Raw genomic sequence first — 144,179 nt, 5'->3', positions numbered from 1 at the left:
CTATATCAACCTATCTATTTTGATTATTCATTCATTTAATAGCTCATTTCCGAGTTTACTTGTTTGTCATCTATATTTGTAACAATAAAGCTGTTTCTATTGTCCGCGCATGCGCGATGAGTGGCGGTCACCGCGCATGTGCCAATTAGCGTGGCCATACTATAAATAGCTCTAATTTTAGGTACATGTATATCTCATGCTCCTGATGAAGTCTTGAGTTGTGCAAGACGAAACGCGTTGAGCTGTATCCAGTGTATTGTCCAGTACCTCATGTGAGTGCTTTTATTACATTTTATTAAAAATTTTTATATGCATACCAAAATATCTTCCTTTTTTTCAATCTTATGCAATTTCGCCATCTGGATGAGGTTGTGACTGTGAAGTCATTGGTGTTGCACATGTTTTAATTTTCTCCAGAAGTGGGATACTTCAGGATATATGGTACGCAGACTTATATGTTTTTCTGTGTTGCACTTATATGGGTGTCATATAAATTGGTAATATTGGGATACCAATCCCACACACCCCATAGGATTGTGGGGTTACTGGTGATACTGCCCCTACCAAAAAATACCACAGAGTTATACTATGTTTGCTCTTTCCGCATTTTTGTACTGATCGGTGGAGTTCTGGAGGACTACAAGTACAGCAAAGACTACTCCACTATTTCCCAAAAAGACTCAACTCTATTTTCCTCACGGTACGCATGTTATTGCTCTATCCCATGTTGCATATTTAATATACCACTGAAAGGCGCCCTGCTTGTATTTCTGTTGCAGTAATCCAATTTGTCCGGACTAACCATCTGACGTCAGGCTATTGAGGCTGCCACTCTTATAAGAGTCAAGTGATCTTCATATATTGTGGATACGGGACTTTACTGTCATAAACTGTGTATATGTATGTGTGCATATATACATATTTTTTTTTATTTTATTATACCACTTTTAAGTGATCACGCTGTGGTGATCAGCGCCTGATATATCCTCTATTTGTTTTCTAAGATTTTCTGGTTTTGTGGATATTGGCTGCTAACACCCTCGTGTGCTTTTTTGTACAGTTCATCATGTGGAAATCAGCAAATAGGATTAACTCAAGAAATAATCTAAGTCAAAAGATCTTTGATAATAACCTTGAAAATGTAGATAAAAATGAAGAATTAGACCAACTATTTTGGGACATAGAAAAATTACTAGTAAGGGAGACAAAGGCATGGTGGGATATTAAATGTCTACAAACATATTTGGAGGTCAACAGAATCCCGAGGGGTCTTAGACTCAATAAGGTACCCACGTTTGGCCAAGACAATCAGGCTTTTATGGATCAATGGGACGCCACACTTCATGAGTGTTCCTTAAAATTAATTAAACTTATTATAATGGAAAAAACTAATATCTTTAAAGAAGTAGAAAAAGAACTAGACATAAAAGAAATCCAATTACAACCTTTTAAGGAAGATGCCAACTTTAAAGAGAATGAATTAGTGCTAAATAAAAAACTTGACAAAATCGAGACGGAAGTGATCAAAATTAAAGAACGTAAGTTCCACAGGGATAAAAGGGACTATTTACAATCAAATGTTAAGAAATGGCCGAAACCCAAAAATAATTTTAGATCTATGCATGATGATCAGGCACAAAGAGGATTTAATGCCCCTGAAAAATTGAGAAAAATACCTACAAAAAAGGCCAATGAGATATATTCTAGCCCCAAAAAAACCAGGCAGGTTCGTTTTGAACCTATCCTTAGAAATAGGTTCTCCACATTATCAGTCTCAGATAGTGACACTGAGGATTTTTTATCACCGGGTCCTTCAAACCAGGAGAGATTACCCCAGCGGAAACATCATCTGAAAGAAAATATAAAAGTAGCTTCCCCATTAAAAAGGCGCTATGTAGACGAAGAGGGAGAAGAGGAGGTACCCAGAAGCCACAGAAGGAGATTTCTGTAAACTCAAACAATGGGATCTTTAATCTCTCAAATCATGAACTAAGTAGATCAGAGATGAGTGTACTCAATAAGGGGCTATCATTTGCCCCTACAAAATATCTTAATAAATTTCAAATGTTTATTGATGTACAAAAATATGTTCGTAAATTAACGTTGAAGAGATATTTCTCTAAACATGATACGGCCTGTATAAAGAATTATGAATCACCCTCTAAATCAGGCTTAAAATTACCATCTAAATTCTACCCGTTAGAATCGAAAAGCAGTCACTTACATATTTTTCAAGATCTAGTAACTCAGGATCTTTGTTACTCGGAAAATGTCAATAAAAGTTTTGATAATCTTACAAAATTGGAGAAACAAGCCCTGAAAGATCTACAAACCAATGAAAATATAGTTATAAAATCAGCAGACAAGGGGGGAGGGACAGTAATTCTAAATCGATCTGACTATGTAGTAGAAGCACAAAGATTATTAGGTGACCATTTATCCTATATATCATTAATGAATGATCCAACACAAGAATACATAGATTCATTACGGGCAATATTATGTAGAGGACTTTATGATAACATCATTAAAAAGGAGGAATTCCAATTTCTGTTTACATCTACTCCCGTGATCCCTATTTTTTACTACCTTCTGAAAGTCCACAAGGACCCAATAAAACCACCAGGCCGTCCTATAATATCTGGCATTAATTCTTTGACTTCAAATGCATCGAAGTATGTGGACGTATTTCTGAATAAATATGTAATTACTTTAGAATCATATTTAAGGGATACGAATAATGTCCTCCAGACACTACAAGATTTTAAATGGGAAAGTAACTATTTTTGGGCTACAATTGATGTCCAGTCTCTATATACATCAATTCAGCACGGGAAAGGCATCAGTTCATGTAGGGAATTCTTAGACAACGATTTGTCTATTTCAACCAAACATAAAAATTTTATCTGTGATCTGATGCATTTCATTTTGTCCCATAATTATTTTAGTTTTCTCGAGTCCTTTTATTTACAAATATGTGGCACGGCCATGGGCACGACATTCGCGCCGAGCTTCGCCAATCTCCATATGGGGAGTTGGGAAAACAAGTATATATATCAGAATAACGCCTATCGAGATAAGATCAAGCTATATAAGCGCTACATTGATGATATTTTAATGATTTGGAGTGGTAATCTGGAAGAATTTGGAGAATTCATGAAAGACCTTGAGAATAATGAGTATAATCTAAAGTTTACTTATAATATTAGTAATACACAAGTTGAATATCTAGACTTAATTCTCACATCAGAAAACACTAAAATTGTATCAAAGAATTTTATCAAAAAAGTGGATACAAACAGCTATCTCCACTATAAAAGTTGCCACCAAAAAAAGTGGAAAAATAATATACCTTTTTCACAATTCAATAGACTAAAGCGTAATTGTAGTAACAATAAGGATTTTGAAGAACAACTCACAATATATTCTAACAGATTTAGGGAGAGAGGATATCCCAGTGAACTTATTGAGGGAGCCGCTGTTAAAATCAAAGAACGTGATCGGTCTGAAACACTCAAATACACGATAAGAAATACAGGAAATGAAATGGTTCCCTTTATAACAGAGTTTAATAAAAGTGAGAATATTGTTAGAACAACACTGAATAAGCATTGGGGTATTCTAAAGAGAGACCCAATTCTATCCAGAATTTTACCTGAGAAACCAATGATAGTCTTTAGAAAGAACAGAAATCTAAAGGAAATACTGGCCCCGAGTTTACTATCTAATACGTCGGGGGTGCAGAAAAAACAGGCCACTTTTCTCCCAGACAATGTAGGATCTTTCAGATGCAACCATTGCAACATTTGTAAATATCTCAATCCAGTGAAAACTCATTTTATGAATTCTAATAACAATAGGAAATACATCATCAAACAACGTATGGATTGTTTAACTTCCTCTGTTATCTACATGCTGGAATGCTCATGTAAGCTGAGATATATAGGAAAAACGAAACGCCCATTGAAAATCCGTATTCAGGAACATGTTCGCAATATTAAACACAGAATGGAGAGTCATTCCGTTTCTAGGCACTTTTTCCAGGCACACAATGGAGACCCGAGTTGCCTTAGATTTTTGGCACTCGAGAAGGTTTCATTGTCTGTCAGGGGAGGTGATCTCCAACAAAAACTCTCATGTCGCGAAATGTTCTGGATTTTCGAATTGGGCACGATAACTCCAGCAGGTCTTAATGAGAACTACGAAATAGCCCCTTTTTTGTAGTTACTCAGAAACTGGCTTCTATTACCTTCTATACTATATTTTACTACAGGTTTTTCATTGGTCTACTCCCCTCTTAAATCAAAATACCGTGGTAATGATATTTTTTAAACTGTTTTTGATATATATCCACTTAATTATTGCGGTTCATTATAGTTTTAGTTACTATGGAACCTAAATTTTTTAAAACTATCTTTGCTATATGTATATATTTCCTGGTCAGATTCTACTTAATCATTGTGGCTCATTATGTTATAGTGATATCTTGGTAGCACAGTTGAATACAGTGTGGATTATATGTACAAATGTGAGTATGATCATGCTATACTTCTGGCATTGGTACTATTCAATTATCCAAATATAAAACTATTTACAATAAGGTGCATAGATGCAGGGCATAGTCTATTAACTTTAGATGTAATTTATCTAGATCTAATGGATATACATCTTGATAGGTAGGATTCTAGTATTTGTGGTTTACTGATAACTTAGTACTTTATTCCATTCTCTAAGGTCACATATGGGTCTCTTGTCCCATTTTAGTTGCTATAGGTATCTGTATTGGTAAGAGTTGCTTTATGTTTCGGCGCATGCGCGTTGACGGGCTCACGCTGCGCAGATATTGACTCTATCGATAAAGTTATTTTGTTTTGGCGCATGCGCGCTGACGGACCAATGCAATGTATGTACCAACTCAGCATGGATCCGCTATAAGCAACGTTAGATAACGTAAGTCCATATAACATCTCAAAAAAGGTCCATATATAATTATAGGAGACCTCTTACACTATATCAACCTATCTATTTTGATTATTCATTCATTTAATAGCTCATTTCCGAGTTTACTTGTTTGTCATCTATATTTGTAACAATAAAGCTATTTCTATTGTCCGCGCATGCGCGATGAGTGGCGGTCACCGCGCATGTGCCAATTAGCGTGGCCATACTATAAATAGCTCTAATTTTAGGTACATGTATATCTCATGCTCCTGATGAAGTCTTGAGTTGTGCAAGACGAAACGCGTTGAGCTGTATCCAGTGTATTGTCCAGTACCTCATGTGAGTGCTTTTATTACATTTTATTAAAATTTTTTTTATGCATACCAAAATATCTTCCTTTTTTTCAATCTTATGCAATTTCGCCATCTGGATGAGGTTGTGACTGTGAAGTCATTGGTGTTGCACATGTTTTAATTTTCTCCAGAAGTGGGATACTTCAGGATATATGGTACGCAGACTTATATGTTTTTCTGTGTTGCACTTATATGGGTGTCATATAAATTGGTAATATTGGGATACCAATCCCACACACCCCATAGGATTGTGGGGTTACTGGTGATACTGCCCCTACCAAAAATACCACAGAGTTATACTATGTTTGCTCTTTCCGCATTTTTGTACTGATCGGTGGAGTTCTGGAGGACTACAAGTACAGCAAAGACTACTCCACTATTTCCCAAAAAGACTCAACTCTATTTTCCTCACGGTACGCATGTTATTGCTCTATCCCATGTTGCATATTTAATATACCACTGAAAGGCGCCCTGCTTGTATTTCTGTTGCAATATATATAATAATAATAAACCATTACACTTTTAATATTGGGTACCTGATTAAAAAAAGAAAAAAAGACAAAATAACATTTATTAATAAAAGCAAACATTGTTTTGTCACAAAACACATTCCTGATGACTCAGTTCCATCTGCGAGGTCAGTTTACGTGAAGAATCTTCAGAAAGGTACTGGTACTTATTTGAATGAAATATTATTATAATTTCTTTTTTAAAATTAGCTTAAATTATGGAAAATGTATTATTCATTTTTTGGTACACCTCACTGCTGATCTCTGCTTACTAATCTACTTTATCAGAAAATAGCTGCTCCATGCGGATACGTTTCATTGTTTGGGAGATCTTAGAAAAGAAAAATTAGATGTCAGTAACATTCAATTAAAATGCATTTTTCATTTCATAAAAAAAATAAGGGTCAATAATTTTGTCCAAACAAGTACGTTATCATTTGACAAATCCAATTCACATCATTCCCTTACATATAAAAGTTTTAAGCACAATTTAACACTGTGTAATGGAAAAAAAATAACACATTCACCATGGCTGATTTATTTGTTTTCTTACCCATGATCATGCAATTAAACAAAATGTCCTCCTTGGTGAGAGCTATACAGTTGGGAATAATTCCTGTACATTGGTTGACAATGCCATATTTTTATTATTTCCCACTTTCTTGAACACATAAATATTAATTTTGGGTTAAAAATTCAAATTACTTACATGAAAAAAAAATCTTCTATTACACGTTGCCGTACCTGAGCTCCGAGCTCCGAGCTCCACCATCTGTCCTATCTCAGTAGAAAGGTCCAAATCCAAATAAATCTCTGGATCTATATCAACCTCCAATCGGTTTGCAATACAAATATTGTGCAGAATAGCAGTGCCGTAACTAGACATTTTAGTGCCCTGGGCGAGACAGGGCACCGGCGCCCCCCATCTAAGTGGGAGGGACATTTGCCAAGTGGGTGTGGGCAACCTAATGTGGGGGTGTGGCTAGCACTTGACTGAAAGAATTCCGTTACACATATTTGCAAATGCATGATGTGTGTGTGTGTGTATGTATGTATATATATATATATATATATATATATATATATATATATATATATATATATACACACACACATACATACACAGTGGTGGGATTCAAATAAATTAACAACCGGTTCTCAGCCAGGGCACTAAAGTGTCTAGTTACGGCACTGTAGGTCTATACATCAGAGACATTGCTGGCAGTATGAGGAACCCTTGTAATAAAGAAAATGGGCCTGAACCCAGGTGGATCATTAAGATAACAGCGACGGACACAGGCGCTCTCACTGGATAAATGTAATGCAGCACCTCATATATAATAAAATCAGATAAAACAGTGTGCAAACAAGCAAAAGTAAAAGGATAGAGCAGTATGGGAAAGACAGCATATTATGTAAAGTGTCCATCAACTCTTGAAACCAGAAGGAATTACCCTGCCATTAATACACATCAGGTAATGGCACTGTAGGTTTAGACAAGTAACCAGGTTTTCTGTGTAATTTAATAGAATATAATCCACTTGCTGCAAGGAGAGAGAGGGAGAGAGCATAGCCTTATATAAGGAGAGGTGAAGAATTAGGGGGAAATAAACAGAGGGGACAGTTGAGGTGCAGTGTAATGGAGAATGTAATGCATAGGTATCTAACTTGTGGTACGCTGTCTCTTGTGGAACTATAAGTCCCAGAATAGCTGATGCAGCATTGTAAAGAAAGTAATATTGGGTAAAGAGGTAGCTGGAAAATGAAAAAGTGATGGTTTCTATTCCTAAATCGGAGGTGGCACAAAGTGGGCAAGAATGCAGGATGCAGTGTTACCAGGAATGTCCCTTTCACAAACCTGGAGCCCCTGTTCCAGCCACTTGTGAGTCTCTAGCTACAAATTCGCACATAGAAAACCACTTGATGGGCTGAATACTCTCCCATTTCAGGCTGGTGAGAATGTGACCTCTGTGTTACACTGATAATTCATCTGTCTGTGGTGTAAGTTCCCGATTTACTCACTTCTCACTTTGCCACCGAAGTATGGGTAAAACGTCTCCATTCTCACCCTGTGTCTGACTCAAACTTCTTCAGATCATCTCCTAGTAATACCAGTGACCTCAGGAGGGCACCGTGCACTCAGTCCCCACTCACTCTCACTCCCGCTAACTTACAGCACATTGTGTATCTTTATCCTTTTCCTTCCACGGGCAGGAAGTTCGACATTTGGAACGCAAGTTTGCGTTCCAGATGCCGAATTTCCTGTTAGTGGAACGCATATGCGTTTCACTGCGAAAGGAAAAACCTGAATGTATAGAGGCAGGTAGCGGCCGGCTGCTGTGCCCCCTTGGGCTTGCGCCTTGGGCGACGGCACCGCCCGCACCTGCCTCGTTACGGCTCTGCAGAATAGCACAACCAATAATTATATCACAAACTTTAGAGGGTGAATATAAAAGCCCACCGCCGGACCTGTCTAAACTGCGAAACCGGCTTTTAAGGGCACCAGAGGTTCTTTCAATAACACCCCTGGTACCAATGTGTGCTGCTTGGTACCTTTCTCCTGCTGCAGATACAGGGTTGCTTAATGGAGTCAGCAACCAGGACCGGCTTCCATATCCTGCATCTTCTAAATAAAAAAAATACACATTACATTAACACTGTCATCATCTTAACCTTTTTGTTAGTTCTATTTATTTCTTAGACTAAATATAAATAGTACACTGTAAAAAAAAAAAAAAATTGTACTTACCAAGCAGCCAGCACTGTGGAAAGGATCTTGCTTCAAAATTTCGGAACAACGACGACTGTTGCATTATGAAGGAGTCATGCGATGAACCTGGAAAACCGACAACAACTTTGGTGATTTTTTGTTTGGCATCACAAACCATCTGAACATTTATGGAATGTAATTGTTTTCGATTACAAAAACTATCTTCCATTCAACGGGGTGGTGTAAGTGCAATGTGGGTGCAATCAATTGCACCCAGCACATTGGGAATTTGAGCCAAAAGCATAAAAATCAGCTTTGATCTCACGCCACTCATTGGCACACTGCGGGAAATTAATAACATGTGCAGTGTGTTTTCTGAGGTCTTTTAGGACCTGGTACAGGATCCTAGAAAAGGTGTATTGGGAAAACCCAGCAATAAGTGCCTTGGTGGGTTGAAATGTTCCTGAAGCCAAAAAATGCAAAGCACCAAGCAGTTTAGCAAGTCCAGGGACTGCTCGGTTAGTAGTGGCACTAGGTTCCAAGTTCTCTTTTACAATCTCATACAGATTGTAAATTGCAGAGGAGGATAAGCGATAAAGTTTTCTCCCCTCCTCCTCGGGCAATCCATTAAGCAAGTGCCTGTTGCGTTACAGACGTGGCCTGGGGATTCTAGTCCTACTTGCCTCAATTGACAATGCTGCCATTGCCTGTCCACCATTCTCTACCACAGTCTCTCCCTCTTCCATACTCACATTCACACCACATGCATCAACATTCTCTCCAGCCACGCTCACATTTGCATCACTGTCACTCACCGGACGGTGAGTGCTACTTCTAAGGTAGCTAGGAACCGTGTCCGTCCATTATTATGAGGTACTGCGCATGTGCAGTCCCTTTTAACCTTCAGTTCTGTTCCTTTAACTTAGTTGGCTGATCAGGCAACACTCCCTATATTAAGCACCTGTGGTCAATACCACGTTGCCTGATCTTGGAGTCTCATTCCTCATGAGTCTCTGAAGGTGTTCCAGTGCCTCCTCGTGTGTTCAGCTAATGCTGATTCTTGTTTGCCGTTTGTGGTTTCCAGACCACTTCTATTCCTCGTGTTCCTAGTGACTTCAGCAGCTGATTCCTATCCGCTGCCTCCGTGTATCTACAGCTACAGATTACTGCAAACTCTCCTGTGTTTCTTCGTGACTCCAGCAGCTGATTCCTATCCGCTGCCTCCATGTATCTACAGCTACAGATTACTGCAAACTCTCCTGTGTTTCATCGTGACTCCAGCAACTGATTCCTATCCGCTGCCTCCGTGTATCTACAGCTACAGATTACTGCAAACTCTTCTGAGTTACATCGCTACTGTTCCCGCTGATTCCTGTTCGCTACTTCAGCAGGTCTACAGAGTCTGCTCGTCTCAGCGCTCCAGTCTGCATTCTACCTGCCGTCAGCTGACCCGCTGCCTACTGCTTCTACAGTGTGTCCATTTGTGTCAACTCGCCTGTTGCTTCGAGTATACGCTCCTCGGCTTCCAGCTTTGCTACATCGCTTCAACTCTCCCGTGGTCTCCTGCTGTTCTATTCAATATACTACTGCTTCCTGAGTATTTGTCATCTTTGCTGTCCTACCTACAGTGCGCTGCACCTACCTGCCGCTTCCATTCTGCAAGGACTTCGCATCTCGTCTGTTCCCGGCCGCTCAGGTATCCCTGCAGCTATCCCTAACAGCCTGCTCATCTGAACCACGGTATGCATACTTCTCATTGACTGTGCTGGTGTATTGCATATCCATCTGGACTGAGTTGTTCCCCTCCGGAGTTTCCATCCTCTGAGACTATTGCTATTATTGACTGTTTCCTTTTGCTGGACTATTTGAGTGACTTTGTTTATCTGTGCAGTGCTGTTCATTCATTATTATCATTGTGTGCAGTTCAACGTGGGATCAAGTTCAGTGTACCCGTGTAGACTCTGCATAGCATTTATCTCCTCGTGTCCTTCCTCACATATATATTCAGTGGTACAACTTGCTAGAGGCAGACCACTGATTCCTGTTTCCCTGTGTCACCAGTTGCATATATCCTCTCACATAAGCAGTGGTACAACTTGCTACTCGCAGACCACTGACTTCCCCGTGACCTTCACCTGGATTCCATTCCTTCACTACAGACAGCGGTACAACTTGCTATACGCAGACCGCTGACTTCCACCTCCTTATTACTCCTGGACATTCTTCTCACTATAGCAGTGGTACAACTTGCCGTGCGCAGACCACTGACTACCCTCACGTGTCCTTGTCCATCCAGATCTTCGTGTTCAGTTACTTATTGTTTACCAGTGCTGCTAGTCATAGACTTTCTGAGCATTCTCTAACCATCTGCTGTTTCCAGTTCCATTATCACCCTGCCATCAGAGTAGCATATACCAACTCTACTGCTCTAATAAGACCATCAGCGGGTGATACTGGGTAAAGACTCCTAGTGCCCGTGACAGTAAGATCAGGCCATGACAGACCCAGATTCGGAACCCACAGCTAAAGAGATGCTGCAGCATCTGGTCACCCGTGTGGAACAACAGGATGTTCGTCAACAACTATTACTACAATGTTACCAGACGTTAGTCTCCCAAAGAACGTCTGGGCAGAATATTACACCTTCTGTTGATGCTCCTGTGCTTTCCTCCGTTTCCCCAGTGCCATCCCAGGTGTCTACGGCTTCCACGCTTCACCTGCCAACTCCGTCAAAGTATGATGGAGATCCCAAAACATGTAGAGGTTTCCTCAACCAATGCTCAGTACATTTTGAGCTCCAACCTCAAAACTTTTCGACTCATCGTTCCAGAGTGGCCTATCTCATCTCATTATTCTCCGGACAAGCTCTCGCATGGGCTTCCCCTCTGTGGGAAAGAAATGATCCGTTGTTACAGGATAGTGCCAAATTTATTTCCATGTTTCGTAATGTATTCGATGAACCAGGTCGTGTTATTTCCGCTGCCTCCAGCATTCTACGTTTATGACAGGGTTCACGTACAGTAGGACAGTACGTCATTCAATTTAGGATCATTCAAGTTATTAATCCAGTTTGCTTCAAACTTTTACTTCCCAAGAGTCTTCGTATTTCCAACGCCTTCCATGTTTCCTTGCTCAAACCTCTCATCATCAACCGTTTCTCGGTCCCTCCTTCAGCACCACGGCCACTTCAAGTTCATCAGGAGGAAGACTTTGAGATTACTCAGGTTTTGGATGCTAAAATTTCGCGAGGAGTTCTTCGTTTCCTCGTGCATTGGAAAGGCTTTGGTCCTGAGGAGCGTTCATGGATCAAAGCTAAAGATCTCAACGCTCCAGCTCTCTTGAAGAAGTTCTATACCAAATTCCCGGACAAACCCGGTTCCAGGTGTTCTGTGCCCACCTTTAAAAGGGGGGGTACTGTCACTCACCGGACGGTGAGTGCTACTTCTAAGGTAGCTAGGAACCGTGTCCGTCCATTATTATGAGGTACTGCGCATGTGCAGTCCCTTTTAACCTTCAGTTCTGTTCCTTTAACTTAATTGGCTGATCAGGCAACACTCCCTATATTAAGCACCTGTGGTCAATACCACGTTGCCTGATCTTGGAGTCTCATTCCTCATGAGTCTCTGAAGGTGTTCCAGTGCCTCCTCGTGTGTTCAGCTAATGCTGATTCCTGTTTGCCGTTTGTGGTTTCCAGACCACTTCTATTCCTCGTGTTCCTAGTGACTTCAGCAGCTGATTCCTATCCGCTGCCTCTGTGTATCTACAGCTACAGATTACTGCAAACTCTCCTGTGTTTCTTCGTGACTCCAGCAGCTGATTCCTATCCGCTGCCTCCGTGTATCTACAGCTACAGATTACTGCAAACTCTCCTGTGTTTCATCGTGACTCCAGCAACTGATTCCTATCCGCTGCCTCCGTGTATCTACAGCTACAGATTACTGCAAACTCTTCTGAGTTACATCGCTACTGTTCCCGCTGATTCCTGTTCGCTACTTCAGCGGGTCTACAGAGTCTGCTCGTCTCAGCGCTCCAGTCTGCATTCTACCTGCCGTCAGCTGACCCGCTGCCTACTGCTTCTACAGTGTGTCCATTTGTGTCAACTCGCCTGTTGCTTCGAGTCTACGCTCCTCGGCTTCCAGCTTTGCTACATCGCTTCAACTCTCCTGTGGTCTCCTGCTGTTCTATTCAATATACTACTGCTTCCTGAGTATTTGTCATCTTTGCTGTCCTACCTACAGTGCACTGCACCTACCTGCCGCTTCCATTCTGCAAGGACTTTGCATCTCGTCTGTTCCCGGCCGCTCAGGTATCCCTGCAGCTATCCCTAACAGCCTGCTCATCTGAACCACGGTATGCATACTTCTCATTGACTGTGCTGGTGTATTGCATATCCATCTGGACTGAGTTGCTCCCCTCCGGAGTTTCCATCCTCTGAGACTATTGCTATTATTGACGGTTTCCTTTTGCTGGACTATTTGATTGACTTTGTTTATCTGTGCAGTGCTGTTCATTCATTATTATCATTGTGTGCAGTTCAACGTGGGATCAAGTTCAGTGTACCCGTGTAGACTCTGCATAGCATTTATCTCCTCGTGTCCTTCCTCACATATATATTCAGTGGTACAACTTGCTAGAGGCAGACCACTGATTCCTGTTTCCCTGTGTCACCAGTTGCATATATCCTCTCACATAAGCAGTGGTACAACTTGCTACTCGCAGACCACTGACTTCCCCGTGACCTTTACCTGGATTCCATTCCTTCACTACAGACAGCGGTACAACTTGCTATACGCAGAACGCTGACTTCCACCTCCTTATTACTCCTGGACATTCTTCTCACTATAGCAGTGGTACAACTTGCCGTGCGCAGACCACTGACTACCCTCACGTGTCCTTGTCCATCCAGATCTTCGTGTTCAGTTACTTATTGTTTACCAGTGCTGCTAGTCATAGACTTTCTGAGCATTCTCTAACCATCTGCTGTTTCCAGTTCCATTATCACCCTGCCATCAGAGTAGCATATACCAACTCTACTGCTCTGATAAGACCATCAGCGGGTGATACTGGGTAAAGACTCCTAGTGCCCGTGACAATCGCCTTGCATTGCATCAAAAGCAGTCTCCTCCATACATGTACATCCACACTGTGCCCATGAACGGCTCCATTGAAAAAGAGACACTAAACTATTAAAAAGGATAATTAAACTAAACTATTAGCTATTTCTTTTAAACCAAAAATGTAGGGAGTCAGGCCTGTTTGTGCAGGGGAAGAATGGGCCTGTGAGAAGCACTAGTTTACAAGGATATTAGTTTGGTTGAAGTGATTAATTTATATGTAAATTTAGCTAATTTTTAAATGACAAACAATATGATAGGTGTCCTTGAAAATACTCAATAATCCAGCAGAATTCACTTCAGTAAAATGCAGGATAAGGTGGTTTGCCCCCTCCCCAAAAAAAAAAATCACTCCGCCCACAGTCCTTTCTTAAAAAAAGCTGTCCTTCACCACTGTCAACTCAAGTAAAAAAAAAAAAGAAAAAAAAAAGTGTCTGTTCTATTTAAAATAAAGGACTGCACCATTAAGCTATTTTTCAAAGGGCAAATAAGTAAACTTCTATATTTTTTATCATGCTTTTTTAAAATAAAATTCCCCCAACAAATTACTTATACTCATGTGGAACACGCGTGTGTGTGTGTGTGTGTGTGTGTGTATATGCTAAAAGAACAGCCCAGGGAAAATTGAACCTCGTCTGCAGCCTGCTCCTGCAAACTAGCTGGGTTTTTACCCACTTCCCTATAGGTGAGGTGTGACAAATAAGCCTCTTTGCCACACTTGATATAGTGGCTGGTTGAAGGAAATAGGCCCATTTATTAAATAGGAATGCTATTAATTTAATTTTGGGGCTGCTGGCGGTGGGGGTAGATATATGTACTAAATGGTCCTGCCATTAATTTAATGTTGGGGCCGATGGTGTTAAGGGGAATAGATATATTTATTAAATAGGCATGATGCTAATTTAATGTTGGGGCTGTTTGGGGAGAAGGAGGACTATTTATTAAACATACATACTATTAAATCTATGTGGGGAAGGTTGGGTCGAATGAGTTCTAATTATTAAACATTGGTGCTATTAAGTTAGAATTGTTGGGAAATAGGCATAGTTATTAAATCTGAATGATATTAATTTATTTTTGGGACTGATAGCGGGGGAGGCAGCCTGTTTATTAACAGTGAATAATATTATTTTAATGTTGGTGCTTGTGGGGAGAAATAGATCTATTTTTTTATTGGAAATGCTATAAATGTAATGTCAGGGGTAATGTATGTATGGGGGAAGGTCTATTTATTAAATGATAATGGTATTATTTTAATGTCAACACTGGTGCCCCTGTCTGAAAGATGGGTTTAAGTGAATGTTCTCATAAGAACATGTACTTATGCTTTCCTGTGTTGTAGTTTCGAAATTACCATCTCTTTATACAGTATATACAAATGGTCTAGCGAAGTGTGTATATGGCAGACTTAAGCTGGGTACACACTACAGAAATTTCGACCAACTTTATGCCGAGCGATTTTACATGCGATCGATGGTCCGATCGCTCGGTCCATGGACTGCATACACACTAGCCTTGTTTAGAACGATAAAGGGAAGAGCGGACGTCCCTTTAGCGACTTTTTACAGCCATGTGGTCGTGAGAAATGATTTTAATTTCGTACACACTGCAGCGACATTTGCGGGGAAATGTATGAGATACCGAAGACATTAGCATAAAGGGACGGACTCTGCACTATAGTTAACTCCCAAAACAGCGTAAAAACAGAAGGCTACACTGTCCCTTCATTCATTCCCATTTGTAAACGTACAATGGCTACAAAACAAGAACAAGCAGCTGCGCTTCTCATGCTTACTGTGGCAAGAAGACTGCTGGTACGGAACCGAAGAGACAGAAGGAGAAAGAATAGATCTTGTTGGAGCAAAGAGTGGTTCAAGAGGAGAGACACATTCTGTCATATGCCCCTGCTACAGGAGATACGGGACAACAACCCCGATGATTTCAAGAATTTTCTTCGTATGAATGATTCAACTTTTCAGGAACTGCTCCAACTTGTAACCCCTCTCATCCAAAGGGAGAACACCTATTAAAGTAATGCTATCGTTTTCAAATAAGCATTGCATAGGCGATTGTGTTGTGTTTCCAACGCACTAAGTGATTTATTTTAGCAGATGTAAATAGTTAACAATTCAATACATTATTATATTAAAATACAGTACAGTACAGCCAATACCAAAAGATACATACATACCGCTGCACTAACCACGGGCACCAGTGGACAGTAATTCCCCCTTGAATACTGTGATCAGAGTAGACTGAGGCTAGTGGGGGTGCAGCCATGATTATATATACAGTCAGTGTTACAGAGTGAATAGAGATGATGTGGCTTGCTTCTATAGGTCCAGACATCAGATGGGTCCAGGGTAAACAGGTCATAGGCTGGTTTAATCTAAGGAATCCAAAGGTGGTGGTCATCTCTCCAGGGGATGAGCTCTGTTCTTCCTGCCTGACTCTCCAGTTACAATTAGTCTATTAGCATTTAATGGTCAGTATCATATTAAAGGTTTATTCCCTAACATCAATAACTAGAGTATGCAATGTGCGATCTCTTCGCCGAATGCACCGGACAGCTGCTGATGAGAAGGGGTTTAATATGATACCAGACATGACACCTTTCTTATAACCTGAACCTTTAAATAACACTGAAGTGTACATATAATCTTATTATATAAACTAATAATAAACTAAATACTAACTGCTCATAAATGACTGTGTAACGGAACCAATATGAATATGAATTACATAAACTAAATGTTGTAATGCGAGTGTGTACGTGCGTATTTTACAGTGCGATCGTAATATGCCACGTGTAGCGTGGCAAACTGAGTGCAATCGACCAATAAAACAATATCAACCAATATACTTTCGTTCATCCAATTATACGACTTCGACACACCCATTTAAGGAGACCCATACTGCCAGAGCAAAGACTGGTGGCAACCCTACGTTTTTTGGCAACAGGGAGAACACTGGCAAATCTGAAATACAGCATGGCTATTTCACCTCAAGCTCTTGGCATGATAATACCTGACACCTGTGATGCTATCATTGAAGTTCTCAGTGACCAGTATATGAAGGTTTGTGAAAAACAACAGTATTTATTGTAAAAATATCGTTTTACATATTAACATATTTAACGTTGTAAAAATACATTTAACTTGGAATGTGCAAATCATAAATTGTTAGGACCAGCGCCACAGTTTATAAATGTTGGTAGTGCAAAATTTCGCTTGTGTCCATACCAGGTGTGTCCCCCGTGTAATGTGGCATCCTTACTGATGGTAATGGCATGGATGTCATACAAGGTTGAGACATGCCGCTTTGTCCACCCATGGTCTGAAATGTGTATGCTTGTTGGTGTGTATGGTTAGTTGAGGAAAGACGTGTGTCCGGCCACAAATCTTCAGTGGAAGTCCTACACATGATGTTGCACAGCAGCCGCTCCATTTCAGTTTGTATGCGCTTGCTACTACTTCTCATTTTGCTAGCTAATGTTGATGCGAGTAACTCAAATGTGTCCTGTTCCTTTCTTGGTGTTATCAGACTGTTAGCGCAATCAAGCATCCTTTCTGCTAGTGCATCACTTTCTGCTATTTCCTGTATTCTGCGTCTCTTTCGCTTCTGATTTATTTTTGCTGGTGTATCACCTTGGGTCGCATCTTGCCTGTCTGCAGTTAGCTGGCTTTCACGTGTAGTGGGATAAATTGTTGTAGCATCCGGGTCTTCAACTTCCAGCAGGAGCCCATCAGACAGTAGTGCAGGCTGAAAAATAGCAAACGAATGAGGGGATAAAATTGCATGCATGTTCAAATGTAAACTATGTACACATCTTTATGTTTCAGTTCCCATCAAGCGAAGCAGACTGGAAAGTGATAGTGGAAGACTTTGAGAGACTATGGAATTTCCCAAATTGCAGTGGTGCTATTGATGGCAAACATGTCCAAATTATGCCACCATCAAACAGTGGATCTTTCTACTACAACTACAAAGGGTTTTTCAGCAATATTTTAATGGCCATCGTGGATGCGAACTATGAATTCCTATTTGTGGACATCGGGAAAAATGGAAGAGTCTCAGATGGTGGTGCATTGGAGCATACTGCCTTCCATAACAAACTAAAAAACAATGCCCTAAACCTTCCATTGCGGAGCAGCACTAAATACGGATTAAACTTTGTGTTTGTGGCAGATGACGCCTTTGCATTGCATTGGAATGTATTAAAACCGTACCCGCAAAGAAATATGACCCATGAAAGGCGTATATTTAATTACAGACTGTCACGTGCTCGGCGTGTCGTTGAAAATGCCTTTGGGATTCTAAGCAACAGGTTCAGAGTTTTTCAGTCGACAATCAACCTGCGTTTGGACAAAATCGACAAAGTTGTGATGGCCTGTTGTGTTCTGCATAACTTTCTGCGGTGTAAAAGCAATAGTGGCCGTACCACTCAGGTCAACGTGGAAGGTAATGGCGAGGACATGGAGGTAGTGGGCGTAACACCATTAGAGTGTGGCCACTCTAAAAACAGTTGTTCACTGGCAAAATTAAATCGTGAGGCCTACCTTTCATATTTCAACGGTGATGGTGCCGTGCCATGGCAAAATGATTGTATATGAATATTTGTATACATGTTATGCATTGTTATTGTGTTGTTGATTGTTTGAACATTAATAAATCTGTTACATTACAACATCAAAATGTACTGTACTTACTGTGCCGCTTGCAGGTATATCATATGCTTGCTCTACCTCTGGGGATGAACTGCTGTCTGTGGGCATGCTGCTAATGGACGTACGTGGTGTTTCTTGGTCCTTCACAAAGTGTAACATATCAAAGTACCATAGCTTTGGCACATAAACGTCTTCAGCTGCAGCTCCTGATTTTTTGGATGATTCAACTTTATTTAATTCTTTTTAATACACAGTCCTAAGGTTCTGGGTCTTGCTTTTTGCCCATTCAACAGTTGCTCCAGGGTGATATGGCAGACATGCTTTTACAAGCTCTTGCATCGCAATGTTTCTCATCATTCTGTTAGAATACTCCTTGGATTTGGCTTTCCACAAACATGGGTGAGCCCTGTAGGTCTCAATAAAATCCTTCATTAGGTCAGCATTTCTTTCATATGTCATTATGATTATCTGTTTGGGTATAATAAAAAGAAACATAAGTCCCATCCGTGCTGTAAATTTCACCAATGCAAGTACACATGTATGTATCAATCAGAAAGAACTTACCGTATATGTGAACGAATGTACAGCTCCGAAGAATTGTAAAATCCCTTTGTATGTAATGGTCATGAACGGGTTACAGTTATAGAAAAAAAAACACTGCTACACGAGGTTATTATACACGAATAGTCTTCACCCACAATGCTCCATTCTCTAAACAAACGCCCTTGTCAGAGTGTATAAAAATTATAGAGGAGCCTGTCTGGTGCCGAGGAACGCGAGAAGATGGAGAATAAAGAGAAGGTGTTAGTGGGAAGCAATGGAGACGGAGACGCAGGCACAAATTGTGCCGGAAGGGCCAACAAATGTAGGAAAAAAGTTACAGAGGGGGATGGAGATGCTCAAGAAGATTGTACTGCAGGTAAAAGAGCAAAGTCAATGAGCCCTAGAGAGATGGAGATGATGGTAAAAGTACTGGACCAGTACAACTACGACTGTCAAAAGCGAAAGTACAGAAAAGTGAATAATAGAAAGGAATTGATAATGCAAAAACTACTGCGATTACTGAAGGAAAAACTTGGGAAAAAAATAAATAAATTCCAAGTCCAGAAGAGGTGGTCGGACCTTAAAAATAAAGAAGCTAGGAGACTGGAGCGAATCCGTAAAAACATTAAAAAAAAAAGTGAGTAGCACGTGTAGTCGTGTAATGTACCTGTTTGAAGGGCTTTATGTATTTCATTCTACTGTCACATGAACCAATGCAAACGTATGATTATTGTTTTGTCAGAAGCAGCAAGAATTAACAGTGACAAGGCCACTGTAGATACCACTGATGTAATTACACCTGTGATAAAACGCGAAAAAATAAATGTGCCCGAGGGACCACAACACAAAGTGATCTCTAGCAGTGTGCAAGGTGAGCGCATGTCAGGTGTTGGAATAAAACTTGTAGTAACTTTAGTACAGAGATGGAAGCGAAATTAGCACTCATATCCAGGAAAATGGACTCTTGGCAAATTCCATTGACATGGATTTATTGGATCAGCCCTTCACCACTAGATTTAGATTATGGCACAGGTTAGTGCGAAGACACAATTACACCTATAGAACTTCATATGCTGAGCAGAAAATCTGGTCCTGCATTGATGAGCCCCAACATTGGCACAAGACCACACCTTAGAGCTTTTTTATACATCTCAGAGGTTTGTACTTCCCAATTGTCACAAACTTACTTGCTTTCATGCTGCTGATTTTCCTGTCTGTGTACAGCAGCACTTCCTGGTTTGGGTGGTCACATGATCGTGGCTGGGAGGCGGCTTTTACTATCCACAGACTATATTAAGCTCACCTGGACACTGCAGCCTTGTCAGAGCAACAAGTTACCACTTACCTGTTCCTGGCTCCTGTGCTTCGTGGATTGCTGAGTCTTCCAGTCTCCTGTGTCTTCCTGAGTTCTGATCTCTGCTTGTTAGACTATCCTGGCTCTCCAACCCCTGTGTACCGACCCGGCTTGCTGACTATCCCTCTACTCTTGTGACCTGTGTACCGCCCCGGCTTGATTGACTCTGCATCTTCCGCTCCACTCCGCTGCACTACATCTTGGGGCGAACATGAGGACCGCGACCTGCGACTCCTGGCAGCGAAGCCCACCCCGCCTTGCGGCGGTTCTTGGTGAACACCGGGGAGATCGTTAGACTCCGCACCTCAGGTAAGCCAGCGCTAATCAAGATACTGTAACAGATACTGGATTACTATTACTAGTTTGCTCTGACCATGGATTCAGCAGCAAAAGATCTGTTGGAGCATTTAGTGGAAAGGATGGATAAGCAAGAGGCTAACCAAGAGCAACTTTTAAAATTCCTCAATAGTTTATCTACTCGGTTGGATGTTGTCCAGGACACCTTGGTGGCTAGCGGACCACCTGCGCCGGTGGTTGCAGCCCCAGAACCACCGCCCGTAGCGGCAGCTTCTTCCTCGCAGTTACGGATACCTAACCCACCTAAGTTCGATGGGGACCCCAAATATTGTAGAGGATTTTTAAATCAATGCCCCATACAATTTGAGCTGTTGCCAGGGAACTTCCCTTTCGAAAAAGCTAAAGTGGCCTATGTGATTTCACTATTGTCCGGTCAAGCGTTAGATGGGCTTCCCCTTTATGGGAGAGGAATGATCCCATTCTGTATAACTTCAACACCTTTTTGTCCCCTTTCAAGAAGATATTTGATGAGTCAGGAAGGGTATCTAATGCCGCTACCGGCTTATTACGTCTTTGCCAAGGAAACCAGTCTGTGGGACAGTATGCAGTCCACTTCAGAACAATGGCCTCTGAACTCTGCTGGAATGGCGAGGCTCTAGTGGCTACGTTCTGGCAGGGCCTTTCAGACCGGATCAAAGACGAGCTGGTATCTCGGGAATTCCCTACGTCTCTGGATGATATCATCTTCCTCTATGTCAAGGTTGATTTGCGTTTCAAGGAGCGTAGTTCCGAGAAAGAACAATCTCGGCGCAGTATGACTCGCTTGGCCCCCAATTTCCAAACACCTGTTCTTCCTCCCGAAGAACCTATGCAACTGGGGAGGACCCGCCTGTCGGCCGAGGAGAGGGAGAGAAGATTTCGGAACAAGTTGTGTCTTTATTGTGGAGAAGGTGGCCATCTTCTAAGTTCTTGTCCCAAACGTCCGGGAAACGACAGGGCCTAACGAGTTCGGGAGCTGTATCGTTGGGCCTCTTCTCTCAGTGTCAGTTCCTTGTAGTAATGATTGCTTTACTATTCCTATTTCCCTTCAGTTAGGACTTAATACCTTCCCGCAGTCTGCACTTCTTGACTCCGGAGCCGCAGAAAATTTCATCTCAGCCGCAGTAGTCAAACAATTCTTCATTCCCACACAAGCCTTGGAACAACCCATCTCAATGCTGGCCATTTGTCACGGACGTCTGAATTTCTTGATCCGATTCGGGACCCTTGGGACTAGCTGGAGCAGGAGTGAAACAGAACTTAGCAGCCTGGATGATCTTCTTGCTCGTTGTAGAATATAGCAGGGGAATGAGCAGTCTAGAAATGTTGACAGGAACAGTGCACTAGTAATGCAGACAGGAACAGTGCACTTGTAATGCAGTCAGGAACACTGAAGCCAAGAACTATCCTCTGGAGAGAAGTGTGTTGTTCTGGCAATGAACAGATCACAGCAGCAGGTTTAAATAGGATGTCCCAAACAACTATTGGCTGATCAGTTCATGTGATCACAGCTTCTGAATCTGGTTGGTTTGGAATGATCACCTGACTGCATCCAAGATGGCCGCACCCATGCAGCAGAACAAACAGTATGGGCTAGATTTACTATCAGGCGTGTTTGTAAACCCGCCGACTTTCGGCGGGTTTGGCGGCGGTTTAGCCATCGCCGGATTTACTAAGGCTAAACCCGCCGTCCAAACGACCACAAATGATGTTTTCAAACCCGCCTCTGTATAATGCGCCATGACGGTTTCAACAATGTTCAACATACAAACAGCCGGATTTACTATTAGGGGGTTTATAAAGCCGCCGGAAAACCGTCATTCAAAAGACCAAAATGAAAGCGCTGCTTGTGAGCGGCGTGATGGTTCAAACAGTGTGCTGTTTCAGGTATTTTGCCAATCAGACCATAAGAGAAAGGCCTATTTCATGTCCAATGACCCATTAGGACTGTGTATAGAAAATGGCCAAAGTGTCATGAAATTTCAGGCTACTGGGTTTTTTTTTTTCCATTATTTTTTCACCCAGTATGATTGCATAGTAAAGTCTCATTTCACCTTTCCTTTTCTAGTTGTTTTGTACTTTCCAAAAAACCACTAGAATACTGATGCCTCAAAGAAATTAGGATGGGAATTGTTGCATTACATAGTTAACCCTTATTTTAATGCTAATGCAATCCACATGTGAAAAATGTTTTTTCTGCCTGAAGCATAGTGCATAGTTGTTAAAAAATCAGTATACTCTTGTTTAATGTGCAGAAAAGAAAGACTGACACAATAGAAATTTAACAGCATTTATTGCAGAACACAATAAATAATAACGTATAATGGTTATAGAAACTTGACAAAAAATTAAGCAATAAGAAACATTGTGCTAGCGACGCCTTTTTGCAGGCATATCGCTATGCTTGGTGTCACTCTCTCCACTCCCTCGCCCACCCCTGGTGCGAGCACCTCTCCTTGGAGGAGTACTCTGTAGAGATGTGGTAGGCGTACTAGTGGCACTGGTGGTGGCTGAAGACATAGGTGCCGGTAAACGGGCTACAAGTTCAGAATGTAGTTGCCCTGCCAGCCGGGTGACATTGGCATTCCCCTCACGTACTGTGGAATGTAAGGCCTCCACAGCCCCAGTCATTTGTGGCAGCTGCACATTAGTTTGTTCCAAAGCAGTTGCCAGACGGTTGATTCCAGCAGGGAGTTGACTATTTGAGCGGTGTAGCCGCCTCAAATGGGCCGCAATTTGTGACATGTGTCTCGTTTGGCTGTCCATAAACTGACACTGTTGTGCCTGGAAATTTGCTATGGATTGGGCCATTTCTCGCCCTGTATCCATCCGAGGAGCTGCAGCTTGTTGCTCGGATGACTGTTCCGCAGAGGCAGTTGCTTCTTCCTGGCGCATAGACACGGGGACATCTACCATCTCCAAAGTGATGACTGTGTCTTCCTGTGTGTCGTCAGAAGGTGACATCTGCGCAGACTGGCGCTGGCCTTGCAGAGATGATGAGGTTCCTGTGGTGAAATAACCAAGGTAAGTATATAGGAACTAACATGTTTGTCAATTGAATTCTGGAAACTGTACCAAAAAAAAAAAAAAATTTGAATCTGATAGGTTGCTATAGGCAACATCTCAAGGTTTCCAAACCCTCAGTTTAGTAAATCTAGCCCTATGTTCTCATTGGAAAGCATATAAAAATCACTAAATATAACTTGAACACCAACATTTGCACAGAAAAACATCTAACTCCATTATTTCTTCCCCAAACAGAGACCACGCACCTGCTTGCTCTTCAGAGCCTGAATCTCTCATTGAAGGTGGAGGTGTAGACCTCGGACTGGGAGTTACCTGCGGTCCTGGCGAATCTGGATGTATTAGAAGAAGCATACAATGTATTTCCAGAAAAAAACAATTTCCAAATATACTGTTTATTGCAAAAATGTGTTTGCAATTTTTTTTTTTTGTATGAGAAAAAAAAAACCTTTACAAACTATTAGAGTCAAAAATACACTTTGAAAAACTAAAAAAAATGCAAAACAAATAAAAAAAAACGTTTGCAAAGAAAAAAGCAGTTTTAAAAAGAGAAAAGCAATTTTAAAAAGAGAAAAGCAGTTTTAAAAAAACTTTTAGGGTAAAAAAACCAAATAACTCACCAACTACTTGGCCAAAAGAGGGCGAATCTGTGTCCTGCACATTTATGCCCTCTACAATTTCAGCCGGCATTATCTGGCGCAGCTCCTCCTCGTACGTGGTGTACTCCATACGAAGTGGGGGGCCACCACCCGTGCGCCTTGTAGACCTCCTTTCCTGGGCCATCTTCTCTTTAAGCCTCCTCTTAATATCAGAGAAGCACTTGCGGCAGTGCGCCACTGTCCGCTTCAGTGGGCCCACCGCGTTCACGGCCTCACAGACTCTCCCCCACAGTTGGTGACGCCGCCTTAGAGGAGTCCGGGCTGCCAGGTTCCCTAGGATGACCTCGTAGCAGGGAATGATGTTGTGCACCAACACACAATTCTCATCATGTGAGAAGCGCACATTCCTCCCTGTCTTGGTCTTCCTGCCCTGTCCTGTCTCCTCAACCTCTCCCTCCTCTGACCCCTCAACCTCCATCTCCCTCTCCTCAGCCTGTTCTCCCCTCCTATCTCTGGACATTTTTACCCAGAAGACAGAAAAACACAAAACACTGAAGGACTTACAAACACAAAGAACAAACTACACTACCTACAGACACACTCTCCACACAGTCACACACAAGTAACACAGACAAAGGACAAGTCAAATACAAAAAATACAAGACAGAAAATAAATGAGAAAATAAATCTACAAAACAGGAAAAAACCACAGGACTACTCACACTTCAATCAGATATCGCTCCACCAATCCACCAAACTCCAACTCTCACCAAACCACTATCCTCCAAACTCCTCTCATAAAACTCCTCTAAACCCTATCAGAGAAAAAAGTGTCAGGCCAGTGGTTTATATAGGGCTTGTGATATCAAATCTCCTGAGTTTGAAAATAGCCAATAGTAACAGGCCAGGAGACAGGTGTAATTTTCAAAAAAACCGCCTTTACACAAAAGTGCCGTCATTTAAAGCAAAAGCGCCATGTTCTATTCAAAGCCGCCGGCGGCTTTGAGCATTACATCCCGCCGTTACATCGCCGGCGGCTTCAAATTGAAGCTGAAATGCGCCCATTAGTAAATCCGGCTGTTTGCAATGCAAACCCGCCGGAAAACCGCCGCGATGCATCGCGGCTTGAAGCCACCATGCATCACGCCTGATAATAAATCTAGCCCTATGTGTTTGTTTACAAACGAAGGTTTGGAGAACGGGAATGCTGCAGATGACCAGAAGGGACCCAGGTAGCCGTGATATGACAGCGGCGGATGAGGTAAGTGCGGCTAAGATCCCGATTTGTGACAGTACCCCCTCCCTTACGAGTGGCCACTGGACACTTAGATTGAGGCTTAGTTGGAAACTTGCGCTGAAATTTTTGATGAGAGATGGAGCGTGAACATCAGAAGCTTTGAGCCAGGCCCTCTCTTCTGGACCATAGCCTTTCCAGTCGACTAGATATTGTAAGGTTTTATGTCGAAACCGAGAGTCCAAGATCTCTTTAATTTCATATTCGTCACCATGTTCAGTCTGCACTTCAGGAGAAACCAGTTTGGGTGTATAAAACCGATTTAGCACCAGTGGTTTTAAGAGAGAGATATGGAAAGTGTTGGGTACCCTGAGGTAAGATGGTAGATGTAATTTGTAGGACTGGATTGATGACTCGGGAGATGTTAAACGGTCCAATAAAGCGAGGAGCGAATTTCATAGATGGAACTCTGAGGCGTAGATTGCGAGTAGACAGCCAGACTCTGTCTCCAGGTTTCAAGCTTGGAATGGCTCGTCGCTTTTTGTCAGCCTGAATTTTGTAGCGTTGGGACGCTTTAAGTAGAGATTCCCGTACCTGGCGCCAGTGGCCTGAAAAATTCTTTAGGAAAACTTCAGAGGCAGGTACTGAGGCTGTAGGAAGTGGAGTAAACAAGGGTACCCTGGGGTGTAGGCCATAGACCGTATGAAATGGAGTGGAAGCAGAGGATTCGTGATAATGATTATTATGAGCAAATTCTGCCCAAGGAAGCAGATCTACCCAGTCGTCTTGAGAAGAGGATATGTACAAACGGAGAAATGTTTCTAGGTCTTGATTAACTCTTTCCATTTGCCCGTTGGATTGGGGATGATAGGCCGAAGAGAAGTTTAGTTTGATCTGTAGTGCTTGGCACAAGGATCTCCAGAATTTCGCCACAAACTGAACTCCTCTATCTGAGACGATTTCTTCAGGACACCCATGCAAACGGAAGATCTCCTTTATAAATTGCTGAGCCAGGATAGGTGCTGATGGGAGTCCACGGAGAGGAACAAAATGCGCCATTTTATATAATCGGTCAACGATGACCCAGATGGTATTGAAATTATTAGAATGGGGCAAATCGGAAACAAAGTCCATAGAAATATGGGTCCAGGGTTTGGTGGGAATAGGCAGAGGCAAAAGTTGACCAGCTGAAGATTGTCTTGAACTTTTATGTTGGGCACAGCTGCCACATGTGGAAACAAATTGCTGAACATCCTGATGAAGCGTAGGCCACCAGTAGCTTCTCGATATGAAAGATTGAGTTTTGCGGATGCCAGCATGACCGGCAAATCTGGAACAATGTGCCCATTGGAGCAATTTTTTACGCAGATTCTCAGGAACAAAAGTTTTCCCCTGGGGAGGTGTATTGTCGGGTCTACTGACTGCGATGCTGAGTGGGCTGATAATAGGCCGTGGATCCACAGTGATGGAATCTTCCTCTTTTACCATAGAACGTGACAGAGCATCGGCCTTGCGATTTTTGGAACCGGGACGGAAGGTGACATGGATATCAAATCGAGAAAAGAATAGTGCCCATCGGGCCTGACGTGGATTCATGCACTGTGCAGTTTTAAGGTAGAGCAGATTTTTGTGATCCGTGTATATTGTGACAGGATAACGAGCTCCCTCAAGTAAATGTCTCCACTCTTCAAGCGCCAATTTGATGGCAAGCAGCTCTTTGTCCCCTATGGCATAATTTCGTTCAGCTGGTAAAAAATTTCGGGAGAAGAACCCGCAGGGATGCCATTGCTCATCAGCTGGTTTTTGGGAGAGAACTGCCCCTACTCCGACAGATGAGGCATCAACTTCCAAGTAGAATGGACAGGTTAAATCTGGTTGCCTGAGTATGGGAGCAGAAATAAATGCTTGTTTCAGAAGTTGAAAAGCAGATTGGGCTTCTTCAGACCACTTGGCAGGATTAGCTCCTTTCCTGGTGAGGGCGGTGAGTGGTGCTACTACAGTAGAGTAGCCACAAATAAATTTTCGATAGTAGTTAGCAAATCCCAGAAATCACTGTACTGCCTTTAGTGTAGATGGTTGAGGCCAGTTAAGAATAGCTTGCACCTTCTCTGGGTCCATACGGAGACCAGTGCCCGAGATGATATACCCCAAGAATGGAATGGATTCAACTTTGAAGGTGCATTTTTCAAGCTTGCAATACAGTTTATTCCTTCTGAGACGGCTGAGGACCTCTTTAACATGTCTGCGATGGGACTAGATATCAGAGGAGAAAACGAGGATATCGTCCAAATATACCACAATAGTATGGTACAGTAAGTCCCGAAAGATTTTGTTTATGAAATTCTGAAAAACCGCTGGGGCATTGCTCAGACCGAATGGCATGACAAGATATTCGTAGTGCCCATCCCTGGTGTTAAATGCGGTTTTCCATTCATCGCCACGCCTGATACGGATCTAATTGTAGGCCCCGTGGAGATCCAACTCCGTAAATATTTGGGCACCTTTGACTCTGTCAAATAACTCTGTGATGAGGGGCAGAGGATACCGGTTCTTGATGGTAATGTCGTTGAGACCTCGGTAATCGATGCAGGGACGTAATCCACCATCTTTTTTTTTACAAAAAAGAACCAGGCTCCTGCCGGCGAAGAGGATGGGTGAATAAAGCCCCTTTCCAAGTTCTCTTTTACATATTCAGACATAGATTTTGTCTCAGGGATAGAAAGAGGGTAGACTCTGCCACGCGGTGGGGTTTTACCCGGAACAAGATCAATGGGACAGTCCCAATCCCGATGAGGTGGTAGAGTTTCAGCGGCCTGCTTACTAAAAACGTCTGTGAACTCTTGGTAGGCAGAAGGAACTGGCAAAACTTCCTTATCAGAGGTGGAGCAATGTGGAAGAACACGTTGTAAAAAGGACCCGAAACAAGTTGGAGCCCACGCCAGGATTTGTGGAGTCGACCAGTCAATATGGGGGTTATGCGTTTGAAGCCACGGAAACCCGAGAACCACAGGGCTAGTGGCTTCTGGGATGACCAAAAAGGTAAGAGACTCGGAATGCAGAACTCCTATTTAGAGCGTCACTGGAGAAGTCTGATGCGTAATGGTACCCCCTGGAATACGGCTACCGTCAACCGCAGAGAGAAAGATGGTCACTGGAATTTTCTCTAGTGGAATGGCTAGTTCAGCAGCTAATCTGGCAGACATGAAATTCCCAGCTGCTCCAGAATCCAGCAGGGCTGAAATGTATTGGGAGCCTTGAGCGTGTTTCAGAGTGACTGAAATAATACAGTCCTTGCCGTGTGGGGAGCGAAGGGCCACTCCTAGGCTCACTTCCTCATCGTCAGCTAGGAGGGTGTGTTTACCCGGCTTACGAGGACAATGATGTAACAGATGTCCGGAACTGGCACAATATAAGCAAAGTTTCTCTCTAACTCACCGTTCTCGCTCGGTGGGTGAAAGACGTGCTTTGCCTAATTGCATGGGTCCTTCAGGGAAAGGAGACGGTACACGGACCCGTTGAATAGGGTGGAACTTGGGGTGTTTCAGCTTCCTCTTTTCTAGAGCTCTCTCTCTGAACCGAAGATCAACCCGATTGCAGGTGGTAATCAATTGGTCTAGCGTTGTAAGTCCCGAGACGCTAATACATCCTTAATGTGGTCAGACAGGCCCTGCCAGAAGACCGCAACAAGAGCATCGTTATTCCAAGATAGTTCAGAGGAAAGTGTTTGAAATTGAACGGCATATTGGCCCACAGACTGCTGCCCTTGCCGAAGGCGCAGAATATCTAAAGCGGCTGACGTTGTTCTTCCAGGCTCGTCGAATATTCTGCGGAAGGTAGACAGGAAGCTATCAATATCAAATAAAATTGGGTCAGATTTTTCCCAGAGCGGTGATGCCCATGCCAGAGCTTGCCCTGATAGTAGCGAAACAATATAGGCAGTTTTGGTACGTGCAGGAAATTCCCGGGTTGTAATTCAAAGTGTATACTACACTGGTTGAGAAACCCGCGGCAATTCTTCGGATCGCCATTGTATTTAGCTGGCGTGGGAAGATGGAGTCCGGATGAAGTAGGTAGTGAAGCAGGTATTACTGGCTCAGGCGGAGTATGGGATGACTGACTACGGAATAACTGCAAGGTATCCATACGTGTAGAAACATCCTGTAGCAATCTCAAAATTTGCCCCTGATTAGTTTCTTGTCTCTCAATGCGTTCAGCTAATATTTGGACAGAGTCCTCCCTCGGGGTATGTTCCTCTAGCGGATCCATTGGGCCAGAACAAACGGTCACGAACGTCTGAATTTCTTGATCCGATTCGGGACCCTTGGGACTAGCTGGAGCAGGAGTGAAACAGAACTTAGCAGCCTGGATGATCTTCTTGCTCGTTGTAGAATATAGCAGGGGAATGAGCAGTCTAGAAATGTTGACAGGAACAGTGCACTTTGTAATTCTGACATGAACAGTGCACTTGTAATGCAGTCAGGAACACTGCACTTGTAATGCAGTCAGGAACACTGCACTTGTAATGCAGTCAGGAACACTGCACTTGTAATGCAGTCAGGAACACTGCACTTGTAATGCAGTCAGGAACACTGAAGCCAAGAACTATCCTCTGGAGAGAAGTGTGTTGTTCTGGCAATGAACAGATCACAGCAGCAGGTTTAAATAGGATGTCCCAAACAACTATTGGCTGATCAGTTCATGTGATCACAGCTTCTGAATCTGGTTGGTTTGGAATGATCACCTGACTGCATCCAAGATGGCCGCACCCATGCAGCAGAACAAACAGTATGTGTTTGTTTACAAACGAAGGTGTGGAGAACGGGAATGCTGCAGATGACCAGAAGGGACCCAGGTAGCCGTGATATGACAGCGGCGGATGAGGTAAGTGCGGCTAAGATCCCGATTTGTGACACCATTGATGGGAGAAGAATTCCTGAGGGGTCCATCCTGGTACGCACCATTCCCCTCCTTCTCCAGGTCGGAGTGCTTCATCGGGAAAAGATTTCCTTTCTGGTAATTCAGAAATCTACCAACCCAGTCATCATAGGACTTCCATGGCTTTGTCTCCATTCTCCCACCCTAAACTGGAAATCAGGTCACATATTGTCCTGGGACAGTTCTGCTTCTCTCATTGTCTCCAGAAGGTGGTCCCTCCAGACATTCCCAGACGTTCCCAAACATTTCCAGTGTCTCTTCTGCCTGAACCATACCAACCCTTCTCTGACATTTTTTGTCAACAAGAGGCCACAAGACTCCCTCCTCACAGAATCTGGGATTGTGGCATTGATCTTATACCTGGTAAACCTATTCCCAGGGGCCGTGTCTACCCCCTTTCTCTTCCAGAGTCTAAGGCTATGGAGGAGTACGTCCAAGAAAATCTAAAAAGGGGCTTCATCCACAAGTCTGCCTCCCCAGCTGGGGCTGGCTTCTTCCTAAAAAAGAAAGATGGGGGTCTCCGCCCTTGCATAGATTACAGAGGCCTGAATGCCATGACCATTAAAAAAATCGGTATCCTCTGCCATTGATTTCTGAATTGTTCGATCGTATTAAAGGTGCCACTAAATTCTCTAAACTAGATCTTAGAGGAGCGTATAATCTCATACGCATTAGGGAGGGGGATGAATGGAAAACAGCGTTCAACACCAGAGACGGCCACTTTGAATACCTGGTCATGCCCTTCGGGTTATGTAATGCCCTGGCTATCTTTCAGGGCTTTATGAATAAGTTCTTTCAAGATCTCCTGTATCAATCCGTAGTCATCTACTTAGACGACATCCTCATCTTTTCTCAAGATCTAGTATCTCATCGCACTCATGTATTAGAGGTTCTCTCTCGTATCCGAAAAAATCATCTATTCTGCAAATTAGAGAAATGCACCTTCGAGCAGAAACAAATTCCTTTTCTGGGATATATTATTTCTGGCACCGGACTGCAGATGGATCCTGACTGGCCTCAACCTTCAGGTCTTAAGGCTACCCAACGCTTCCTAGGATTCTCCAATTACTATCGTCAGTTCATCAAAGGTTATTCTTCTCTGGTGGCTCCCATCACTGCATTGACCTGTAAATCTGCCGATGTTAGAGTATGGTCCACTGAGGCTACCCAAGCCTTCATATCATTAAAGTCTCTCTTCTCATCTGCACCCATTCTGCAACAGCCTGATTGTTCACATCCTTTTATCCTGGAGGTAGATGCGTCTTCTGTTGGTACTGGAGCCGTACTTTCAGAACGGAGCCCTTCTGGCAAACTTCATCCTTGCGGATTCTTTTTCCGTCGCTTGTTACCTGCGGAAAGGAATTATGGGATTGGCGACAAGGAGCTTGTTACGGGCACTAGGAGTCTTTGCCCAGGATATCACCAGATGATGGACTTACCAGAGTAATATAGCTGGTACTATGGTTCTCTGGTAGCAGGGTGACAATGGAACAGGAGAATCAGCAGATGGTGAGAGAATGCTCAAGGAAAGTCTATGACTAGCAGCAACTAGTAATGAGTAGATGTATATACACGAGGAACCAGATGGACAAGTAAATGTGAGGAAAGTCAGTGGTCTGCGTATAGCAAGTTGTACCACTGCTATAGTGAGGAGGAATGTCCAGGAGTAGCGAGGAGGTAGTGAGAGTCAGCGGTCTGCGTATAGCAAGTTGTACCGCTGTCTATAGTGAAGGAATGGAATCCAGGTGAAAGTAGGTAACGGGGAAGTCAGTGGTCTGCGTATAGCAAGTTGTACCACTGCTTATGTGAGAGGATACTTGAAACTGGTGTCACAGGGAACAGGAGTCAGTGGTCTGCGTCAGCAAGTTGTACCACTGCTATATATATATATATATATATATATATATATATATATATATATATATATATATATGTGTGTGAGGAGGGGCACGAGGAGATGAATGTAAAGCAGAGTATACATGGGGCACACAGAACTTGATCCCACGATGATATCCACAATACAACAATAACTGACAAGCGCTGCTTGAAGTATACAAAGTCACAATAGCTATCCAGGCAATAGGAAACAAAGTCAATGGTAACAATAGCTTCAGTGGATAGGAGGCTCCGGAGAAGAACACAACTCAGTCCAGATGGATATGCAATACAAAAGCAAAGTCAATGGAAAGTATGCATACCGCGGTTCAGGAGAGCAGGCTGTCAGAGAGACGTGCAGGGATACCTGAATGGCTGAAGGCCGGCAGGAGGTGAGACCACTGGAGGGAGGAAGCGGTAATCAGGTTGGTGCAGCGCACGGCAGGTAATCCAGAATCAACGAAGCAATACTCAGGAAGCAGTAGTAAGTGAAACTGGAAACATGATGAACATGGGAGAGTTGAGGCTGTCTGGTATCCAGTAGTAGTGGTGGAGGCAGCGGAGAGCTGACACGATAAACACTGAAGAGTTGAGACGATCTGGAACTCTGTAGTAGTAACGGAGGCAGCGGAGAGCAGACACGCTGAATACAGGAGAGTTGAGACGAACTGGAGTCCGGTAGTAGTAGCAGATAGGAATCAGCTGAGTGCAGGCACAATGAACACAGGAGAGTAGAAACGAACTGGAGTCCGGTAGTAGTAGCAGATAGGAATCAGCTGAGTGCAGGCACGATGAACACATGAGAGTTGAAGTGGTCTGGAAACCACAATAGCAGTAAACAGGAATCAGCAGGAGCTGAATACACAAGGAAACACAGGAACACCTTCAGAGGCTCATGGGGAATGAGACTCCAAGATCAGGCAACCAGGTAATGATCACAGGTGGTTTAAATAGGGAGGGTTGCCTGATCATCCAATCAATTAAAAGCAACAGGTACTGAAGGTTTGATAAGGGCTGCACATGCGCAGACCCTCAGGATGGCGGACGGCCACGGTTCCTGAACACACGGGAAATGGCACTCACAGTCCGGTGAGTGACAGAGCTCTTGGCCATCAAGTTGGCTCTCTCCGAATGGAGACATCTACTAGAAGAGGCACGATTTCCAATCACCATATATACCGATCACAAGAATTTACTATACTTACGTACTGCCCGTTGTCTAAACCCTCGACAAGCAAGGTGGTCCTTATTCTTCTCACGTTTTGATTTTAACATCACCTTTTACTCTGGATCCAAGAACATGAAGGCGGACGCCTTATATCGCTCTTTTGATCCAGCGGATATGGAACCTTTGGAGGACAATAAATTCATTGTAGACCCCTGTCGAGTTTTGGCAACTACACACCTTAACAAGGGTTGCCCTCCGGGCAAAACATTCATCTTGCCACGTCTACGTACTCAACTCCTCGGCTAGGCTCATCGCTCTCTCTTTGCTGGGCACGCCGGCATCCGTAAAACCTGGGACTTGTTGTCCTGAAGTTACTGGTGGCCTTCTTTACTGGAAGATGTGAAGAGATTTGTTTCTGCTTGTTCCAAATGTGCTCAACACAAGCCCTATAGGAAAAGACCTTATGGATGTTTGCTCCCATTACCCATTCCGGAATACCCGTGGTCACAGATCTCGATGGACTTTATCACAGACCTTCCACCTTCCAAATCCTGTACTGTGGTGCTAGTGGTCACGGATCGCTTCTCTAAAACAGACCACTTTATTGCTCTTAAAGGTCTTCCATCTTCCTCCTCCTTAGCCGATATTTTTATTAAAGAAATATTTCACCTCCATGGCTGTCCTCAACATATTATTTCCGATCATATCAAAATTTTGGAGGTCCTTCTGCAGTAAGTCCGGAATGAAGCTTGATTTTTTCTCCGCATATCATCCCCAGTCCAATGGGTCTACGGAGAGAACCAACCAAGAATTAGAAACATTCTTAAGAATATTTATCTCAAGTAATCAAGATAACTGGGTGGATCTTCTCCCTTGGGTCGAGTTCGCCCATAACAATCATTTTCATGAGGCCATCTCTAACTCCCCCTTTTTTGTTCTTTATGGCTGCCATCCTAGACTACCCACCTTCTCTCAAATTACACCTTCCGATGTTCCGGCAGTGGACTCATTGTTTCGTAACTTCTCTTCTATTTGGGAACAAACCAAGAGGAATTTAAAGAGTGCAACCATTCGTTCCAAGAAATCTTATGATAAGAGGTGGAGTAAGCCCAAGCTTTTCTATCGGTGACAGGGTATGGCTATCCACTCAAAACATTCGTTTAAAGGTTTCCAGTAAGACATTTGCTCCCAAGTTCATTGGCCCGTTTGCGATTTCTGAGGTCATCAATCCGGTAGCTTTCAGATTGAGTCTGCCTCCTTCCCTATGCATTCCAAATGTCTTTCATGTCTCCTTGTTAAAACCAATGGTAACCAACAAATTCTCCTCTCCATCAAGAGTTCCTCCTCCTATTGTGGACCAGGATCAAGTGGAATATGAGATTAAGACTATTCTGGATTCTCGCAAAGTTCAAGGTTCCATACAGTTCTTGGTGGATTGGAAGGGTTATGGCCCTGAGGATTAGTGCTAAACTCTCCCTAACCCCTTCATTGTTTCAGTAAGATGGTCTCCATAGCTTTTCACATGCTGTCTGTTCTAAGCAGTCTGTTCTCCTTTGTAGTATTTGCTACACTTTAGATGTTTAATATTATTAACTTTATATAGTGCTAATATATTATGCAGCACTTTACAGAGAATGTTTAATTTACATTATCCTTCTGTCACCAATATCTACTTTCCATTTGAATTCATCAAACTTTGGAACTGCTGGGATTCTGCATGAGGGCTTGTTTGCAGATATGTTAGGGAATGGGAAGAGTTTTCCATTTCTATGTTATATGTTAGGAAGTGGAGAGGTAATACATTACTACAGAGCTGCAATAGTATGTGTGTCAAATAATCAGTTGTGAAAGATATCTTTGTTACATTCTGGCATTGCTAGCTATCAAAACATATCTCATTAATGTCACAGCGACTAAGTTCACTGTGTTACAACAATACCTACTGCTTCTCTGCTTCACTCCTTCCTTCCTCCATCAGACCTTGCCCCCCTCACAATACACGAAGCACCTCACCTGTATCTGGCCCTAGATACTCTCCCAGATAGCAACCTATCACAAAACTTTGCTGAACGTCTGACAATTTTTCATTCTCTCATTAAATTACACATAAACAACTCAGCCTTCACCCCTCCCCCATAACACACAGACCTAATTACTGCAAAATAAATGGAAATAAAAATACTAACATTTTACTTTGTCAAGAACTATTGCTCATGTACTAAAAAGAATAGTGTTCATTACCATGGGCTGCTATTACATAGATTGTGTTCATACCAAAGTATGTTGCAAATCAGATTGTAATGTAAAAACCCGAACACACAGCAGAAATGTATGAAGAATGGTTAGTCAGGGTCAGGGCCGCCATCAGACATCATGGGGCCCAGTACAAATGAAGCAGGCAGGCAGGCCCCCCCCCCCCCCCCGATGACCCCCTCATCGATGAACCAGGGCCGTATTTCCAACTGGGCACGATGGGCAGGTGCCCAGGGGAAAAGGGGGCCCAAGGCAATGAAAAAAATAATCCTGTAGATAAAAAACAAAAACAAACAAAAAACCCCATGGTCATGATCCGGCTCCCTCTCTGGTCCCCTCTTCCATGAAGGGGATCGGACTTAGGCAATTGAAAGGCAAGTCAAGGGGGGCCCATATATAATATATATATATATATATATATATATATATAAATAAATCATCACACACATACATACCTACCGAGATGTTGCAGCTGAAGGGAGGATCACATGATCGCAGGGACGGAGCAATGATTCCCCTGCCCCTGCGATCACATTCTGCATTCTTCCTTACCAGGGGGCCCGCTGTCCTCCAGTCCCGACGTCTCCGCTGCTGTCTTCAGCCTGGCTGTCACCATGACAACCAGGCTGAAGACAACATCGGAGACGTTGGGACTGAAGGACAGGTCAGGGTAGCAGAATCCCTTTCTCTGTCAAAGTCTGGATAAAAAGCAATGAAACTGACAGTTTCAGATTGTAATTAAATTTGGTATAATAAATGCTGCGATGGGTGTAAAGAAAATCCCCAAATCTAAGGCCAACATGTGCAGACTGGAAAAATGTGTGCTGGGAGCAGGTAAGGGACAGCAACTCGGAGAACGGGTGCTGGGAGGGAAAGAGACAGCAGACTGGGAGCAACACTGAACTCACAAGAAGAACCCTCAGTCACCCAGACAGACAGAGAAGAGAAGGCACAGCCCATAAGGCTGCTGCTGATCTCCACGGGAGTAGCATGTGATGGGCTCCTCCACATACTCCTTTCACCCCTTAGCAGAGTCTCGTGGGAGTTATTTCCCCGACTCCCCGGCAGCCCAGTCTGAGCCTGCTTTGGTGTTTAAACTGGTTTACAGAAGTAAAAATGAAGATAACAGGTACCTTACGTTGCATTGTTTCAACCAGGGCCATCTTTTCCATTGGGCACGATGGGCAGCTGCCCGGGGGCCCACCGGGCAAGGGGGCCCCATAGGCACGGCTCTTAATGAGAATAAATAATCCTGCAAAAGAAAAAACCTGAAAAAAAAACCTACAAGGGTCACTGAGCAAGTACATCTATCTATCTCTATACATCTATATATCTAGGGGCCCCGGTGCCCTGCTTTGCCCGGGGGCCCATAATGTTGTTAAGATGGCCCTGGTTTCAACCTATTTAAAAAGGCTACATATACTTCTAATAAGAAGGGGTTGAGAATTGTTTCAGAATGGATGTGTAAATTATTTTCTGAAATGCAAAAGCTGCAAAAGTTTGTGCCAGCTGTAGAAAACAACTTTGGACACTTTCTTTTTTTTTTTTTTTTAACTCAAAAGCTTTTTATTGAATTTTTTTTAGAAGAGCATATTACAAACATAGCAGTGATTGCAGAGTACAAACAGCAGATCAATTATATTGAACAATCCACACTGCTTAGATAAACAATCAAACAAGTAAATGAAAATGAGAAAAAAATATTGGTACAAACAAAAAACACATCTTATGACCCCGTGTACATAAGCCGAAGATGGCAAAGAGAACACACAAGAAAAACAGACGGATAGAGGGAGGGAGGGAGGGAACAAGCCAAAACAAGAGACTATCCGGTTATAGAAAGTGTACCTGTGGGTCTAGCCCAAGTTCCCAGCTTAACTCAAAAACCGTTCCACAGTACTCAAGGATCGGAGATTGAACTATGATCCATAAAGTACTCATACCATATAAACCACTTAACAAGCGGGGAGGAAGCCCCTGTAAACTGATTAAAACCTATGGTTTCCATTTTGTAGCCATGTTGGATTTTGTTAATAATTTTAGGGAGTGCTGGAATTGGAGGCAATTTCCAGTTCTGGGCTATTGCAGCTCTTGCTGCAAGAATATGTCCAGTGACATAATGATTATGCCGCTGGAGATGTTTAGGATACAGATGAAGTAAAGCCATATCTGGGGAAGGAGAGATATTATTTTTGGAGACCTGAGAAATTAAATAAAAGAATTCGGTCCACAATAGCTGAAGTTTCGAGCAAGACCAAAAGCTGTGCATAAGCGTACCAATTTCACCACAATTCCTGCAACAATATTTAGATTCTGATGGCCAGATTTTATGCAGCTGATCTGGAGTAAGATATAACCTGTAAACAATTTTAGTCAACATTTCTGAATGTTTAATACACTTTGACATCTTATATATGTTTAGGAAGACTCCCCCATACCTCTACTGAAATAGTGATATTTAGGTCAGATTCCCAGACAGCTTGAATCGGTAAAACACGATTGTCAATAGGAGTGAATAGTGTCCAGTACCATAGGGAAATACCACCTGCATGGGATGTGGGGGAGAGAAACACCTTGATACCAGGGGGAAAGGGCCCCATCACCCCCAAATGCGAGGGGCGTGTTTGTAACCAGTGCCTTACTTGAAGATATTTGTAAAAAACGAGGACAGGGATATCATACTTAGCTTGTAATTGAGAGAAGGGGGAAGAGACCCTCCCTCCAGGAGGTCCTGCACAGGTCTAGCTCCTTGCCTGTGCCAAGAGTCAAGACGGAGGTCTGGTATTAGTTGCGACAGTTCTATAGTAGAGATGCTAGAGGAAGGGAGCTGGTAATCTGGGAAAAGGGACATCATCTTATCCCAGGTGGTGAGAGACTCTCTTATGCTCCTTAATGTGGGGACTGGATTAGGTCTACTAGGTTTGTCCAGCCAAACTTGGGACACTTTCAAAAGAGCAATAGGGTCTTTGTTCAGTTCCTCAAAATAATGTATCAGCTCCCACTTGCTGACATCAGATGGTATGTAAATGCTGTCTATGACAAGAAATGGTGGCTTGCATTTTTTCTGGAGAAAGATAAAAACATTGATGAAATGAAAGTGACATTTCTCCATCCAGCTGTTAGGCTGGCTGGTCTCGTAATAAACTTACAGAACAAGTGGTAGAGGTCATCGACTATAGCAGCCACCTTTCCCGTAGAGCTTGATGTGCTCACAGGTACTCGGATGCCCCCAGGTCTTAACTCTATAGTAGTGTAAGTTTATTAGCAAGGCCGGAGGAGGGAATGCAGATGAAAATGGGTGGTCAGACATAAGCCGAGGTCAGGGGTCCGAAGCAAACAGTTGTCAGAAACAGGCCAATGGGTCAGGGCTGGCAGTAAGCAGGGGTATCCAAATAACAAGCAGAGGTCAGGGCAAACAGAGTTCAAGCAGGTGCAAAACAAAGTCAAAGTCAAAAGAGGTAATCAATCAGGAGTCAGCAACTCAGTGCGCAGCAGGTCAGCTATCTAGAGAGAAAACGCTATAATCGGCAGGGAGGCTAAGCCCTCCCTGCATTAAACACTAAATGCAGCTAATCAGGGACAGGGCGTAGGGTCACATGACTAGCCCCCAAAGCACTGTTTAATTAACCTATTAAAGCTAATTAGACCGCAGGCTATATCAATTGATGCGCACATGCCCCGCTGATCTGTATTGCCGGCACGCAGCGATCAGCATCTAGCCATTGCGCTAGCAACAGTCGGGCTGGAAGCTACATCCCGGTCGTCAAGGAGACCCAATGAGACAACTTAATGACAGGCTTGCCCCCTTTGTGCAGAGGAAGAAGCTGATCATGGAACCTATGGAGAACTTTAAACATAAGATTTGGCAGGAAGTGCAGTAAATGTAACAAAGAGAATATGGGAGAACTGAAAATGTATCAGAGCAGAGTAAATACAACAAGACATTTCCTGTAGTCCTAGAACATAGAAATGTGTTCTCGTTGCAGTTATCAATCCCATCATGATTCTATGGGACTGTACATGTAGCCTCATTTCAGTTGCTGTGCTAATAAGTATGAGAACATTTAAAGTAGGCCTATCCATGGGCCCACTGGCTGCTGTGTGACTACCGATTGCAGAACAGTCTGCCAGCCAACATCTGGAGAACCTCAGGTTGTCGTCTCCTGAAATAAAGTTATGCATATCAAAAAGAATAGCATCACAAGAACAAATATTATGTAAGTGTAGCTAATGTAATCATATGTTCTAGATATGTCTAGTGTTATTTAATTAATATTATTTATTATATTTATTTACAGTTTGTCTTAAATTATTACCCTTTAATATGAGTGACAGCTACCACATGGCTTATTTTTTGTGAAACATGGAAACATTTTCCATAGATTATAAAAGAACAGTGCCCCAGTCGCCAGATTAGCTGGAATAAATGGCAGAAGTCTGTCTTAGCTTTACCAAGGAATATACATTGAACAAAGTTCCCTCAACACATAAAAAACGATGAATTTTCATTGACCTTCCATCTTGTTCCTCCCACTAATTTTAAGTCATTGTTTTAGATATGGCCGCAGGGAATGCAGAGGGTCCAAGTACCTCCCATCGGGAAGGGAGAAAGGATCCCAAAGTCACCGTGAATCGTGTGAAGCCACCCTCTATGGCCATTAGAGGTGCAACTTGCTTTTAGCTTTATTGCACCCAATAAAACTACACTTCTTTAAGTTTCATGTATCTCTATAATTTACACCTCACATATATTAGATTGTTGCTATTATCAATAAGAATATTTCTTTTTAATAAAGTAATGCATTGCTTTAGGTACAAAATAAAAGGTCTCACTAACGCTACACAATTTACATACATGTTCTATGTGTTAAACATAACATTGTATCTATTTGTCACATGTTAAAGCAGTGGCGCGGATGTTAGGATGCGGCAGCAGGCCCCCTTGAAGGCAGCATGTTTGCCTCCACTCCCAAGATGTCAGGACCTCACGGCTGCCAACATTTGCTTCAGTCCCAGCCCCCCAGGTGCTCAACTCCCGGACAAGGTGGAGGGGCTCCCTGCAGAATCGCTGACAACGTAATTAATAATGTCACAACGCAGTCAGTAAAGAGGAGCTGAAAAAAGACTGCAAGAATAAACAGAGGAAAGTAAGCTACTGCAAGTGTTAGATAGGACAAAGGAAAATGTTGAGAAGAGAAAAATTTAAAAATGGGGTGTGGGGCGAGAGAAGGAAGGAGGGGGGGTCCTGTCTGTTACGTTTGCTCTCAGTAGAGCTGGAACCCCACCAAAATGCTATTCGAGGGCAGGGAGTGTGGACGCATAAATGATTAAAAAAAAATAAGTATTTGAAAAAGCAAAGGTTATCTTTATTCTTACAAATTAACAGCTTGACAGCTGCTGACCATTTTAACATCCTATGAATAGATGCCCTATTGTGGGGTATAACATACTAAAAAAAAATTAACAGAATACAGAAAACCATTTGACCATACAGATTTTATACATCAACATTGTTTTATCAAACATATATTTGCACCATAATTTATTCCATTACATTCCCCTCTTTGTGAAAACTATTCACACACTATAACCTTTAACTAAAAAAACATATAAACTACAAAAAAAATATAATAAGAGATATTATTATTTTTTATAAAACTAACTATCAAAGAGAAATGTTTATTTAAGTTGTTGTACAAATATTCTATTCTCCTTGACATTCTTCAATGCAATAGAGACATTCCTTTGTGAATCCGAGACTACAATTATTTGTAAAGCATTTGTCCCAACCTTCCTAATATTCTTGGAACACATTTTAAAAGATGATAAATTAATGCACATATTAAAAAAATAATAGCATATTTTCCCAATGTCCAAAATAGTCCTTTCCACTAACCTCATATTCCTGTGAATATACCTGTAAATCAAGTAGAAGGAATCCACTATTGAATTATCTCACCAGTTATCTTCTGTATCAATGTTATTATGGCTTATTCTGAATTCATTTTTTTTTTTTTTTTTTTTGAAATATGTAACATATTTATCTATTTCTTCTTCTTGGTTTGTCGTATTATTCAAAATGTACATACACATCATAAACCGTTTCTAAAGTGACAATATCCACTACTTTGTGCAGTTAAATAATCTAATATTAATCTATGTTGGATTAATTTAGTTTTATACGCTTGAAACTTTTTGGAAACATATCTAAAAGGTGTCATCATAAATTTCTGTAATGTTATCCAACAAATCAGCTAATTATTCAATTCCTTTAATATTATTTAAATATCCCACATGTTCATGAGTGAAAACATTTTCAAAACCTACCCTTACTTTGACTGAATGTTCTGTTTTAAAAAGATGTTTATATTTAGTACTTACAATTTTTACAGACCTTCTCGTTCTGTGTTTTAAGTCCTGAGCGACCATGTCAACCAGATCTTGATGTTCCATTATAATTGTGCTAGGAATTAATTCTCCAATATAACATATACCTTCAGAATTTGGAGGTAGCCATTTATATGCTCGCCTTCCACATATGAAATACAAATTTTCAGGAAGTGTATATGGTATATCAGATATTAAACTATGAGCTGCCTCATAGCCCAATTCACAAGTGGTCCGATTAACAGAATGTATCGTCCACCTAATTATATTCCCACTCAATGTTATAATAATCAATTTTTCAATTATTGTTAAAGAATTAAACTGTACAACCCTCAAACGTTCCTTTATTGTTCCTAAATATATTTTCGATACTTTATAATTCACTCCTTTCTGTTGAACCGTAGGTGTTATAACATGTTATAATAAAACTACATTTTCATGTATCACATTATAATACTCTATCAATTTTATATGTGGTGGCATTGTAGTACTATACTCTTCTTTCGTTTTATTACCACATTTCTTTTCACCTAATTTTACTTTCATTTATAGGAAATGGTATAAGACCAACATTATAATGTCTATGAGGTACTTATATATAAACCCAACACTCACTAGTATTAAGATTTTTCCTATTAACTAATGAAATACATTTATTGGATGTCGATCACTAAAAAAATTTGGATCATCTAAGCACCACTGTACGCATAGTTTTTCCATATGATGCTCACAATATTTACAAATACATGCTTGTGTTGAAGATAAATCTCCACAATGGTTCTGTGATGCATCTCGTTTAACTCTCCTTTCCAAAACCGTTACATTATTGTTCTCTTGTCCATTTACATGGCTGTAAACATACAGATCAAGAAAAAATACCAATTGCAAACATGATTAATGTTAAACAAATAGCAATGTCCATAATTTCAAATTTGGCTGTGGACCAATTAACTCTGAATACCAGCTTCTTTCCGTTTCTTGTCTTTTCCTCTTCACAAGATTTTCATCCCCTGACTTCGTCAAGTGGAGAGCATCTTGCCTTTGTAAGGGCTGAGACATTATTATGGTCTCAGAAATATCCCTTACTTGTAGAATAAAGGTGACAATTATGTTCTCACTTGTTCAGGATCGACTGCTTTCTTTCAATGGGAAGCGTGTATCCAAGTGCTTTTCTCTTTGACCTTTATCGCTGTTGGCGTCGTCAATAGCACAAGATATGGACCTCCCCACCGATCAGTCAATGATCCGGATCTTAAGAAACTTCTTATCATCACCCAATTTCTCGAATTCAAATTATGACAGGCTCCGTCAATCGAAATCGGTTGTGTGCCTTTCACAGCAGCTTGAATCTGTCTCAACTGTTTAGTAAACGATAGAATGTAGTTAAGTCACATCATTAACTTGGCTTTGACTGGTATTGCAATTCAGAGTTAATTAGGAATTTTTCCAAACAGAATCTCATACGGTGATAAATTGAGAGGACCTCGAGGGGTTAATCTGATAGCATGTAAAGCTATTGACAATGCGTCAGGCCATAGCATTCTCGTTTCCTTGAATACTTTATACAGTTTATTTTTAATAATTCCATTGTATCTTTCAACTTTCCCACTACTTTGTGGATGGTACGGTGCATGAAGCTGTTTTATAACTAACAATTCACACATTTGCTTAAAAACAGATCCAATAAAATGATGACCTCGATCAGAAGAAAGTACCTGTGGTATGCCATATCTACATATAAATTCTTATACATTTTTTTTTTTATTTTTTTTAGCTGTAACATTAGCGGTGGCTTTTGCAACTGCATAACCTTCAACCCAACCAGAAAATTGATCAACACATATTCTAACATCCTACACTTAGGAAGTTGGATAAAATCAATTTGAATTATTTGAAATGGGCCGTCAGTTGGTGGCAGGTGATTAGGTATGGTTTTTACTGCCTTCCCTGCATTATTCTGTAGGTAGATAATACATCAAGCACAGTACCTGGCAGCTATGGCTGAAAATCCAGGTGCACACCAATACATATGGACTATATTCTTCATAGCAGTCTTACCTGCATGGGTAAATCCATAACTCATTTGTGCCAATGCTGGTAAGAGTGCTCTGAGGCTTACCTCCCTTTCCACGCCACAGTCCATCTTTACCAATTTGACATTCTGCCATTTCCCATCGGGCCTTTTCCTGTGAAACACAACGTTTTTGTATCTGAATTAGTTCAGTTTGATCAGGTATTACAACATTTAGAATTTCAGTATTTTCAACAATCTGCGCAATGTCTCTCTCTGCTGCTCTCTTAGCAGTTAATACCGTTTTCATACTGCCCCCCGGGTTTTTCAAGCCGGGTTTTTGCCGGGGCTCGGAGCGTCCCAGCTCAGAAACACCATTCATACTGCACCTCGGACCCGGGAATTTCCCGGGTTGACCCCATTCATACTGCACAAGTCTGTGCCCTGGCAATTGTGGGAGTCATCACCAGAGCAGTTTTCATTGGCTGAAAAATGGTGATGTTATTGAAAGGTGACTGGTTTTCTGATGCATAAAGATGATGCAAAAGTGGGTGGTGATTGTTTACCACATTACTTTTCATCATGGCCGACGACTCACTTTTGTGTAGCCCAGAGTTGCTGTTTACTAATGTGTTCTTCCACGGGCTCCCACTGATGACATCATCCTCCAGAGACAGGCAGACAGCCAATCAGCTTGTTTTCTGTGCAACCCGGGTTGAAAAACCCGGGTTGCACCATTCACAGTGCAGGCAACCCAGGTCCGACCCGGGAATTACCCCTCGATAAATCCCGGGTTGAAGACCCGGGTTTTTAGACCCGGGATTTTTGACTTGTACCATTCATACTGCACCAAGACCCAGGTTGCTTGAGCTCGCCCCGGCAAAAACCCAGGATTTTGATGCAGTATGAATGGGGTATTAGTTAGCTCTATGATTTCCTTTTTGTTACTTCATCATGTCCTGTCATATGCGCTTGGCATTTAATTACTGCTACCTGTTTTGGTAACTGAATAGCATTCAATAATTCATTCACAATATCATGATGAGCGACTGTTGTACCATCAGCTGTAATGACATTTCTTTGTCGCCATATTTCAGCATAATCATGAACAACACCAAACCCATATTTACTATCAGTGTAAATATTTACTGTTTTATCCTCTGCCAATTGACAAGCTTTAATTAATACTTTTAATTCAGCGTCTGAGCAAAATGTGGAACCGATAAGCTTTCAGAATATACGGTCACATTTTTTATCCACTATTGCAAATCCTGACTTCAATGCTCCTGTATCATTTCTCCTATGACAACTACTATCTACATATAACATCAAATCAGGATTTTGCAACAGTATTTCTTTTAAATCTGATCGTGATGCAGTAGTTTGCTGCATGTATACAACACAATCATGTGGTTCATGAGCAAAATATTCAAAATTCTGACGTTTACTTTTGTTTGCATTCTCCTCATCTGATTCACTTAATGCCAAATTATTATCATCTGTATTCAAATATACCTTCCCCTTCTTTTTAATCTTATCAGATTCAATATCAGAAGCAATAAACAATATTAGCAGAATATTTAAAACGTTACATCTGACAAGTGTAATATTTGGAGCTATTAGAAGAATCAATTCCCATTTTGTTAGTCTGCAATTTGTAACATGTCTAGTCATATGACAATTTAAAAGCGTTAGTACATGATGTGACACTTGAACAGTAAGTGGATTTCCCAAAACTATATCGGCACATGTGTCTACCAACATAGCTATGGCTGCAACAGATTTTAAACAATTTAGAAGCCTTCTAGCCACGGGATCAAGTTTCTTACAGTAGTATGCAACAGGTCTGGGGATATTCCCATGGGGCTGTGTCAAAACACCAGCTGCATTACCTGAATATTCATGACAAAACAAAGTAAACGACAACTCATAATTTGGTACATTTGGTTTCAATTTAACAGAGATTGGGCTAATCTTCGTTTTCCCAGTCTCATTTAAATCTGTAGTCCACAACTGACTAGGTACATTTTCTAGCATGTCATCTACCATTTTATTTAGCCCTGGTTGTTAGCACCATACAAGCTGAATTTCGTGATAAGGCATATTAGCATCTATATCAAGAGCTATCTGCACTTCATGTCTATTTCTCTCAGGTATGTCTAAAAACACTCCATCCGGAGTACAATAATTTATACGGTAATATTGCGCGAGGAAAGCGTTAATACAGTAGTTTACTCGCGGAATTTCAGCTCGCCGCTCAGGGAGCGGCGAGCTGAAATTCCGCGAGTAATTACCGTATTAACGCTAAGATTTTTTGAGCGCTCGTTTTTTTTCTGTTAACGCTAACAATTGAATACCCCCCTCTGAGTAATAAACAGAAAATAGAAATTCTAATTGGTACCAAAACTATGCTTATACCTCTATGCAAACATATAAAGCATATAGACAAACAATTAAAGATACGTTTGCAATTTCACACTTACAGAGATAACTATAAATACCTTTTCAGCAAACCCAGAGAGTGGGAGACAGATATATAATCACAAGATAAAAATATATTATCTTTGTGGCCACATTTGAGTATATATTTTCCTCTCCCCTCTTCCAGAAGTGTTGGCTGATCGATAACTATAGATATCTCGGTGGGACCTCCATAAATGTTGACGCATAAATGATTCAAAAAATATAAGTATTTGAAAAAGCAAAGGTTATCTTTATTCTTACAAATTGCATATGCAATTGGCTTGTATTCATCATGAAACAGGCAATACTCTCTATGTAAGACAGAGGTTATATAGAAGTAACACCACCCCTCTTACATACGTCACTAATCACTTCACATACTAAAGAATATACCTCATAAGGACAAAGTTGGTTATATATATATTCTCTGCAACCTTATCATAGTACATAGATTTCTATGCCTAAGCAGGTCAAAGGGCATATGTGACCTCTTACACTCTTCATAGCTTGACAGCTGCTGACCATTTTAACATCCTATGAATAGATGCCCTATTGTGGGGTATGACATACTAAAAAGTTAACAGAATACAGAAAACCATTTGACTGTTACGAGCCGCGGCGGTGCCCAGCCGCCGCAACTCCCTTACCTCCGCTATGACGACCGGGACATCACTTCCGGGGGCTCTGCCCGAACACGCTGAGTGTGAGAGCGCCGCGTCCCAGCAAAGGGAACTGCTGGGCGCGTGCGCATCTAGATAGCCTGCGGGCTAATTAATACAATGGGCTGTATTCTTGTAGAGCTAGGCTCCGATTGGTTGGGGTCACTATTTAAGGCAATGAGGTCTGCTACCTCATTGCCGGTTATAGCTTCTGCTTCCCAGTCTGCTGACCTGCTTGTTCCTGTTCCTGTGTATTGTATTCTGCTGAACTCTCGTGTATGACCCTTTGCTTGGATTTGGACTTCGCTCGTGTATCCCGCGACCCTGACCTTTGGCCTGTTTACCATTTCTCCTGTTTGCCTGTGACCCTTGACCCCGGCTTGTTAACTGGAATTGTAACTTGCTGCCGGCCCTTGACCGCTGCGTGGACCTCACTCCGCTTACCTGGGTTCTCCCCAGCCGGTACACACTTCACGACCCTCTGTCAGTCTGCAGCCCAGTCTGTCCCCACCATCAGGGGCTCCAGTGAACACCTGATTGGCAGAGTAGACTCCGGGTTGTGTTGTGCCGGCTGGAGGGGTTCCTAACATTGACCATACAGATTTTATACATCAACATTGTTTTATCCAACATATATTTGTACCATAATTTATTCCATTACAGGAGGGCAATTGAGAAAAAAAAACAAAAAAAACACCTACATTTTAAAGAGGAAATCTTTTTGATTATTTTGTAACTAAAAGATCACCATAATTATTGCTACAATTTAATGCAAACATTCATTTTAATGAACTATAGGCTGCGAGAAGCAAATAGAATTGCTCTGGTGGTCTGTGGTTTAAAACCATAGTCACACCAAAAAATTTAATATCTGGGAATGCGCTATATTAAATTTGGAAATAAGTAAGTGAGGTACAGTTCCATGCAAGAGTCAAATATTATATGTGCAGCTGATAGGATGAGCCCTATGTACACTGCCTGGCTGCAGTGCAGAAGGTATGGAAAGAAACTATCTCTACATTTGTATTCAAACCTATATGATTTATTTGCTTTTTAAAGACATAATATAAAATGTAAGTAATATCTTCATACTCTTATGTAGCTTCTGTATGCGAGTAATATTTGATACGGGTTTGGTCTATATTTGCAACAAGAGAACCTTAAGACTCCATCCCCCAGAATTAGGCCTCCAAATCATACTGCCTGAGACAACTGCTTCAGCTTATGTCATCATAAGAATGCACTAATTAGTGATATGAGATTTATCTTAATCTTTGCAAAAATAAAATAAGTGATAAGAAATGTTGCAATGTTAATTCTTCACCACTGCTTAGCATCAAGTCTCTACAGAGCCGGGTTAACCTAAAGGTCTTTCTGCACTATAGCCCGGGGCTTCGGACAGCTGGGGGACCCATAACAAAGATTTTTATGTAATACTGCCAGCGATCGGATCGGGTGCAGCCTCCCTTTCATTTTAGACAGGCGCAGCTAACAGCAAATCTGATGCTGTTAGCTGCCCTGCTGTCCGTGCGACAGAGAGGTGATTTTGTGAGACTATGACTCAGTCACACAAAATCTCCTCACTAAGCAGTGTGCTGCCCACTGCGCCTGCACGGACAGCAGGACAAGCAGAAAGAAGAGGAGCCTGCAGCGAAAAAAGAGGACCAGGTAAGTGCTATATTATATATATGTGGAAAGGGGGGTGGGGGGGCCTCAAAGTACCCTTAGCTCAGGGGCCTCCATTCCCTTAATCCAGCATTGAGTCTCTAAGCTGCAGCTGTCAATTCTGTCCATTTCATTGTTGTTTTCTGCCGAGTTAGCCACTTACAGTAGAGCAAGGGAGTGGGTGCAGCTAATAACTGCCAAAATTAAACTTTTAATTTTTTCTCCTAAGACAGTCAGGCGCTGTCCATGCATTTCCATTAGGTGCCAGGAATAGCAGCTTTCTCTTTCTATACAGCCGCATCCTATTGGTAGGCAACAGGACGCTTCTTCCTCCTCTGGCCCGGTGTCTGGCGGTGCATGTGCAATACAGCCGTGTCTCTGCTGCTAGGCAATGGGACGCTATTGGACTCTCCTGTCTGCGGTCAGCTGTTTCCTGACTGGCGATTCCACTGCCCATCAATCAGGAGCCTTCTCACTATATAAAAGGGAGGCTCTAGCACCATTAGTATCACGCTCCCCTTATGCTCCAGCACTCCAGTTTGTGTACCTGTCTTCTGACTGACCTCCTGGCTTTTGACCTGGCTTTACCTGACCTTGTGCTTGGATTCTCCTTTGGGTTATTTTGGATCTCTTGGTTTGACCGCTGGCTTCCTGACTACAATTCTGTTTCATCCCTTGGTACCTCACATCCCACTCAGCCTGACTTTGGATTGTACGACTTGTCTCCTAATCTGCTACTTCGCTGATGGCTAACTTGGAGGGCTGTGACCTGCGCATCTCCTGCAGCAAACTCTCTTGCGAAGACCAGAGGTGCATTACACTCTACACCTCCTCATCTTTTGCATAAAAGAAAGGGGACATGTGTCATCTTTAGCACATCTCTCGCTTTCGTGTATTTTAATACTATTATTATGTTTGTCAAAGTGTACCTAGAACTGAAATTTACTGCACTTGTACAACTTGAGAACCATTAAAAACGGTGGTGAAGGATAGCTTGAGGATTGGTTTCAAGGACCTCTGACCAGTTGGAGAAATCAATTCATTTTCAAGGAGCAGAAAAAGACTGTGGAGTCTATTATTATGTAGCAATACCACATTGCCAGTTGCATGGATACATAATGTAGTACCACTGCAAATTATGATGCTGAGCCCCAGATGAAGACCGCCCTTCTATGCGAACAGTTGTTACTGCCGAATGCAGGAGTTATTCACTGGACCGCATAGCAAAAAGCACGCTAATGTCATTTTGAGAAGGTGTTAGTCTGCAGCAAAAAGCAATGTTTCTTTTTTTTTTTTGTATCAATGCTTGATAAATCCTTAACATTACAGTCTCCAATAAGTTCTATGGGGACTGCAGTAACAAATGAAGAGTAGGCTAATGCAGGAGAAATCTCTAATTTCTCTTCATAAATGTACTGCTATATCCATTCTCCAGAGAAAAGCGCAGTTTTCAACAGATTTTTGGACTATGGTAGCTTGTTAAATAGAACTCTGTATGCCCAATCATAAAACAGTTAATGTCCATAAATGTGTCTTATCCACCCCATATCAGCTGTCACATAATACCATCCCTCAAAACTAAATCTTGTTTTCCACTATGAGTGCAAAAGTGGGCGCATTTGTGTACCTAATAATCCACACACACACATTCACCAATGGGTGCACTAATGCAAAAGTCACACAAAAGAAATGCACTTTTTTTGTAAATGACCCTTAATGACATTACTAGGACAGAGGTCACACACAGTGAGGCAAAGACAAACGGTCCACTTACATACCCCAACCTGTACTAACTTGTAGTCCCACAAACGTTTGACAGCACTCTAACCCTAAACATCTACCCCATTAACTCCAGAGCAGATGTGACTATAGTATATTTCCATGCTCGGATAGCCTATCTGCTGGTATCCCTACTGCATACACATTCATCCCTCAACAGAGACTGGGTAGTAAACCAGCAGCACTTTGCCCCTTCTCTTCAAGGATCATGAGCCCGAACCATGACACTTGCTCCTCAGTCCTTAGCAGCTTGTCCTCTCCGCTCTCCCTCCCCCGTGATGTGGCGCCTCCCCCGTGTCCGCCATCTTGCGGCCGGTGACTGAGAGAATCGTGGCCCGTGAGAGTACTACCGAGAACACTCAACAGAGCCATCTGCTATCTCACCGTGCAGTTTTGGTCACGTATCTGGAATATTTCACCCAGATCCATTGTCCGTACCTGGATACTCCTTACACAAAGCCAGCCGGCGGAGGGACACGGAGCCCCGGCCCGGGGGGTTAAAGTTCCGGCGAGGCCGAGCGGAGCGCTCTCAGCTCACTGTACGTGTCTTGTATACAGCACTTGTACACGGTATTTATAGTGGTTGTGCTTCATTGTGTTTTTTACGTGCCGACCTAATTACACAGTACAGTTCTTTTATGCCTATAATGTGCATTAATGCTTGAGGGAAATATGAGATTCCCCAGTAATATGCAAGTTATCTCTAACTTTCACTCCTTTCCTTTCTTTTTGCTACATTACCACTTAAGTCTTATTGTTTACCTTTACACTGCATTTATTATGACTAATTTAGTCATTAAATATATTGTTACTAGTATTTGTGTCTTCTGTGTTCATGATGTAGTTAAGTGTTTATGCTATTTAAATGATTTATCTAATGACCATAAAGTTACTTCGATTCGCCAAGTACACTATAGTTTATATAGATGCTTATTAGCTCCAATGATCAAAACAGCATCCGTTTATCATATTTTTGTGAGGACTCTCTCACATCTCTGCCTTTTTGTGCTTTTCACTTGTCAATAAACATGTGAAAAGTATATAAAAATGTGTCAAATAAGACCTAATGGTGTCATTCCCACCATTGTGTTTTCAAATTTTAATCCCGCATATATAGAATGTAAAAATGTGGCACATGTTATTTGTTATTAGTTAATGCGGGCTACCAGTACACTAGAATGCATTCTGAAAAGCATACTGAATTGTTGAAGGAACAGTGATTGTTGTAGCCCAATGACTGCACACATGGGCAGATACAGTCATCTACAGACTGTTATTACCACCTAACAGCTGATTAAAATTCTGTCCATTCCAATCCAATTTTGATTAGACCAATCATCAGGGCCGGATTAACCCTAGGGCTAACTGGGCTGCATCCAAGGGGCCCTTGAAAGTGCTCAGATTGATCGGTTGGGAGCGGGGGTGCCGCCGACGCAATCAGTGCTGCTGAGCACTTTCACTGCGGTCCTTCCCCGGCGCGCTGTAGTCTCCTTACTGAGGAGATCTCTGGAGTCTCACTCTTACGAGATCTCCTCAGTAAAGAGCGTACAGCGCGCCGGGGAAGGACTGCAATGCCAGGAGAAGGAGGTAAGTGCCTTGGGGGCGGCTCGGCTCACTGGGGGGCGCCCTCACGGGGGAATGGAGGCCCTCTTAGCCCAGGGGCCTCCATTCCCTTAATCCGGCCCTGCCAATCATTCGTTTTGGGCCACTTTCGTTTGAAATACCGAATTAGCTGTCAAAACGGGAGTGTGTGTAGGTGCCCTAATATACAGAGAGAGCCCTAACATACTGCAAAATTAATTTGGGGATCAACCAGGGTTTTCATATCTTATGGCTACAATGTGAATTATCTTAAAAGTAAAACATTTTAATCGGTTTCATGAAATAAACGTAATAAAATGTTGATATTTATTTTTAACGCAAAATACACAAATACACAGTGAGAAAAAGACTGCTTCCTATTGAAATGCAGAAAATGCTAATTATCTCTTCCATATGTTTTTCAAAAGTTATTTGTTAAAAAAAAAATAAAACATTAAAATCTCTCATAAGTGTTTCTAGCACCAAGGAGTTTCTTACTATTAACATTCTAGTGCCAAGGAGTTTCTTACTATTGTCTCCGCTTTGATAGTATAGGGGGTCACCTTCACCCTACTCCTTTAGGCAGCTTCATTCTATATCCACAAGGCAGCACAGTGAACCACAGCCCTACTACGATACTGAGTATTTGGCTACACTTTTCATTTGATTTTAGTGCACAAAATAAAGAGTTGTGATATCCAGAAGCGGAATTTTTTTTCACCAGTAGGGCTTTATTTTAATATGCAAAGTAGAGTGTTTATGTGGCTAGATTGTTCCTCAGACTATTTTGTAAAAGTATTTGAATCATATGGATTTGGTATATACATATAAAGCAAATTTACTTTTCTTTTGTAATTTTCAAATCCACCAAGTTTTATGTGTGAAATTACCCAGCTATAATGGATTTTAATCAGTATAACAATCACTGTGAATCCTACATGGCACAATGCTTTGTCACGTTCATAGTAATATTAATCAATCCAGTGGTTGAAGTGGTATTTTAGAAGTGGTGGTATGGAAAATGGAAGTGAATGGAATTTGATAGTTTTATAACGAAGGCAGTAGGTGAAGTGGCGGTATAATACCAGCCCACTTTGACCGCTGAATCAACCTTTTTATATTACAAAATATTATGTCATGCTGTACAGTTTGAGAACTTTACTTAGGCCCTAGTGGTGATCAAGGCACCCATACTGTGGGTGTAACCAGTGTGCAACCAATTAATTTGGTAGAAAACTGACATCACCGAGGGACCTGAATAATATTCATTGGTACCCCAATCATGGGACATTGATTCCTAGTAAATTGGCAGGCTTCATTCTCATAATTATTAGTGTAACCCATAAAGTGAGTGTGTCCACTGTTTGTAGGTGACAGATCCCTTTTAAAATTACCTTTCTCTACAACACACACATGCACCTGAGCCACTATATTCAGAAGCCAGTTGCCCTACCTGTTTGTGTTTCGACTCTGGGAGGAAACCAATACAAGCAGAGGGACACAATAAAACTCCACACAGATAGCAATTTGTGTTGTACTTGAATCCAAGAAGGCAGCAATAAACACATGAACCAACCAACTCACAATTATGAGCATTTCTAAACACCTTTTCAAATTAATTGGTTTGCAACTATGGCAGTGTCCAGGAAATTTAAATTTTTACACTTTGAAAATGTGCCCTCTCTACTCAATTCTCATTTCAGTAACCTCACACCGCAAACTACAATGTCATTTTCTTGCATTGTTCTGTAAAACTCAGTTCACTGTTGGTTTAACTCTGAATTTTTCACTCTACCAAACTTCTACCATCAGTCTCCATTTGAAAACATTTTTTATACAAAATGGGTCTATCTGAAGAGCTCAGTAACTTCAAGTGTGATACTGTGATAAGATGCCACCTTTGCAATAAAACGGTTCGTGAAATTTTATCCCTACTGAATATTCCACGGTCAACTGTAAGTGATATTAGAAAGTGGAAGTGTTTAGGAACAACAGCAGCTCTGCCACGTAAAATCACAGAGCGGGGTCAACGACCACTAAGGCGCATGGTGTGTAAAAGTTGCCAACGCTCTACTGATTCCATAGCTGAAGAGTTCTGAACTTCCACTGGAATTAATGTAAGCACAAAAACTGTGCGACGAGAGCTTAATGGAATGGGTTTCTATGGCTGAGCAGCTGCATGCAAGCCTCACTTCACCAAGACAGATGCCAAGCGTCGGATGGAGTGGTGTAAAGCACACCGACACTGGACTGTGGAAACGTGTTCTGTGGAGTGGCGAATCACGCATTTCTGTTTGGCAGTCAGATGGGCAAGTCTGAGTTTGACGGATGCTGGGAAAACGTTACCTGTCTGACTGCATTATGCCAAATGTCATGTTTGGTGGAGGAGGCATAATGGTATGGGACTGTTTCTCAGAATGTGGGCTATGCTCCTTATCTCAAGTGAAGGACAGTGTTATGCTTCAAACGTTGTGGCAACAGTTTGGGGAAGGCCATTATTCCAACATGACTGTGTCCCAGTGCACAAAGCAAGGACTGCAAAGACATGGTTTGATGTGTTCTGTGACAGGATGGACCGCCTATGCCACCCTGTCTGTTGTTGCTGAGGAATCGGCTGGGCTTACTTTGCCACCGTTCCCTTTCGGTATCCCAAAAGAGCAGCCAGATCCTGGGGCAGCAGTCCCTGCCCTGTCGCTAGTTGAAGCTCTTTGAGCTCCAACTAGGGACTTAGCTTCCTGGGACCCCCAGGAGGCTCTGTACCTCCTGGACCTATTTGATTCCAGGAGGCTGGTTGTTAAGTCCCTCCGGCAGCCAGCTTCAGGGTGAAGGGGACCCAGGGCTGTCTCTGCAGCCCCCGCACAGGGTAAGTACTCTCTTTTTATTATACAAATATACATTGCACATTTAACATTTACAACCCACATATCTACATTTAATACATATAGTTACGCCAGGAGTTAACCCATTCAGCGCTGAACGCTGTATTTTTACCGGCGCTGCAGCGCCTACACATATACATTTCACATTTAAATTACATTTTTACACTAGGCACTGTGGCTTAACCCCTTACATGCTGCAGCGCTGCAGCGCACACATTAAAATACCTTTTTATTACAATAAGCACATTTTTTATTAATAACCTTTCAAGAGGTGCCAAGCATCAGTGATGTAACCCCTCCTGGCGCCGGAGTCCATTTCAAGATGGCCACCGCCGGTACTCAGGACCCGGCCACAAGTTCGGTGTGGAAGAACTTGATTGGCCCACACAGAGCCCTGACCTCAACTCCATCGAACACCTTTGGAATGAACTGGAGCGGAGATTGTGAGCCAGGCCTCGTCCAATGTTATTGCCTGACCTCTTAAATGCTCTACAGAATGAATGGGCACAAATTCCCACAGAAACACTTCAACATCTTGAGAAGAGTGGAAGCTGTTATCACTGAAAAAGGGGTACCAAACTCATATTAAAGTATATGTATTTGAATATAATGTCATTACAGTCCCTGTTGGTGTAATGATCAAGTGTCCGAATACTTTTGTCCTTATAGTGTATGTTCTATTTTATAGACGAACCAAATGTTCTTTTCCGCAGCTAGAGTAGGAGAGCCCAGTTTTTTGCAGCATGTGACAATCTGGCATCTTTCAGCTACTAATATGGCACATATTAGTCGCTGAGTGTGTTTAGTTGTATTCAAAATAGAGTTTTGGAGCAGAGAATATGTGAGAGACTGGGTCATCCACACCAGAGTGTGGATATCTATGGTCACGCACAGAATATGTGAAGCAATGTGCCCTCCTGTCCTCAACACCACCATCAGAAAAGTGATGAGTCGGATGATTTTGCGAATCCTTGTTTGAAAAAAAAAGTAGCACAGTTGGAAAGATTGATAACAACCTATATTTGGAATGTGGTATTTATCCTGGAATTCGGAAAATAAGGGGAAGACCCAGAGGTGAATAATATCCACAAGAAAAATCAGGTCTTGTCTAATCCAATGGGAGAAAGATGTATGAGTGAACCCTGTTGGGAAAGCTGAATTGTTCCAGATTGGTATAAAGGTGGGTGGATTTGAAAGAAGAGCATATTTGCAGGTGTGTCTGTCGTAGGATTTAAGTGAGAATATGGAGTACTTTAGATTTCAGGACCTCTATTCTCAAGGGGTATATATGGCAGGGAGGAGACTAAAATTGTGTTAGTTAGAGAAAATTCTATAGAAACTCATGGGGAGAGTGCCTGAGGGCACACTGAGATAAGTGGGTGGCGATAAAACACTATTGGAGGTTGTGAACCTCAAGCCTCTAACCTTAGTAGATTTGTGGAGGGTTCTCATGAGTGCTTGCCTACCCAAATATATTGCAAGAATTTGCATTGTAAAGAGAGAAGGACTTTTGTTGCCATCTCAATTAGGAGAGCCTGAAACACATGCAACAATCTCAGTAGAGCATTAATTTTAACTGTATTCGCCTGGCTAGCCTATGTGATATAAAGTTCCACTTTTATAAGTGGCTTGAGATATTTTTTAAAAGAGACTTATAGTTTGCCTAGTACATTCGTTCGTATGTTGATCAAGAAGTACTTGAGGCTTTGAGTATGCCATAAAAAATGAAAGTTCATAGACAGTTGAGCTTGAAGAAAGATTTAGATCCAGTAATTCAGTTTTTCCTTAGTTGTGGAATGAGATTTTGCCAAAAAGTTTTTGAAGCGATAAAAAAAAAAGGTTGTCACTGTTATCAGGACGTCATCCAATTTTATGCTCAAAAGGCCAAACCAGGTATTAGCAATGTCTGGATTAGTAGGACTTGTAGAGGGTGAAGGGCTCCGTCATCAATGTAAAAATTACCTGGCGAAGGGCATTCTTGCCTTGTCCCATGACAAATGTGGGTGGGGAGACAAAGTAATTGGTTAGCATATGTGGTGGCATTGCAGTAAAGTGCACTAATACCCCCAAGCAAGCCATCCCAAACCCTAGGTGTAGGGGAGTTTTTCACATAAAGGGCCAGGAAACCCAGTCACAAGCCTTTTCAGCATCTAAGACCATCAGCAGGGTGGAAAGCTTGGAGGTATTGGCAACCTGAATAAAAATGATCCTGCTCTGGATATTATCTAGGACCTGGCAACCAGGAATGAAAACCACTTGATCTGTATGCACCAGAGAGGTGATGACTCCACCTATTTGCTTTGTAAAGAGTTTGAAGTCTACATGGAGCAATGAGGTAGTAGCTGTTCAGTTGTTAAGGTCTCTACTGGTTTTGTGATCACCATCATTTTCTGCTCTGGTGGTGGTTCCATCAAATTTTTATAGTAGACAGCTGTGAAGCAATCTGGACCAGGGGCAGACAATGTTTTAAGAGACTTGAGTTTGGACAACCTCCTCAGGGTTGATGTCTTTTTTTAAGTTTAGCACATTGAGAGACTGTAAGTTTTGGGAGAGAGCAAGGTACCAATCGTTTTGTTTCTCTTTAGTCTTTGCTGTGACAGTAGGGTGGCAAGTTGTAGAGGCTAGTTTAAAATTATTGGAAACGTTATTTTCTTTGGATCATGTATGAGATCTTTGTTAGCATTCTTTATGGAGAAGATTCTATTACGTGTACGCTTGGACGCAAAATTGTGCTGCGAGTAGAGCATTCGTATTCTCCGTGGTCATAGAATGTCTGTTATAGCTGGCGGAGTGTTTTGAACCTCAGAGAAAACAATCTGTATGTTGAGCAGGAGACGTTTAGTGTGAATTCATGAGATCTCTAATTTTTGAAATCTACTTCCGTGACACGCTGACATTCCTTCTGTTTCTGCGAGGAAGACCCTGAGATAGAGACCCTGCTGATGGTGGCCTTGTAAACCATTGATAAATGAAGGATTTACATCAGGAGATAGGTTTATGGTAAAGAATTCCAAAGTAGATTTACCAATCTCAGAGACTGATTAGGGTTTTAGCAAAAGGGGGTGTGTGGGTACGAGGCAGACTCAAATGCATCAAGCTCCACTGAGACTGTTGTGTGTTCTGACCAAGGCATGGGAGATGCCCTAATGTCCTGGAGGCCCCACACAATCGAGCCATTGAGCAGAAAGAGATCTATATGAGAATGAAGTTCCTGTGGGGGGGGGGGGGGAGGGGGTGCATTCTTGCAAGCTGAGGTTAAGCAAAAATTGCATAGCGCTTGACAGCTGCCACAAACCTTTTTGGAATCTTAAAATGCAGATTGGCTAATGGGAAAATTTGGGGAACGGATCCATTTTGGGCACAGGACTGCATTGAAGTCTCCAACGACAATTTGCCCTTGGACAACTTTCTCCACATGTGTGAAAAAGCTTTCATACGGGCACCCTGCCCATAATTTGTAGTATAGACCGTTGCTGCAGTCAAGAATAGCTTATGTTATGCTATATTAATGTAGAAGCGGTCCTGATGTTTTGAAAAGCAGTTTGAGATCTTGACGGGGGAGTTATTGGGTAGTTGGTGTGCTTGTTGGACAAAGGGGATTAGATAAACTCGGGGAAGGCTTTAGATGAGTGGATGAAATGGGAGTGTTTCAAAATGGGTCTCCTAAATCACAGCTATGTCAGCTTTTTGGTTCTTGAGATATTGCAGAACTAAGGTTCACTTGTTGTGCAAATTGAAGCAAATGACTTTATTTTCAAGGCCTTAATATCCAGTTCTCTAAATGGAACCAGAATGGTTTCAGGTGCGGCATAGGCCTTTGAACACCAATACATGAGTGGATTGGGAGCCCTGGTTCTGGGAGCTGGTAGTTGGTGGGATAAGACATTTTGGTGAAAGGGAGCAAAAATCTCTTGTCTCCTCCCCCTTCGCAACAACTAACTAAATAATACAACAAAGAATGGCAGATAACACCAGCACAGTGGAGTCAGAGAAAATTTTGGGTGGAATTGAAAAAATGGACCAAATCTGACTCCAGCTGCAAAATAAAAATGCAAAACTGTAAGAAGAGAAAGCCAAGAAATAAAAAACAAAGGCAAGCACAGCAAGGTAAGGTTGTTCTGTTGATTGAAAAAAATGTAGCTGCCAAGATTCTTTTGGCAGCTATATATGTAGAACAGATGCACTGAATTCTGTTGGATGATCAGCAGCTGACAAAAGGATTAGATGCTCAGTTTGAGGTAGCAGTTAGGATGAATGGGTTACAGGAATGTCAGGAGAAGGAAGAAGCTAGGGCTACTGCCATGTCTTCACTCTCATCAACTGAAGACAAATTTGATTTTGACCAATATTTGAATCACAAGGAGAATACAAAGTATCGCCACTTAGAAATGTCACAACCCATGGAGCTCAAATCAAATTAATTTCAACAAAATTTCTCACTTGCAGTAGAAGAAATAGAAAGATTAGATAGTTCATCAAAACTAACAGTGAAAGAAGCCATTCCCTTCTAACCAGAAATTGTCAGAGATGCTGTCCTGGTGGTTACTGCTTCGCTAGAGACCCAAGTTAGTGTTGAGAGGTTGTCCTCTGCCCTTATAATAATTAGATCAGATTTGAGAGCATCTATTAAGGAGGATCTGTTTAAGGCTATTCTTTTCCTGGGGACAAACTTTTCATAGATTTATGAACTGAGTAACAATATTGTACATATCCATGCACTGAGTAACAATATTGTATATATCCATGCACTGAGTAACAGTATTGTACATATCCATGCACTGAGTAACAATATTGTACATATCCATGCACTGAGTAACAATATTGTATATATCCATGCACTGAGTAACAATATTGTATATATCCATGCACTGAGTAACAATATTGTATATATCCATGCACTGAGCAACAATGTATATTTTCATTTCACCACATTTTTTTTGTTCAGGTTTTTTGCTCAATTAAATATATTTTGTGGTCTGTTAGTCGTATTTTTATAATATTGATTTAGAGATCCTATTTTTCTGTAATTATTCCATTTTCTATTAGATTTCCCATAAACAGTACAATAGTAGTTATATATTTATATATTTTATATAAAATATAGTTATAAAATATATATTTTTCTATATATTTGTAGGAAACCGTTTGTTAATATAATTATAAAATGTTTGTAAGCTGAGGACAGCTTATATTGATCCTGGTCTGTTAGTCTTACATTTTTTTTTTGTAAATTCTGTTTTTATTGAAAATGGTGCAGCTTATACACATTGGAACAGTATTATACATACGATTGAGTATTATCTTTAGCTATCTATTAATTAAACATCCTATACATATAAAACGGTGCCTGTAGTATGATGCATTAGGATGCGTTTAGATATTTAACAACATACTTCATGGACAGAACTGTAATCTATGCAAATAAATTTATCAAAAGATGCATAGTTGCCTGACCACTTTTTGGATGGGGGATAGGGGAAGGGAGAAGACGGGGGCTGCTTTGATAGAGGGGCCTGCTGGCGATCTCCAGTGGACCTGTATTACAGCCTTTGCTGCGTTGCTGAGGTATTTCACAGTATACTTTTTATACTGGGAAATGGGCACTTTGGTATCGTTTAGTAGCCAATAAATTGGAAAAATTTGGTAAAGCGGTACCCATTATTGCATTGGATAGGAGTATAACTGTATCCCAGAAGGGTCTAAGAGATGAGCATGTCCACCAGATATGTAGTGTAGTGCCCGGCGCCAATTGGCATTTCCAGCAAAGATCTGGAGTTTAGTGTTACATTTTATATATTCTTTAGTTATAAGTTATATTCTATGTTTCTGTTAAAACTGTTTTTTTAATTTGTTAAATGCATAGTTTGTTGTATATTTACTTTCATAGAAAGGTAGCACTATTTTCTTGTTACACAATTTTAATTAAATATATTTTATGTTCAATTAATCCAAGTAGCCTGATTTATGGTGTGTGGCGAAAATGACTTTTGCTACCATTCTACTACAGTAAATTTGTTATAATGAATGAATATACATTTGCCATTTATGAAGAAGTTTGAATCGGTCAGTGGTAATATAGAGTTGGAGTTGAATCCATGATGTACCAACTCCAGAGCCCTGCATAACAATGTGTGGGGGCTATTCAGTTAGGATGCATGGCCGCCATTATATGCGGCTGTGCGTGTAAAGTGCCATTACGGTACCACAACATTGTGAATTTCAGGGATGCGCACAGAAATCCACAATGTTGCGGTATCAGGAACCGTGCAGCCGCTTGTATTTGCGTCCACGAATGCTAATTGAATATGCCCCTAACAGTTAAACAATTGACCTCACAATTTGAACAACGCCTGCTGAACTCCAGGGTATACTCCCAGTAGATCCACAGTAACTGAGAATTGCCATACACAAACTTTCTCAGTTTGAGGCACCCTTAGGGTCGCCATAATTTTTTCAAGGCACCCCTAAGCCCAAGCCAAAATAATTACCAAGTAGTTCCCTGCCTTGCTTGCCACTGTGCTGGCCGCGGCATCCCTGTTAATTCGCCGTGGCTCCCTGACACAGTTTGGGAACCACTGCATTAACCCATAATAAAGAAAAAAAAATAGTAATTAGACTGCTTTCAGCGCTTAACTTAACACTAATTGATCACCAACATAGATAAATATATTAAAGTGAAATTTTTATTTATTATCTAAAAAAATATATACATCCATACAAACAAACAAACAAATTGTATAAATCTCTAAGTATTAATAGCAAGGAAGTATTCTGCACTTGTGACTGTATATCGCACATTACTTAAGGTGGTTACTCTCCTTTGGTTGAGCAGTGAGAGCAGCCTAATGATTTATTTCAATTGTTATATGTTATATGTAAATTTTTATTTTTATTTTTGAGATTTTAAGGTTTTTTGTTAGACATATAGTGTGCCAAGAGCAGGCTGTGTGTGTTTATATAAAGAAAAAAACCTTTGGGAAATGCATTGTCACCAGTAAATGCTAGTGATGTAAGGGATCACCTTTTCCATCATGTTCTGACAAACCAGCGAAGATCCCTTAGTCCCTTAAAAAGTGTGAGGCACATATAGAAACCATTGTAATTCCTACACCATTCACCTGATTTGGATGTAAATACCCTCAAATTAAAGCTGAAAGTCTGCAGTTAAAGCACATCTTGTTTGTTTCATTTCAAATCCATTGTAGTGGTGTATAGAGCCCAAAATATGAGAAATGTGTCGATGTCCCAATATTGATGGACTTGACTGTATATGAAAATAAGGGTAAATCTGATTTTTTTTTTCTACCATGTCATATGCTACTTTAATTTCAGGCAATACTTATATAATTTTCTTAATACATTTATATTTCATAATTGATCATAAATGGAATCCTATTCTTAGGTATTGGGTTTCTGTTTTGCATCAAAAGTAATGCCTTTGACAATGTTCTAACATCATGCTTAGACAATATGTCCTTCTTATAACCTTTCTGTATAAATTTATTAAAAATGTTATTGGCCCTTCTGTCGAACTTCTCATAGTTTAATATGATCCTCCATGCTCTATTTAATTGGCTTTTCGATTGCCAATTAATGACTCTTAGAGGATGAAAACTGCCACTATGTAACATATTATATTTATCTGTAGGTTTACTATATACATCTCTCTGTATCATGTTATCCTTTATAGACACCAACACACATAAGAAATATAAATCTTTGGTATTCTTTGCCTTTGTGAATTTGATAGTAACACGTGCACTATTGACAGTATCCGTCATCTTCATTGCACTTATCTCATCTGATTTCCATATAAAGAATATATTATCTGTCTATACCAAATGTACAATACGTTGGGCAAACCTTATATCTTCCAGAAGCAGGATTAGTTTCACATTATACATAAAATTACTTGCATAACATGGGGCCATATGAATCCCCATGCTGGTCCTCCCCTGTTTCTGGAAATAAAAAATCATTTTGAAATGGTTGTACCAGAAAATTCACTAAGCTTGATGACCATTTTTCTTTAAGTAATACTTATAGAATATATTCAGTCCCTTCTTTATGGGTTATCAGTGTCAAAATATTGACATTTATTTTCTTTCTAATTGTACAATATTTTTAAAGTTTTGCTAAAATATCCAATGGGGGGAATTTAATTTCCCCCGAAGCAGTTCGGCAATAACTCTATTACCGTTATTGCTGTAAATTTAACCCGGCTTTCTGCTCACAGCTCAGGGAGCTGCGAACAAAATCCTGGCGTTGAAACTACCGTAATAACGGTAATAGTGCGCAGGCAATGTTACTTTTTACAGTAACGTGGCCAATTGAATTCCCCCCAGAGTGTCTTTAAGATAAGTAAGGATTTTCTAAACTATATCCTGTAAATATTGGTCTAAAGACTTGGCCAATGGTTTTAAAAGTGAATCATGCTTTGATACTATTAGTCGAACTGGAGGATCATGGAAGCAATTATAGACCTCATTGATTAAAAAATCTCATTGTGACTTTGCGATTACCCACTGTAATAGGGCAGATTCAATATAATAAAATATATCATAGTTGGATCTTTAGATAACTTACTATAATGTCCTCTTTTTGCCTTTTTTTAAACTTCTTAATACTTTAACCTTGATAAGTAAAATTATAGGATGTTTTATATTTCAACTCTATTAACTTATTTTACACCATGTTAGAAAAAAGTGAACTCAATAGGTACAAAATCACTTTTAACTTTCAACTTATGAAAACCATTTTTACCATATATTTAATTTTGAATATCCTCTCTGTGTTCAGATCTTTATTAAATTGCTGTTTTTTCCACTAATTAAAGTGCAAAGTGGAATTACTCATACCAATTTATTTTATTGAACATTAAAAATAAGCTTCTGAATAGGGTATAGTTTCCCGCTATTTTTGCCTATCTAGGTAATCACAATAGCTTACTGTAATATATTTAAGCAAGTAAATAAATATTTGATTTGTAGTTAAAAGTTCACACCACTGAAAATGGCATGTCATTCAAATTGCTAAAAATAATTAAGTATAGGGACACCTTCCATTCTGTGCTCAGTATTTTTATTCATGGCCTCGTGATGTGGGATGATATTCCGTCTCTTTTACCGGCACATGATCGGATCATATGATGTGGATGCAGCAAGGCAAGATGTAGTTGCATCAGAAAATAAATATATAACTCTGTCATATACACCTGTATTCCACTTTGATGTCACTTAGTTGCAGTCATATAATCATTGTTGTTTTTATGACTTAATTTTAAATATGACCCTTTTTTATGCAGTAGATAAAAACATTGAATATTATCATGAAATAGTAACATTATCTTTTACCAATTTCATGTATTGCATATTTAAACTCACTGTAACCAGAACACAAATTTTAAATACTGACATACACACAAAGATGCATATCTATACAGTGACATATCTTTTGTTCTTTCTAACCTGATCAGGTTTAGACTACGTACACACTACAGGTTTTTCACCCAAATATCGGGCCAATCACAGAAAAACAACAGTTTAGCCCAATATCGTATTAGTGTGTATGTGATCAACGATTATCGTTCCAAAGCACTGTGTATTGTTTGATTTTATAAATGGATTACAAATCTCTGTAAACAATGGAACGATGTTGGGCAATTCTGCAGTGTGTATGCACTCATGACCAGTAGTGTAGGCAGATCTCCATAGAGTTTAGAGTCACAAACTTTTCAGCCAATGGTTTATTATTTTTATTATTATTATTATTATTGTTGTTATTATTATTAATTTTTATAGGGAGCCACAAAGTGTCCGGAGCGCTGTAGAAGTACAAACAAAGGCGCAGTACAAGGTGAAACAGCACAGTACAATTAACAATATGCACTATAACTCCGGAAGCTCAAAGCACAGCTAGAGAGAAAGGGTGAGGGAAAAACAGCACAAACTGGTAACCTGATTCCAAAAGGGTGATTGCGGATGACAGGTTAAGAGCTAACAAGAGGTGCAGAGAAAAGTGAGAGGCGTCAGAGGACAGAAGGTCCAAGAGGAGATGGGTTGAGTAGCTGGAAAGCAAAGTTACAAGTGGAAACAGGAGGAGAGAAACCCCTACTCAAAGGAGCGTACAATCTAAACGAAGGGGTAGACAGACTGAGAGACACGAGTGAAACAGAAACGGGTGAAATGGAGGGGGGGGGGAAGGGATGAGAGGAGAGGGAGAGGTAGCCAACATGGTGGGGAGTTAAGCGGGTGACTGAAAGGCTTTTAAGAAAAGCTGGGTTTTTAATGTCCGTTTAAAACTGGACAGAATTAGGGATGATCTGATGGAGCAAGGGGGCTTGTTCCAATGGAGCAGAGTGGGAGAAGTCTTGGATACGTGCATGAGAAGAGGTAATCAGGAGGGAGGAGAGGCGACGATCATTGGCCGATTGCTGTGGGCGGGATGGAGTGTGAATTGAGATGAGGTTGGAGATGTTGGGAGCAGTGGAGTTGACGAGGGCCTTGTAAGTCAGTGAGAGGAGCTTGAAAAGGGTTCTGTAGGGGAAGGTGAGACAAAAGTGGAGCCGCGAGAAAGGAAGATGAGCCTAGCAGCTGCGTTGAGTACAGATCGAAGAGGAGGGAGTGGGGGAGGCCAATAAGGAGAAGGTTGCGGTAGTCCAAGCGGGAAATAATCAGAGAGTGGATGAGAGATTTGGTAGCATCCTGGGAGAGGAAGGGCCAACTGCATGCAATGTTGCGTAACTGAAAGTGGCAGGATTTGACAATGGAGTGTATGTGGGGGGCAAAGGAGAGAGAGGAGTGGAGGATGACACCCAGGCAGCGAAGTTGGGGAACAGGAGAGATAGAGGAATTGTCGACAGTGAGAGAGAGGTGGGAGGGGGAGGAGGTTCGAGCAGGAGGAAAGACACTTAGTTCGGTTTTAGCAAGATTGAGAAATTTAGAGGACATCCAGGAGGAGATGGCAGAGAGGCAGGTGGACACCCTAGAGAGGAGGGATGGAGAGAGATAAGGAGATGATAGGTAGAGTTGAGTGTCGTCAGCATAATGGTGGTACTTGAGGCCGAAGGCACTGATGAGTTCAGCCAGGGAGGAGGTGTATAGTGATAAGAGTAAGGGTCCAAGAACAGAGCCCTGAGGGACCCCAACAGGTGGGGTGGAAGAGGGGGAAAGAGACCGAGAGGCGGAAACAGAGAAGGAACAGTCGGCAAGTTAAGAGGTGAACCAGGAAAAGACGGTGCCGGAGAGGTCAATGGACTAGAGGGTGTGAAGCAGGAAGGGGGTGGTCAATGGTGTCGAAGGCAGCTGAGAGGTCTAGGAGAATCAGAAGGGCGAAATGGCCCCTGGCTTTAGTCGCGAGGAGAACGTTAGTAACTTTAGCCAGGGCAGTTTCAGTGGAGTGGAGGGGACGGAACCCAGACTGGAGAGGATCAAGGAGAGAGTGTTCAGAAAGGTAGGTGGTGAGACGGTTGCAGACGAGCTTCTCAAGTATTTTGGAGGCAAAGGGGAGAAGTGAAATGGGGTGGTAGTTAGAGAGTGAGGTGGGGTCAAGATTCGGTTTCTTTTAGAATGGGTGAGACGAGAGCATGTTTAAAAGAAGAGGGGAAGATGCCGATGGAGAGGGACAGATTAAAGAGGTAAGCGAGTTGGGAGCAGGTGGAGGGGGAAAGGGAGCGAAGGGCGAAGGAGGTGAGAAGGGATAGAATCCAGGGTGAAATGAGAGTGGACTTTCTCACCCGTGGTAGGGAGGAAGGAGTATAGGAGTTGGTGAGTGGGGGGATGGAAGAGTGAGTGTGGGGGGTGGCGGAAGAGTGAGCGGAGGAGGAGATTTCAAGTCTGATGGCTTCGATTTTGAGAAAGGAGAAATAGGCAAAGTCAGTGGCAGTGAGGGAGGGGGGGGCAGGAGTGTGTCGAAGGTGGAGAAGAGGCGGCTGGGGTTAGAGGACTGGGAGGAGATGAGGGATTTAAAGAAGGATTGTTTAGCGAGTGAGAGGGCAGAACTGTAAGATGAGAGGATAAACTTGAAGTGGAGGAAATCGGACAGGGAACGAGATTTCCTCCGGTGGCGTTCAGCGGTACGGGTGCAATTTTGGAGGAAGCTGGTAAATTTGGAGTGTCAGAATTGGGGTTTGGAGCAGCGAATATGGACGGAATGGGCAGGGGCGACCGCATCAAGAGCAGAGGTGAGAGTGTGGTTGTAGAGGCAGGCCTGGGTGGAAAGGGGGGAGAGGAGTGTTTCAAGAGAAGAGGACAGAATAGCAGGATCAAGGGCGTCAAGGTCGTGTCTGGCTGGGTAGATTTTGGGATTGGGGAGGGGAGCAGGAGTAGTGGAGAGATGGTGATCAGATAGTGGAAACGGGGAGATGGAGAAGTCAGACAGACATAGGTGGTAGAAGACAAGGTCAAGGGAGTGACCAAGGCAGTGGGTAGAGGAGGATATCCATTGAGAGAGGCCAAGGGAGGAAGAAAGGGTGAGCAGCTTAATGGAAGCAGGGTCGGTGGGGTTGTCTATAGGGAAGTAGAAGTTGTTGAGGATGATGGAGGGGGGGTCAGAGGAGAGGTGGTGGGGAAGCCAGGCAGCAAAATTGTCAAGGAAAATGAAGGAGGGACCAGGGGGGGGGGGCGGTAGATGACAGAGATGGGGAAGAAGAGACGAATAGAGTGGAATTCAAAAGAGGAGAAGGAGGGAGAGGGTTCAGGAGGAATGACTCTGAAAGTGCAAGTGGAGGATTGGAGAATACCCACTCCACTGCCTGAACAGTCTCCAAGTCTGACGGAGTGGGTGAAGGAGAGGCCACCATAGGAGAGAGCGGCAGTGTCTGAATCTGAGAGTCGGGTTTCAGTAATGGCAAGAGTTAGATAAGAAGAGGTCATGTATAGAGGGCAGTTTATTGCGGACGGATCTGGCGTTGCAAAGGTTAGCGGTACACGGATGAGTGCAGGGACTAAAGCATGAAGTTGGGCAAGGGGAGAGTATGGGTATGGCATGTGAGCAGGGAGACATGGTGAAGGGAGAGAGGCGGGGGAGGGGCGGAACAGGCAGATGGGACAGATAAGAGGTAAAGAATTAAAGGATGGAGGGAAAGTGGCGAGGGGGAGGGAAGGTGTCAGAGGGGAAAAGAGGAGGCAGGTTAGAGAGTGGCGGCAGGAGCTAAGGAGACTGTGAGTGAGGGGTCTGTAGGGGGCCTGAGCAGGGGAAACAAGGACAGAGGAAATATGAGAATCCTCAGTTAAGAGAGAGACGGCAGCAGAGAACAGGGAGAGTCAGAGAGATAGGCAAGAGGATAATGAAATAAAGTGAGTTAAAGTGGGTTAAGGTAGCCTGATATGAAAGTGAGAAAAGATGTGGCATAAAAGCATGGCAAGCAGTGCAATATGAGATAGAATGGCATAAATGGAATGCCCAGTGACATGAAATGCTAAATGACAGAGAGTGAAGGAATGTAAATGATGAAATAAAATGCAACTAGAGTAGAATAAAAAAGCAAATAAAGTAGAAAAAACTAATAGAGAAAAAAATTAGTGAAAAATAAAAATAGGGCATAGTTAGCAAGGCCTACAATAAAGACAGTGTAACAATAGATACAAAGATACATACAGTGACTTGAGGTGCAGCCAAAAGTATTATGCCAACCCAGGGGATGAAACAAAGTCACTGGGAAAAAGTCTGTGCCAGGAGACTTCAAAGGAGCAGAGAAGAGTCCATGGGACGATGCTGGATGACCAGGAGAGAAGAGCGCTGGAAAGGACCAGGTGGCATGGGTGGGGGGATCCGGGATGAGTGAAGTGGGAGTAAGAGTCCAGGAACCAGAGACATCAGAGGAGGGGGAGCAGAAGCAGGGAGAAGAACATGCGGGGGAGTCAGGAGAGGAGCATCAATGGAGGGCAGCAACGTGGAGAAGAACAGCAGTGTTGAGAGGCGGGAGCAGCGAGGAGAGGAGCAGCACCCGAAACTGGGGATTCAACCAGAAGTAGGCTGCGTTCATCAGGAGGACCCGAAAGATTGCTGGAACCAGGGAAATCGCTGGGAAGAGGAGGTCAGGTCCTCGAGAGCAGGCAGTGGCAGTAAGGATAGAAGCGACACCCAAGGCCAGGGTTACGGACCAGAAGTAGCTAGCAATGTGGAGAGGAGCGGCACTTGAGTAATGGTATTCAAATGGAAGTAGGCCTCAAGCACGGATGGGACCAGGCAGCAGAAGTACCAGGAGAACCGCCAGATGGAAGACCTCAGGAGTGAGCAAAGCAGGGCCAGGAGACATTGGAGGCCGAGGCCGGAGCGATGACAGATGAAGAGCTCAGATCTGAGGGTAAATCTTGTGAAACGTGTATAGCGTGTACACGTGAGTTAGCATGGTGATCAGGACTTTTAGTTATTGGTAAAATCGATAACGTTATCGCATCGGGAGAAATTTTCTGTAGTGTGTACCCAGCCTTATTCCTCTCCCCCATTGAGCCTTTGTTGTCTCTCCAACTTCCTTTCCGTTGTAGCCTAGACAAGTAAGCCTCACCTGAAATGTAGGCAAGCCTCACCAGTGAGGCCCATTCCACTGTTTGAGAAGCATTCTTCATGTTTTTAATATAGAAAACAATTCTTAGCTGCCAACAATTTTCTATCAGCCGGCTCCTTGTTTAATGTTTCTGGATCTTTAATTCAGCACAATATTTGGAGGGATTAATTTTAGGATAGTACAACATTCAAACATGATTGCAAACAAGTAGTGAAGACAATTTTAAATCTCAGTTGAAGTTATGACATTACGGAACCTACGGACCTTCTTTTATCTTCAGCAAATTCTACATGCATTAACAATATCTCATTACTTTACATTTAGGAAGGCTGTCTTGGTATTCAGTACTGTCCTGGCATTCTCATCTTTAGTCACAGCCCAAATGTATGTGAATGGTCACCTACGTCACCTGCCTTGAGACCTAGTCTGTTCCTTTACAAGGTAAGAACTGTTTTTTTCATACTATGCATAGAAAAAAAAAAGGGGGGGGGGGTAGGTGGGTGCTATTGGTTACAATGCTATTATTGTTTCTGCTGTAGAGAAAGCGCTAGTGTGTTGGTTGGTATGATGATTTATATAATGTACCCCAGTATGTGATGTTCCAGCAACCTATCCTAACACATTTTATTCAAACATTGTAATCTTTTTTTGTAAGAATAGGATTCCAAGCAGTTTAAGTAAAGCTAAGTACACATTGAAGAATTTTCCGACCGACGTGTTATCTCAAACGATTGTACCTACGACTGAAGGTCCGATCAGTTTGATGATTCATGCGTGCACACTGGCAGGATTTACCTTCAGATCTGTGCTCTTCTTATGAGCCTTCATCTAGTCCTCTAGTCTTCAGAGAATGACAGCACAGTATTCATTCATTCATTATTGTCACACTGATTAAAACTGCCTTGTTATAGCTATCCACATGCCCTAACGAATTTTGCTCGCTTCTGTGACTTTGAAACAAAACACTGTGTCTCAGAACGAACAAATGAATTATTCTTAATACAGCACTCTCTACATTTATTTATTTATTTACCGGGACATTCATCACTAGCATTTGCTGAAAAGAACACGACTCCGTAAACTCTATGGAGATCGTGAGCCTGAGTGCATATATACTACATGATCGGTCAACAGTTGATTGGAAAATATTAAACAGTACGACAAACCAAATGAAACAATGATCGGCACTTTGGGACGACTTTAGATCATCGTGTCACTATACACACACGATATCTGACCAAATGGTCGGATGTCAGCTGATTGGAGCTTTTTTGTGCAATCATCATGCCAGTGTGTATGTAGCCTAATGCAGAGATCATTATTGTGACGAAACGGGTTCGATAGCACCTTAACCAGACTGTCCCTCGTTTCTCACAAAATGTGGATTATACCATGTACTTTTAATAGCTCTGCTTTTTGTTCCCGGCTCACCAGAGTACAATTGCAGTGTCTAATTACATGTGGATAAGGGGACATTGTAGCTCATTGTAAATATGTATATTGTATATTGTTGATATTGCAGTAAAGCGGTTTTTCATTGTATTTGAAATGAAGCCAGGTGGGTCATGTGTAAGGATCAGGTTGCAGGATACAGGTGAGGGGGAAGACCAATTAGTATCCATCATTCCTCCACGGGACTAGTCCAGACAGTTTTTCTGCAACCCAGCAGGGACCTTCAGTAGAAGCACAGCTCATCTCCATCCCCCCTACAACCTACTGATTCAGCACCCACCAATGTTTAAGCAGGAGAGAGCCAGGAGTTTGCCCAGGGAGGTTAAAGAACTGTGAAAATTTGACCCTGGATATAAAAAGCCACTTGATGAGGGGAGGGTATTCATTCTGGCAATTGATGGCTGGAAGCTGCAGGGTGACTGGTTTTTGAGTTGCCATTCTCTGTCAGTGGAATACATCGACCGATCCGTGGGTTTGTCAAGTCAGGACAGCCAGGTGACTGTAACTCTTTAAGCTAGTGGTGTAAGGGACAGATAATGTGGTGAACCTGCCTGGCATTTATTTACTGTATGTATATGCTATTCTAGTGATTTTTTTTGTTTAAATAAATGTATTGTTTTTACTTTCTATCGGCATTTGCCTGAGTGACTATACAAACCTTAGAAGGTACTGGGGTAGGATTCCCTGGCATAGTAAGGCACTTCTGGGTGGTCAGCCAGCGTGAATTGGGTAGAATTGGGCCAGAAAACCATTATGTCCACAATTATTATCAGATCTTCTAATAAATGTATGCATCATGTCCTCTGAAACATGAATACTCAAAGAATCCTGAGGGTTGCTTGGATTTAAAGCACACAACCGTGATGTTCCAGGAAGGTTTGAAAGCAGTAGTCAGTGAAATTTGTATTGTCCGTAAATAATTTTCCTCTCTCACTCTCTGCTTAACAGTCAGGAGCACTTTGTCACCATGTTCTGGAAGTTTGACCTGAACACAACGTCACATGTGGACAAGCTCCTGGAAAAGGAGGATGTGACCCTGCTGGAACTAATGGATGAGGATGACTTGCTCCAGGAGTGTAAGGCTCAGAACCAGCGGCTGCTGGACTTTCTGTGTCAGCCACAGTGCATGGAGCAGCTGGTACAGCTAATAACACAAAAACCTCCTGCAGACATGGAGGAGAAAGTCCGCTTCAAGTGAGTAAAGTCCAGTAATGAAAGCCTTATTGCTGTCTATAGTTTGACTAAACCCGATCTTACTGAAAGTAGTTGATTAAATTAACCATGATCTTGCTGAAAAGAGCTAAATAGGCAGTTGTCTTGCCACTAAAATTTTGCTGTATAAACTATGAGTAGAAATAAGTGAATATTTGCCAAGTCTATATGATTCATAACATCCTCCATTCCTTTCTGAATTTTTTTTAAAAAGATGTATGGCAAAGCTTGCTTTAATTTGCCTCCATTTTCTATGGACTTCCATGTCTTGGTGCTGTCCACACTTTGTTTTCCTATTAGTATCTTATACATTAAACCTCTTTCTTTTTATTTATTTTTTATTTTGGCTAGCAGAAATTTTATATATTGCGCTTGTTATATTGTTTACCATTTTCCATTTTATGTTTATTTTTGTAACAAACTGTCTATGGTCTAAAGTTGAATTACAACTTTACTTTAAAATTACTTGTTTTCTGTTGACAAATTTTGTTTAAATAGAAAATTTACAGCTTGCAGATTCTATTGAATTACATGTTTTCTGTGGGTTAAATAAAATATTGCTATCATAGTTTTTAGTTCAGAAAAAACAATAAGCCAGTTATATGAAAGCCTATGAGTACATATGAGGGAATTTGTAGTGAAACATTGTGCTATGGATCAGGGTGTTTCACAGATGTGGAAAGTTGTGTTGATTCAGTAGTGTTAAGAAATAAATAAGCAATATCCTCAAGTAAGCAGAAAGATGTCAAGTAGCTCTTAAGTTTCTGAGAGTCACATGCTGGATCTGTGAGGAGTATTGTTATGAGGTTTGGGATACCTACCTCTGTTTCAAACAATTATAAAATTTTGAAAAACATCTCAAAAATTGTTTATACTGTTGTTAATATATCCCCAAAGTTTTATTTTGGGATCATGATTGGATCATCTGCGACATCAAGTGCTTCTTGAGTGGAACGACATGAAGTCTCAACTGAGCAGCTGTGTCAGGTGGCTACCTCATCTTCCACCTTTGCGAGATCTTAATGTGTTTGCATCCAGTGATGACCGTTTTGGGAGAAAGGTGCTTCGAGCTGTTTCTTCTGACCGTTCCGACCTGTGATGAGTCTGACAACTTTGGGATCTCCCAATTTACCTGGGTTCCCCCAATGGATGCCTCAGAAAATAGGATTTTTATACTTGCGTTAAAGCCTTTTGTCTCAGTCTACTGGACATCGGACTCCTACTCTTTACACTCTTTGTTCTCCTTACTTACGTTGAATCCTTTAGTCTTAGTCCACTGGACATTGGGCTCCCACCGTTTACGCTCGTGGTTCTCCTTATGTTTGACATGTTGTGTTTCCTTTTGTTTAGAAGGTAGCTGTTCTTTTCCTTCTTTCTGTTTGCTTTTTTCTTACTTTTCTGTGGGTCGTGGTTAAATGTAAACTGATGGCCTTACAAGAGAGGGGTTATAGAATGGGAAGAGATACAGACATATTTAATGTGTCAACACGCATGGATCCTACACTATACCCCAATGTACCCGGTGTACCCCAGTGGAGTAACAGAAAAGTATTTAACGAAAGTGTAAAATCCTATTTTATGCACTTCCATTGCAACTCTACATTATAGGAGGGTAACAAAAAACAGCTATAGGGCCTTTTCGTGCTAGTTGGGGCAACACACAAGCAATCAAGATGCTACTCTATTATGCTAATGCTCCTCCTACATGGCTCAAATATGGAAAATCTTGCTATTTAGTGATCAGAGTTGCTAGATTATCATACATGGCACTGATAACATTGTGAGGCAATGATTCTATACATGATCAAAGGAGGTCTTGATCAATTGGATTTATTAGCCAGAAATGAATAACTGATGATAGTCATATTTTGATCTAGATCTGTAATTTTAGAACTAAACATATATAAAAATGGCAGTGTGTATGGGCAGCTTTACGTATAGAGCTTTCAGTTATTGACTATAGCACTATGTTGTGGAATACAATTGCAATCATGACACTGATTATACAAACCTTAAAACTAACTTTTAATAAAATTAAATCGCATTTTTCAATATATATTTATAAATTTATGTACTGTATGTGTAATATAAATATATGTATCTGTCCTACATCTCATGAAAGTACTCCCTTTCAAATATGTATATATATTTTCAATGTTTGTTTCTCTAGCTCCATCTCCTTTATCAATTGGTGTACCACAAGAGTTAGTCCTAGGCCATTTGCTCTTCTCTATCAATACCATTTCTTTTGGAAAATTATTAAGCTCATTTGGGGTTTAGTATCATCCTAGATGACACCCATATTGATCTTTCTCCTGTGTTAGCCCACATTAGTAGCCTCTTAATTTCAATCTTTCACAAACTGAGCTATTAAGCTTTCCACTGACCAACAAATGCTACTTGACATCTCCATTTCTGTGGAAAACACAGCAATAAACACTACCCCTCAAGCTTGATGTCTAGATGCCATCCTTGCACTCTTTTGTTCTTAACATGCAATCTGTCTTTACATCCTGTTATCTGCGTCTTAGAAACATCTCCAGGATGGGTGCTTCAAACCAGCAAAAAAAAAAGTATACGTTTAATGTTTGTGGCTACTGATGTCGGTCTGTGAAGTAAGTTGTTTTTGCTACTATTATAAGTAATATATATTTTCATTTGTACCAGATACCCTAATATAGCTTGTGAACTGCTCACATGTGACGTACCACAGATTAATGACAAGTTAGGTGAGGATGAGCACCTCCTGAACATACTGTATGATTTCCTGCGTCAAGAGCCTCCTTTAAACCCGCTGCTGGCCAGCTTCTTCAGCAAGACTATTGGATACCTGATTGCAAGGAAAACTGAACAAGTAAGACAGACTCATTTCTTTATGTATACCACTGTTAAAGCATAATACATTTTGTTTTATTCATGTAGGAATATAGGGGCTATGCATAGAAATGCACATACAATATTCTCTTGTAGTGTTATGTAATGCCTTAATTATCTTTAAAGTGCATTTAACTAAAGTCAGAGTACATTTTGTTACTGTTATTTATTTTCTGTTCGTTCCCGTGTACACTTACTAGTGTGTGAGCATAGCACAATGGTGGGCAACGTGTGGCCCGGTGTCCCTTTACCTGCGGACTCCAGCTGGCCTCTCACGATCGGACTTATTCTCTGCTTTGTTTTAAAGAATAAGAATAAACGGGAGCAGACAACTTCTGCGTTATGTGACTTTCTCTGCATAATGCAGGGAGGTCATGTAGCATTCTAGAGAAGGAGGTGGAGGTCTACCGATTTCCTCTGTGGGCTATAGCTGTAAAAGTATGTGAAAGTGGTGGGAGAGTAAGACACATGTAAAGGAGGTCTTGGTGCATGTGGACTGCATGTAATCGAAGGGCTAGTGAGGGGCAGAGTGCATGTGGGTGCATTTGTGGCAATCGAGGGCATGCAGTGCTTCTTTTGGAGGTCTGAGTGACATGTGGTGGAATATTGGAGCAAGTGAGGATGAGTGATGTGGATGTGTCAAGGTCATTTTCCAGTTTTTTAAAAAAAAAAATGTTTTTAAAGTTATTGAAATTACTGGTAATATGCACCATTTTGAAGATTGGATGGCTACATATGCAGCCTTTAAGTATATCAGGTTGCCCATGACTGGCATAGAACAAACCTATAGTCATTCAGATCATGTTTACAGCAATACAGATAATTATTTGAGGAGATGAACATTCTGAAGTATGTAGTGGGAGACAATGTGATTTTCTGTGATTGTGTAAGCGAGGACAGGGCTGCAGTCGAGACAAGAGGAAGCCAGTGTGAGAGTTAACCTAGTGGAAGAGCGGGTCCTCAACAACACATAGTCTTGAGTGAGGCTCTTGTAGAACTGGTGTGGGAAGAAAATGGTGACAAACGCACCTCTGTATGACAAGGTTCATTCATCTAACTTTTGACCATTTTAAAAAATCTCTTTTCTCTTTCCTACCATTGGGGGACACTGTGAGACATTGGGGCTATAGTATGTGGACTAGGAGTTTAGGCACTTATCACACTATGTCCCTCCTCTCTGGCAGAATCTCATTTTCTGTTAAGTGTCTAGGTCATGTCTGTATGGGCTCCGGCCCATATGGTTAGTATAGAGTTAGTTGTTTTTATTCATTTTCTGTCTTTTATTCAGATATCAGCACAGGGACCCTCATAAGACCCAGTGTGTGAATAACCTGTCGGCTTGGTTCTCTGTGTGAGGGTGAGCAGCCTGTCGGCTGTCCCGATTCACTTGCTGGCACCCCTCCTTAACAATGATTAGTTCAGGCTGCGGTGGGGAGTGTGCAGTCGTTTGCTCTCCACCAGTGGCAATGCTCTGGCCAGCGCAGCAGTTCAATTCCGGGCACACGACAGGTACATTATAGGTATGCTGTTCGGCTGCGCATGGAGGTGAGGGCGGGACCCCTTCTCCTTCACCATCCTTGGCAGGCTTTCTTCACCGTAGGCAACCATTTCCCACTCTGTGTACGGCTAGACGATCCACAGCTGCTCCCTGACACACTCTCATTCTTTGCCTCTCCTATCTGGTACCATTTTCATATATAAATGTATAGGGTTATGTCCTGATTACTGAGTTGTTAACAGATGTAGATGCATGCTGAGTAAACAGAACTAATTTCAGAGTACTGTATCTCAGGGTGCTGGTGTCTTTCAAGTGGGGTTAACTTTTGTTATATATGTTTAGAGTTCATTCTGTGCTTCTCTGGAATAATTGGTGGTTTAAAAAGGAAAACAAAAAAACAAACAAACCATGGAGTAAGTTACCTAAGAAAATGACACCACTTTACTCTAGCATCATATCTGAGAAATTACTTCCAAAGGTAAGGGACCTGCTTGAAAGTCTATGTTGTATCATACATGTTCAAAGTCTAATGTCAAATGATCCCATGGACAGTCTGACTCAGGCACCCTGAGTGCAGCATGAAGGTGGAGTGCTGTGATCAATCTGCGCCCACCACAGTGTTGACAGCCCCAGATTGCTTGTGACAACCATAGCCGAAGGGTGATCTCATGGTCTGCAGAGATAGGTGATCCTTCTCTTTCCTTTGCTGCACCACACACACAGAACTCATAGTCTCTACTCGCGGGTAGTGGAACCTCCCAGGCACAGGCAGGATTGGTTGTGTCCCTCCCCAAATCAGCCCAGGGGTTGCACAGACCGTCTCAAGTTTATAACGCTTGCTTACTGTCCCTCATAGGAGTAAGCGCGTAATTCCCGACTCCTTTCATACGCCCATCCCGAATTCTGACCATTCTTCTGCAGAAAATGGCGAGTTGTTATTAGAATCTGAAGGAGAGGATGCGCATGACCTGTAGCATTCGTCCTTCATACATAGTGTGGATTATCTTATCCTGGGTGTTGTGTACTCATTAGGTTATGCAGAGGCTGGATACCTCTCCGCTTTTTCTCCTTTTAAGAGACCTAAAAAGCAGATTGTTTTCCTCCTTTTCCTCAGCTGTTGGAAATGGTTTCTGATACTTGGCAGAAGCCAAACAAATTCATTCATGTGCCGGGCAGATATAAATATCTCTCCCCACTCCCAACAGAGGAATTAATAAAATGGGAGGGCACCCCTTAGGTGGATCCACCAGTTGTTTGCCTTACCACAACTACGGCTATACCTGCGCAGGGCACGGTCTCTCTGTGATCTAACCGATCTTATTTATGTGGCGGTGGGGAGTTTGTTCATACCCAATATGTCTGTCTATAGCCTGGGTTAACAAGGCCATTCAGCTGTGGGCAGAATAATTGGTTAAGTGCTTCCAGGACAATGTGCATGGCCTACTAACATAGACAGCTGATTCTAAGCGCATCTTAGAAGCTTTGCCATTTGATGGTATCACGTTCTTTGGATCTCAGTTAGAGCAGGTCATTCAGATGGCCACTGGGGGCAAGAGCACGTGTTTACCCGTCAGCTCTACTAGACCGAGACAAACAAGCTTTCGATCCTTTCAGCAGAGCTCAAGGAGCTCTCACCAGAGGAAGTTCATCGGCTTCAAGGGGACCACAGGGGCTCCTGCAGACGTGCGGCCCTCTGGGCGAGCGGCAAGCCTACGGTATGACTGTGGTAGGAGCTCGTCTACTACGCCTCCAGGACCAATGGTGGGCATCGACCACAGATGCTTGGGTACAGGGGATTATCGCGAGGTCATGTTATCGACCTAGTTCAATTTTCACGCGCGATTCTTCACCATAGCTTTTTCATCTTGTGCTCTCAGGCACAAGGTACATTAGAAAGCCATCAGGAAGCTTCTATCCTCCAGAGTCATTGAGTCGGTCCCACAGCGGGAAAGAGGTTTGGGGGTTTTAATCCAACCTTTTCCTGCTCCCCAAAGCAGACGGGTCTTTTGGTCCAATCCGAAACCTACAAACTCTCAACAAGCAGGTCCGCTTGCTCAGGTTTCGGATGGAATCCTTGTGTTCGGTGATTGCAGACCTGGAACAGGGAGAATTCATGGCATCCATCAACATCAAGGATTCCTACTTACATATGTCCATCTGGGAGAGACACCAGTGTCACCTTCGCTTTGCAGTACTAAAACATCAATTTCAATTCACGGCCCTGCCTTCGGCCTGGCAAACGCCCCGAGGGTTATCACCAAAGTGATGGCAGTCAAAGTCACCACCGTACCCTACCTGGACAACCGGTTACTAAAGGCGCTTTCTGCATCTCTGCTTTTACACCACATCAAAATCACGACTTCTAGGAGCGCACAGCTGTGTACTAAACCTACCTAAGTTTTTGCTTCATCCTGCATAACAGGTCAGTTTCTGAGCTTCATCTTCAATACTGTAACCCAGAGACAAGTTCCTTTCATTTATACCAGGGGTGGGCAAACCTGTCCTCAAGGGCCATATCCAGTTCATGTTTTTAGGATTTCTTTAATCATGTACAGCTGAGTTAATCTATTTGGCTGGGTCAGTAATTATCCCACCTGTTTCTACAGACAGAAATCCTAAAAACATGAACTGGATATGGCCCTTGAGGACAGGTTTGCCCACCCCTGATTTATACACAATACCGGGGCTATCCTGGCAAAAAGGGAAGTGTCTCTTCTCCACTGTATGAAGCTGAAGGGATCCATGGTATCGTTGTTGGAGGTGGTGCCCTTTGCACACTTCCACTCTCGACCTCTCCAAAGCAAAATTCTCCGCAAATGGTCCCCCGTGCATTTGGACAGGCAAATCATCACATTGTCCAGAATCACACGCTTATCCTTCTCATAGTGGCTAATCAGACAGTATGTAGAGAAGGGCCAGTCATTCTGCGCTTAGACTTGGACCCTGGTCACCACAGACGTCAGTCTATCAGGCTGGGATGCAGTTGTCGGTCCCCTCAGGTTTCATGATATCTGGTCCTCTCTGGAGACTATGCTACCCATCAATGTCCTGGAACTCAGGGTGGTTCAGAGAGCTTTACTTCAGGGGCAGCGGTTCCTTACTGGAAAACCTATGAAGATCCAGTCAGACAATGCCACGACGGTGAATTACCTGAACGATCGGGGGGAATGCGCAGCTCCATGGAGATTCAGGAGTCGACCAGCATCATGGGCGGAACAGCATGTTCTGATTATCTCAGCCATCTTCATCCCATGGGTGTAAAATTGGTAAGACGACTTTTTCAGCCGGCACAAGGTCCACCCCGGGAAATGGTCCCTTTACAAGGACGTGTTTGCCCTTCTGGTACAGTGTTGGGGCATACCAGAGATCAACCTCCCAATTAAACTTCCAGATTGCTCTTCTCTGCTTGAAGTCCAGGGATCTGAGAGCGGCATGCACAGATGCCATGCCATGCCATGTCCCTGGAGCTTCAGCCTAGTGTACATGTTTCCTCTGTTTCCCATTCTTCCGCAGGTACTCAAAAAGCTAAAAAGGAACGCGTTCCTGTCATTCTTGTGGCTCCGGAGGGCCCGCCTTGGGCATGGTACTTAGACATTTAGGGAATGGTGATTACTAACTAATATACAACACTGGAGGAACACTCAAGCGCTTTCCTTACATAAAAAAGATCTTAATAGTTATCATGAAATTATATGTTCTTTGAAGTAGAAATCCTTTTCATCATATAGATCTTTGCAAGAAACAATAATAAAATAATCAATTTCTCTGTGTCTTATATTAAATGTCCTGTATTGAATGTCACCATGTAAATCTCCCCCCTATCGTTTTTCGTTTGTGGAGTCTACAGGATATCTTCTGTTGTAAACCAGACAACTTCTATACATGTACTCATCACCAGGCATATATGAAACAGAGGGAGAAAACAGACATAGGGCTAGATTTACTAAGCTGCGGGTTTGCAAAAGGTGGGGATGTTGCCTATAGCAACCAATCAGATTCTAGCTTTCATTTATCTAGTACTTTCTACAAAATGACAGCTAGAATCTGATTGGTTGCTATAGGCAACATCCCCACTTTTTCAAACCCGCAGCTTAGTAAATCTAGCCCATAGTGTAAATCAGAGGGGGACACTGTACACCCTCCCGTTGCTCTAATATAGGTTGTCTTCTGTTATGGTTACCTTGTTCTGGTTTTGCCTTGTTGTAGGCCTTTCTTCTATGTTTGGTTATACAAAACTGAGTTTCTGTCAGAGAGGATGGACATAGTAGGGGAGAAGTGTGTATTAAAGCAAGTATAATAACTGCCTAATCTCCTAGTCCACCTGCTATACCCCCAATGTCTCGCAGTGTCCCCCTATGGAATCAGAGAAACAGATTTTACAGTGAGTAAAAATCCTCTTATCTCACAGTATGTTTTAGTGTTTATTAATAATAATAATAATAATAATTAATTATTATTATTTTTATTACCAATTTAAAGGAGAGTCTGGATTCCAGTTAGCTATTAGAACAAACGGAACACAGAATAGATTTGTGAGAGCAAATAAAAAAAATAAAAAAAATTATACTTTTAATGATTTTTTAAAACGTTGTTTTTATATTTAATAGACATTTATTACTCGGATAGAAATACATTAAACAAGCAAAAAGAAGAGAGCCAAAAATAGGTGTGGGGTACCTTATAACGATAGTGACAACACCGACTGTGAAGAGGCCGACATGATTACACCTAAGGTGTAATCCACATCAGGCTGATAAAACTGACAGGTTGTAAAAGACACTTGAAACAGCTTTGATGAAGTAATATTCCGGTAGGCTACAATGACATCAGTTTCATGTTTTCCACTGTCATTCTCTCCTTTTCAACCTGTCAGTGTTATTTGGTGTAATCATGTCAGCCTCTTCACAGTCAGTTTTGTCAGTATCGTTATACTGACTACCACCAAAAATAGTGTAGTATTATCAAAAATTCATATCAGCAGTGAAGTGCTCCGATCAATATCCTTGTACCAAATAAATAAATCAGAAAGCTTATCTGAAGTGCACTTATTTATTTGGTACGCAAATATTAATTAGAGCACTTCACTGCTGATTTGAAGTTTTGATAATAATACACTATGTTTGGGTTCTCTTCTTTTTGTTTATTGTAGATGTATACCTGGAACAGGTGTCTGAGACAAGAGCAGTTTATTGTATGCTGTTAACTTTTTTTATTTCCTATTTAAATATTGGGTAATCGGCTAGCGCCACAAATTTTATTTTGTGATTGTAAAGCACATACATACATACATACATACATACATACAATACATTTAGAAGATATCACCATCAGTGCATCTTCATTAAAGAGCTCCAGAGTATTTCTGCAATTAAGCTATCAAAGATGCAATAGCAGTTCTAGTGAGATTTTTGTGTATGTACAATGGAGACAAATGTTACTAATTTAATTTATTAACTTTAGATATATAGATCATTATATATTAATTTAGGAGCTATTAAATAGCTAGCATAATAGTTCTAATAAAGTACTAAATATGTATTAAAACAGTTCTATAATAGAGAGGCTGTAGAGATGAGATATTTTCACGTTCAGTAGATTTGTATTAAGCTAAAGGGGGAGGAGATTTTTAATATATCTTAAATTGTAACCCTCACCCCCCACACCTCTAGATTATAAATAGCATACAGTATTGTGACAGGATGGACCGACTATGACACCTTCTCTGTCCCTGCTGGGTACTGGCTGGGCTTACTTTACCACCGTTCCCTTTCGGTATCCCAAATGCGCCCTCTCACCGCAGTAGGAGGGGCTTACAAATGCTGCCACCACTGGACTCCTTTACCAGCATCCAGTACCGGGTTTCTTCTGGGTAACTGACGCTAGTGTACCCCGTTACTGGTGTACCTGTGCTGGTACTCCTAACTTCTTCCTATGGATCAGTGTTGCTGTGGATGGATCCCCCCCCACCCCGGCCTATCACACTGGCCAAAACTGCTGGGTAGCAGCAGAACGGTGGTACTGGATGCTGGGTCCAAATCTGAGAAACAGCCGGGAACAGATTAGATTTTGGGTCTAATCTGTAGGTCACAGGGATAGAGAAGTTTTCAACCAGGTGTTTGAAGCAAGTGATGTTTATTTGCAGTCATCCTGGTTGAAGGTACCAGGGAGCAGGTCAGATGGAACATGAAGAACAATTTTCAATGCAAGACAGTGCTTTTTATACTGATTTGAACACCGCCTCACAGGTAAGCCAGCCCCCTTGAGGTCTGAGGTATTTTTAGAATCAGGATGCAATTTGTTTACCCAAACATGGATTTACTTGCAATGCAAAGCTAACAATATTTACACTTATCTGTGATATCCTAAAACATGCTGTGATTTGCTGCATCTTAAGTTGGACACAGGAAATCTAACAGCAGCCTAATTAAGCCCTGCACTATTTCCTTTAAATAAATTTATACCATAAGTTATTTATAAGTGATCCAGTGACAAATATGCTTCCATATTCTGAAATGTGATTATTGCTAAAGCTTGGAAGAATATTAATATTACATCTAAAGACTATTTGAGTATCTAAATAATAATTTTTATGAATATTTGTACTCTTTAAAATAGCAAATAGTTTGCCTAAAATTACCAAAGTGTACTAGACAAGTCTATTTGAATTGATGAGATTATTTCCAATATGTCGAAGTTGCTGTATTTGATAACAACTACAAGAATTTGGCAATAAAAAAAAATGAATGACGTGCCTGGGAAAAATAGTCCTTACAGTGTTCTACAGTATGTGCAACAAATGTATCAGCCTCTATGTTCCTGCCTATTGGAGCTTGCATTGTAACTTTTAGTTTGTGGGGGCACATTGTCTAAACTATTATGTATAATATGTTGATTCCTTTATCCAGGTGATGAAATGTCAGTGCTATCTATTCATTATGCTTGTTCTGTTTAGGTCATTGAGTTTCTGAGGAAAAAGGAAAAGTTCCTCATGCTGGTTCTGAAACACATTGGTACTTCGGCTATGATGGACTTGTTACTTCGTCTCATCAGTTGTGTGGAGCCAGCTACGCTGAGACAAGACGTGCTCAATGTGAGAGCTATCAAATGCATGTCATATCAAGACATAGACTAAAACAGAGGTCCATGTAAAATGGCAGAGAGAATACATTTTAGCAAAGCAGTGTGAACGGGTGTTGTTTTTCTTTACTACAGCGGTGTTCTTATCCTTGTTGTACTGCATCTCTCTAAATTGATAACATTAAGAAACAAATCACAGCTACTTTTGTGTTAATAGACTTCAATAACAGCCCTCCTTAATAATGAATAATATTCTCTGTATTAGAGTATATATACCCATCCTTAAATTGTAACCTGTCACCATAATTTAGCATTTTGAATTTAATATCCAAAAGTCATTTTTCTGTTTGAGAATTAGTCCTTTTTCATTGTGTAATTCAGATTTCATTTTTGTTATCCTCCATGGTTCGTTATCGTTTTTGTCTATTGGAGCAGCATATGTAGTATGACATAGATTGATGCTGAGCTACCTCCCTAGCAGTTTTCTGGCATTGTGTCCTACTTTGAACATGAGAGTATCTTCTTTTGGAAGACAAATCTCTTGTATAGACAAGCCCTAAATGTCAGCCATGTATTATAGTATTCCAGTGTTCAACGTCTCTGTTTGTCATTTCAGTGGTTGAATGAAGAGAGGCTCATTCAGAGATTGATAGATCTTATCCATTGCAGTCAAGATGAGGATGTAAGTATTCGGTCTGTGAGCTTCCACCGACATGATATATATATATATATATCTATAATATAAATGCTTAGTGGCGTGTGTTAGTCTGTCTGTGTGTGTGTGGAAAAAATAAAACCAAGCTGCAGCGCCACCTGCTGGGCGGAGTTATACACTGACCTACTAAATTCTTAGTGTGTGTGGGAAAAAAAATTCAGAAAGGGCTGAAATTTGGTATACTAAGATGTTTTTAATTTGTTAATTTAATTTGTTATTTGTTAAAAGTGTTTATAAAGATTTAAAAAAAAATATATATATTTCTTGAAGGAGAAGTGACAGTTGGGAGTGGTTGGTGGTTGCCGGGGGTGACAGTGGGGAGTGGTTGGTGGTTGCCGGGGGTGACAGTGGGGAGTGGTTGGTGGTTGCCGGGGGTGACAGAGTGAGAGGAGTGTGATACTCAGGACCGCTGAGAGAGATCCCTGTGTCTGGATAGACATCTGGATAGATGTGGCGATGAAAATGAAGGATGAGGTGATGGAGAAGAATGATGAGGTGGTGACATGTGGACAAAACCACGTTAAAAAAGGTCGCTTACGTCTGGAAGTAACGCTCTTCCCCTGAGGAGGCCTGGGCTAGGCCCAAATGCATGACAAGAACCTTTTTAACACCTTAAGTAGCTTGATTTGACTAGAATGCATGAGTATCATGCACGGGTTAACTTGTGTGTATGTATATATATATATATATATATATATATATGTATAATATATATATATAAAATATATACACACACACACACACACACACACGTGTACAAACTTAAATAGGCTCTTTCCTCAGTAAGAACTTTAATTTCAGTGGAAGAACACATTGCCAGAGCATATACTGTATTATGAAATATATATAGTTTGTATGTAAATTAGATTTTTGGCTATCGTGCTTCTGAAGTAATAGGACTTCACATATCTCTTCACCTACTGATATAAAACTAGGTGAGATGGTGTTTCTGCTAAAATCTTCTTTCGGGAATAACCATTCAAAACAACTATAGCAAATGTTTTGGGTCATATAGGTGTTGCCAGATGTAGTATTATTTCAAGAATGGTTTGGTAATCTTGCATATCCAGGTGCTTTTCACTAAATATGATGCTATAAAGACTGCTCTAATTTTCTGTGATGAGTTTACTGTTATGTACTGGTTAATGAGCCCTCTGTTATAGCGGTGGTAATCATTTTCACGATTTTACCACCGTTAAAGAGTACCCAAGCCTATACCGGTGGTAATCGATTACCACCATTCCCACACTGAGGAGTACTACGCTTAAATTCCGAATGTGGGAAAAAACAATTGTAAGGTTGCGATGACATGAAAATCTACTGACGGACGCCTGACTAGTCGGAATAACTTCCAGTCACCATCCTGCTCCGATCGGAGATCTACAGCTTCGGTTTGGTGGTAAGTCTGCTTATATTACAATCGTTTTTTCCCAAATTCGGAATTTAGGTATAGTATTCCTCGGTTTCGGAATTATCCGCACCATTAAAGAGTACCCAACCGTGTTATAGTACTAAAAGGGTAGAGCCAGTATTGCTCCCCAGCTGTTGATCTGCTACATGTTCTACGAGCCTCATGCAGCCACTGGCTCATTCTAAGTATTACAAGAGTGGTAGTTTAATGGGAGGTCCTGAGTAACTGGTTAGTTGGACATTAATGAGAGTGTCAGGCAGTCTGTACAGCACTGCAGTTACTTTTATATCTTGTGGTGAGCTCACTTTTGGTTACTCCTGTTTTTCAGAGACAGTCCAATGCATCCCAGACTTTATGTGATCTCATCCGACTAAGCAGGGATCAATGCAGTCAGATGCAGGAGATACTAGAGATTGATCCGTTGTTGGTAACTCTTGAATCGTGAGTGTTGTACTTGTACACATGGCTTTTTTCTTATTGTGGAGCACGTTTACCCCTTTGAGTGCCAGAGGTTTTAGAATATTTCTCTATCCCATGTGAAACCAGGCTAATTTGCAAGATTTTCAAATAGATCAGCTTAAAGAAATTTCTATTGAATTAGAGGTGGTTATGTAATGTAAATATTTAAAAACCAAAAATAAAATTATAGAAAAAAAGACTGTACATTTTATTCACGGGAGTGTGGGGAGTATGACAAAGCTTCCTGATCCACACGCAAACCACTCTTTGTGAATTTGGCATGTTAGTGTTACCAACGTGACCTTGCACTTCTGGCCCAGCTCTGAGAGACTGAAACTTACATTGCTGTCAATCAAAGGGTTAAAGTTTACCTAAAAGGACTTTCTCAAACATGACCGTTAAATCTAGTGAATTTACATTGTTGCCCTCATTCATTGACACTTGGTACAATGTTTCAATTTTTTGCAAACAAATTTCTGCTCCAACCACATTTTCACATTACTTTTATTAAAGCAAAATGTTTTTACAGTATCTCAATAGTACCTCAAAACCAATCACACCTCAAATTATTATTTCACTTGATTGTCTATTATACTCTAATAGATATGCCTACAACACATATATAACAGCTACTTACTAAGCAGTTATATTTTGTTGGCCTGTAGCAGAAATCTTTGTATATTTGGAAATCACTAGAAAGAATACAGCTCATCTGTAAGCAAATTTTTCTTATATTGCAATGCTAGGAGATGTTCATACAATACAATAATTTGCACTCAGCGGAAAACCCTTGCATGTAGATAATCTGTTGTAGAAATATGGTGTCTTTTGTACCTGCAGACAACAGTGTGTAGAGCAACTTTTGCACAATATGTTCGATGGAGAGCAGACTGAGAGCTGTATTGTGAGTGGGACTCAGATTTTGCTGACCTTACTGGAGACCAGAAGACCAAGGTATGTCTGACCAACTAGTTAGTCAAGCCATGCATTTTGTATGCCTGCAACCTTCTATAGTGAATGCTATCAAAACCAACCACACCTCAAAGTATTATGGTTTTGCCCTCCCCCCCCCCCCCCAAGCAAAATGCATTCTAAAGTAGTCCTAAATTAATTACATTGGGAACAATCACACACACATCACATTTTGTTTCCCAGATTTTATACAATAAAAAAAAAAAACCTGCACTTCTTGCTTTAGCAGTTGATGCACCATCCTATACCTTGACACATCCCAATGCAAACTGTATCCTATATGGCCTCATCTCTGTTTCCCCTGGTAGAGATTAGTTCTGATCTAACACCTCTCCTACTCCTAACCCCTCTTGTACTTTGTCTTCTGTCGCTGACTCAGTGTTTCACTCATTTTCCAAAGCTCAACCTCAATGCTTATCTTGCAGTGTGGATCCTCTTCTGGATTCACTACCTCAGGGATATGAGAGGCCAAGTCCTACAGTCAGCCGCAGTATTCTTCAGGGCATCGAATCACGACTGAAGGATTTTCACCACCTGCTCCAGTATCCCCCTAAGGTAAATATTAGTAGTGCCCATATCTGGGTAATAAACATCTACTCCATAGCTTTACATGTTATAATTGTGAGCTCACTGTCCACTTTCCTATTACAATGACTAGTAATTAGGTACCAAATCTAAGTACCATTTTGTCCTAAATATTTCTAACCTCGTTGTAGGCAGTTACACCATTTGTCCATGCTGTGAATCCACTGCATTTGTCATGTCCCTGGTTGTCAAATGACGTCCATAAGACTGAATTCTGTGCACTATCAATTGTCTGACCCCCTGTGATACATGAGTAGCTAATTAATAGTCCCAGCTCTATTACCAGTAGTATTGGAGCTGTCATTCGGCAAGGGATATATGCTGTCGCCGTCTACAGCAAGGTTTGTAAAATGATACCTTTATTACAACCTTTATTACATGGTTAATTACAATTGTTGTTTTAAAGTCAATATATACTTTAAGGCTAAAGTATTGGTCATGCAGTATACATTGTTTATATTATACGGTTACTGCTTGGCTACAATTCATGACATGTAGTTTTTTGAGCCTGACTAGAATGTGCTATACAGAGGACATCCGTAATTTTCTAGACATTGTCCTTTATTTTGAATATTCTAGTCTTGTCTTGCTAATGGTTTTCAAGTTCATCACGGATCACATTTGTGATACCATGTGTTTTATCATATATAAAATATAATTTTCCAAATCAAGTTACAGATTTTTAAAATGTTAGTTCATGGGGGCATTTTCAACTAGCCGCGAAGTGCCTCCAGAACGGTGATGAAGGCACTCCGCGGCTATGGAACATCACAGATCTCCCCACCCCCATAGAGGTGCGAGGAGAAATCCGCGATGTTGTAGTACCGGAAAATGTGCGCAGACACAATGTTTCGAGGAGTATTGCGGCTATTTGAATATGCCCCTTAATATCCAAAGTTAATAATTCTGAGATGTACAGCTTTTAATGTTAAAAATAGGCTTCCGGTCTCTGGACCAGAATTGACCTGAGTCATTTAAGGAGAGCAAAGAAAAGGAGTAAGTTTGTTCCTGAACAAACCATGTTACAATGCAAGGGGTGCAAATTAGTTTATTATTTTGCACATAAGTTAAATACTGGCTGCTTTTTCATGTAGCACACAAATACTTGATAGCTTTATTTTTACACTGAAATTTACAGTTGATCTAGGACATGCCCTACCAAAACAATAAATCTGTACCACGCATTTTACATTTACCTCCAACGCAACATCGTTTTGCCCACGTGCAAAGTTGCTCCTTTTTTATGTTTTACTCTCCTTAATGACTCTGGCTCAATATATTTTATTTAGTGTTGTATGTGTGTATCCATAATATTTATTTACGCTCTTTAATACAGAAAGAATCAATCCTGACCACTATTGGTGTTCTGGAAGAACCTTTGGGAAATGCACGTCTCCACACTACACGTCTCATTGCTGCCTTGTTGCAAGCCAATACTCCCAGTATTAACCAGGAGCTCTGCAGACTTCGCACCATGGATCTCTTACTTGTAAGCATTTCTGGAAAAGGACTGATATGGTTTTCTACTGCAAAAAACTAGTAAGATATACTAATATTGCTCATATTGCTGCAAGGTTCATTCGCCAGTAGATGACAGTTTTGCCTGGAGCATAGAATAATATTGGATTTATTTGCTTTGCATACTTGATGTAAACAGCCAACATTGTGTGTAGCTCCAGTCACTTTGAGTTTGAACATTGGGCATACAAAAATTTCATCCACAGGCCATAGCCCCAGGTGGGATCTTCTTCCAAGCAACACTAAGGACAGAACAAGCTTGAGAAAAACAGGATTATTCACTTTTTCGCCTGATGTTAATTTAAACAGCTTGTTTATTTTTAATTTTTATATTTTTAATTCCTTGGCTTCAAGATGCTGGCTTGATTCTAAGATCTGAGGGTTAATCTATTTCCTTTCACTGATGGAACTACATGAGTTTCATGGCTAATTATGAGCGTAATCTTATGTGTTTAGAAAGTAGTGACTTGGTGACTGTCTGTATCTCAAACTAACAGATAGTTACCCCACCCCCCCCAAGAAGAAACCTCACAAAAAGTTGGATTGCATTGGGTTTTCTGAACCACTGTCCTGTCTGCCCCTGAGTGGGTTTAAATACCTACTCAAGAGAATGTGGTGGTAAATCATACGGTATGTCATCATAATGAGATCTATAAAATATACTGTCAGCAGTGACATAGTATCCATAGTATCTTGGTTCCCATGTATTTGGTATTCCTCTCTATTGTCTTAAAGGAGCAATGGAAGTTGTCTGTATGTGTTTCTGACATGTGCGATGCATGTGATTAGTTTCCCTCCACTTTGAGAAGGATCTTACAATAATTAGTAGTAGCAAAGTGTTATATTTAGATTTAGATTTATTTTTGTTCCATTTAGCACATGTTGCATGTAAGTTAGCATGTTTTAATGAGCAGCCCCGTATGTCTTTTGTATATACTTGGCATCCACCACTTGTTAGACCTATAACATTTACACCTATAGCTGTTAAGAAGTTTTGCATTTTGTGTTCCTGTTTCCAAAGTTGTTGCTTAGAGAAGTTATGTATAAAACTGATCCAGCTTTCTCTCCATTAGTTTGGCATGTGCGTGTCCTGTGGTCTTGTTGTGGTCACATTTTCATATGCTTATTCTTGAGATCTGATGCTGTTTTAAGCTTCCTGGTTCATTAAGCCTGTAGTTCTGGTGAACTTTATGGAAAGGAAACTATTTTCTGTAGTGATGGATAGTTCACGAATGATTAGTTCAAATGAACTAATCTTCAAAGTGAACTAAATCATTTAGTTCACAGCTCTGGCAAAGATTAGTTCACCAGGAGGTGGGAGGAGTTAGAGATAAAGCCGAGCAGCTCCAGCAGCCTCACTCACTGTCTCATTCACACTGGCTCTTTTGTTTCTATTCAGCTCTCTCATTTAATACTTATGAGTCAGTACCTCTAAACTACCAAAGGTGGCACTGCTGTGCTCAGACATTGTGTGAGACTCTGGAGATGATCACTGACTGTAAGTCATGAGTCATTCTCCTGGCTCAGGAGTTCATTAGTTCATCTAGTTCATTTCACTCACAGACTCATATGAGTCTCCGAATCATTTCACTCTCTGAATCATTTCACTCTCTGAATCATTTCAATCATTTAGCTCATGAGTCACAGGATACATGAGTCACAGGATACATGTCAGCTCAAGACACACTGCACTGCTGAGTGCTGCATGCTATATACTGTAGTTCTGTTTACCTCACCATATATACAGGGGAGATGTATTAAACCTTCAAGAGAGATAAAGTGGAAACGTTGCCCATAGCAACTAATCATTTTCTGCCATTTTATAGACTCTGCTAGATTAATGACAGAAGCTGATTAGTCATAATTGCCAACATTATGTTGGCTACGTCTGGGAGTTCCTGGAGCGGGGTATGGGCGTAGGGGGCGGGGCTTCGTTAATTGCCCCATTTTGGCCCCGCCCCCAGTGACGTGATGCCTATTTTGGGTCTTTTTACAGCTGTAAAAATTCCCACCTAAGGTTTGATACATCTCCCCTATATCCTGATTGCACTGATCTAAATTTTAAAAGCAAAAAAGTGACACTTTATAATACTCTGAATTTGGGTCTTTTTCATTTGCATATTATGGAAATAAAAAATAATAATGAAAATGTAATTAATTTTGCAGAGCTCAACCTGTCACTACTAGTTTTTGTATAAGTGATTGCCCTTTTTAAAATATTAAAAATGATCTGACATATTAAACTTATCTGATAATTTTAACAGGACTATAACTCATCTAATGAGGTAGTATATATGCCTACAGTATGTGTAATAGACTAGATCTATGTCTCCAACCACTTCTCTCAGCAGTGTTCCAGAGCTAGTGATCTAACTGAGCTAAATGAACTACTGAGTCAAATGAGTGAAATGAACTAATCTTTTGAACTAATCTTTTGTGTGAACTAGATCAGAATGAACTAATCTTCAAAATGAATTAGATTTCCCATCACAAATTTATGAGGTTTGGTGGCTTTTAAAGTACCATGTGCTATGTTGCTAATCTCAAGTTGCTAATTCTCACTGGCTATTCACCACTACTGTATTATTGAATAATGTAACACATAGCCAGCCCAAGTTTAATTTGCAGTGGCTACTTACTATTACAGTGTTCTTAAATGTCACATACAATTTTGGTTTGCTTGTCTCAGCGTAATATGTAGTCAGCAACACAAGGCTCTCATAAAATTAATCATATTTTAGCTCTCATACCACATCAGGGTTAATAGAAATATGTGGTCTACCCTACACTGTGTTGTGAATATGTGGTGATGACACTGGTATTATATAGTGGTTTATACAATAGTGGTCTATACAATAGTGGTTTATACAACATTGGTAATTCCGTAGACCTTATGCTTGTACTGGACTTTGCTTTCACCTTGTTGATGTAGGCAGGCTATCGCTGTGGATTATCACTCCAGTTCAAGTCACATAGGACACCTTCATACTTATATGTATTACCAGTTATATCTTTGATGCTTGTTGTGACCAGCATTTGATATAAACTTCCCAGTGCCTCTTATGATTGGTTATGTTGATTGTTTTAGTTCTCCCTACAGGTCTAGTCTTTCTCCTTAATTTTTATTTCATGTGAACGTGGTTCGTGGTTTCACAAAGTGGAGTTATAGGCTATGACTTGCATAATTGTCTCTTGTAGCTGCTTTAGTTTAGTTTATTTGGTTCCTTTCCTGTATTGTCTGTGATTACTTTGGGTCATGTCCCCAATGTAATTCATGTATAAAGATAATTTATGCACTCATTAAATACATTTCCCATGTAGTTAGCTTTAGGGTCCTTGCAACCGGTGGTACTGACATTCCCGATGCTGTAACTTTCGACAATAGTTACAGCGACATCTTCACACCTAATGTTTGTCACCTACAAACTATTAATTCCAAATGTTTAAAAAACTTACTTGCAGTAAACTCGATTGACTAAACAGGCCGGCAGCACATAAAGACGCGCCTGTGTACGCCGACAGCAATATTGCTACACTTAAGGGGAAGTTATGCAATTGCTTAAGGCTACATATTGTAAGCCTTAGTAATAAACATTGAACAGACTGCGCCTATTTTAACTCCCCCTTAAGTGTACTTATATTATTGTTGGCGTACACAGGCGCGTCTTTATGTGCTGCCGGCCTGTTTAATCAATCGAGTTTACTGCAAGTAAGTTTTTTAAACATTCAGAATTAATAGTTTGTAGGTGACATAAATATTCGGAGTAAAGATGTCGCTGTAACTCTTGTCGGCAGCTAAAGCATCGGAAATTAGTACCCAACCCCCTTGCAACTGCTGGTTATTACTGTAATGTCAATCATGGTATTTTCAAGTTGCTCTTCCTGACGGCACATGGTCTACAGAGTACAGTGTTGCTATAAAAGTAAAAAGTAACTAGTTAATTGGGGGAAGACAGGTCTTTTCCAGTCTCAATGTAATGATACGTATCCAGGAATCCTTTAGTTACTTGTTCTCCTGATATTTATGGTTTACCTCTGTGACAGGATGTGCTTACTCTGCCACTTTGTCAGGGGGAGTTTTTTTTTTTTACAGATTTGTCTTTAGTTTTACTTACTCAATAACCTACTATTACCAACTCCTACTGGTGCTACTTGCTACCAGGAACTCACTGATTGTAAGTGCGAACTGCGCACCACAGCCCCCGGTTGTAAGAGATTAGTCGCTGCCACCACCAGGCTCATTCACCAGCTCCTAGAATCGCTTACTTCTGGGTGGTGTGCTGGTTACTGTGGCTGATTCCTTCTGATCATTTACTTTGGATCAGGACCCTGCACGGAATTCATGTGGCGGCTCGCAGCGCTGCTTAAATCTGCTCCCAGCACTCAAGAGCTGGATAGTCTGCCCAACACTGTCAGGGCCTGCAGGATCCACAATAACTACCAGACATGAGGTGGGTGGATCTGCCTGTGTCACCAGTGCTTCAATCATTTGATTTTGATTTTAATCCCCAAGTGCCATAGTACCAGATTTTAAATTAAACTATGTCCCACAGCATAGCCGGAGGCAAAGGGGAAACCCCACCATAACATCTGATTAAGCTGGAGCAGCAGTTCATCAGTTCTGTTTTTCTCTGAAGTCTTTGTTTTGGGTCTAAGATGATAGAACATTAGATATAGGCCTTGTCAATAGGAGGATTAACACAGGCAAATAAAACGTTATCTTGGTCTGTCACCCCATAGTCGCTATAAGAAAAGTATTAGGTGTTAAGTACATAGTTTTTTTTTCTGCTTCTGCAGGACCTGTTTTTTAGGTATACTTGGAACAACTTTCTGCACATCCAGGTTGAGTTGTGCATAGCAGCAATCCTCTCCCACTCTCTGCAAGATGAAAAGCGTGTGTTCGCTATGGAAGAGAAAACAAAGGAGGAGGCACTTAATGGCAACACAGCAAATTCTGAGATTAACATACCTGAGCCAGAGAATATCATGATCACACATGTAAGTCTCAATGCTGTTTATAAAATACAGTATATTAGCCACTTTGTTTTCTATTGTTTTTAGCCAGAACAAATTCAATTGTAATTGTGCAGGACATGAGCCTAAAACTTTATGTAAGACACTGTTCTTGTTTTGGTAGAAATTAAATATTAATATACAGACTTAGTCGTGATTAAAACAAGTTGCCATAATGAATCTCACCTACTGTGTAGTCACAAATTACACCATGTTTGTATATAAACAAATAAAGCTACATTTGAAAATAATGATAGATTTCCATGTAACCTTTTAATAGAGATCTCCATAAATCTACTGATTTTATACTTTTTATACCTAATTCACTGGGCTTCCCTGCTTCTCAGTAATGTGTTCACATTATAATGTTTACCTCAACTACAAATTGGTGCCATATATAGTTTCTTTATACAATTGCCTGTATAGAGCTGATAGGTCAGCAATATTTAGAGCCTGATGACATTGCAGTCAGCACATGAGTTGATGCTTTAGTTATGAATAAACTAATAAAACCATTATAGTGGGATTCTATGGAAGATTGAAAAAAGTGGGTAAATATTATTAAGAATAGTGAGTAGAAGATTAAAGGATAACACCAAATGAATTTTGGTAGAGCTGAAGGAGTTAATGCAGAGCCGTAACTTAGAATGCTAGCGCCTGGGGCGAGTAAGAAAAATGCCGCCCCCCTAGCCCTCAATTTTAACCAAATTAACCTAAAACATTCCGAAATTGCGCGCCCCTTCAGCATTGCACCCTGGGGGGTAGCCCCTCTCGCACAGCCCTAGTTACGGCCCTGAGTTAATGTAGAAAGCAAAAATATACTTAGTTTGGGTGTTACTAGTGAGCTCCCCAGTGGGTCTTACTGCTGGCTTGCTTCAAGCAAGCTGAGCGAATGCTATTGCCCCTCCCCCATAAGCTTCCCATCCGCATTAATTGGAAGTTTACTGAGGAGGGTCATCAACTCCCACCTCCAGCAGAAAGAGGTTGTGTGTGTTGCAAGCTGAGAGGGGTGTGCTGTATATGAGTGTCCATTGGGGGTTCCTTGTCTGGTAAATGATGCATCCAAGATAATTATGTTTTTGTTTTCTGTATAACTCCTTCAACTCCAATGTAACTAAATGTATAATTTTGTTTGGTGTTCTTCGTTAAATACTGCAATGCCAGGAAAGTAATCAGTCATGTACTTTATTATGGGTGAAAATTGTATCTGCATAAAAACTATTTCAAATGACATGAGTACCACCAATGAGATCCCTGTTCCAGCTCTTCCAGGAGTGCTGCTTGGTACAAAGAATATTGGATGCTTGGGAAACCAATGATAAGATTCAGTGAGTACTACAATTGTGTATCATGTAAAGATGTGCATAAGTCATACTTCCCTTATAGTATTACTAGCCGTCATTATTATTGATATGTGCACTGGTCTTTTTTACAAGCTGTGTTACTTAGTGCAATATTACTTCACGATCACTGTGTATTATTTGCATGTTACACGGTGTAATAGCCTTGCTTTATGCATTTTTTTTCCTGTCTTATACTTTAGTAGGAAAAAGGCACTGTAATGTAGCATACATTGAGATTTTAACTATTTTTTTTTTTACTATAGGTTAGTAAATGAAACAGTTGTCTGATTAGTTACTAGTTAGAAGACTCTTTTCCCTAAGCAATCATTTCATACATGTCCCCCCAGTCCTCTGTGTATCACCTTGGGTACCTATGGTTAATTGTGTGTGTGGGGTGCATGTATGTTCGTGTTGTTTACTTGCTTCATAACTCTGTGCTTGCAGGGCTGAAGGAGGAATGAGAAGAGGGAACATGGGACACTTAACACGCATTGCCAATGCAGTTGTACAGAATATGGAGAAGGGCTCTGTGCAAGTTCAGATCAGTGACTTTATTAAAGGTAATAGTCTTCACCAGTCTTTTGCATGTATTATGATACAGTCACCTCTCCAATACTCAATGTGCTTGGCTTAATTGCACAACAAATAGAACATGTCCTATTTTTTAACTTAATGTTTATTTTTTAATGTTCATGTTCTGTTGTGCAGTTTGATAGCAAATCCATAAACACTGTCCATTACTGGATAGGAAGAAATGATCCCTTAAACTACAGAAATAGAAAGAACATCAGGTGGATAATAATCTCTCGTGTGCAAGAACCTTAACAGTAGTGGTGGTCATGTGAGAGTTGTTTTCTAACTGAATTTATACATGTCAGCTGAAATATCCAGCTCACAAGTAAGTCTGTTATAAACAAGACAAACAAAACACCAGAAATAGCAGCAATGTTAATTCCAAATCACAATATTGTTGGGAAATGCTTTTTCTAATTTGAATATAAACTAATAATATTTATTGTCTTTGAACATTTTTGATGCTGTGTAATGATTATAGTCCCCGAAGTATAATTAAGGCAGGTAGCATAAAAGATTGTTGTGTTTGTATTTGTTTCCTTACTATTAAGTTATTGTGCTATCTCTCTAGAGCTGCCTGAGGACTGCAGAGGGAGGTGGGAGACTTTTGTTGAGGAAACCTTGACTGATACTAACCATAGGAACACTGTGGACTTGGTAAGGTTACTATCTCTCTCACCACATACATTATGGCTATAATTCATTCTGCTTGTTTTAATCTTTCTTTGTTTCATCATGTTCATATCTTCAACAATAGAGTCCTTACATTCTTCACTGGAAGTATATCTTGCTATCCACCTTTTGTGTTTATTTAAATGTTTAATTCCCAGAGTCTGTTTCTCAGACCTATACAACTTCTCTTCGCTTTTCTTATATATTGGACTACTACGTTTTTAGTGCTTCCTCTATCCATCACTATGCTTAGTGTATCCTGTTGCATTCCTAGGTAAATACACACCACCTTCGTTCTTCCAGTGAAGATGAAGATATTGACAGTGCTTTTCCCAATGAATTATCAGTGCAGCAGGTGAGCAGGTCACTACATTGAACTTTCTGATGATATGTGGTCATCATAGAAATGACTACTCTGCGCGTTTCGAGTGTATAGCCTTATACTAAAGCGATAAGTGTTTGTTGGGTATCTCGTCATTCATGTATGGAGTAGTTTAGAGTGGATTGTTTTCTTTTAATGTAGTTCACGTTTTGTAAACTTTACTATTAACGAAAATAAAGCTGTTTATTTGACTTTTTGTGTTTTTTGTGGCTTTCAGGCCTTCTCCGACTACCAGGTTCAGCAGATGACCTCTAACTTTGTTGATCAGTTTGGGTTTAACGATGAGGAATTTGCTGAGCAGGAAGACAACATAAAGTAATTCACAATTTTGAAGAAGTTTTATCACCTTTTCCAAATAACCATTAACATGTATTTGCAATTTCTTGTGACCACTGCATGTTCTATCCAGTTACTTTGTCTTAATCCACACATTCTGCAATTTTGGATGATCATTTTGGCAATTTAGAGCAGATCGTCACACCATTACACTGTGTGTCCTGTGCTTGTAATTCCTGCTCAAAATCCAGCCGTGACTGTATAGGATTTGATTGGGTATTGTGTAAACATGTTTAACTGATGATCCCCAGAACCACAAGCTTTTGGTCATCAACTGCAGTAGCCCATGTTTGCATTATGTTTCAGTTATTTTGAACAGTTCAATCATAGTATGTATTAGACATTTCTAGTTTATGTTCTTACTGTGTTAATTCTGTAATGATAGTTGCTTTATCACTTTTTCTCTTTAATTCTGTGGGAGACGCTGGAAAGGTTATAGAGTGTGGTGCACTGAGGTATAGACTGGGCATGGGATCGCCTCTGGGATCCCTTATGCCAGCCATGCTCAAGGGTAGGAAGCCAGTTTCAGACAGGAATTATCACAGGGTCTGGAAGACCTACATCTTCTGGTGTGAATGGAAGGGTTTTCTACCTCTTCTTTCTGGTTCGCTCCTGTTTACTTCTCTTCCTGCAGTATGGTTTGGATGGAGGCTTAAGTCTTAGCTCCTTGAAGGTTCAGGTGTCTGCCTTAATTGGTTTTCTTTCAAAGAAAACTAGCACTTTTACCGATAGTGCAGACCTTCTTACAGAGAGTGATGTATGTGCAGCTTCCATACCCATGGTACATCCTTGGGATTTTTACCTGATGGCTGCCTTGCAGCACCCTCCCCTACCATTGGGTTGGTGAAGTCAAAGTTCCTTACCTGTAAGACTACCTTCGTTTTGGCTATCTCCAAAGCTAGGATAGTTTCAGAGCTTGGGGATCTGTCTTGTATGTCTCCTTTTCTTATCTTTCCTGAAGACAGAGTAGTCTTTCTGACTAAGCCTTCCATTCAGCCTAAGGTAGTTTCCAAGTCCTAGTTGAATCAGGAGTTTGTGATTCCGGCTTTAGATCAGGGAAGGTCTCAAGATAAAGTGGGCTCTCTTCAGTCTTTGAATGTAGTAAGGGCCTTAAGAATCTATGTCCATAGGACCCATGAAGTGCTCAAGATGGATGACCTCTTAGTTCTTTGATACCCATAAGAAAGGCTGGCCCTCTAAGTGACCCATTGCCAGGCGGAGTACTTTGGTTATTCGCCAGGCCTACACTAAAGCAAGTAACCCTGTCTCCAGAAATTTGATGGCACAGTCTGTCAGGTCGGTGGGTGCTCCTGGGTGGCGCAGCATGTCACTTTGGCTGATTAGTTGTGTTTAGTGGCCACCTGGTCTTAGGTACACATTTACACTAAATTCTACTGAATGAACATTTTTGCATCCAAAAATACCAGTTTTGGACAAACATTTCCAGTGTTTCCCATAGGACAAAACAGAAATTGGGACTTGCTTTCTCTGAGTCCAATGTGGGACAGTTGATTCTTAACCTTTAAGCTCTTTATTCTTTACTGTTCTAATTTCAGTTGTTAATTTGGAGAGCCCTGTTCCCTCTTGTTCTGTCCTTTGGGCTTTATTTGTGGTTACTGAAAAATCTCCCGGCAGCCAATGGGACATAGAAGGGGAGGAGTTTGAGATTTTAGGAGGGAATTTCAAAAGTACCCAAGTTCCTACACCACACTCTATAGCCCAGCATTTCCCTGTACTCCTATTGGAGAAAAGGATTTAACTTAAATATAAATATCCTACTGCAAAATGACCTCTTTTTATAAATCACAGCTTGGGTTCATAGTGGTACTTTAGCTTACAACTTTAAGGTCACATCCACCATTTCCATTTCTGTTCTCAATTACTATAGTTTTTACTTCTTGTAATGAGGTCATTTGAATATGTAACCTTGATTCTCTATATTTTAGTGCTCCTTTTGACCGCATCACAGAGATTAATTTTAATATAGAAGCAGAAGATGAAAATGTAAGTACTAACACACTCATATATTATATATACACAGCACAGGTATTTAGATATAAGGAATATATATATATATATATATATATATATATATATATATATATATATATAATGTGTGTATGTTATCTCCTTATATCTAAACACCTGCACAGTGTACCAACAATAAATTCAGTGTTTTTTTTGTTAATGACCGTTTTATATTGCAACACATTACCTGCTGTTCAGTTTAATCCTGCATAGTTTTATCATAATATCCAAATTGCTCATCTTTTAGTGGCCAGTTATAAGAAGTGTGATCATAAGCTGAATATAAATTAATTGAAATGAAAATTAAAAAGAATACACAATGATATAAAAGCTAGTACATGTTCATTATTGTGCACTGTCAACTATTTACAAATATACACAGTCAAAATATATAGTATTTCCATTACTTTTTTTAACCATAGTATAGTTAATCTAATTCTACACTCTGTTCCTTATTTCAGCCTAATGCTGCCCTATTTGAAGCCTGCTGTAATGAGCGCATTCAGCAGTTTGATGATGAAGAGGAAGATATTTGGGAGGAAAAGGAGATTGGTTATGGCACACAGGTTAAGTCTAGAACTCGGTAAGTACAAGACCTGTCTCATTTTCTCATATCTTATCCACCTGTACTCTGCTTCTCCATATTTAACTGCATCTTATAACTACAAGCTCGCTGCCAGTTTCTGCTTCTGAAAAAGAATTTCAGGTTTCATACTATGTCCTTATATTGCCATAAAGTTCTCTTGATTGAGAGTTACCCTTTGCAGTTAACTTGGTAATTTTACAACCAGCATTCAAAACTGAACGCTGCCTTCACTGTATGAAACCACACAATGTTCTAGTGTTGCCACCATATGACATTGCAAAGTAATTCCTCCTAGTTGCCAGCCATAGGATAAATACTAGGCACAGGTAGCTTGCATAGGATAGGTGAATAAATGACCCAAGGCAAATCACTACTATTAGATTCTTGCTGACATGAATCTAATTGTAATTGTTATAGTAGTTACGAATAGATCCAGTTTGCATTGTTTCTAATTAATAATTAAAAACAGTGGACACCTATTTGAATCTGGCATGATTATTAAAGTTCTCCCCTGGTTAAGTGAACAAATACAATGTGAAAACAAATTCAAGACAAAATTTAACTCTATTTTTGATCCTGTAAGTCTTCAACACCAATATTAATAGTACATGTATTTGGTATCCCCATATTCAACATATCTAGGCAACATATTGTTCTCCTCTTAAGTGAACTTAAGCCCTTTTGCTGCCAGGGTGGGTCAGCTTTATAAGTGGTTACAGAATGTTGTGGGTACAGGCTTTGCTTTTTCAATGTCCCAGCACAGAGCAAACATTTAGCGCTTCTGGATGGGCCTATTTGTTCCCCAACAGCTTCTCTGTACAGACACATACCAAGGTCACAGAGTGCCAATGCTTAGTGTTAGCTGTCTTCAGTGAGATGTGCACCCATAACTGTTGAGTGCCAATCTACATTGTGAGTTGTCTCTTGGGTATAGTACACACACTGTGGAGTGTCAATCCTCTACTAAGCTTTTACTGTTATTAACAGGGTTTTCTACAAAGAGCTAGCTTAAAGTATTGTGCCATGGTGTATTTAGCCCTGTATAATGCACAAATTATATTAATATATGTATAAACAGTATGTTGTGATGTCACCACTTCAGTGTTTATTAGGAAAACCTGTTAATTATAAGCAGGGGAATGTATAACCAGCATGCGTATAACATGTCTCCTGTTCTATTACTTTCAGGAGAAATGGAGGTTTATATACATATAAAATTGTGTTTACACATTGCAGAAAACAGGCAACCCTTTTTTGTTATATTGAATCTTTCAAATCTTCACAATGTCACTGTTTTATACCTGTAAAAGAGTATAGTTGTTGCACCAACAGTCCGGTGTTCTATTATTACTCAAATCACAGGTGCTCAGTGGTTCCATTCACCTCGGATTGTCTCAGATGATATTGGGAAAATGATTTTCTCTTTCCTACCATTGGGGGAAACTGCGAGACATTGGGGTATAGCAGGTGGGAATAGGAGTCTAGGCACTTATCAGACTTGTTTGTTCCCCTCACTCCTCCCCTACTATGCCCCTCCTCTCCTGCTCAGACCTCAGTTTTCTTAGAATTAGGTCAGGTAGTTATAGGCTCCTGCCTATACTTGGTTTAGTTTCAGTTATTTTTCATGTTTTTATATTAATTCCTTTTAGGTGCAGCGCGGGACTCGATCCAAAGACCCAGAGGAGTGAATAGGACTGCAGCTCTGTTTACTCTGGGTCCCTGCGCAGGTAAGCAGCAGCCTGGGCTCTCTTGCCTTGCACCTCTGTCGGCAGTCTTCCACTAGAAACGAGCAAAAGGGCCATAATTCTGAAGTCTGTCATTAGGCACTACTTATTTAGGCACCAGATATTTATAGCATATCAGCCATATAGTCGACCGCGGCCACATTATTAAAGGGCGACGAAGCTGTAACAGCCTCTTACCCCCGCCCCTAGACAAGGAGCTGCGGGGGAGACAGACAACGATCGCACTCATTAGGAGGCGATGCAGTTGTCATTTAGACCGCACGCAACCTGGGCACATACATCGCAGCAGGTCTCACAGCCAACAGCCATATTAAATATATGGGCTGATCTGCGATACTCAAAGGCGGTCATATTAGGGAAGGATCTGGAGAGAACACTTCTTCCTCTCCCCATCAGCTTCCTGGCGCGGATGGCGGCCATCTTTGGACTCTGGAACACAGATGCATTGAGTGCACGCTGTTTCCCTACTCTGCCTCTCCTCACCTGGTATTTTTGTATCGTTTTTATTACTATATTTAAACGATTGTCAGGCTGTTTAAGGCATTTACACAGTCAAGACTACTGTTTTCAGTGTCCTGGCATTGGTGTATATATCATAGGGTTACCGAGTATACAAACTTGGTAATTTCCTATTCTCCTGTGAAATATTCTGTCTTTCAGACATATATATGGGCCAGAAAAATAATATACAGATTTATCCCGTGGTAGGCTGTTAGGTCCGTATTGCGATAGATATATATATATATATATATATATATATATATATATATATATATATGCCCAGACAACAAAAGACAAATTTTTTCTGTGTCACCCTCTTAGCATTGTATGATGTCTACAAAAGGGGGCTCTACCATTGCCTTATGTTTCAGACAGACCCACTGGTATGTCTGAGCTGCATTATATATGTGCAAAATGTAATTTTTATATTATCTTTTCAACAGCCTAGCCCGAATGCCCTTGGTGCAGCTTGCGAGGCTAGGGTCTATGAACAGGGTTCTCCCACTTCGGTGTCAGCAGCTCTGGAGGAGCAAGTCAGGCCTAAATCACTGCCAGCATCAATGACTAAACTCACTAAGGTGATTTTATAGTCCGAAAAGATACATGACTATCTCTTTTCTCTCTCTTTTACAAACGTTTAGCTCACACAGCTCAGATCTGTCGCAGGCACATCTTCCATCACAGAAGCAGCATTCCTCTATACCAGTGGGTGATCCTGGCACAAAAAAAAATAAAAATGTTCTCTTCTCAGTTGCGTGAGGCTTCTGCAAACTTGGGTACCAAGGTTCTAGGTAGTAACATTTGCTCGCTCCACTACCAACATCTCCCACATCTCCAGAAGGAGATTCTCCACAAAAGGTCTGTTTTCCATGTTATTGGACACACATAGCATCACTCTGCCCTTACCCACTTGTATACCTTTCTCATGGTGGTTAGCCAGAAACGGTCAAGAGTGGGTCAGTCGTTCACCATGTCAAGTGGTCATGACAGGCGCTAGCTAGTCTGTTAGGTTGAGGTGGATGAATAGGATTCTTAATGTTCCAGGGTCTTTTGGTCCTCCCAAAAGTACTGTTTTTTTTTTTTCAAATTTAGGTCTCACATGTGACAAAGGATTGCATAAGGCCCAGCAATTCCTCATCAGGAAACCTCTAGACATTCTGCCAGATAATGCCACGGCTTTTGCATATCTGTAGCATCAATGGGGAACACATGGCCTGACAGCAATGTGAGAGTCAACTAGGTTATAGCCGGAGTGGTGGTTTGTCATGTCCCCTGACTATTGACCATGTTACCACGACGTAAATAAGTGGGAGGCCAAGAGTCTCAGCAGGCAAGCGTTTATCCAAGGGAAAAGGGTCTCTCCACGGAAACGCCTGTTGTCCTTGTGGTGAAGTCGTAGGGCACTCCGGGAGGGCGTCCATGCTCATTTCTCAGGTTAACCTTTTCTGCTCAGAATCTAATAACCCTCAGGTGGAATTTTCCAGGGCCAGAAGGCCTCCCTGGAACTTAGGATTGGTGTACCTATCACTTCCATGTCCCATGCTCTTGTGGGTGCTAAAGAGTTTCTAAAAGGGGGCGGCTTGCAGCTAGCCTGGTGGTCCCCTGTTTGTCTCGCAGAGCATGGTTCTCCTATGTTCGACGCCTGATGGCGACGCCTCCCTTCCGCCTACCAAGGCGGCCAGATCTTATAGTTCAGGGGCCTCTTCTGACATTTTTTACATCGTCTAGCTTGGCACTGTGATGTTGGACACCCAAATATTATGGCCAGAGGGACTTTGCAGGAAGCTGGCTGCTACCTTGAATATAGCCTGTAGGGCATCTTCCTCAGCCGTTCTCACTGGGCTAGAAATGATACACCGTTTGGTGTAAATACCAAGGTTTTCACACGTCCCTGTGATCGATCTCTAAATTGTTTTCTGTCGCGCGCTGTCTCCGATATGGGTCTCAGCCTTGGTTCCCTCAGAGGGCAGCTCCCGGTGTTATCCATCTAGCTCAGCGGGAGGTTGTCTTTCATTAAGGGGTTTCTTCATATTCATCCTACGGTTTTCTGGTTGGGTGAAGCCATGGAATCTAGATCTCGTCATCAGAGTGCTTGCTTGGCCACCTTTGATTCACTGAGTTGGCTAAATTGTTATCTCATGGTATGGGTGCTCCCTTGGATATTGCCTCTGTTCGCAGGGGTTCAGTGTCGGGGGGTGTATTGCACTCCCACATTTTAATTTTCCAGGAGGATAGTGGTGCGTCGCACTGGGCATTTTTGGTTCAGACGATAGTGTCTGAATCCCACTTAATGCAGGGACTTTTGGTCAATCATTCTTATTCTTCCTCTTTTTGTGTAACACTTCTCTGGCTAGAGGTGGTTCGTACTTTCTAATGCTAAATAGCGGGGTGGCCCAGTGTCCAAACAGTCTCTTGCTGCTACGTCACTTCCACCATTCTGTTTGTGCCCCTCATCTTGTGCAGGTAACTTTTTAGAGCACACTCTCCAGGGGGGTGGTAACTTCTTGGACGGTACGACAGGGTGCTTCAATGGTGCAGTTGGGCAGCGTGGCAACGTCTGCATCTTCTGAAGAGTTTCTTGGTTGCATGGTTTTGCATCCGATGATGCGAGTTTTGGCCACAAAATATTGCGTACAGCCGCTCCAGAGCATTCCCTCCCTTAGTGGCAGCTTTGGTATGTCCCCAATGTCTCGCAGTGTCCCCCAATAGTAGGAAAGAGAAAAGAAGACTTTTACTCATCGTAAAATTGATTTCTCTTACTCCATTGGGAGACACTGCGCACCCACCCTTGCTCTGAAAGTAGTGCTGTCCTTGGTGTTATTTTCTGAATTGTTTCTCCTCTATCCCTGGCATGGTTATACAAAACTGAAGTCTGAGCTAGAGAGGAGGGGTATAGTAGGGGAGGAGTGAGGGGAACAAACAAGTCTGATAAGTGCCTAGACTTCTAGTCCCACCTACTATACCCCAATGTCTCGCAGTGTCCCCCAATGGAGTAAGAGAAATCGATTTTACGGTGACTAAAAATTTTCTTTAATCATGACCTTCCAGCATCTCAGTAACACACCCTGCAGAGTATTTCTGCTTGCACTAAATAAAACATTAAATTAATGGGTCAATTCTCATGCAATATGTATTTTGTCTTCTTGGTGAGAATCTGCTAGTGACACTGATCTTTAATATTGAGTGGTTGTGTAACCATAAAATGACCTTACTGCAGTATTATTCATATGTCACAGTTTAATGCCATTATATGATTTATAAGAATCACATTCAATGCAGAAAAACGAATCCTCTTAGTTGATGCAGTATGTGGTTTTACCCCAGCATGTGACTTTTATTATAGAGAGAATTTTCTCTCCTATGTGTCTGGGAAGCTATTCTGCTATCACAAAAAACATTGTACAACCTTTCTAACTCAGTTTTAAAACAAAAAATATATATAAATAAATATATATATATATATATATATATATATATATATATATATATATATATATTCATAATAGTGGCTATAAAATGCTACATTTTTTGTACTTTTATTTGTTACACTACAGATTTCCCAGATTAGTGCTTATTATCCTATGTCAATTTTTTTCTAAGTACTATACAGAATATTTCTGTAAAGTATGTGCATCCAAAGTTCTGCAACTGACCATTTTCAGGGTATTACACATCCTGTTTTATGTCTTAATGTATGAATTAATCTGGTGTTCCAGACTTAAAAGCAGTGGCTAAAGTGGAAATTTAGAAATGCTGGTATGGTAAATTTAACTTAATGTCCGTGGGCCACCCAGTCCCTCAGGAGCTCTATGGATTTTGATGCTGTGAAATAAATTTTAGATGCACTTTAACACAATATACAGTATGTCTTATATAAAACATATTAAACAATACAGGGCTAGCCACACTTTATTTCCATGCTAGCAAATCAGTATAATATGGTGAGGGTTCTAAAGACTTTTTTTTTTCTTTTTTTACAACTTAGACAAGGTTTATTCCTGTGTTTGAACACAAGAAAAGTAAAAAAAAAATTATTTCTTTTAACATATCGAAACGTCACTCTGGCCAAATCAAATGCTGTAAATTATGTCAGAGAATCTAAAATGCTGAGGGAATCATTATGGGGTAAAGAGCTGGATTTCTAGCTAGTAAATGTTCTTCTGGGGAGTAATAGGTGTCAGAAAACCCCTGCATTATTTTTCTCGCAAGCTTCAATATTTAATCAAATAAAATATAAACATGTATTAAATTACCATAAAGTGTATGTACACATTGAAATGTGTGATTCCATTTAAAGATGGAAATAAACTGACTCTTATGAAGCAATGTCGGATGCAGTACAGTGGGTCACATACATGGTGATAGGATCGCTTAGAGTTTCTCTCACATGAATGCTGGGGGCACTGGGGTTGCTACTCCTCCTCCTGGGTTCAAGTTTTGTTTCGGATCTCTTGCTGTTCTTACCAGGTAATCTACTTGACAGACCTCCTAGCTTTAAGATCAGGAGCTGCTTTTGATATGTTAGCACAGTAAAACCTTATTGCAGGGGGGCATCTGCATCCACAGCACAATGTAGTTGGACCTCGGGCAATCTCTTAATATCATGATAACTTATGCATGCAAAGACCAGCACAGCAGGTGATTTTAGTAAAACGGAGCACTGAAATTCCTAGGAAAAACTCATTAAGCAGACGCTTCAGTATACTGTCTTAAATAGCAGAGCGCTTTCAGATTGGCATGTTAAACTGCCATCTCTTAGGCAATGGCTACTAACACCTTGGCACAGTAGCCTGTACTTCAGCTCACCAAGACTTTTGATAAACTGTGTCTCAGGATTTACAATTTCACTTCGCCACTGTCCCCACCTGTGTGCAGTTTGCTGCTCTCTGTATGGGAGCATTGCACCTGAGGGCTATATCTTCTATGATTTGGCTACTGACATATATGTAAATAATAAATAATTTTCAATTCATACAATATATCACCAAACGTGGTGGTGGAGGAAGTGGGGAGAATTTCCAGTATATTATACCTGCACATAACGGCCCACTTCGAGCACTGCTTATAAGGAGAAAATGGAGTAACATATCTTTCTAGCTTTTGCCAGCTGGTTGGCATTAGGAAGCAGCCGGGTGGGGGCATTTGTAATACTTTTGCAATAATAATGAAAAATGTTGGAGGTTATTGCCCACACCTATCAGGACTGGTCAGACTGGTGGTCATTGGTCTAACACACACTGCTGGCTGTAGTACTCACATAATGCCTGTTGTTATGGGAGAAAAAATGGTTTATTCTATTATAATAGGACTCTGTTGGGGTCCAAGAGCCGGATGACAAGTAAAACCATTCAGGTGGAACTGGGGAGAATACGGTCTTTATATGTTTTGCACCATAATGCTTTGTATGTTCCATATATAGATGGTGGTATTAGCATTGCTCCTTGTGCTGTATAATCAACACTGGTTTAACTGGAAACACAGTTGCACAATGGATAGCATTGCTGGCTCACAGCCTTGGGGTGATTTTCAACCAAGGCCCTATCTGTGTGGAGTTTGTATGTTCTCCCCATGTCTGCATGGTTTTCCTCCTGTTGCTCTGGTTTCCTCCCATACTGATGGTATAAAATGCATTCTAGGGTGTTTGGGACTGATGTAAATGATTACATATTACAGCTACTGTGCTGTATTATATGATTGGTGCTACTTAAATAAACTAATAATACAGATACATGATTATACAGCTGTCATTATTCAAGAGTATTAAAGAGTGAAACTACTACTTCATTTTAGATTTGTAAAGGGGAAGTATTCTTTTTCATTTTAATCATCATCAACTCCAGGAAGCAAGTTTTTCACTTTCACTCTTCCATGGCAGTCTTTGCTATAGGTTTGCTTCTGTTTAGTTTAACTCAAGACAGGTGAAACAAAAACGTCCCCTTAGTGAGCTTATAAGATAGCTTCTCCCCCTTCCGCCTTCCTCCACTTATTATTCTGTCTCTTCAGGTCAGTTGTAGAGATTATTGTTGTTGTTTTCTGTAGTGCAGGGCTCACCTGGCTTTCTTTATAGAAAATATAAGTCAGTCTAATTATAAGAAAATTGAATACATGCATTCTTTTGGAGACGAAGAAGCTCAAAAGTGGAGTTTAATTTCAAAAGCAGACGCAGCTATTGCTAGTAGGCTTGATTTATTAAAGTGCGCAAAGTTAACGACTTTAATGTGCATTTTTAAGAAAAACCCACTCATAAATCGAGCATACACATGTCCGTATTCAATAAGGAGTAGATGTCTAGGTGCGCTCAACTCTAATAGATAATACACTACAGGATATGTCATATATTTATGAGGATGTTATGAATGTCTAATGTACATAAAATGCATTTTTACAGTTGCTCCTGATTGCAAACACACATTCTAGCATGTTTACGCGACCGTCATCACTAGTAATCAGCCGACTTGTAGCTGGTGCAAGTAATACGATAGAAAAATAAGTACCTTTCAAATGCCCAAAACTTGAATCTGACATTGTTGCGAGTGCGCGAGCTTGGCTCGCCCTTAATGTACAATGACTACATGCATACTCCCAGCCCCCTCCCGGTTCCACATATGAAATCGTAGGCTGTACCAAGGGTACATTGCACTTGAAGATAAATTGGACATTGCTGCGTTCACTGGCGTATGGTCCGGTTCTGGGCATGCCCAGAGCAAATATACACAAAATACCACCTCTCAGTATTTACGTTCCTTAATAATTCAGAGACCATATGTCTACTAGAACAACTATTCCACTAGAAGATGGTGGTCCTTTAAGGGATCCTATGGGCCGGAAAGCAGGACATTCTTTAATGAAAATACATGTTTCATTTGCACCATTATCAGGTGGGAAATTGTGGCCTCTTAAAACTCATTTCTTCATCGAAGCCTGTTAGCACTCCTCCAAACCCGCCTTCCCTTTTCTCACCCCCGTTCATCTGCCCTTCCCTTCACATTGTAAGCTGGCCCTCTTTCCTCGTGTCTTCCTTTCTCCACCAACATGCCAGTGCCTTCTCTTATTTTCTGAGGATTCTGATACTGTTTGCTGTGCTCACTTTTTTGGGTACAGGTTCAGCTAGTGCTGTTTTATTTTCTTTTATCCCCCTCTCTTCCCTTGCCTGGTGTTTTTAGGGAGATGTTATCCCCTTTCTACCTGCTCAGTGCTGGTTATGCTAATGCTTGCCAGAATACTGTTCAGTCTATGTTGTAGTGCCGTGCCTACATTGTTAATGTACTGGGTGTTTTTGCCCTTTATTATTTTGTCCTGATTTTGTATGTTATGGCTTGCATTATACTCTCTGTATGGCGCTGTGGACCCCTTGTGGCGCCATATAAATAAAAGTTGATAATAATATTAATTGTCACAAGATCGTACAGCCAGAAATTTTCCACCTTCATCTCATTAACAGTTTAAGGAGGCATGGACTTACAGGCCAGGAAGTTAATATACCCAACAAAATTTTTATACTGCACCTAGGCAGTGCTTTTGGCCATTCAGACATAAGGATGGCAGAGTAAGTCAAAATTCACAACAATGACTTTTGTTAGGAGCCAGTCCCCACTAACATCTATAGGGGCAGGATTTCAGAAGTGTGTACCCACTTGTTTTTCAGATCAGCGATTGTTGGACATTGTAAAGAGAGGATACCAAATAGAGTTCACTTATTATCCCAGAAGAAATTTCTTTGCCCAGTCCAAAACTTCATCAAGCAAGATAGAAGTAAAAGTATCTGGAAAATATAATCAAGGCAATCTCTCAAATTGCTCCAGATAAGGAGGACAAGGGCATTTATTCCAGACTAGTCCTTGTCATGAAAGCTTCAGGTGCCTTTTGCTCAACAAAATTGTACATGCAGAGCATTATTGAATGAAATCTATGAATTCCATTGGAAAGGCCATCAGCGAAAGAGACTTGGACATCTATAGATCTTCAGGTTGCCTACTTTCATGGTTCTATAGCAGTGCAGCACAAGAAATTTCTCAGGTTCTGTATAATGCGGCACTGTTTTCAGTTTACATGACTTCCTTTCAGGCTGGCGACGTCCCGAGAACTTTTACAGAGTGAAGGACACAGGGAGTACATATATGCCCATATCTGGACAATATCCTAATAGTGGGTCAGAAGAAATAGTCAGCTACTGAACAGCCCAGGTGATAAATTTCCTGCGGCAACCTGGATGGGTTATGAAAAAGTGCCTTCTTGTTCCAGCACAGCATATAATATTTTTTTGGAGTCCAGATAGATACCAGGCGAAACAAGTTATCTCTGACAAAAGAAAGATGTGTAAAGATCTGATCTCTCGCAGGGCATTTGCAGGTTCATCATCAGACCACGGTAAGAAAGGGGCTGCGGCTGTTGGGAATTTTTCCCTCAGCAGTAGGAATAATTCCATGGGCCAGGTGGCACATGCGAGATCTGAAAATAGTATTGTCTCAACTGATGGAGAAGCCCAAGATTAATGATGGTCACGTTAAGAAAAGACGTTGCATATAAACATTTTGGAAACAAGAGTGGTTTGGAAAGCATTCCAATATTCACTTTATCAACTAAAAGGAAAACATCTAAGAGTACACTGGGACAACAGGACTCTGTGGCCTTCAAAAATGGTCAGGGGACAAACACCAAAAGCAGATTGATGGCAGAAATAGCAAGAATTATACTTTGGGCAGAAAAGAATATAAATGCACTAACCGAATTATATGTATCCATCAAGCAGAAAATACTTACAGATCAGTGGATGACAAACCACAATGCCAAAGTACCCAGATTTCCTTCTAGGCATAACATTCCAGGAACAGATGTTCTAGCACTTCCATGGATGTTGGGACACATTTTCCCTCCATTTCCTTTTTAACTCCTCATGTCCTGAGGAAAATCGAAAATTAGAAAGTAAAAGACCTCAGGTTAGTCCTCTGTATGCTAATGGATGACCTCTTTGAACTGCTAAAAGAAGTACTGGTAAAACGAAGGACTATAAAAGTGCTATTCCTAGTGGCACTAACTTCTGACTGGAGAATCTGAGAATTGCAAGCACTGTGGTGCAAAGAACCTTTTCTGAATAAGTATTCGGATAGAGTGGTGTTGAGAGCTAATCCTGCTTTTCTACCAAAAGCAATATCTACAGTCCACATCAATCAAGAAATAGTGCTATCCGCTTTCTTTCCATAACTTAATGTTGAGAAAGAGAAGAAAGTGCATTCTCTAGATCTGGTCAGAGCCATTTCTATATTCTGTCTAGAACATGCCAGTTCAGAAAAACAGAACAACTGTTTGTGATACTTGCAGGCCATCAGAAAGGACATATTCCCTCTAAACAAGCTATATCCAGATGCTCTCACAATCAATCTACTACTTAAAGATGAAATTACTGAGTTCAAGGGTAGTTTCTTTTGTCTCTAGCAGTTGCATCTGTTTGCTGTCTAAGAGCAACTTTTCAATTTGTAGAGCTTCTGTTTGGCCTGTTGTTGCTTAGAAAGGTGATGGCAACATAATATTGATTCTTACCCTACAAGGGTTCACAGTGGCTCTCTACCAGCCTACACCTGGTTCTGTCCATTTTGTTAACCTTTGGTTTGATGATTAGCCACCAAAAGACTTTCTGGTTCTGGAGCAGATTATAACTTCTGAGATTGACGTAGCCACATCAAAAAGCATTCTTTCCTAAGTGTACCTTTCATTTTCAGGACTAGATGTCAGGTTTCCCCTTTTGGGGTATGATGCCTTCATTATGTGGGTGGTGGACCTTAATCTGTTTCTGGGATACTTGTTTCTCACTCTTAATTGTTGTCTAGTGTCCATTAATGCAAGCCTTCTAGATTGGGGTGGCTTTCAGTTGGTTCCTTCTTGAGTTGCGCTTCCCAATAGGCATACTGGATCTTTAAAATTTTATGTTGTTCTCCATAGGATGACTGACCTGAAGGGTCATCTGTTGCGTGTCCTGGATGGTCAGTGCCACCACTGTGACATACATCAATGAAGTGGGTACTAGGAGCAGGTGGGAAGAAAGCAAAAAGGTATTGATGTATTGGTTGATTGCCTTAGAACAAAAAGACTGATACGTTTAAAAGTGCATATATCCATAATCTAAAAGTTACTAGTTGCAGGAAGTGAATGGCCAAGGCCATGAGAATTCGGGTATGGAGAAAAGTCTACAATTTAGTGATCTGTATCTGATGGTGCAACACTACAACTTTAAAGTTCATTGTTCATAGTTTGCTACTGGTATCCATTGTCAGTGGGCGTAAAAGCCATGGTAGTTTTCTAGCACCAGCTAGTCTACTTGCTTTCACCATCATTTTTCAAGTACTCAGGAGAATAATCTGTGATGCAGTATTGGCTGACAAACCTTGGTGCCTTCCTTCTCAACAAGATCTGATATCTCAAGATCCAGTACTTCTTATCAGTCAGGGTTTTAATGGTGTGACTGTAGAGACCGATGCTCTGAGAAAAATGGTCTCTTTAAACCCCTAGCAGATGTCTAGATTGATCTTAATGAAAGGTATTCTCTGTAGCGATCACCTAGTCCAGAAGTGTTTCCAAGTTGACTGCCCTTTCATGGAAGGTACACTTTCTCATTATCCGTCATTACAAAGCAGTATTGTGGCTGTTTTCTAATGTCTTCTTAGATGGTGTTCTCATTTACCTGGATCAGAACATTGTGCTCCTGTGCTTTCACCTTACCCTCTCACATCCTTACAATGTGGATCTTTACTCTTCTGTATTACTAAAGATTTGATTACTTAGAATATTACCATTTTTGGGACTCATAACTGGGGATAATTGTTCCCCTAAGAGGATTGACAAGAGAGTTCCACATAAGACTGGTCTCTCTTTTTCCATTAACACAATTACACTCTTATATATAATTCCTATTCTTTGGATTATACATTAATGAGAATGCAATGTGAACCTTTGTTTATATAGAACTAATGCTTCTGGGATTATTGTAGAAGCATAATTGGGTATATTGAATGCCTATGTGAATGTTATTTGGTTGTTTTCGACTTTTTGTAATAAATGAGTTTTTTTGTTTTGTTTTTTTTTAATCTCCAGAGAGTGACCAATTTCTTTTGAGTATAATCTCTGCTATGAATGCTATTTGCTCCTAAAGTATATATTATTTTTATTATTGGCTATATTATTTTTATTATTAGCTATTCCACAGTTTTGTTGGTGTATATATTAAGGACAATAGATCTGTAGCGTGCTCAGTTTGTTTTTCTTGTTACATTCCAAACTGAACACAATGACAAACCACCTGTCTGGACAAGTCATAGCCTAGTATAGAAATCTCATTTCACAAATATGTAAAGAGAAATAAAAATAAAACCTTTTGTTCGTCTTTGCATTATTTCCAAATTCAAATTTGCAGGTTTGGAGTATCACAGTCTTCAGAGGATTCCACTCGCAGTGACTTGGAGAATGGGGAGCCAGAGGGCAGCCCAGCATCTGATGAGGAAGAGGAGGAGGAAAAGCGTAATATAGAGATGCCTTCAACTCTCAGGCTCAGCCCCATAAACAGCAGCTCCCCCACAAAGAAAGATGGCATGGCGTCTGAAGGTAGGGGTTGAAGATAAAATAGAAATACTAATTTATTAATGGGAGTTTTCTTGTTGTTCTAAATTAGAATATGTAAATGAGTTAGTGCATGTGTTTATACACAATTAAATACAAATTTGAAAATAAAAACTAATCGCACATTTAAAAAGTAACCCAGCTTGCTTAACAATTAAAATCTGGTCTTTTTCTACTGTCTGTAGAGACTGACTGGACTGCGGTGTTTGAGCCAGTGAACTCCAAGCCTCCCACTCCTTGTGTGGCTTTGGATGTTGGTTCCAGTGTGTGGGATGTACCTGTTCCTGAGACATCCACACCTGAGGAGAAGGGATGGGCCAAATTCACAGACTTTCAGCCATTCTGTTGGTAAGTAGTTCAGGAAATTAGGTAATTACCCTGTGTTTTTACATTGCACCAATTTTCCATGTAAGATAGCCTCTTAAACTCTTAATATCCATTCCTCCTTCCTCACTACCGGTTCTTTTACATCCTTCAGATTAGACATCTATATAATTCAATCTCAGCACTTAAGAGCACTCCAACAACTGACACCTTTGGAAAAACAAAAATTGAATAAAAAAAGGACGAATATCAACATTTTAAGACATGCTAATTGCTCACGGCAAACCCGAAAGACATGTCTATAAAATAAGATGGGAGGAGGGCATGGGGGAAACCTTGAAATAGAGGAATAGACTAAAATAAAGGAAAGGATTGGCAGAGTTCAATCTGTGTAAAAGTGAAAGAAAATGTTTTTTTGAGATGGTACCTTATCTGACTGCACAGGATCTATCCTAAACCCTATGAAGCATAGTGAAGGAATTGCAGTCAGGAGGGCACCAACATTCATATTTAATGGGACTACCCTATCAAATAAGCTGAAAAGCTTACCCACTATATCCCTCCTTTTACTGTATTCTAATACCTTTTCCCTTTAAAACATATTAATTTTGAAAAAATATCAACAACATATTTAAAAGAAGAAAAAAAGAAATTTAGTCCGAAATGCAAATAATCCTGGTTATGAAGGGTTTATTTTACTCTTCCCATATGTCTATTAAATCAATATTAACCTTGTAACTGCTCCTTGTACACAAGTGAAATGTACATAGATTTTTATTTATTTTTTTGAGAGGGAAAGTTGAGGCTTTTTTTATAGCATACGGAAATAAATATTGAGAAGCTTTTATATCTACTGCATGCTCTCTCCACAGTTCTGAATCGGGTCCCAGATGTAGTTCTCCTGTGGATACTGAGAGCAGTGGCTCTGAGGGACATACGAAGCAGAGCCAGGATAAATTCTGTGAGTATGATTTACACTTGCTCCTAGAAACAAAATAATTTGTTATCTGAACGTTCAACAGCAGATTGCTGATAGTGTCAATTGGAGAAACTATTGGCAAATACTTGTAAGATTAACATAAGTCAAGGTTTAAAGCGGCGCTGCATTGTAAAGGGAAGTTTCCCTTTCCAATGCAGCGCCGCTTTAAATTTAAGCGCTGAAGAGGCTGAACACGCCGAAGATGAAGAATCCGGAGATTCATACATTTACCTCCAGGTCTTGTCCTATTCCATTTGCCCTTCAGTAGATTTTTGTCCAATGTAAAACAAATCTTCAAATGCATGTCCTCTCACTCTCATAATTAATTTAAATTCTAAATGAGGCTAAACTAAGCAGTATTTTGATGTAAAAACCTGCAAACTTTTATCTAATGAAAGTGCTTTTTCTTAAGTTTTATGAGTTTGAACTTTTGCTAAGATTATATACACTTTTGCACAGTGTGCCTCTTCCACCTCCCTCTATACCTAGGTGCACTTCTAGTTTGTGGAGTTGTCTCCTTTGAGCAGAAAATAGGTGTGCATCTAGGTATAAGCTAGGTGGACCATTGAGGCGCACAGTGCGCTAGATAAATTAGGTCTATTGTGTTTTGATATCAGATTAAAACTAAACTAAATTTCACATGCAGTTTGTCAATTTTGTGCTTAATCAAGGTTGTTTTGTCTCCACTCAGTCAGTGCCACGTCCCCATGTGTGTGGAATGCATGCGTAGCCAGGAAGGCCCCAGTCATTGGTTCAGATAGCAGTTCATCCGGTGGCTCAGACAGTGAGGAGGAGGAAAAAACAAATATTATCACTGAAACCATAAGCACTGGAGCTGGGCATGAGACGATCAGACTCACCATGGACACCAAGAATGAGAAGGCCACGTTTAGTAGGTAAATAGAGAAAGTGTAATGTTTAGAAAGAAGTTTGGTGGCCTGCATTAATGGGTGAGAACATCATTTCCATTTTATCACTGAAAGGAGAATTCATTTGGATAACTTGGATTTTGAATAGCAAAACTCGACTGGAAGTTGGTAGTACCTGATCTCAAAGCTTCCTGATTATTTGTCTTTTGACAAACATGTATGTAATAAATATGGTATGACATGTTTCAAAGGCACTTTTTAACAGCGACTTACAAAATGTATAGCAACCTAAAATTGCACCCTGGTTTTAAAAATGCTGGCTTAAATGTGCAATAATCCATAGCACCTAATCAGATATTTGCTTTCTTTGTCTAGCTTGCACTAGAACAATCAAGGCTGATTGGTTAGTTACTATGGGTTATTTGCGCTTTGCAACTGTTATATTCATATAGAATTAGAAATATGTGGTTTGCAGATATATATATTTATTTTTTTGTATTAAACATATCCTGCATACATACTAGTACTTATATTCTGTACAAGCACTCCATATTCATACCATCCTATTTGTTTTACTGTTCTCTTGATTATATTCTCTCTCGTGTGTCATCCTCTGTCTCTTCTCCATGTTCTCTCTCCTCTTGTGGGTACTGCTCAGAATCTTTACACCTGCAGGGTATGTACAGCATGTCAGGAAAGGATTAAAGTGCTTCAAATTCCCAAAGGAGCAGGGAGAGTCTCATTCCTTTACCAATCTCATCAGAGTGCATGGATAACTCTTTATGCCATAAGCAACTGAATTACTTCTCATCTCGTACATCAACTTATTAGTCTTATATACAGAAGGTTTATTACATTATTAAAATGCATAATTGCATATGACAGTATACCAAACAGATCTTTAAAAAAAAGTGCATGTATCATTTTCATTACTCAGGGTTTTTTGTGATGTGTTTGTATTAATCTGTCAGTTAGTGCACTGTATTTATATGAATGTCTTAATTGCAGTGTCTGGTAAAGACAGAACATTTACTACATAGCATACCTTATCCTATGTGGTTTTATAACATTCTGTATAGAAGTGCATGAAAACGCATCAGCATTTTTCTGACTTGTTTATTATCTTGATTGTATTGCTCAGGAGGATAAAATGTGGGAATCTAGAGTAAGAATTTTCATTGTTGTTTGCATTGCTTTTTTTGTGGTTGGTGAGGAGTGGTGGGTGATACTGCATAGGTGTCTGGGGAAAAGGATGGAGGTTTATGTCATCATGCCTTTACATGAAACACGAGGGTGTAGATTGAAGGCTGAAGAAACCTGAAATTCAAAAATAATTATCTGTATATTTGTTTAAACATTCCTATATCATGACCAACCTTTTAAGGGATATCTCAACAAACATCAGGTAGTGCCATGGATGCCGGGTGTATTGTCTACAGTGTATTGCATCTTTGTACAAAGTTCCATCAGATGATGCAGTTTACTCCAGGTTTGGGTTATAACAAAAATATACCCATGATAATGGTATTAAGAAATTTAGTAAAACAACAATATATATATAACTGTAAATATCTGTTTAGTAGAAAGCGTTGTTGTCTCGCTCTGCTCTCTCTGCGACCGCCCTCCCTCATCGTACTCTCGCTCTGCGTCCGCCCTCCCTCCCTCGTCGTCCTCACTCCCTCGTCGTCCTCCCTCGTCGTCCTCTCTCCCTCGTCGTCCTCCCGCTCTGCGCCCGCCCTTCCTCCCTCGTCGTCCTCCCGCTCTGCGCCCCCGCCCTTCCTCCCTCGTCGTCCTCCCGCTCTGCGCCCGCCCTCCCTCGTCGTCCTCCCGCTCTGCGCCTGGTTTACCTTCCTCGTCGTCCTCTCGCTCTGCACCCTCCCTCCCTCGTCGTCCTCTCGCTCTGCGCCCTCCCTCCCTCGTCGTCCTCTCGCTCTGCGCCATCCCTCCCTCGTCGTCCTCTCGCTCTGCGCCATCCCTCCCTCGTCGTCCTCTCGCTCTGCGCCATCCCTCCCTCGTCGTCCTCTCGCTCTGCGCCTTCCCTCCCTCGTTGTCCTCTCGCTCTGCGCCCTCCCTCCCTCGTCGTCCTCTCGCTCTGCGCCCTCCCTCGTCGTCCTCTCGCTCTGCGCCCTCCCTCGTCGTCCTCTCGCTCTGCGCCCTCCCTCGTCGTCCTCTCGCTCTGCGCCCTCCCTCCCTCGTCGTCCTCTCGCTCTGCGCCCTCCCTCCCTCGTCGTCCTCTCGCTCTGCGCCCTCCCTCGTCGTCCTCTCGCTCTGCGCCCTCCCTCGTCGTCCTCTCGCTCTGCGCCCTCCCTCGTCGTCCGCTTGCTCTGCGCCCTCCCTCCCTCGTCATCCTCTCGCTCTGCACCCTCCCTCCCTCGTCGTCCTCTCGCTCTGCATCCTCCCTCCCTCGTCGTCCTCTCGCTCTGCACCCTCCCTCCCTCGTCGTCCTCTCGCTCTGCACCCTCCCTTGTCGTCCTCTCGCTCTGCGCCCTCCCTCCCTCGTCGTCCTCTCGCTCTGCGCCCTCCCTCGTCGTCCTCTCGCTCTGCGCCCTCCCTCATCGTCCTCTCGCTCTGCACCCTCCCTCGTCGTCCTCTCGCTCTGCGCCCTCCCTCGTCGTCCTCTCGCTCTGAGATAGAAGAGAAGACAGAAGAAATAGAAGAGAGAAAGCCAAGTATGGTAAGTAAAGAAACTGAGGGTAAGGTGAAAGGAAACAGCAACAGGGGCGAACTGAGGATTGTCGGGGGGAGGGGAGGGGGTTTCCCCCCGACCCAAAAAAAAAACACACCCCCCGCGAGAGCTGCTGTAGTATACACTACAGCACCGCCGCGGACGCTTCTTTCACAGCGCCGTGGCTGCTGTATAGGACAGTGCAGCTATAGCGGCCACTTAGTTAGCGCAGGGGGGGGGGTTTCTGGAGACTCAGAAAGCCCCCCTGCGTGCGCCACTGCGCAGTGGAGGGGCAAAAGAATGAAGGATGGGGCAGACAGTGAGGATGAAGAGGTGCAGACAGTGAGGATGAAGAGGTGCAGACAGTGAGGATGAAGAGGGGCAGACAGTGAGGATGAAGAGGGGCAGACTGTGTGTGTGTGGGTGAAGAGGGGCAGGCAGTGTGTGTGGATGAAGAGGGGCAGGCAGTGTGATGATTTGTGTACATGTTGTTTTTACTTTGTTTGATCTTATTCCTCTTAATATTAGCTGTAAATTATTCTTTGACAGAAATATAATTGAAAAATATATAAAAATATTCTTTTCCCTTGGATTTATGTATATTATTTTTGCAAACAACTTACTAAGTATTTCTGTCCTGACCTAAATACTTATTACGTTATTTTGACTCAAATACCTAAAAAAGGGACTGCTCTGTAATTATTTTGGAGGGGTGCCTTGAAAACAATTATAGAGCCTCTAAGGGTGTCGCGAACTGAAAAAGTTTGGGAACCACTGGATTATTGGCTGCCACATGCATCCAGGAACTGACACAGTCTTGCAATGAGGAGATAATTGTGATCGTATATCGATACAACCTATTGTGGCAAATTACTAATTTGAAGACTCCAGCCCTGAGATTCTCCCTCTTCCTGGCAGGTGTTTGAAGTGTGCTGGATGTTTTCAGGGTGGTAGACTGCTTGCATTGCATGGCTTACACATCTCTTTGTGCACTGCTTTGCATGGAGGTCATGTTTTTAACAGGAGGAGCAGCTAAATTGTCCTCAGTGCAATATATACACCAGTGTCTGATTCACTGTGTACAGCATTGCATAATATGACTGGCGCAATAGAGGTAAAGATAATAATATAGAACCTGACTGATTTAAATTAAGGACTTCAGAATAGTTTCAATGTCTTGCACATTTTATGGTCACTAAATATTTGCATCTGGCATGCCTCATATGTGTTCTTCTCCACAAAGACTTTCCTGTCCTAAACTGAAGATTAATGTTACTTTCATAGACATTAGAGTTATTTTGTAGAACATGTTTCAATTTTAAATGAATAAATATCTCTAGTAGATTCAGGTGTCTTGTAAATAAATTTATGTAGAATATACTTCTTGTTGTTTTTATTGTGTTCAATGTTTATTAGCAATAGGTTTTTTTTCACAATGAATAGTATGGATCTCTGGCATTGTATTTTACAGTCCTTTAAACACGTATAGTTTATTCATATGAGACATCAGATTGAATCAGATCTTATGTATTTAATGCGCTGGAATCCCTTCCAACTCCCAGAATAATGCTTGCCCAAGCAAAAAAACTGCCTTTCGCACGCTTACAGTAAATGTTTTCAAATATATATAAGTATTTTTAAATCAGTTTTCCCTTTTGTATTAATTTTAAGTGCACTTATAATATATGCACTCACTCCTAATTACTTACTAATGCATGGATATGAGATACTACAATTCCCATGCACACATGTAGGAATTTGTGTTCTGCAGAGACATGTCAAACAATTGTTTTTACTTGCACACAATTTTCTTTTGGTGCACATTTTAAATATATTTGTGTATTCTAGGTGTGAATAGTTAAACATAAGCAGCCAATTCTGCCTCATAGTTACAAGAGTTTAATATCAATATTCTTCTCATTCCACAGTAATCCAGATGACCTAGTCATTGATAAGTTGAATATTGCTGACGACAAATGTACAAAGGGAAACCATCCTTGCAACATTGGCTCTGAAGATGCATCACAAGAACAGAGTTCAGTTGCAACGTGTATCACAAGCACACAAGGTTCTTGTAAAGACAAGAGGTGAGTATAGGATCCATAGATAAACTGTACTAGTGGTGGAAATACTAGGTGGTGCAGTGGCTATGGGTTTGGCGCATAAACAGTGAAGCCAAAATGGGGCTTCTTTACGCATGTACCAGTCCCTGCATATGCTCAGAGGAGCATTTGGCTGCAGAATTGGCATCGCTGTTTTACCCAAAAAATGTTCCTATGTAGCTCGGTGATAGAATGTTATTCCCCTGAAGAGAAATGTATTATTTATTTAAAGCACTTTACATAACACTATTTCTCCTACATCCTATCTGGGGGACACTACTACCTTGGGGTTGAATTGAGGGCACAGGAGGTGGGCACTTAATAGTTACAACTTCTGATATACAAGCTCCTCCTTCTCCCACTCCCATTGTAATTTAGCCCATGAAGTTGAGCTGTTTTTTATGGGCAGCCCTGTTAGGGTCATTTACTTTATTTTTCTTTATTGGTTTTATTTTATTTACTTGCATATTCTGCATTTCCAAAATTCTGTACTCACACTCTGATGTGTGTGCTGATGCAGGAGGAGGTGATGCCATTTTGGCATCTCACCTTTCTCCTTGTGCCCCCACTTAGAGGGATTACACTCCTCTGGAGGGCTATCACTGCAGGAATTATTGTGCACCAGTGGAGACTCCATTTTAGCTGGCACTGTTCAGTGCTAGCATTTTCAAAATGACTATTGCCAATAGAGTGGGACAGTAACTTTATATTCCCCCCGCTCCAAAAATCTAAAAAATCTAAAGGACTTGTTTGGAGCTGCAGTTCCTGGCTTCCAGGTTTATATGTAGTGGCCAGGCGGTACACTTAGGGTAGATGCCACTAGTAGTATAGCAAGCAACAGAACATGTCTAATTAACAGAAGGCTCCATTTGTTCCGGGCTAATTGCTGAGGAAACCCCAAGCCAATGGTTACTCAGGCCTGGGCGTATGTACCTACTGGTAAAAGCCTGCCAGAGAAATATCAATCTCTGGAGGAGCTGCTACTGTCAAGATATGTGCCCCTCAAGTTATATTGCTTGTGTTTGCTTACCTGCTGATGGGATGAAGCTCCTCTCCTCAAGGGCTCCTGTTGCTGTCTGAAAACCTGGGTGCTAAGTACCTCCTTCTTCCCTAAAAAGAAAAATATATTTACTTTGTAAATCCCCTATATTTTGTGTGTGTGATTTTATTTTTTATTTTATGTTTTGGGAGGGGGGGAGGGGGAGGGGGAGTGTGTTGTTACAGATTCAGTTCCTCGGCTTTCTAGTGAGTTTACTCTACATCTTTTACTTATATCTGAGGAACCTTTGTTGGGGAATCTACACCAGAATTTAGATACTTAGGTAAGATTCTGTCACTGTCTGTTTGGTCTCGCTGTACCTTTCATACTATGTTTGAAAACAGGACCAGTTTAAGGCCAAAACTGGATAATAGAAGTCTGTTATGTATTTGACCTATTTTAGGTGCCAAACAGAAGGCAGGATCCAGATGCACTGTGTGCACCCTGCGAAGCAGAGGACCATGACTTACGCATGCCTGAGGAAAAGCAGCTGAGATTGCAGAACCTGATTGGGCAATATCCCTTACTCAGTCCATTGCTGAGCTGACTAGGCTGGTCAGTGTAAATCCTTCTTTTCTTCTCTGTGAGGTTGCGCTTGTACCAGACTATGTCACTTTAGAGATTGTAACCCAGGTTGCAACAGGTTCAGCGGCTATGGCCCAGGCTGAATTAACGTGGGGCAAGACACTGGAAAAAACTGTTAGGATTAGATTGGATGTCTTCCTCATTGGGAACTTCAAGCAGTGTTTCCAATGCTCATAGACCAAATAAGCACCAGCAGTCTTTTCTGGGTTGGCTAGGTGACAATTCTGACTCAGAATTCTCTTTGCATGAAGAGGAGGGCTTTTGGCTGATTCAGATCCAGAAGATCTAATTGGATTAGAGAGCAATTTATTTGGAGATCAGGACATTCACAGTCTGGTTATGGCAGTCTTTCATGCTTTAGAAATGTTAGATGTGTATGATTCTCCGAACTGCTGAGTCAATATTATTTAAAAGAAAGAAGAATAGAGTGGGGTCTCTTCTTTCTCATATTTCTGAGAGACACATGGGCTAAGCTTAATCTGCGCAAGTTTCCTTTGATGTATCCTTTACCTGATGCGGACATGGCTATGTGAGAACGGTCGCCGAAGGTGGACACACCTGTGGCTCATCTCTACCAAGTCTCCCACAGTTGTGGCCCTCAGAAGCTTATCAGTTCTTCTCTGCATGAAGATGATCTGATCTCCACCTTCAACTCGGTTCAGAACACCAGGTTCCACTCTCAGATGTTTTAGCTACATTTTGCCAAGAAGTGGTTTAGATTTAGCATTCGGTTGGATTTCCGGTTTATCTCGCTGTCCCCAGAGAAGCACTGGTCTCTCAGATGGTTGAGAGCAGACAACTTGATTAAGGGCTGCCCTTTTTCCATCCTCGACTGGCTGTTTTACGTAGGACAAGGCTTGGGTGGCAGTGACTACATATTTTGGCTTGCTGGGTTTTTGATCCACCTGCAAAGTAAAGGATGAGCACTCTGACAGGGGCCCAGTTGGTTCTGAAGGGCAAGCCTGTCTGCAACGCCTCAGCTATGGCATACATAAATCATCAGGGAGGAACCAAGAGCTCCCCAGTGATGAGGGAATCCTGACATTGGAGAAGTGTTTTCTGACAGTGATTTTGGCAATGTTTGTTTCCCTGTGTGTGGAGAATTGGGAGGAGGACTTTTGGAGCAGGGACTCCACTCTCCCAGGAGAGTGATTTCTTTATACTATGGAACCACAACTGAATATTAACATTAAAAATGTATGAAAAATCACCACTAATCAAAACTATCCCGAAAACACAATTCAGCCAATGAGTATATCAACCCTCAATGAAAGAGACTTCAGCTTCTCACAGTAACCAATCTAGACAGAGAGACCATACTAAAGAAATCATACAAGGGTAAAGAAGATGCTGGGAAGAGACTGGAAATGACCTCTCCGAACCTAAAGTGAACAATTATGCAGAAATGAACATTTCAAAAGTGCCGATTTAAATGTTGCTTCTGTTATGGATCATTATAAACAATTTACTTTGACTTCTGTAGAAAATAATTCACTACCCCAATCTAGCAGAGCGAACTCCGCACAAGAGGTTAGATGTAGTTGCAGTGTCGACAGTCACAATATCTACACTATAATGTTGACACAGTTAAAAGGATGACAGTCAGAATGTTTACATGTTCATAAGGTCGACACAGTTAAAAGGTCGACATGTAAAATGTAGATATCATAAAGGCAAAAGTAAAAATGTTTACATAAAGCATTATATTTAAAACTGCAATATATGTAAAAAAACAAGCAAAAAAAATAACCCCTATTATTACCCCACACAGTGGGCATTGGGTGTGGGGTAATAATAAAGTTTTGATAGTAAAAAAGCATTTTGTTCCAGGTGCATTAAATGTCCCACCATAGCTGCCAGGACATGCTGGAGAGACAGATCACTCTCATCATAAAAATATATAAAAAATATCAAATTGTATCAAATTAGTCTTACACAAACGGGTAAATGATGTATCGTCGTGTATGTATGTATATATATATATATATATATATATATATATGTGTGTGTGTGCAAAGTAAGTATGTTCATTTTTGTCAATCAACAAAATGCAAAGTAAATCACCAGATGAGATCTAAATCAAATCAATATCTGGTGTGACCACCCTTTGCTTTCAAAACAGCATAATTTCTTCTGGGTACACTTGCACACAGTTTGTGAAGGAACTCTGAAGAAAGGTTGTTCCAGACATCTTGGAGAACTAACAACAGATCTTCTGTGGATGTAGGCTTGCTGAAATCCTTCTGTCTCTTCATGTAATCCCAGACAGCCTCGATGATGTTGAGATCAGAGCTCTATGGGGGGCCATATCAGCACTTCCAGGACTCCTTGTTCTTCTATACGATGAAGATAGTTCTTAATGACTTTGGCTGTATGTTTGGGGTCGTGGTTCTGCTGCAGAATTAAGTTAGAGACAGTCAGATGCCCCCCTGATGGTATTGCATGATGGATAAGTACCTGCCTATATTTCTCAATATTGAGGACACCATTAATCCTGACTAAATCCCCAACTCCATTTGCTGAAATGCAGCCCCAAACGTGCAAGGAATCTCCACCATGCTTCACTGTTGCCTGCAGACACTCGTTGTACTGTTTTCCAGTCCTTCTGCGAACAAACTGCCTTCTTTTACGGCCAAATATTTAAAATGTTGACTCATCAGTCCATAGCACCTGCTGCAATTTTTCTGCACCCCATGTTGTCGTGTATAGTTGAGTTTTTACTTGGCCTTGTTTCCACATTGAATGTTGGCTTTTTGGGCGCAATTCTTTCATGAAGACCTCTTCTGGTCAGACTTCTCCGAACACTAGATGGGTGTACCTGGGTCCCACTGTTTTTTTTCCAGTTCTGAGCTGATGGTACTGCTGGACATCTTCTGATTTCAAAGGCAAATAAGCATGATGTGTATTTCTTCTGATGCACTTTTTCCTTGGCTGACCACTGCGTCTTTGGACTTCAACGTTGCTTGTTTCTTTGTGCTTCTTCAAAAGAGCTTGAACATCACATCTTGATACCCCAGTCTGCTTTGAAATCTTTGCCTAAGATAGACCTTGCTGATGCAGTATAACTATCTTGTGTCTTGTTGCTGTGCTCAGTCTTGCCATGGTGTATGACCTGTGACATGAAACTGTCTTCCACAACCTTACCTTTGCAGCAGAGTTTGGCTGTTTCTCACCCAGTTTTAAGCCTCCTACATAACTGTTTCTGTTTCAGTCAATGACTGTCTTTCAACCTACATATGAAAATGATGATCATTATCACCTGTTTGATATGACTGGTTAATCATACACTTGACTTTAATCCTACAAAATCCCTGATTTTGTGCAAGTGTACCTAGAAGAATGGATGCTGTTTTGAAGGCAAAGGGTGGTCACACTAAATAATCGATTTGATTTAGATTTCTCTTCTGTTCATTCACTTTGCATTTTGTTAATTGATAAAAATAAACTTAACACTTTTGTTTTTGAAAGCATTCTTACTTTGTAGCATTTTTTCCACATCTGCCTAACACTTTTGCACAGTATATATAATTATATATATATATAACAAGTTAACCCGAGCATGATACTCATGCATTTTTTTGTCAAATAATGTCAGTATACCAAATTTCGGGTCATTCGGATGAGCCCTTTCTGAGAAAATAGTTTTTTCCACAGACACACACACACTAACACACGCCGCTACACATGCAGGGGCGGATCTAGAAAATGTTTGTTCCCCGGGGGGATGTTAGGGCGGGGAAATTTAGGCCCCGCCCCCTTTCCGACTTCTGAGGCTGCCGGGGGCTGCACAGTATGTGCAGGTCCGCTCGGCAGTGACAGGCAGGGACAGTGTGCTGCCTGGCTGCTCTGATTGTCTTTAAAACACAATCAGAGCAGCCGGGCAGCACACTATCACTGCCAAACGGACCTGCACATACTGTGCAGCCGTCGGCAGCAAACCCCTGCTAGGGGGGGGCGATTGCCCCGATCGCACCCCCCTGGATCCGCCACTGTACACATGTGTGTTCATGAGGTAAAATTACCTCACGAAAATGAGTTTGACCCCTCAACTCGTCAATAATGTCAGTATACCAAATTTCAGCCCTTTTTGAGGTTTTTTTTCCACACACACTAAGAATTTAGTAGGTCAGTTAACCCGTGCATGATACTCATGCATTCTAGTCAAATCAAGGTACTTAAGGTGTTAAAAACTCCCCACTGTCACCCCCGGCAACCACCAACCACTCCCAACTGTCACTTTTCCTTCAAGAAATATATAGGTCAGTGTATAACTCTGCCCAGCAGGTGGCGCTGCAGCTTGGGTTTTTTTTTTTCCGCACACAGACAGACTAACACACACCACTAGACATTTATATTATAGATATTGTGGGGTAATCAGGGGAGATAGGTACCATCTCCTGGGGTAGATGGTGAAGAACAGTAGCAATAAGTTACTTGAATGCAGGGTTTGTCTGTCCGGCACTTACTTAAACATTTGCGGAGGCGCTCTCTCCTCTGCAGGACCTTTATGTCCCACACATAAATCAAATATGTATTATTGCTCACTACAGCAGAGTGTCTCAGGAGGCAACTAACCGCCTCCTCAGGTGTGAGACAGTGATTGAAGCAGAGCTGCAACCTTTCAACAGGCACGTGTCAGGTGCAGCTCCTAATCAGTTTGCTGTGAGGCTGCAGACCAGAAGACCCGAACTGGGCCTTTTGCATGGAGTCCACCCTGCTCTCTCCATACAAAACCCTTAACAGCTTTTCCTGAAGTTGAACACACTCTTTTGGATGCTGCTTCCTATACATAGCAATCTCCCTGAGTTTAAAAGCATGCGAGTCAGACAGCTGATGTATATGGGTTTTCAAATTGGGGGACCTGTCTTTCATGTCTCCCTGCTTGATTTTTCACAATGACAAGGCAGTCTTGCACACAACTCTGCTGTTTCAACCTAAAGTGGTGTCAGTTTCCACCTTAATCAGGAGATTGACATTCCCTCTTTAAAGGGGTCTGGTTTTTCAGGTGACTAGGAACAGCTGGTTGTGTGGATGTGGTCAGAGCTCTTAGGATTTTCCCGGACAAGACTTATGGTGTTTGAAGGACTGACCTGTTACCTGGTTCTATATGATAAGCAGATGTGGGGCTGGCCTACATATATACCTAGTTTTTAGGTAGAAGGATCAGGTTCACCATTCAGCAGGCGTACTCTAGTTCTGGGTTGCCGATTCCAAAATCTGTCTCTGCTCACTACACTAGATCACTGAATGCTTCTTCAGCTACATGTCACAGGGCTTTGGGATGACCAGCTATTCCAGGCAGCTACCTGGACTTCTGTCCACACATTTACCAAGTTTTACAATTTTCATGTTTTCGCATCTATAGATGCTAGTTTTGGACGACTAGTTTTGCGTTTAACTATGCCTGTGCATTCCCTCTATGTCCTAAAGTGGGCAGCTTTGGAATGTTCCCAAGATTGCAGTGTCCCCCAGATAGGATATAGGAGGAAAGAGGATTTTTGTACTCTTTGTTAAATCCATTTCTCCCGAATTCATCTGGGGGGATACTGCGTTCCCACCCTTTATGTTAAGTGTCCAGTTCTTTTGTTTGTTTGAACTGTGTGTTTGTTTAGTATTCTTGTGTTTACCCTCTCCTTTGAGGCTTTGCAAGTTATGAACTGAACTTTGCAAGGTGGGTCTCAGAAGTTTTAACTATGCTAACCCAGCTACTGTACCCTCACCTGAACCTCAAGGTAGTAGTGCCTCCCAGATGTATTTGAAGAAATGGATTTAACAGCAAGTTCAAAATTTTGCAAGCTGTGTAGAAGGTTAGACATTCAACAAGCCACATGTTTGCAGTTTTATTAGGCCAACAATTTGAATGTAAACAGTATTCTTATGTCAACAACTTAGATGTAGACAGTATTATTACTCCGACAGTCAAAAGGTGGACAGTATTATATGGATATTTTAGTAGACCTACTAATACTGTCCACATTAAAACATTAAATTTTTCAACCTAATAATACTGTCTACATTTGAATTGTTGTTCTTATAATACTGACAACATTTGAATTGTTGACCTACTAATAATGTCCACATTCGAACTGTTGCCCTAATACTGTCTACATTTGAATTGTTGTTCTTATAATACGTATAATAATAATAATCTTATAAGACATTTATGAAAATACAGTTGGCCAGTGGTTCCCAAACTTTCTCAGTTCGAGGCACCCTTAGGGTCACCATAATTTTTTAAAGGCACCACTAAGCCAAAATAATTACCTGGTAGTCCCGTTTTTTAAGTAGTTGGATCAAAATGACATAAGATGTATTTAGAACCCTTCACCACCACATTGTGCCCTTCAATATATAACTCTGTGTCCCCCTCTTTGCCAGCTCACACTCTGTGTCCCCCTCTTTGCCAGCTCACACTCTGTGTCCCCCTCTTTGCCAGCTCACACTCTGTGTCCCCCTCCCCTCCTTCAGCGTCTCTCTCTCTGTGTCCCCCTCCCCTCCTTCAGCGTCTCTCACTCTGTGTCCCCTCCTTACTGACACTGTCGGACGTGATGACATCATGCCCGGTAGTCAGTGAGGAGGAGGATTCGGCACTGGAAGTTCTTTTCTCTTTCATCCAATCTGGGGGACACTGCTACCATGGGGTTGTATGAGGGCACATGGAGTTGGCACTTAAATAGTTAAACTGTTAATGTAACTGTTGACAAAAGCTCCTCCCCTCTGCAACCCCTGAAGCTCCTCAGTGTTATTTAAGTGCCCAAGGAGTTGGGCTGTTATCTGCAGTACTTGCTGTTAGTTAAAATAGATTTTCTTTTATTTATTCTTATTATTGTTTATTTTTACTTAAGACAGGGTAAATGCTGTAAGCAGCACCTACACCCATAGAACTAAACGGAGCACCACTCCGTCCATTTCAATTACGCTGGAAGATTTCTTCAGTTAGAGGCAGTGACAACCGCCGTTGACGAGGCTGACACTGATTTCTCCTGACAGGTCCGCACTGCCTCAGGCATAGAGCGTTGTGCCCTGATCAGTGAGCGGCCATTACAAGGAGATACCAAGGCGGAGGGGGGAACTTGGATCTCACTGGCCAGAAAAAGGAGAGAGCAAACAGTGCAGGGAGTGAGAGCAGAGCTCCCCCCACAACACCTAAATGAGAGGTGCACAGTTTACTGCTCCCCTCACAGAAGACGGGGACATCAGCTATTACATTACAGCGGCTGGCTCCTTCCCTCTTCATCCTCATACAGGCATTGGGTCCTCAGCAGCTAAGTACCCCACTGGGAAATAACTAATTAATGGGGTTCCTTGTTGTAATAGAGAGAAAACTGTTATAGATCTAACTACAGTTTAGAGTTTTATTATAGAAGGCTCTAAAGTTAATGCAGACAGTATTTTACATGAGTGTTCAGTTAAATTATTCTGAGACGTTCATTTTAGTAACCAGATATTAATTTCTATACTGTTTTGATGCATTAGCCAGGGTCAGAACAAAAGTGGTTCTACTATCTATTATCTCTATGGTGTGATTGTTTATGGCCTGTCTGTTTTCCTTTTAAATAATAACACATACATTTTACTTGACAGATACAAGTACTATTATACACATATAGTGGTTAAAACCTGAGGAGGAGCATGTCATTTTCAAATAGGACTGCTCCCCCTACGCAAATTGGTATGTTCCATTGGAACCAGTGCAGGAGAAGTGACAGTTGGAGACAGTTAAACAAACTCCTGAGCAGTTTTACCTCAGACACTGTGTGGTCCTCATGGCATCTCGACGAAACCGCTAGGTGCCCAGGTTCTGCTCAGGACCAGAGACCCCTTGGCGTGCACAGTGGATGTCATGAACATGATATGACATCAGACACTGCGGAATTTCAGTGATCCTGATTGCACCCGATTGGCCATGTCGAGCCTGTTATGCGGACTTACTGCGCATGACAGTTTGTAAAGACGACTTCTGCATCGCATCTGCAGTGAGAGTTTCTGGACTTTGGGCTCTCTTGTTGTTCAACTTATCAGGAATACACTGACGGGTATTCCATGCCCGTCAGGCAGGCTTATTTCGGTTCTGATCGGCCTGTACTTGATCATGTCGCCGTGCATTTCCTCAGTTCTGGGGAGAACCTCTTGGGCTGCGCGCAACGTTGCATTGGCAGATTAACTCTGTCTTGCGCCAACCAGGTTCTCTGTCCACACTTTACCTGGTTTTACCGTTTTCATGTTTTTGTGTCTCATGATGCAAGTTTTGGCCACAAAGCTTTGCAGGACAGATTGACAGAGCTGTCCCTCCCTCAAAGAGCTACTTTAGAATGTCCCCATGATAGCAGTGTCCCCCAGATTGGATGAAAGAGAAAAGAGGATTTTTGTATTGCGCTAAATCCTTTTCTCTGATTCCATCTGGGGTACACTGCGTTGCTGCCCTTCGCTTTTCTGTTGCTTTTGTTGGTTGCATGCTATTCTGTTTCCCTTCCTTGGGGCTTTTCAATTACACTGAGGAGCTTCAGGGGTTGCAGAGGGGAGTAGCTTCTGTTAACAGTTTAACTATTTAAGTGCCAACTCCATGTGCCCTCATACAACCCCATGGTAGCTTTGTCCCCCAGATGGAATCAGAGAAAAGGATTTAACGTAAATACAAAAATCCTATTTTTTTTTTTCTTTGGGACACTTTGGGAACTGCTGCAGTTGGCTATGTACACAGAACTTTTGGGTTACAAATGTGTGTGTGTGCCAATTTTAAACCAAGCACATGAAATAAACACAGTTGGAGTGAAATTTGCATGGCTGTTATGTTTTTGCAGCATGTATATTTCATTTCCTATTTGTTTACCCAGAAATCTTGTTTTCCTAAGCAGGAGTAGCTTATTTGCCTATTGTCCTTAGGGAGTAGCTTAATTGTATCTTTTATTTCTTTAAATTTTTTCAGTGAGCCTGTCTCTAGTGCTTTACATGCTGACCAGTAAATTGTATCCTGTACTGAAGATCCCTAGCGAGTAAAATCTCTAACTTTTTAGGTCCATATTCTGTGTTAGCATGAGCCTGTGTATCGCTCTTAATAATAGCGTTTAAAGCATTTACTCAAAGTGATGCCATGTAAAGGGCATTATCCATAAGTTTATTCCACTCTTTAATTATTAACTAATGGGCCACCTGAAACCCCTATAAGTGATTATTATTTTTTTTTTGTTTTCTGTGGTCTGAAATATTTTTTATATGCATATGTTGCAGTTGGGCGCCTGATATAAAATGATGTTGTTTTTTTTTATAAGTAGTGTATAACTATATGGCTATGTGTATATTGGTGCATCAGTTTCTTTTGCAGCATTCATGCAGCAAGTTGCAGTTCTCTATGCTGTCATGTAAGCTCTATGCCGTGCTCATATGCAGCGAGTATGCATATATTTGTGTCCCAAATTCAGATACTGCAAGTTTTACTAGCAGGACACCAGTTATGTGCTTTGAGGTATTGCTTATTATTTGTGTAATATTATTTTGTTTTACAGTCATGGGGATATTGCCTTAAATCCTGAAACCACATTAAACGGGCCAGCATGACACAACTACAACTCCAAACTACATCTGGTGTGAGGCAGTCCTCTTACTGCCATGGACCTATGTGCAGATGCAGAAACATCTAATTTGTTTGGAGTACTGTATGCCAATTAAGAGAGTACTTACAGGAAAAGAAGAAAAGTGGTAGACGCAGCAAACTAATTTTGAAATTGTTGACAACTTGAAAATGTGGGGTTTGTGTGTAAGACAAGTCCCCAGTAAATACTCTGAAAGGAATCCTGCCTCGTGCTTATGCAGCTTCTTCCATATTCTTTTGTCGTCATGCCTATCTCGCTACAGCAGAAAGATATACAGGACAGCTGGGAAACAAACATAGATACTGGTGATTTCCTGTCTGAAATTACTTATGATTTTAAGCAATAATCCTCCAAATTTTATTGCAGATGCTCTTACATGCTTCTTACTGCTTGCACATGTGACCTCTTCCCAGTAGTATGGAACAGTCCTTTAGACCACAAGCAGGTCCAGCGTGTGGCAAGAATACTGTACATATACTGGTACAGACGGGTGACATTCTTATTTGTTGTTTCCATGCACTTTACCTTATGATCCTTATCAAGCACCTTTGATAATGAAAAAGGATTGAAAAGCATTTTAGTTCTGTATGTTTTTATGAATAATGACCTCTGTTAGGTATGCTTTGTATTTATCAGGTAAAATTGCAGTCTATACTAAGCAAGATCTGACAATGATCAGTTCAACCACATCGACCTAAACAGATATTGCTCAGTCAGCAAATTTCCTTCTCCCAGAGTAAGAACATCTCACACTTATCTCAGCTAGCACAGTTTACATGCAGCATCTTAACTGCCCTCAGTCTCATAATACTGTATGTGCAAAGAAACAGTGTACATTAGAAAGCGAAATGACAGGTAAATGCAGAGCAATGATGGAACTAAAGAGCAGGGTATATGCAAGACCTGATTCATTTCTGACTTTCAGTGTTGCACATTCAGATATACAATCTACATTTCCTGTTTGCTCAAAATCAAAAGCCCATTTAGATACCGCTAGGGAGTCCCTTTGTCATAAAACATTGCTTTGAGTAGGGATGTTCTTAACCTCTGTATATAAGCACTGACCCATCTTATTGCAGTTATTCAATTCATCTTCAGCTTTCTATGTAGTGTGTGTCATATTTTTTCTTCATCACAGAGTACCATTCAGAGTAGGGTATAATGTGTTATGGAGGGGCATTCTTAAAAACAATGTCTAAAAATATTTGCAACAGAGTATTTTTACAGTACTCTAAACAAGTATTAAAAATACAAAGTTTTTAATGTATTTATTTTTTTCTGAAGAAAATGTGGCATAATTTACATTTTATTTTTTATTTTATAGTGTGTGTTGTTTTCTGGGTCTTTTTCCCCTCATATTTAGATATATGGTCAAGGGGCTTTTGAAGCACAGTTGTTATTGTTTAATGGTTGCTAAGCAATGCATTTTTTTTTTTTCAAGCTCTTTAAAAATGCAGAATTATTTTTAAGAATGCCACCCTAAACATCAGCCTGTGCCACATACTGTTTTAACCTCTACTGTTCTCATGTGGCAGTTTTTATGTTGCAGGTGCTTATTTTTATAATTTTCTTTATCTTTAAAATAGACATCTTGCTCTTAATTGAATTTGTTTTTTCTTCTAAATACACATGTATGTCATTTGTTGCTTCTCTTATTTGGCCAGTGATGTTCATTAAGAACCATATGAAATCCAAATCCAGCTAGAGTAAAACAATTAAAACAATACGTCTATTTAGTTGTTTTTGAAAAGAAAATAGGACAAACATGACTATTGAGTACCTTACTATTTAATTGCAAATACTGTTACAAATTCTGTTCCTTACAGTCTGTATGAGCATAGTAGGGGCTTCTAATGTAATATATATCCTACAGTCATGCTTTGCAAATATTTGTGCCATGAAAAGTCTATTCGAAGGTATGTCACATAATAGTTGAAGATTGCATTGTTTGTTTTTCTTAGTGCACCTTATGGCTAGAAATAATTTCTAAAAACAGGCCAATATTTAACATAAAACATGCGCAGGCAAAAGCACTACCAGTCTGGTTCATAGACCCAGCAGAACCAAGAAAGTAATATACACTGCTTATCGTTACCTTATATCCCACTAAGGCTTTTGTTTAAAAGTATTCTATCCGGCTCATTAGACATCTGAAGCTTCTCTCTCATATTAGAACTTGTTTACCAACATTGCATTAAGTGGCAGGATTTACACTAAACAATAACCAATCCACCACTTTTAATATTGAACTTGCACTAGAGAGATAAAGCTGGTTGTTTCCTGTGCTTTAGTTAAGCTTCAGTGCAGTGTTAGCAAATGAGCCTTAGTCGGAGTCTAAATAACGTAAATAAGTTAATATTCCAGTAATTTTCACTGCCATGGCATCGTAGATCCTGCACATGTATAAATCATATAGTCCACACAGTGCATTTCTGCAGATCAACTCTGCAGTCACTATCTCCCTATTTAGTAGAGAAGCACCTCTTATCTAAAGTGCTACAAAGGGATGGAAGAATGCAGGATGGACATAAATACTTAAGTTATTTTATTTAGCTCAGTAATACATGTCCTTTAATATAATTTAATGTCAAACATTTGCTTTATTTTAAGGCAAGTATTGATTATATTGGGCTTTCATATAAGTGAACTAGACAAATGATTAGAGATTTGTTTTGTGCATGATATAAATATTCATATGATTTCCAAAATAGGTATTTTTAATTGTACTGCCATCTAACATAAATAACAAGGACATACCTGATTAAATCATGTTTCATACTTCAGTAAACTGAGCCACTGGCTGCATAGGAGCCATATCAATCTAGTATGTGAAGTGTTTTTATTGTAATTATGGAATTTTCCAGACGCGCCATATCACATTGTTTACTGTGGCAGTATTATTGTTTACTGTTGTACATCATGCCTAAAGAAAAGACGTGAATTTATTTTCTATTTCAGTCGTACATTACAGAAACCCCCTTTGTGTCTTTACAGACCTGTACCTGTATTGTTAAGCTTTTCAGTTGTTTAGATTTTTTTATTATGTACCCTTTGTTTCTTTTCTGACATTTTCTTTCATATTTATGTTGACTTTTATATAACCGAGAAGGAAGTAGGGTAATTGCAACAGTTCTAACTGGCTGGGTTTCTAACACAGTCATTTAGAAAAATAATTATTTTATATGTTAAAGAAACCAATCTAGTTTTATATGAAGATATCACATCCTCTTTGACACAAAACTAACTAAATGATTGACCTGTGCCATGTTGTGTATAACAAAAATAGGCATAGGCAACACCTGCAGTATGGCTGATTGTTAATACGCAATAGGCCACAAAGTGGAAAATACATAATCCCTGGGAAAACCTTAGGTATCTATTTGTTTCTGGATTTCTCTCAAAGATTTTGGTGTGGTCATCCCCAAATATATTATAAAGAATAGCAAGTAAAGGAGTTTGTTTTTTCACTTCTTTGATAACATTATATTTCTAATTGTTAGTCCTATTGTATGCTGTATGGCCTCAGTCTATAGCTTTGGCTAAATTTAATATAAACTATTTAAACATCCATTTCTATTTGAATGTACTGCCAAATTGACAATACCTTATTTAGTATTTTAAGCCATTGGTGTGGTTTTAGTTGGGATGGCAGAGCCATTCCATTGTTGACCTACATGGCAAAAGTATAATCCCAACATTCTTTATTCTGTACATATGACAATAAAACATGTATTTGATTATATTGCTGCCAAAAAATAAATCATATGTATCCTTTCTAAGGAATTTCTGAATAAATTAAGAAAAATGTTGGGATAGACTTTCAGGAGTTACTAGAAATAGAGTAATGTTCATGATCATTATTGTTTGGCAGTAATATTTACTATTCTACATCTCTTATGGCTGTTATGAGAAACATATTATGTAGATGTGGACAATAGTGGTACATTATACTTGTAACTTACAGCCTGGGTTTAATGATGCTGTTACTAATAATGATTTCTTCACATGGGCAGATTTTCATTGAGCTAAATATAATAAAGAGGACCCTGAGAGCCGCTTTACCCATTCTTATTTTTCAAAATGTTCTTTCAGTAAAGAGATTGACTCATAGAGAGGATGTAAAGGATCAGTGTTCACTGCAGTTTTCAAATTTAGGGGTTCCTTGTTGCTGACTCTGGAGGCTCCATTCCTTAGTAGCAACAACATCAAATAACTCTAACCTTCCAGAGGCATGGCCTCTTCCTCAGATGCCAACATTCATTAGTGCAAACACCGTATATTCACTAACCAGTGAGTTCATTTGGATAATTGCATATTTGTCCTTGTGAATATATTTCAAAAGTAAATAATTGTGAAAATAATTCACACACACAAATTATAAGATAATTTCCTAGACATAGCCTGAGTGTATTCCTTGACCCCGTTGTTACAGTTTGTAAGGGATGATATTGTATCTTGGATTTCTGCAGTATTAAGTGCACCATGATTTGTATATTATATAGTAATCTGATTGCAAGGTTGTATATGTGGACGGTTTATTGCCTCCCACACTTATCTAACATTTTTTGGAAGCAGGAGATGAAGATTGCGTATCTTAGTAAAATACACCTTAAAAAAAATGAAATTAAACACAAATACCTGTTAAGAATAGTAATTTTGTACTAGTCTTCCACAAAGTACTATATATGTTTAGAATAGAAAACTTGAATACAATCATTGCTCATTTCTGATGATTCAGTAAATGCAGAAAACTATTCACAGTGACTCTGTACCTATATATATTCCTTAGTTTCCTTTAGAAAGAAAACATAGTAATGCATTCTCACCTGCCATGTTCATGTGCTGTGAAACAATCATCCTTTTTGTGAGATGTGTACACAGTGCATTTAACTTGTAGTCTGTGCAAAGATTTGTTTGTAAGAAGTGGATTGTGTGCTTGCAGCTGGAAAGGTCTGCAGGCAGATTTTCTTTTTTCTTTTAGCATATATATTAATATGTGCATATATTATCAAAACAATCTAGAATGCATGAGGAATGTGCTGTGTTCAAACAGGTATCAAGAGGTTTCTAACTGACATGTTTTTTATTTTGAGTCTTCTGAAAATCGTGCATACTGCAGTCCAGATATTGTATGCATACGAAGAATATGCAAATGACTTGTCGACATGTGGCATTATATGTGTGATAATAGCTATTTGAGATAACTTTTTGCAAACTGGAATGTGCTTTTTTGGCCTAAACCTTGAGATCACATGCCTAGTGCTAATCTGACAGACAGAACATTATTCCCCAGAAACAGTGTGTTATGTGCAAGTATAGTGTACACATCTACATCCAATTTCAAATGGTAGGAAATATTTAATATTTTTATTAATGTTTTGGACAACTGGTACTTTTTTTTTTTAATTACATTTCCTACTGATAGGGTTTTGATATGTAGTGCAAAGCACACTTGAGATTTATGTTAAATCTGTAAAGTGAATAGCAGTCTATAATTTGAATTGTTCTGCAAATGCTGTGCACAATAATAGGGGCACAAAATATCTAAACTTGGCAATAGGCATTACAACTACTGCTAGGCCTGTTATACAATGCCATTGACAGAGGCAAAAGTGAGATCTGAATTGAATCATTTTGTTACTAGCTCTCTATTTAATCAGTGTAATGGTGCAAACTGTAATGTAATAATACTGACCTCCAGCAACACAGAAGGTAAACTGTGTGTGTTTCCAATGTTCTGTGTATGTATATGTGTATATACTTAGATAAAGATATATAGGATACATGTGTTCTGCCTATTTCCTTGTTCTATTTTGAGATATGTAATCTGTGCAACATATATGTTTCATTGTTAGTCCGTTGTTTGTGCTGCATCTTCAGTTCTCCTTTATAAATGGTATATTGGTTTAACGAGAGTCCCACACTCACAAACAACTATAAAAGGAGCGGGTGCAGAAGCTAAGGACTGACATTTTTTTTGAGAAGCTGAAGAGACTCTTCTCACCTATAGGGTCAGAACTCCAACCAACGTTTAAGATTTTTTTATTATTAAAATGGCTACAAGCACTACAATCATTAAGGGAAGGTGAGAAGTTTGTGCATACGGAGTATAATTATTACTATACTACATTATAGTAAATACATTTTAGTCAGGGCCTTAATGTCATAATTACACAGCAATCAATACAGTGGTTGTACCATAATGTAAATACAAATGAACATTTTATATCACCCCTCTTTTGTCTAAATTATTTGTTTTCTCAGCTCATTTCTAGGCTCATTCAGACATGCACAGTTAGGATCTTTTCCAGAATATTATATGCTGCAGGTTCTGGAGAGAATATGGACTCATGTAAGGTGATTTTAAATTGCTTTATATCAGGGATCATTGATCCCAATACATAATTGTATGGGCTGATTGTTTTTGGCACCACTAGAAATAATATAGCAGTAACCAAAATGATGCACAAATCGGGTGTTCATTATATCACAATATTTTGTCAGGTTGTTGTTTTCAACTGCACATATGTTTAGGTATGAAGAACAATAATTCCTACCTTAAGCAATTCAAAAACATTTTACATACATACACATTATTTCCAGAATGTGGCAATACTTTTATTCTTAAGTGTCAACTTGCTTAGCTGATTGAGTGAGCTGTTCCTAGATCTTTACTAATAAAGGCTCAAGGGGTGATTAAAAATACTGCTTGAAAAATTCATTGATTTCTACATAGTCTGATAAAACTCCTCTTTAGTATATAAGAGAATAAATTATTGCCTGGAAAAAGGTGCCCACATGAGCAATGATTTTTATTTTTATCACAAGATGATCATATTCAATGAGAAATATCTCTATATTATATTGTTCAGAAATATGATTGTTCAAGAACATTTTGATGAGCCAGTACTTGAATCGCTAATGTCAACAATCATAATTAAGCAATATTATTTCTGCAAATGCTCAACATTTCAAATGTATCATATTAGATAATTTATGTTTCTGTACAAATTGTTAAATGAAAATATTTGTGAACACATTGATTCAAATGTATACAATTGTGGGTACTTAAGGTTCAATAATAACCCAATATATGTTGATGAGAATCATTGTCTGACACTTCTTTTTCTACTATTTTTTCCCTGCCATATCCAATCTAATAACATAAGAAATGCCAAAGGCGCCATAGTATTTCAGTTAGGTTTAGGGGGAGGGAGAACGCAGGTGTGTCCGTACAGGAATGGAGTGAGAGGGCAAAGGGAGAAAAAAAGGGAAGCAGAGGAAGAAGACTCTTGTGATTGAGAGGTTGATCCAGGCTCATAATATAGAGTCCCAAGCACTTCAAATACTGGTATATTGATTAGAGTTATTGTCTATTATACTAGTAATGTGATCCAACTTGTATATTTGCCAAACTTTATTAATGAGAGCAGGTGGATCTGGTTTCTTCCAATTGTGCTATAAATCATCCAAGCGCCTTGTTTCAAAGTATGTTTTCAGAGCATCTTTATTTGGGAGTGGGAGGAGATAGTATAAGAGATTATGTTGAAGCAGCACTTGTGTAACTGTATTAATTGGGATATCAAGATCTAGGCAGAAACTCTCTTTTGGACACCAAATGTGGAACAGGGTACTTTTTTTCCACAATCTCGCCAGCAGAAGTTCGAAAAGCTAAGGAACTCTTAATGGAACCAAGTACCAGGGCTGTAACTAGGGCTGTGCGACAGGGGCGACCGCCCAGGGCGCAACGCTGAAGGGGGGCGCAATTTAGGAATATTTTAGGCTAATTTGGTTAAAATTGAGGGCTAGGGGGGCGGCATTTGTCTTTCTCGCCCAGGGCACTAGAATTCTAAGTTACGGCTCTGCCAAGTACCATTTGAAATAGGAGTTTATAAGAATTTTCTTTGATCCACATGGACATTGAGCTTTTAGTGACTTCTTCCCTGATACTGAACAAACCGCTGGTTTAGGAGTTTCTCTCATGTCCTCTTTCCATTGAAGTTCATGTGATTTCGTAATTGGTTGATCACATTTAAGTAAAAGGAGATCAGACCCATGGAGGGAAGACCTGCAGAAGCAGAGATCCTTCAGTGTGATTGGTTGGCAAGGGGATGCCTTGATTTTACTACTATAAAGGTGGCAAATCTGTAAATATTGATAGAAGAATAACAAATCTGTGCCTAAAAGATCCATACTGACAATGAAGAACATATCATGGTAACAAAGAAATATTGGTTCTGAATACAAATGGTAGTAAATAATTTTAATATTGTATTAATGGACAGTAAAAAACTATATTTTAACATATTCAATGGCCCGGCAGGGAGCCACCCCGAAGATTTCAGAAGGTATTCCCCCACTGGTCACAAGGATCCTGTGTATATACCAGAGTTTTGTACCAGATGGTATAAAAAAATATTTCCACACCTGTGTTTTAATCTGTGCGCTGAGAGAATTTCAATAAAACTTTCCCAGGTCTCAAAGAATATCTGCATGTTTTTTTCTTTTTATATTGAGGCATCTATCCAGTCCATGCGGAATGTGTAACATATTTTCTTCCTGATCAATGACACAGGGTGGTGGACAGTGTTTAATATCCACTCTGGGATATTCACATTTTGGACATAAGGGGTCCTCTGAAAGTCCGATTTGACATGGGTTTCAATTGATAAAGATGGGAATTGTTGTAACCACTGCACCAGTCCTGTGTTCAATGTTTTGTAGTCTAATTGTTCTCTTAGAATAGATAAAATAGATATAGTGGATGGATATTGCTCAGTGCAAGGGAAGGGGACTGTATAGTAATGTGTCAAAAGCATTGTCCCAATCCAGTTGGGAGAGTTTCTTTTGCCACCACACTAGCATAATGTTGGGCTTGTAAAAAGGCAATATTGAATGGAATGATGATATCGTATTTTCTCATTGGGGACACAGCGAGACATTGGGTATAGCAGGTGAACTAGGAGTTCAGGCACTTTATCATAACTTGTTTAAGAGTACACTTCTCCCCTACTTTGTCCCTCCTTTCTGGAAGCAGACTCAGTTTTTTTTTTTTAAAGTGCATAATAGTAGGGCATGTGTGTATGAGCTCCTGCCTGTAAATGATAGATATCTTTATAGAAAATTCTTATTTAGGTGACAGCACAGGGACCCTCCTTAAGGCCAAGTGTGTGAATAGCCTGTCTGCTTCCTTCACTCTGAGTCTCTGCGTAGGGTTGTACAGCCTGTTTCCTCTACTCACCTCTACACTGGAGCTGCAGGTAGTCAATCAGTGTGATCTTCACAAGGAGTGGACAGATCTGTAGTGTGTACAGGTGACGGAACAGAACACTGCATTGTACGATTGGGCGGGAGTTAAACTGCACTCTCTCCTCCCATCCCAACTGACTTGCCAGCACTTTCTCTAGACACGAGCAGTGAGGCTGTGGCAGGAGAGCGTGCACGCAATTGCTCTTCCCAGGAGGCAATATTTATGCCCGGCGCTGCAGACAGCCGGGGCACACACTGAGAGTAGCTGTCTGCTGTGAGTTGCACTGCAGACTTTAAGATTATGTTGTATGGCTGCGCATGGAGGCGGACATTGTAGGGGCAGTCCTGGAGGCGGTAGTTTCCCTCACAGAGGCAGCCATTTCCTGGCATGGCTGACAGGCTTTTTGGTACTTTCTGCCCAGACTGATCGCATTGTGTCCTCTCCTGTTTGGTACCACCTTTATTTTATATATTAGGATGTTATAGCCTGGTTAACTGTTTTAACAGTGCTTTATGCTTTATTCAGAGTACTGGTGTCTATAGGTAATCGGCTAACTTGTTATAAGTAATTCTGGTTGATTGCAGGATTTATTTTAAAGAAATAAAACACCGCATATATTAATATCATGTCTGAAAAAGGGGTTTCCAAGGCTAAAGGGCCTGCAGCAAAGTCTGTACAACATTATACATGTGTGTGACGAAACAAGTCTGATAACACTAACCATTCTGTTTCTCGTTTCTCACATAATGTGGATTATAGCAAGTACTTTTTATAGCCCTTTCTTTTGTTCCCCAGCTCACCAGACTACAACTGCATTGTCTATTTACATGTGGCTAAGGGGACATTGTAGCTCAGTAAATATGTGTATTGTATATTGATGACCTGGCAGTGAGGTTTTTATTCATTGTCTTTAAAGTGAAGACAGGGGGTTATGGGTAGGGATCAGGTTGAAAGATACTGGCGGGGCTAAACTAATTAGTGTCCATTGTTCTCAGAAGACTATTCCAGACAAGCCATCTAGCAGGGGAGGTTCTGTGGAAGGCCAGCTCATCTTCATTCCCCTCTCCAACCCCCCTAGTCCAGCACTGACCAATGGTTAAGAAAAATAGACCCAGGGATTTGCCTAGGGAGGGGAAAAGACTGGAAATTTGACCCTAGATATAAAGAGCCACTTCAGGGAGAGAGGGGGTGTTCATTCTGGGATTTCATTCATGAAAGGTGTAGGATCTGGTTTTGAGTTGTCATTCTCTACTAGAGTCTACATATGCAGCTGAGAGAGATCCATGGGTTGTCAAGTCTGGACAGCCAGGTGACTGTAACTCCATAAGCTAGTGGAGTAAGGGAAAGATGATGTGGTAAACCTGGCTGGCATTTATTTACTGTGTGTACATAATAATCTAGTGTTGTTTTTATTACAATAAATGTACTTTTGTACTTTTCTAATTGCATTTGCCTGAGAGACTATACTATTCCTAGAAGGTACTGGGTAGACTTCCCTGGCATAGTGAGGCACCTGTGGGTTGCCAGCCAGCTTGAAGTGGGTAGCATTGGGCCTGAAAATCCGGTATCTTCACAATGTGCAAAATGTAATGTGAAATTATCTTGTGGACAGTCTGACTCGGACACCCTGTGTGCAATGTTCAAAGCTTAGTTCCGTGATCAGCTTGCGTCCGCTCCGGTGTTGCCAGCCCTGGAGGAGCTGGCTTTAGTTAGGCTGGTGCGGACATCTATCATCATCAACTAATTCCGAAGTGCGGTACAGTAAACTCACTTCAGTCCCTGTCCCATTGGAGCTTACAGTCTAAATTCCCTAACATACACACACAGACAGACAGAGAGACTAAGGTCAATTTGATAGCCAATTAACCTACTAGTATGTTTTTGGAGTGTGGGAGGAAATCCACATCTATAGCCGAGCTTACAAGGGTGATGTCACGGTCCACAGAGGTAGGTGATCTTCCTCCTTACTTAAATGCACCATTCACTCAGTCCTCACATCCTCTACCTCCTGTTAGTGGGACCCCCTGGGCAGAGACAGAATTGGTGGTATCCTTACCTGAATCCGCCCAGGGCTTGCACAGGCTTTTTCCTCCCTAGAGCGTCTGCTTACTGTCCCCCACAGGACTTCCAGTAAACGCTTGGTTCTTGACTCATTTCAGGCACCTAATCCCCCCCCATCTCAGCTTTTGGATAAGGTGTCTGAAGTCTGACAGAAGCCTAATAATTCCAGATGCCGGGTAGATTTTAATCTCTACCCATTCCCAGTAGAGGAATCCGTAAAATGTGATGGTGCAACTAGAATAGATCCTTCAGTAGCTCGCCCTTCCACTACCATGATTATGCCTGCGCAGGGCGCATTTTCACTCTGTGATCCTACAGACAGGAAATGTGACTTCCGGTCTGATTATGTGGTGGCAGATAGTTTGTTTTGACCCAACGTGGGCACAGCCTGGGTCAACAAGGCCATTCAGGTGTGAGCAGAGAAATTAGCCAAGGACCTTTGGGACCACATGTCTAGCGTCAACCTACTGATGTTGGCAGGCTATATGGGTCGGGTGTCCCTGGATGTGGTGTCTGTCTCTACCAAACTCTCAGGGGATCATGACATGTGGTTATGTTATCAACCTGATGCAATCTTCTCCACACAGGTTCTTCAACCCAGCTCTGCCCTC

The 144,179-nt window shown here is 41.0% G+C and overlaps 2 protein-coding genes and 1 long non-coding RNA gene across 5 annotated transcripts; 1 reads left to right on the top strand and 2 right to left on the bottom strand.

Moving 5' to 3' along the window:
• Positions 1-19,833: 19,833 nt before the first annotated feature.
• On the bottom strand, positions 19,834-24,917 carry LOC142150752 (uncharacterized). Its single transcript, XM_075205947.1, has 4 exons — positions 24,172-24,917; positions 23,800-23,883; positions 23,020-23,532; positions 19,834-19,847 (listed from the first exon to the last, which is right to left on the bottom strand). The coding sequence occupies exons 1-4, from the start codon at positions 24,668-24,670 to the stop codon at positions 19,834-19,836; spliced, it is 1,110 nt and encodes a 369-aa protein (XP_075062048.1). The 5' UTR covers positions 24,671-24,917.
• Positions 24,918-50,857: 25,940 nt separating this feature from the next.
• On the top strand, positions 50,858-140,743 carry PPP6R2 (protein phosphatase 6 regulatory subunit 2). Of its 3 annotated transcripts, XM_075208495.1 has the most exons (26): positions 50,858-51,118; positions 69,870-69,986; positions 71,946-72,191; positions 74,877-75,063; positions 83,534-83,671; positions 84,275-84,340; positions 86,113-86,225; positions 87,084-87,197; positions 87,641-87,770; positions 89,137-89,289; positions 94,116-94,316; positions 95,595-95,659; positions 96,119-96,234; positions 96,819-96,904; positions 97,194-97,274; positions 97,519-97,616; positions 99,584-99,641; positions 100,127-100,248; positions 113,902-114,089; positions 114,290-114,452; positions 115,301-115,389; positions 116,099-116,303; positions 116,935-116,952; positions 120,870-121,028; positions 132,171-139,952; positions 140,128-140,743. In XM_075208495.1, exons 3-25 carry the CDS (start codon positions 71,965-71,967, stop codon positions 132,220-132,222), a joined length of 2,829 nt encoding a protein of 942 aa, XP_075064596.1. In that variant the 5' UTR covers positions 50,858-51,118; positions 69,870-69,986; positions 71,946-71,964; the 3' UTR covers positions 132,223-139,952; positions 140,128-140,743. The 3 variants fall into 3 exon arrangements, with proteins under 3 accessions (XP_075064596.1, XP_075064597.1, XP_075064598.1); XM_075208496.1 differs by lacking the exon at positions 116,935-116,952; XM_075208497.1 differs by lacking the exons at positions 116,935-116,952; positions 132,171-139,952; positions 140,128-140,743 and having other exon boundaries at positions 120,870-121,032.
• On the bottom strand, positions 116,789-137,166 carry LOC142152159 (uncharacterized). Its single transcript, XR_012691298.1, has 3 exons — positions 137,084-137,166; positions 122,074-122,153; positions 116,789-116,945 (listed from the first exon to the last, which is right to left on the bottom strand). It is a non-coding gene; the product is annotated as an uncharacterized LOC142152159 (long non-coding RNA).
• Positions 140,744-144,179: the final 3,436 nt, after the last annotated feature.

The sequence above is a fragment of the Mixophyes fleayi genome, chromosome 4 (assembly GCF_038048845.1).
Source record: "Mixophyes fleayi isolate aMixFle1 chromosome 4, aMixFle1.hap1, whole genome shotgun sequence".
Lineage (NCBI taxonomy): Eukaryota > Metazoa > Chordata > Amphibia > Anura > Limnodynastidae > Mixophyes > Mixophyes fleayi.
The sequence above is the reverse complement of the archived record's forward strand: the minus strand, read 5'-3'. Positions and strand labels throughout refer to the sequence as shown.

Excerpts from the sequence above, each read along its gene's own strand:
- LOC142150752 (XM_075205947.1), bottom strand. The coding sequence starts at position 24,670 with ATGTCCAGAGATAGGAGGGGAGAACAGGCTGAGGAGAGGGAGATGGAG. Across the intron at positions 23,884-24,171 it reads CTCTTTTGGCCAAGTAGTTG|ATTCGCCAGGACCGCAGGTA; the intron begins GTGAGTTATTTG and ends TAATACATCCAG. Across the intron at positions 23,533-23,799 it reads AGGCTCTGAAGAGCAAGCAG|GAACCTCATCATCTCTGCAA; the intron begins GTGCGTGGTCTC and ends ATTTCACCACAG.
- PPP6R2 (XM_075208495.1), top strand. The coding sequence starts at position 71,965 with ATGTTCTGGAAGTTTGACCTGAACACAACGTCACATGTGGACAAGCTC. Across the intron at positions 72,192-74,876 it reads GAGGAGAAAGTCCGCTTCAA|ATACCCTAATATAGCTTGTG; the intron begins GTGAGTAAAGTC and ends CATTTGTACCAG. Across the intron at positions 96,235-96,818 it reads GATCAGTGACTTTATTAAAG|AGCTGCCTGAGGACTGCAGA; the intron begins GTAATAGTCTTC and ends CTATCTCTCTAG.